The 120264-nt window shown below is 43.6% G+C and overlaps 2 protein-coding genes and 1 pseudogene across 7 annotated transcripts; all 3 read right to left on the reverse strand.

The window, feature by feature from the left end:
* Window positions 1-5833: 5833 nt before the first annotated feature.
* LOC106589366 (serine-rich coiled-coil domain-containing protein 2) lies at window positions 5834-96124 on the reverse strand. 6 transcript variants are annotated; one of them, XM_014179246.2, is made up of 11 exons: window positions 61347-61628; window positions 60873-61079; window positions 48452-48554; window positions 46360-46444; window positions 45511-45673; window positions 38171-38257; window positions 36564-36650; window positions 29211-29336; window positions 21214-21301; window positions 19694-19733; window positions 11633-12047 (listed from the first exon to the last, which is right to left on the reverse strand). In XM_014179246.2, the coding sequence occupies exons 2-11, from the start codon at window positions 60951-60953 to the stop codon at window positions 11978-11980; spliced, it is 930 nt and encodes a 309-aa protein (XP_014034721.2). In that variant the 5' UTR covers window positions 60954-61079; window positions 61347-61628; the 3' UTR covers window positions 11633-11977. The 6 variants fall into 6 exon arrangements, 4 of the variants coding, with proteins under 4 accessions (XP_045566226.1, XP_014034720.2, XP_014034721.2 ...); XM_014179247.2 differs by lacking the exon at window positions 19694-19733; XM_045710270.1 differs by lacking the exons at window positions 19694-19733; window positions 21214-21301 and having other exon boundaries at window positions 5834-12047; window positions 45511-45670.
* A 1300-nt stretch (window positions 96125-97424) lies between these two features.
* LOC106589367 (zinc finger protein 501) lies at window positions 97425-100127 on the reverse strand. Its single transcript, XM_014179248.2, has 5 exons — window positions 99766-100127; window positions 99345-99522; window positions 99182-99237; window positions 98907-99009; window positions 97425-98822 (listed from the first exon to the last, which is right to left on the reverse strand). The coding sequence occupies exons 1-5, from the start codon at window positions 99955-99957 to the stop codon at window positions 97774-97776; spliced, it is 1578 nt and encodes a 525-aa protein (XP_014034723.2). The 5' UTR covers window positions 99958-100127; the 3' UTR covers window positions 97425-97773.
* A 14042-nt stretch (window positions 100128-114169) lies between these two features.
* On the reverse strand, window positions 114170-119004 carry LOC123731412 (NAD(P)H pyrophosphatase NUDT13, mitochondrial-like; annotated as a pseudogene).
* Window positions 119005-120264: the final 1260 nt, after the last annotated feature.

A 120264-nucleotide genomic window follows, 5' to 3' on the forward strand; every position in this document is an offset into this window, starting at 1 on the left:
GTGTGGGTTACCTTCAGATGAGTCCCGTGACACTTGTGGGGGTCGTAGATCAAACAGAGAACACCATCATTTTTATGAGTCTCCCTTTCCATAGAGTGGTCATAATAGTTTGGATGCTACAGACGTTTTCATGAGAAGACAGATTTTCGAGATGACTCATGGTCTGACAAATACCGCTGTAACTTGGCCACCTTCTACCGCAAATGCGGAAAGCCAATATAGGCGGATGCGGTGGATTGAGACGCAGCCCATGCAACAAATATCTGATATCTCTAGCTTAAACTGATGGATGTTGATGGAGATTGTTTTATGTTACTTAGATTGACCAATAAGAAAGAGTTCCAAACCTCTGCCAATAGCAGCTAATTTTGTTTCCCTCCCCACTTAGACCACTCACACTGTCCTAGCAACATTCTTGCTTGAGAAATTGCTCTTTGCTAAGAAGCTATTTTTGTTACTTTTTGACCATTTTCATTTAAACAATCACAGTTGTTACCCAGAAATGATTGATATAGAGATAAAGACAGCTGCATTGGACCTTTAAGGCCCATAGCACATCTGCTATGCTTTGGCCAATGGTGAGAAAGATAAAGCTAGTGAGTAATGGGAGCACTATGTGGGTTTTATTGCTCAGAGGTCTCCATTTAGCTTGGCCTCTTGTAAATCACCTGTACTGCTGAGTGTGGTGCCTGGGTGGCTGATGGCTTTGCTCTGTATAAAGTTAAACCAGATTTACACTGAACCAAAAAATGTCATCGACATGTAATGTGTTGGTCCCATGTTTCATTAGCTGAAATAAGATCCCAGAAATGTTCCATACGCACAAAGTTTATAATTATTTTCACATTCCTGTTTGAGCATTTCTCCTTAGCCAAGATAATCCATGCACCTGACAGGTGTGGCATATCAAGAAGCTTATTAAACAGCAGGACCATTACACAGGTGCACTTTATGCTGGGGACAATAAAAGGCTACTCTAAAATGTGCAGTTTTGTCACAACACAAAGCCACAGACGTCTCAAGTTGAGGGAGCATGCAATTGGCATGCTGACTGGAGGAATGTCCACCAGAGCGATTGCCAGAGAATTGAATGTTCATTTCTCTGCCATAAGCCGCCTCCAACATCTTTATAAAGAGTTTGGCAGGTCCCGTGTGGCTCAGTTGGTAGAGCATGGTGTTTGCAACGCCAGGGTTGTGGGTTTGATTCCCATGGGGGACCAGTACGGAAAAAATAATAATAAAGAAAATGTATGAAATTAATGCATTCACTATTGTAAGTCGCTCTGGGTAAGAGCGTCTGCTAAATGACTAAAATGTTTAAAAAATGCCCAACCGGCCTCACAACCGCAGACCACGTGTATGGCGTCATGTGGATGAGCGGTTTGCCGACGTCAATATTGTGAACAGAGTGTCCCATGGTGGCGTTGGGGTTAGGCATAAGCTATGGACAATAAACACTTCCATTTTTTCGATGGCAAGTTGAATGCACAAAGATACCGTGACGAGATCCTGAGGCCCATTGTCATGCCATTCATCTGCCGCCATCACCTCATGTTTCAGCATGATAATCCACAGCCCCATGTCACAAGGATCTGTACACAATTCCTGGAAGCTGAAAATGTCCCAGTTGTTCCATGGCCTGCATACTCAGACATGTCACCCATTGAGTATGTTTGGGATGTTCTGGATCGACGTGTACGACAACGTGTTCCAGTGCCCGTCAATATTCAGCAACTTCGCACAGCCATTGAAGAGTGGGACAACATTCCACAGGCCAGTCAACAGCCAGACCACCTCTATGCGAAGATGTTTCCTGCTGCATGAAGTAAATGGTGACACACCATATACCGAGCGGTTTTCTGATCCACACCCCTACGTTAAAAAAAGGTATCTGAGCAACAGATGCATATCTGGATTCCCAGTGATGTGAAATCCATAGATTACGGCCTCATTAATTTATTTAAATTGACTTATATGAATTGTAACTCAGTAAAAACTTAAAATTGTTACGTTTATATTTTTGTTCAGTATAATTCCTTTTACCATTAAACCTAGTTATTGGTTTACTTCCAGAGGTGGTGGCATGGTGAAAAGAGACCTCCACTGGCACACCACACTCATGTGAACTTCTGGGAACAGAGAAAGTTAAAAAAGGACCCTACAGCACTCTATTGAAAGAGAGGGTTTTCAATAACAACTTCCCCTCTTATGCCGAGATAAATATGCAACAGCTGAGTCCTTGGAACTTTGCCGTCTTCCTGATATAAAGAATCGACCTGAATGCAAAACAACTATATAAACTTCTTATGCCTGTGGCAGTCAGCACGCCATTTCTTTAGAGCTGGCAGGTAGAGCTGCAGAGAGAGCAGGGCGTCACTGTGTGTGAGTAGTATTGTTGCTCTTTGGGCTGTGTGCAGGCCTCGTGCAGTTGTTGTATTTTCAAATCAAATCAAAGTTTGTCACGGGCGCCGAATACAACAGGTATTTCACCTTACAGTGAAATGCTTGCTTACAGGCTCATACCAATAGTGCAAAAAAGGTATTAGGTGAACAATAGGTAAGTAAAGAAGTAAAAAGACAGTAGCGAGGCTATAAAAGTAACGAGGCCACATACAGAGACCGGTTAGTCAGGCTGATTGAGGTAGTATGTACATGTAGATATGGTTAAAGTGACTATGCATATATGATGAACAGAGAGTAGCAGTAGCGTAAAGAGGGGTTGGCGGGTGGTGGGACACAATGCAGATAGCCCGGTTAGCCAATGTGCCGGAGCACTGGTTGGTCGGGCCAATTGAGGTAGTATGTGCAGTGGGCTCCAAAATTACTGGCACCCCTGACTGGCAATGCACAAACAATACTTTAAAAAATATAAACAATATAATTATAGAGAAACTCAAAATACCAACATGTGAGAAATACTGTACTTTATTAATGTTTCAATGGAACCAATAAAAAAATCATACAATTATTTAATACAAAACATTTATCCAAAATCAAGGTTTCATAATTATTGGCACTCCTCATTTAGTACTTAGTGCAACCACCTCTGGCAAGGATAACAGCATGGAGTCTTTTCCTGTAATGTTTGACAAGGTTAAGGAATACATTTGGAGGGATTTTGGACCATTCCTATGCAGATCCTTCACATTCTTTGCGCTTATCAACTGCCCTCTTCTACTCAGCCCACAGGTTTTCGATTAGATGGAGGTCCGGCGACTGAGATGGCCATGGCACAACATTGATTTTGTTGTCACAGAACCATTTCTGTGTGGATCTTGAGGTATGTTTCGGGTCATTGTCTTGTTGGAAAGTCCACCTACGGCCAAGTCCCAGCCTTCCGGCAGAGGCAACCAGCTTGTCAGCCAAAATTGCCTGATACTTGGTGGAATTCATTATGCCATTAATCTTAACCAGTGCCCCTGGACCTCTGGAATTAAAACAGCCCCAAAACATCACTGACCCCCCTCCATATTTCACCGTGGGTATGAGGTTCCTCTCTTTCGACGTCAAACATGCCCATGCTGTATCTGACCAAAACGTTCAATTTTGGTCTCATCTACCCAGAGCACCTTCTTCCAGTCATAATTTAAATGACGTTTGGCAAACTGCAAGCGCTTGCGTCTGTGTCTTGGGGGGTGAGAAAGAGCTTCTTCTGGAAACCCTTCCAAAGAGCCTGTGGTTGTGAAGGTGGCGCCTGATGGTGCTTTTTGAAACCTGGTGACCCGAACACGCCACCAAGGCCTGCAATTCTTTCACAGTGATTCTTGGGGATTTTGTTGCTTCTCACCATCCTCCTCCCTATCCTGGGGGGCAAAATGCATTGTGTCCTCTACCCGTGAGGTTTAACTGTTCCATATCTTTTGAATGTTTTAATAATTGCCCTGACAGTGCTCAGTGGTATATTCAATCGTTTGTGGATCTTCTTGTAGCCATCACAAGATTTATGAAGGTCTACGACCATCTGTCGATAAACTTAAGTGGAATTTAATTTTGGGTTTAATTTTGGTAGATGTCATTTACAATAATCTTTAAGGGTGCCATTAATTGTGAAACCTTGATTTGGAGGACATTGATTTTTAAATCAATAAATTATTTTGGTTGGTTCCATTGAAACATTAATAAAGTACAGTATTTCTCACATGTTGGTATTTTGAGTTTCTCTATAATTATATTGTTTATAATTGTTTAAGCATTGCCAGTCAGGGGTGCCAGTAATTTTGGAGCCCACTGTACATGAATGTATAGATAGTGACTATGCATATATGATAAACAGAAAGCAGCAGATTACCTGTTCAGGAGTCTTATGGCTTAGGGGTAAAAACTGTTGAGAAGCCTTTTTGTCCTGGACTCTGGTACCGCTTGCCATGCAGTAGTAAAGAGAGCAGTCTATGACTGAGGTGGCTGGGGTCTTTGACAATTTTTAGGGCCTTCCTCTGACACCACCTGGTGTATAGGTCCTGGATGGCAGGCAGCTTAGCCCCAGTGATGTACTGGGCCGTACGCACTACCCTCTAGTGCCTTGCGGTCAGAGGCCGAGCAATTGCCGTACCAGTCAGGATGCTCTCGATGTTGCAGCTGTAGAACGTTTTGAGGATCTCAGGACCCATGCCAAATCTTTTTAGTTTCCTGAGGGGGAATAGGCTTTGTCGTGCCCTCTTCACGACTGTCTAGTTTGTTGTTGATGTGGACACCAAGGAACTCGAAGCTCTCAACCGGCTCCACTACAGCCCCATCGATGAGAATGGGGGCGTGCTCGGTCCTCCTTTTCCTGTAGTCCACAATCATCTCCTTAGTTTTGGTTACATTGAGGGATAGGTTGTTATTCTGGCACCACCCGGCCAGGTCTCTGACCTCCTCCCTATAGGCTGTCATGTCGTTGTTGGTGATCAGACTGTTGTGTCGTCTGCAAACTTAATGGTGTTGGAGTTGTGCCTGGACGTACAGGAGGGGACTGAGCACGCACCCGTGTTGAGGATCAGCGTGGCAGATGTGTTGCTACATACCACCACCTGGGGGCGGCCCATCAGGAAGCCCAGGATCCAGTTGCAGAGGGAGGTGTTTAGTCCCAGGATCCTTAGCTTAGTGATGAGCTTTGAGGGTACTATGGTGTTGAACGCTGAGCTGTAGTCAATGAATAGCATTCTCACATAAGTGTTCCTTTTGTCCAGGTGGGAAAGGGCAGTGTGGAGTGCAATAGAGATTGCATCATCTGTGGATCTGTTTGGGCGGTATGCACATTGAAGTGGGTCTAGGGTTTCTGGGATAATGGAGTTGATGTCAGCCATTACCAGCCTTTCAAAGCACTTCATGGCTACGGATGTGAGTGTCTGTAGTCATTTAGGCAGGTTGCCTTTGTGTTCTTGGGCACAGGGACTATGGTGGTCTGCTTGAAACATGTTGGTATTAGACTCAATCAGGGACATGTTGAAAGTGTCAGTGAAGACACCTGCCAGTTAGTCAGCACACCTCCTGGTAAGCCGTCTGGCCCCGTAGCCTTGCGTATGTAACTGGGCAGCTCGCAGCTGTGCTTCCCTTTGAGTGAATGAACACAGTCATCTCTACCTCTAGACCCATCTCACCCCACCCTTGCCCATCGATCCCTACACTCTCTTACTACCCTCACCCAAATACCCATCCAAACCACTCATGTTCCACCACTTCTCTTGCTGTACAAACCACTCATGTCTCTCTTCTCAGCCAAGCGTTTCATCCCCTTATCCCCACCACTGACTGCCTCTCTCCTTGGTTCCTACCCTCTCATGCCAACCCCAGAGACCTAACCACTTCATTTTCCCACCACATTGTCACTGTGTACACACACACACACAGTAGATTGAGTGCAGTCTTTATTTGAGCGCTCAGCCACTCCGTAGCCTCAGAGACATCACAGCAAAAAGGGTGGGGAGCAGAATCAAAACGAAAAGTAGTTCAACACTTTTAAGTTCATTCATTCATATTCAGTCTCACCACAACCATTTAAAGTGCATTTCAGATTGAGATGTTTCTTTTTTGAAAAGCTCACAAGAATTCAGTGACAATTACACAGATATAGATATTGGATATCATAGACATAAATAATTAGTATTGTGTACAACAGTATGCTCTCAATCGTTATCGTATTGCACATATTAAATAACAGTATAGCAAACATGGAATTAAAACAGAAGTGGCAGGAAGATAAACACAAATACATGAGGAAACACAACCGATCCTCTGAGCAGAGTCTCTCTGTTTTAATTTCCTGTCCTAGGTGAGGAAAATAAGTTATACAGTACAATGTACAGTCAATGTGATGCTAGCGAGGTGAAAGAAACAGGACAGTAGTCATACAGTACATCTGCCATATTGATTAGTGTATTTCAAAACAGACTCATGTTATGGAGTTTAAGTTCACAGCAGTGATATCAGACAACAACAAAGCAGAAGATTATGGACCTGAACCCAGTCCTCACTGTCCATAAAATAAGTGGCCAGGACTTTGTAATTACCAAGTGACCTGACCAAAAGAATAAAAAAATTAAAAAAACTGGGGTAGTGATAGCCCAATTTTTCATTGGCAGGTCACAAGGTCGGGAAAAACTCCAGGCCGCAACATCTGTGAAATGGTGATTTACTTAAGGAGAGTCCTACTTCTCCAGAATTAAGGAGCAGTGCACGGAGGGAAGGGGGACAACTGCGTTCCAAATAGCACCCTATTCCCTATATAGTGCACTACTTTTGACAAGGGCTCATAAGGCTCTGGTCAAATTTAGTGCACTATAAAAGGGTGCCATTTGAGATAATGAGGAACATTAAACATGAATTTAACAGATCGTTATGAGCAGCAAACACATGCCTCTGTTTACAATGTAATTACATGAATTAAACTACTGTTTCAACATTTCCATTTAAAAAAAAAAAAAGGAAAAAAAGGAAAATGAGCTTAAAACAGATTTGTTCTAAATTCGGGAAGAGACAAGCAGCACAGCGGCAGATCTACTTAAGACTACTCACAAGGACAAGGGGGCACACCAGAGTGCATTGAGACGGCAGCAAAGCAAATCTGAACACTTGAAATTCAAAACGTCAGAGCTGAGACAACACTGGAAGCATACCTTGGCCTGCTTTTTGAATACAGAGGATGCTTCTGTAGTGAGACAGACAAACAGGTTTGCCCTTCCCAGTCAGAACGGGTTGACTGTGTGAGACTGGGACAGTGAATACTAAGTGAGGCTGGCATGCTAACATCTGATAGCCTGGGAGAGCATAATGCATCCCTGTGTTGAACCCTGTAGAGGGGCGGAGGGAGCCCCACTGGCAGCCAGATGGAGCAAGGAGTGGGATTCACCTGTGAACCCAAGGCAGACCTCTTTCAGCAACACAGCCAGGCAGTGGGACCAAGCTCCAGAACCACACTCATCTACATACCAAAATGTTATGTTCAGGACTGTGGGAAAGGAAGTCACAAAAGCAGGCACTTCTGTAATACACAAGAACAGCAAGAGTGCTTTACGGTGAATACTGCTACGTGATGCTATCCCATGCAGTCATTTTGAGGGCAAGTTATGCATTTGACATTTGTTTAATCTACATACCATAATATGGTAAGCCAAGCAAAGCTAGACAACCGAAAAATAATAATGCATGACTAACAAATCCCAACCCTTCTCAATAATTTTAAGTCACTCCTATTTTGGGGGTTTTGGGTGAGAATTTCTCAGAGATAAACATGTTAGGGTTTCTGTTAAGATCTCGTTAATATATTTTTTTTAAATATCCTTCCCCCTGAACATTCTAAATCCTTTAAGTCAAGGACTGACTGTCAAACAGGAATTGATTAAATTAATCTCTTCCTCATCCTGACAAACATCAAATAGTTTGTTTGTTCATCATTGAAGAGATTAAATGTATAAAACGTTTTTGGTTCTTATCTGGGTGGGATTGGAAGCAGCCGTGCATTCCAAATAGCAGAGTTGATTGACGTTTTTCAGGTCCAGAGGCAGATTCAGATCAGGGTGATGTTGTACGCGTGCGTTGTAGGGTTGCTGCAGAAAGCACTTCAAAACGCTTGACAAAAACATAAGGTGAGTCCTCGTGATGACCATTATGGGGCATGGCTTCCAATCATTTAGGAATGGAAAGACAAATACTTGGTGGCAGCAAAACAAGTGCTTTAGATATCAAGTACACTTACATCTGGCTTTACATATGCCCATAACGAGAATGGTTCATGGAGACAACCAGCTCATTGCCCATGACTATGTACCACTGTGACTTATCTTCCATGACTAGGGCACAACTGTGTTGCATAGAAAAACATGTAAAGCTTTAGTTGGGAAAGAAGAAATGCCAAATTAAGTTACAGAAATAGGCATTTTTATTCTCGTCTTTGAGACCGTTTTGACTGGGTGACGTTCCGCTCATTCTACAACGTACAGTGAGCCAACTGACTTGGGATCAAAAGATCAGTTATGACATCATCAAGGAAATAAGGACCTGATAGGTCAATGGTGCCAATTGGCTACTACTTAAAGATCTCAAGGACTAAACATAGTAACAGACCAGGAAGTAGTTAGACATGACTTTGAAGAAAAGCAAATGAGAGTCATTGTGTCCCTCTCCACCCTCCTTGACACTCTGACCCACCGTGATGCACTCATTGTAAGTCTATCACCTTTTGAGGAAGGAGTGAGAGAAGTAGTAGTGAACAATTAAAAAATGTAAAAATGGAGGGTTAAGTCTTAGCAGATGTCAAAGGAGCATGCCTGGCCCTGCTGTCGACAGGGACACACTGAGCATGTGCGTAACACACTCGACATCCTCGTGCCACTCAGCCGTGTTACCATGCCAACTGGATCCGACTCAGAATCATTACGGATCACGTGGAAGTTGCCACCAGCCTCTGCATTACACCAGCAACATTGTTTCATGCTAGGAAATTATTTATCTTTCTGTCCCCTTCTATTCAGGGACCTGGCCTGAAGCACGTCTGCTGTGTAGTTGGGCTGAGAGGCTGAGCTCTTCTCTGGTGCAGCCTCATTAAGGTAGCATGTGGGTGACCCTCTACCCACAGACCAAACTAGACCTGCTCATGATGGAAGCACGAGGGGAACAAAGAAGGCTCAGAGAGCACCAATTGCACAAGATGGCTCCTCTGATCTCTTTGTTGTCCCTGTGTCGCAATCAAACTGCACCACCACAAAGACAGATACAGACTATCGGTAGACAGAAGGGTACAGTGCAACATACAGCTACTTTTGAGAGTGCACTTAAAAACGTAAGGCATTCTCAGGGTACAAGGCAGAAATAATAAAGGTGTTTCAAAACCAGAGAACACAGGAGGCTGCTGAGGGGAGAACGGCTCATAAACCATGTGTTTGATGTATTTGATACCATTCCACTGATTCCGCTCCAGTCATTACGACGAGCCCTTCCCCCCCAAATTAAGGTGCCACCAACCTCCTGTGAGAGAGACACACAATACTGGCTGTGTAGCAAGGGGAACTTTAGAACATCACTCAGCAAGTAGAATCCCCCAGTTTAGCCAGAGGGACAATATCTGATGTAACTAACTATATTCTCTAGTCTATACAACCAAATGTTCCCCTTCAAGTCAAAAGGGATTCTCTGTTCCTGTAACCGCTCCACTGTGTTATATTGTCTTAATCCCTCTACCACACTGCTACACAGAGATTATATCAGGTAAATGAAGTTCCTGTCTATAGAGAAATCAAAGTTATACTAAGCCCAACCCCTACATACAGGCAGCTGTTCAGTAGGTTAAGCTCGGCTTGACATTAACTTTCTTAGCCACTTGGTCCTTCAGACAAGTAGGACTGATTTTTTTACTTGTCCGAAAGCTCACGTCACTTGTTTATCCATTTGTAAGGTTAAAATATTCAGTGTTCAGGGAAAATCTTGACAGCATAGGAATTACTTGTCAATTAGGCTATTAAAAAAATATATTCTTAGACTTTGGCAGAATTACATGGCCAGTATTGAATAGGAGAGAATTTTTGCGCTTGCGAGACGGTTTTACAACCGGAGTATGCAGCATTGGTTTCATCAACTGCGCACCCGTATCAACTGCGTGTCTGCCATTTGCGGTTATACACGAGCGCGGGTGGAAATATGTTTTAAGCCATCAGACATAACATTAATACATGCTAATAGCTAAATAGTTAAGTAGTGAGAACAAGCCAATCTACACAATATGGCTGTTGTATATCATTGCTTTACCTGCTGCGCAAATGTCGCTCTCTTCTGACAAGGTGATGCAAACTTTTCCAGCATTTTCATTGACGACCAAAAATGAGCTATAACTGGGCAAATAACTCACTAACTAGCAATGAATACCAACATGTGCACATGCGGCTAGGCTTGCTTTGATCTCAAAAACACATCTCGTGACTGCATGATTGAAAGATCGCTTGTGCCTGTCAATGCAGGCCTACAATAATTATACTCTAAAGCGCTCTGCAGAGATTAGGAGGACACTGATCCAATTCTGATCGGATTCGTCTAATAATTAGACGAATCCGATCAACAACAAAAAAATTGTATAAAAAAAAAAAAAAAAAATCACTGAAACAATTACACTTATTATTATTATTACTAGTGATTTTTTTTTTTATAATTTTTTTTTTTGTTCTTGTCCATTCGGACAACTTAAATCTATATTCTTCATATCCGATTTTTTTAAATTAATTTTTTTACTTGCCCTGGGAAAGCGGACAAGCGTTAATGTCAAGCCCTGTAAAGTTCAACCCAACTGAGTATGTATAAATAACCCTAAATGCTATATTGAGGCCAGATAATGCCGTGTTCCTACGCATGTTCATTATCTTGGGAAAAGTTTTGGCCAGAAAGTAAAGTTGTAATTGTAGCTTGTTGGGGCTGGAGGGAATATAAAGTTAAGCATCCTGCCAGTTCCCACTTTGAAACAGAACTTCACAAAAACAACAATCTACGCACAGACAGTGTTGAAGCAATTTTTTAGAGGGGAAAAACAATAAGATGTTATGCTTGACTTCTTCATCTGAGATGATATCAAATGTGTACATGAGCCAATTTTTTTTCTGACCTTTAGTGATTCTTATTGGAAGAGGTTAGATAAAATATTATTTTGGGTTATATATTAAAGGATATAGTCTATTAGTCTGCATGTCATCCTTTCTCACAGGGTAGACATGGTAACCTTACTAAGGGGAGGTCGGAAGCCTCTAGACGAAGTCTGATCTTTTGGGTCTGAGTAGGTAGAGGGTGGTGCTGAATGGCCTTACTAGAGGGCACTGAGAATTGAGAGAGAGCAATCAGTGGCCCTTTGGCTTGGGGAGTCGTAAGAGGCTGGGAGGGCCTAGACCTCTGGCCTTGAGCCCACCACTCTCTGGTTCTCTGAGGCCTGGAGTCTGTCTGGGTGCTTTGGTCCGGGGGAAGGCGGGCAGGGCAGGTCCCAGAAAGGAGGCAGAGGACTGGGGTGCGGCGCTGTAGCAGGGTTGACCTCTGGAGGCAGGTGGGAGCAGACTCAGCCTGGACTGTGGAGCTGTGTGGCCCGGCCTGAGACCACCCCGACCCTGGATTCCTCTCATCACCCTGGGGAAGCCTGCCATGGATGTCTGGGTGGTGGTGGTGGTTGTGGGGGGGCCTTCATGTGGCCTCTTAGGGATGGAGGCTTTCTTCAGAGAGCCGGGGGTCTGCGGGAGACAAGGGGGAGGGATCCTTTTGGCTGAGTCCAGCCTGAGTCTTGATCCAGGGTGGGGAGGAGAACATGTCCGGCCCTCCGGACCCTCGGAGTCACTGATCTTCAGTTGGGTGCTGAGTGAGAGGCTGAGTTCTTCTGGACCAGGGAGACAGCCAGCAGGAGGGGTGGAAGCAGGGCTAGGGCAAGCCAGGCCAGAGCGGGAGCTGTGCTGGGCCCTGCTGGCCAGACTGTCCCCCCAGCCACAGCCAGGGTTAGAGGTGGCCGGCTCACTGGGGGCCTCGGTGTGGGCTGAGTTTGTTAATCTTTCCTGGGAGTGGGGTTGGTGCACCCTGTTGGGCCATGGCCTGGAAGGCTGTAGTATTTGAGGCTGAGGGAGGAGAGAAACATACGTTAAGCATCTAAAACGGTATATAAACAAAACTATAGCTAGAATCATTGTACTCCATCATAACAAAAATAATCAACTCTAAAATCATTTCTGTTCTTTGGCTTTTGAAACAAATATTTTGTACAGTCTATTATGCCTAAGCAATGTTTTTCCCAAAACAGCAGTGTCAGTCTCTTGACAGTTGCACAACAAGCCCACAATTCCCACGAGGCTGTACAGTGTGTACCGTAACGCCTCTCCCTTTTCTTATGAAGGTAGAGAAAGAAACAAACTGCGCCGCATTCAACCATGAAACGGCGTCGGAGATGGTGCTTTTGATTCTGGGGACTCTTTGGAGTCTGCAGCCAGGCTTGTCACAGTGCTGCTGCGTGCTCCAGTACAGTAGTCGCAGTCTCTCTGCACTTATTAGCCATGATGTACCACTGCAGAGGCTGGGTAGGAGAGGTCACCAGCACCATCAAAAGAGCCCTCCTCCTGCCTGTAGACTCGCTCGCTCACCTGACTACACGTTGCTCCCTCCGATGACAAATAAGCCAGACATAGGATGGCAGTAGCTCTCCCGGGCCGTGTCTGGCCACCAGTCGCCAGCGTACCAAGGTGCCCTGGCGTGCCGCCATGCCAGCACATCCTTAATTAGTGAAAAGGTTAGCGTGCACGCCGGGGCATCAGGGGCCTACTTCAGCCCGCTCATGAACATTAAACACTGCTTTTTGAGTGGGGAAGATGACGCCTACCTGTTATATATATATATATATAGTTTGGCTAATAATCATATTTTTTTTTTAAATAAGAGAGAAGCAGTAGACAGGCTAGCTGACAAAGGGAATTATTCTGTCAGATGACTCGTCTGTTTGGAGGGTGGGAGTTGGAGGCTGGCCAGGGCAAGAGGAAGATGTGTATTTAACACAGCTGAAAACAACAACAAATCCCCATGGAGAAGAAAGGTAAGGAATTAACTGCCATTTTCGGGGGCGTTTATCGGCATGGCCGATTAATTAAGTCCGATTTCAAGTTTTCATAATCGGTCATTTTTGAACGCCGATTATGGCCAATTATATTGCAATCCACGAGGAGATATTACTAGTTAACTAGCTTGTCCTGCGTTGCAATCAATCACAGCCTACTTCGCCAAAAGGGTGATGATTTAACAAAAGCACATTCGCGAAAAAAAAACACCATCGTTGCACCAATGTACCTAACCATGAACATCAATGCCTTTCTTAAAATCAATACACAAGTATATTTTTTTAAACCTGCATATTTAGTTAAAAGAAATTCATGTTAGTAGGCAATATTAACTAGGGAAATTGTGTCACTTCTCTTTTGCTTTCAGGGCAAGCAGAGTCAGGGTATATGCAGCAGTTTGGGCCGCCTGGCTCGTTGCGAACAGTGTGAAGACCATTTCTTCCTAACAAAGACCGTAATTAATTATGTAAAATTCTTGCAAATTTATGACATAACACTGAAGGTTGTGCAATGTAACAGCAATATTTAGACTTAGGGCTGCCACCCGTTCAATAAAATATGAAATGATTCCGTATTTCACTGAAAGAAACGTTTTGTTTTTCTAAATGATAGGTCATTAATATGGTCAAATCCAGAAACTAAGGCTTGTATTTCTGTGTGTTTATTATATTATAATTAAGTCTATGATTTGATATTTGATAGAGCAGTCTGAGCGGTGGTAGGCAGCAGCAGGCTCGTAAGCATTCATTCAAACTTTACTACGTTTGCCAGCAGCTCTTCGCAATGCTTGAAGCACAACGCTGTTTATGACTTCAAGCCTATCAACTCCATCTATTTAAACCAATTGAACCTTTCTTATTTATTTGAGAATAATTATTTATTTTAATAATTATTTGTAAATAGATTTTGTATTTATTTTTTTTATATATATATATATTTTTTTTTTTTTTATTTTAAATGTATAAAAAAAAAATTAATTTTTTTTTTTTTTTTTTTTTTTTTTAATTTTTTTTCATCGGCCGATTAATCAGTATCGGCTTTTTTTTGGTCCTCCAATAAAATCGGTATCGGCGTTGAAAAATCATAATCGGTCGACCTCTAATACTAACCTAATTGACAGAGTGAATAGAAGGAAGCCTGAACGTAATGAAAATATTCCAAATCATGCATCCTGTTTGCAACAAGGCACTAAAGTAATACTGCCAAAATGTTCCTGAATAAAAAGGGTTGTTTGGGGCAAATCAAATACAACACATTAATGAGTACCATACCATCCATACTTTCAAGCATAGTGGTGGCTGCATCATGTTATGGGTATGCTTGTAATCATTAAGGAGTGGGGAGTTTTTAGGGTAAAAAAATAAACGTAATGGAGCTAAGTGTAGGTTCCGTCCCTCTCTTCGCCCCAACCCGGGCTCGAACCAGGGACCCTTGCACACATCAACAACTGACACCCCACGAAGCATCGTTACCCATCGCGCCACAAAAGCCGCGGCCCTTGCAACGCAAGGGGAAACCCTACTTCAAGTCTCAGAGCGAGTGACGTCACTGATTGAAACGCTATTAGCGCGCACCACCGCTAACTAACTAGCCATTTCACATCGGTTACATAAGCACTGGCAAAAACCTGGTTCAGTCTGCTTTCCACCAGACACTGGGAGATGAACTCGCATTTCAGCAGGACATTAACCTAGAACACAAGGCCAAATCTACACTGGAGTTGCTTACCAAGAAGGCAGTGAATGTTCCTGAGTGGCTGAGTTACAGTTTTGACTTAAATCAGCATGAAAATCTATGGCAAGACTTGAAAGTGGTTGTCTAGCAATGATCAACAACCAATTTGACAAGGCTTGAAGAACTTAGAAAATAATAAAAATGGGCAAATATTGTACAATCCAGGTGTGGGAAGCTCTTAGAGACTTACCCAGAAAGACTCACAGCTGTAATCGCTGCCAAAGGTGATTCTAACATGTATTGACTCAGGGGTGTGACACTGAACAAAATATAAAACGCAACATGTAAAGTGTAAAGTGTTGCGCGTTTGTCCTTTGCCAAGATAATCCATCCACCTGACAGGTGTGGCATATCAAGAAGCTGATTAAACAGCGTGATCATTACACAGGTGCACCTTATGTTGGGTACAATAAAATGTTCAATTTTGTCACAACAAAATTACACCGATGTCTCAAGTCCTGAGGAAGCTTGCAATTGGCATGCTGATTGCAGGAATGTCCACCAGAGTGATTGCTAGATAATTGAATGTTAATTTCTCTACCATAAACCGCCTCCAACTTCTTTTTAGAGATTTTGGCAGTACGTACAAATCGGCCACACAACCGCCGAGCATGTGTATGGTGTTGTGTGGGCGAGCGGTTTGCTGATGTCAATGTTGTGAAAAGAGTGCCACAAGCTACGGACAACGAACACATTTGCCTTTTATCTATGACAATTTGAATGCACAGAGATCCTGAGGCCCATTGTCGTGATAATGCACTGCCCCATGTCACAATCTGTACACACTTCCTGGAAGTGTCCCATTTCTTCCACAGCCTGCATACTCACCAGACATGTCAACCATTGAGCATGTTTGGGACGTTCTGGATCGTCGTGTACAACAGCGTGTTCCAGTTCCTGGCAATATCCAGAAACTTTGCACAGCCATTGAAGAGTTGGACATTCCACAATCAACAGCCTGATCAACTCTATGCGAAGGAGATGTGTCACGCTGCATGAGGCAAATAGTGGTCTGGTCCACACGTCCAACTTTCTTTTTTTAAGGTATCTGTGACCAACAGATGCATATCTGTATTTCCAGTCATGTGAAATCCAAAGATTAGGGCCTAATGAATGTATTTCAATTGACTGATTTCCGTATATCAACTCAAGTCAGTAAAATCTATGAAATTGTTGCATTTATATTTTTGTTAAGTGTAAATATCTGTATTTAATTTTCAATAAATGTGCAAAAATTTCTAAACATTTTATTATGGGGTATTGTGTGTAGATGGGTGAAAGAAACAATTCAATCAATTTTGAATTCAGGCTATAACAACAAAATGTGGAATACGTCAAAGGGTATGAATACTTTCTGAAGGCACTGTAAATGCAGTTATTCTTTTGATCCGTTGCACAGTGATCTAGCTTTGAGCTTCGACATCTCAGCAGATCAGACGCCTCAAAGTTTAGCCTTACCAGTCCAACTTATCACCACCATTCATTGACTATGGAGATGAATTCAGTAGTCCGCACTGCCATCCGCTGGCCGCCGCTTTGTACTACACCACCTTGTCCATTTTATATTTAAGTCATTTAGCAGACAGTTTTATCCAGAGTGATTTACAGGAGAAATTGAGATTAAGTGCCTTGCTCAAGGGCACAGACAGATTCGCACAGGGATTTGAATCAGCGACCTTTCTGTTACTGGCTCAACACTTAAAATGCTAGGCTAACTGCCACTGGACCAAGCCCATCCTCTGGCACTGTGCTTAGAATCATTTACACACCACACTCCCCCTTATGGTATGTATTGGGCCGATCTCTGGCTTTAATGTCAATGCTGCTTTGATGGTCCTGGGGCTATTTCAACAGGAAAAACATTTTCCCCTAGAGTCCAGATAGTCAGGGACAGCAGGGCCAGGTTCAGTCAGCAGGGTCCAGGACCTAAGAATAGAGTAGGAGAGAAGAGGGGCCCCTGGCCCCTTTAGTAGTCTGCAGACTGACTGAAGGGGGGGTCTGGCCCCTGGACGAGGCTTCATAAATAATGGATGACAACTCAAGGGGATTAGGGAGTGGCAGCTAACGAAAGGTGACACAGCTTTCTTGAGCCCATCGCAGCAATGGAGAGGAGAGAAGGGGAGCCTGGTTTATAAAGCCCAGCAGGTGTTTCAAGGAGGGATTCACCTTGCCTTCCCCTCAAAGCCAGAGAGGGACACAAGTGCATGCGTGGGTGGGTGTGGGGATGGATAGTACCGCTCTACTGCCAAACCAGAGCATTCCACTCGTCCACTCCCACCCACCGTCTCTCTCTCTGCATTCATCACCTCGCCACCCAATCACTGATGTTCCAAATACCGCTCAGCTCAGCTAATTTTATTTTAATTCTTGCATGTCTGAATTGACTCCAAACGCATTCGAATAATGACAATGGATACCCACAAGCAATTTCCAACGAGCACACAGGACTTCAATACTAATTAAAATTATAATTAAAAGGGAGGGGGAAAATACACTTTTTCAGACCATAATGGAGTCTGACGGATGACGAGACATGGGGGAAAGAATATACATTTGTGGACCAGTTCCATCTATCAATGTCCTATGCATTCACCACATAAAAATAACATATGAAACCATGCAAAGAATTTCATTGCCATTGAAGGCCATAGAGATATGTTCAATTAATTTGTTTATGCGAACAAGTTCTTGCCTGGTTTAGATCTTATCTGTCGCAAATATATCAGTTTGTCTCTCTGGATGGTTTGTCCTCTGACAAGTCAATGCAAAGTTTCGGTGTTCCTCAAGGTTCCATTTTAGGACCACTATTGTTTTCAATATATATGCTACCTTTTGATGAGGTCATTTGGAAACACAATGTCAACTTTCACTGCTATGCAGATGACACACATCTGTACATTGATGAAACATGGTGGCACATTTCACTTTTAAATTCGGACAAAAGAGATCTGACAATCTCGTTGGTTGTACAGTCTTAAAAAAAAATTTATTAACTTGAAGGATCTCAGCATTACTCTGCACCCTGATCTCGCTTCTGACGAACACATCACAAATATTTCAAGAGTAGCTTTTTTCCCCATCTTTATAACATTGCAAAAAACAAACTTGGATAAAAATTTACGCAGAAAAGCTCATCCATGATTTTCTCACTTCAAGATTAGACAACTGCAATGCTCTACTTTCCGGATACCTGGATAAAGCACTAAATAAACTTCAGCTAGTGCTAAATACGGATGCTAGGATCTTGATTAGAACCCGCCCAAAAGGTATCCTATTACTCCAGTGCTAACCTGGCACCCTGTTAAGGCTAGGGCTGATTAAGGTTTTACTCAGTCTCAACCTTTAAGTTTTTACTGAAGACTTCTCTTCAGTAGGTCCTATGATCGAGTGTATTCTAGCCCAGGGGTGCGAAGGTGAACGGCAAGGCACTGGAGTGATGAACCATCCTTGCCGTCTTTGCCTGCCCTGCTCCACTGGGATTCTCTGCCTCTGACACTACTACGGGGGCTGAGTCACTGGCTTGCTGGTGCTCTCCCATGCCTTCCCTAGGCAGGATTCATCAAGTCTTGCCAGGCTTTTTTTCACTATACTCCACTTAAGTGGGTTGAGTCACTGATGTTATCTTCCTATCCGGTCTTGCGCCCCCATCGGGCTCGTGTGGTGGGGGAGATCTTCATGGGCTTTACTCCGCCTTTTCTTAGGGTAGTAAGTTGGTGGTCTGTTGATATCCCTCTAGTGGTGTGGGGGCTGTGCTTTGGAAAAATGGGTGGGGTTATATCCTGCCCAGTTGGCCCTGTCTGGTGTATTGCGCCTGTCTTATCTGGTGTCCTGTGTGATTTTAAGTATGTTCCCTCTCTCCCCTTCCAGTGAACTTAAGCCCTAGGACAATGCCTCAGGACTACCTGGCCTCAAGGCTCCTGGCTGTCCCCATCCCCAGTCCATCTGGTCGTGTTCCTGATCCAGTTTCTGCTGTTCTGCCTGCGGCTATGGAACCCTGACCTTTTCACCGGACCTGTTGTTGAGAGTCTCTCTCCGCCTCTCTCACACACACATACAGCACCTGCTGTCTCGACCGCTGAATGATCGGCTTTGAAAAGCCAACTGACATTAGGTGCTGACCTGTTGCACCCTCTATAACCACTGATTATTATTTGACCCTGCTGAACATCTTGAAGAATGATCTAGCCTTAATGGCCATGTACTGTTATCTCCACCGGCACAGCCAGAAGAGGACTGGCCACCCCTCAGAGCCTGGTTCCTCTAGGTTTCTTCCTAGGTTCTTGCCTTTCTAAGGAGTTTTTCCTAGCCACCGTGCTTCTACATCTGCATTGCTTGCTCTTTGGGGTTTTAGGCTGGGTTTCTGTATAAACACTTTGTGACATCTGCTGATGTAAAAAGGGCTTTACAAATACATTTGACTAATTGATTCGAATCAGTTGCTGTAGGTAGTTTGCTTTTCTGGCAAAAAAAATATCTAACTAATCTGACTGGATTATAAATCGCTCTGGAAAGAAGCAGCTGCTAAATAACTACAAAGTAAAATATAGAAAGGTGATTGATGCAAAGCCAGACCTGTAGGGGGAGAGGTGGAGTGGCTCGGGGGGAAAAGAGGGAGAAAAGCGCGAGAGAGAGAGACCATAGGAGGAGGTGGAGGGTGAAGAATGTAGGAAGGAAGATGATGTGAATTGTTGTCAGAGTGCGGGCGATGCAGGATGACCTGATAGAAACACAATGAGAAGGCCTGTCAAACACAGATGAACTGTTCCGTCAAACTGCACCAGGGAGGGACAACACCAGACAAAGGATAGATACGGGCATCATCAGACCAGGACCAGGCAATCCTCATCATGCAGATGGGATAGATGGAGGGAGCAGAGAAAAGGAAGGAGGGATGGTTTGAGAGAAATATGAAAAGGGTACTGTACCACGCTGTATCGCTGATGTAATGCACAAGCTGTTCCACTCCTTGCCAAGGTCAGTGTGGGAGAGACAGAGGGAGAGAAACAAACAAGGAAGAAGGGAGAGAAATAGGAGGAGAGTGATTTAGGTTAGGTTGATGGAGGAGTCCAGAATGGACGGAGGGTCATCAGTCCATTCTTCATTAATAGATTGATCACACACAGGTATGTTTCACTACACAAAGACACTGAGGCATGTTGAGTACATGTGTACCATACACACACAAGCATGTTCATTAAGAAATAGACGTGTTCTGTGCCGTTCAATGACACACTAATCACTCGTGGACAGAGGCAGGTATTGTAGCGTCTTTCAGCAGACTGTGGGATACGAAGACTAACAAGGAACTTAGTCACTGATCATTTGAGCAAATCACAATTTCGGCAGGGGTGTTTGAATCTTTCAAAGTTCGGAGGGGGAGTTGACATTTGGCCCATGCTTTGGCTGAGAGTTTACTTTAAGGGGGGGGGGGAGGGCGACTTCGTTAGTCATCTGACTCAATTACTCAAGATTTTAGTTCTGGGTTTCCGAGACTAATGACACGCCTTCAATTACTCACAGCCCAAACACCTGGAACACTCACACCATACATAGAACACACACAGTCACCGGCAGTTATCCTCTTCAGTTACTCCCTCTAGTTCCCGGTTGCTCCTAAAAAGAGCTATGGCATCCCTCAACCAATGGAGGGTGAAAAAAAATTCATTAAAAAAATGAGTTCAATTACAGAGGGAACTATTCACTCATTAGCAGATGCGCGTGGAATGTCTCTTGACTGAAATGTGTGGGATCAAAGCACCACCGCTCTGTCGAGCGTGACGGAGAGAACGGCTGATTCGGGGCAAGGATGAAGAGAGGGATGAGGGGAGGGAGGGGAGGGAGAGAAACAAAGGCTGGGGAAGTTTTGGGCCTGAGGTGAGGGATACGGACCCATAGTCCTTAGCGACAGGCGTCTACCAAGTCCCACAGATAGAGATCAAAGGGCAAACGGAATGAATTAGAGGTTTCTTTCTCTCGCTCTCCATTCCGTCGTCATTTTCTCTCTTCTACTGAATCTCTCCATCTTTTTGGTCTTAACCCATTTCTCAGAATATTGTAGGTGTCACTGTGCTTTCACTGCATTTAAAGAGTCTAGTGAGGAGACTGGAGCACTTTGAGACAGAGTTCTTACAATGAAACTCCAAGGCTACACAATAACAGTGGGTGCTAGAGAGATTACTACCAAGCCAGATTGTGGGTCTCAAGTCTGCTCTACAGGTCAAGTATTGGACTGGAAGAGCCTTTCAACATGTCAGCCAGTTTGAAAACTAGAAAAGTGGGTTGCGATGCCAACATGAAGCGAGCAACCTAGAGCCAGTCAGCATGATGCTCTAAGACTCTAGGGACTGAAGCAGGGTGGCAGGGTAATGGCATGGGGACACAGATGCAAGGCTCTATAGGGTATGGGTGGCGAGGGGTAGGGATGGGGGCACTGTTAGGGACTCACTCTGTCTGCTGTGGTGGGGCATGCATGCCCGCAGGGTCCCCTGGTGCGAGCGCTGCCAGGGAGAGAGGAAAGGAGCAGGCAGAACACCCTGTGCAGAGAGAAGACAAACACCAGAGGAAATGACACACACCAGAGAACAGAGAGATAGACAGAGGATCGAACCCAGCCATCCCTCCGTGGAGTTGGTAAGTGAGTGGTCTCCAGTCACACACAGGGATGGCATCTTAAGAGGAATAGAGGTGTCCTGGCATTTAAGGATCATGGATTGGTGTGTGTGTGCGCACACACATGCAAGTGTGTCAGTAAAGACCTACAGTGTCTTCAGAAAGGTATTTATACCCTTTGGCTTATTCCATTGTTGTGTTACAGCCTGAATTCAAAATGGAGTAATAAATAAATGGACAAATACCCTATAAAATGAAAGTAAAAAATATAAATTGAAAATGAAATGTACACTGAACAAAAATAAAAATGCAACAGGCAACGAGATTTTACTGCGTTACATTTCATATAAAGGAAATCAGTCAATTGAAAATGAATTCATTAGGCCCTAATCTATGGATTTGACATGACTGGGAAAACAGATATGCATCTGTTGGTAACATATACCTTAAAAAAAAAATGTTTTTTAAAAAGGGTGTGGATCAGAAAACCAGTCAGTATCTGGTGTGACCACCATTTGCCTCATGCAGCGCGACAAATCTCCTTCGCATAGAGTTGATCAGGATGTTGATTGTGGCCTGTGGAATTTTGTCCCACTCCTCTTCAATGGCTGTGGGAAGTTTCTGGATATTGGCGGGAACTGGAACGCGCTGTCATACACGTTGATTCAGAGCATTCCAAACATGCTCAATGGTTGACCTGCAGTCAGGTCAAGCCCCTGGTGAGGACGACGAGCACGCAGATGAGCTTTCACTGAGAAGTTCTGACAGTTTGTGCAGAAATTCTTTGGTTATGCAAACTTTGTTTCATCAGCTGTCCGAGTGGCTGGTCTCAGACGATCCCGCAGATGAAGAAGCCGGATGTGGAGGTCCTGGGCTGGCGTGGTTAAACATGGTCTGCGGTTGTGAGGCTGGTTGGACATACTGCCAAATTCTCTAATACGACATTGGAGCGGTTTATGGTAGAGAAATTAACATTCAATTCTCTGGCAACAGCTCTGGTGGATATTCCTGCAGTCTGCATGCCAATTGCATGCTCCCTCAAAACTTGAGACATCTGTGGCTTTGTGTTGTGCGGCAATACTACACATTTTAGAGTGGTCTTTTGTCCCGAGCACAAGGTGTACCTGTAATGATCATGCTGTTTAATCAGCTTCTTGATATGCCACACCTGTCAAGTGGATGGATTATCTTGGCATCAGAGAAATGCTCACTAACAGGGATGTAACTACATTTGTGCACAACATTATAGAGAAATACGCTTTCTGTGATTATGGAACAATTCTGGGATCTTTTATTTCAGCTCATGAAACATGGGACATTTATATTTTCTTTCAGTATAAAAAAAATCTAATTTGCATAAGTATTCACACCCCTGAGTCAATACTTGGTAGAAGCCCCTTTGGCGGCGATTACAGCTTTGAGTCGTCTTGGGTATGTCTGTATCAGCTTTGCACATCTGAATTGGGGATATTCTCCTTTCTTCCTTGCAGATTTTCTCAAGCTCTATTAAGGTAGATGGGGAGCAGCGGTGAATAGCAGTCTTTCCACAGATTTTTTTAATGGAATTCAAGTCTGGGCTTTGGCTGGGTCACTCAAGGTCTTTCACATTCTTGTTCTGAAGCCATTCCAGCATTGCTTTGACTGCATGCTTGGGGTCATTGTCCTGTTGGAATGCAAATCTTTGCCCCAGTTTAAGGTCATTTGCACTCAAACACATTCTCAATGATTTGCCTTCATTTGCCTCCATTCATTGTTCCCTCTATCCTTACCAGTCTCCCAGTCCCTGCTGCTGAAAAGCATCCCCATAGCATGCTGCTACCACCACGCGTCACGGTAGGGATGGTGTTAGGACGGGGGATGAGCTGTGCATTGTTTTCTCAAAACATAGCGCTTTGCATTCAGGCCAAAGAGTAAAATGTGTGTCTCATCAGACCACAGAATCTTTTGCCTATGCTCTCAGAGTCCTTCTGCAAACTCCAAGCATGCTGTCATATGCCTTTTTCTCAGGAGTGGCATCCATCTGGTATTTCCTATAAAGCCCAGATTGGTGAAGTGCTGTAGAGACTGTTGTCCTTCTGGCAGGTTCTCCCATCTCAGCCTAGGAACTCTGTAGTTCTGTCAGAGTGATCATTGGGTTCTTGGTCATCTCCCGGACCTAGGTCCTTCTTGCCTAGTTGCTCCAGTTCCTTGGACGTCATGGTCTAGTTTCTGCTCTGACATGCACTGTCAACTGTGGGAACTTCTATAGATAGGTGTTTCTTTCTAAATCATGTTCAAACAACTGAATTTGCCACAGGTGGACTACCATCAAGTTGTATTGACAAGGATGATCAAAGGTAATTAGATGCACCTGAGCTCAATTTGGAGCATATTAGCAGAGGTGTGTGAATACTTAGGTAAATGAGATTTCTGTATTTCATTTTTTTTAAATGTGCACAAAATTCAAAAAACATGAATTCACGGGGTCTTGTGGGTAGACGGGTGGGAAAATCTATATTTACTACATTTTGAATTTAGGCTGTAACAACATGTGGAATAAGTCAAGGGGTATGAAGCATTTCTGAAGGTGCTGTAGATTAGAGCACCATACTCTCAAACACAGGACACTCAGACATGAGGACCAGGGAGACTGGGGGGGGGGATTAGTTGAGATGGACATTTCTCCAGCGCCTCAAATTGAGAAAACATGCTGGGATGGGGTGCAGCCACTAGCCTATTCCCCCACTGCTACACCCACACTAATGTGGCGCCACTGTCTCTCAGTCCATTCCTAGACAGGGTGCCTGCGATGTCTCCCTGTACAATACAATCACACTCACCCTCCACCGGTTCAGACGCACCTGCCAGGGAGTGATTTGACATGGGGGAGGAAGATGAGAAATGTAGACGACTAGGGTCACCTCTAAACTCATAGCTACCTGACATGACAGTGACAGGTACTGTTATTGAAGCTGCAAGAGGCTCAGTGAGAGGGGATTGGTTGGGTGTTGAGCTTACCTTTGCTTTGGGGGGGTAGGGATGCGCTATTTGTGTACTGCCACTACAGATCAATTGTGCTCATTATGGTTGATGCCAGTTTCTCTGCAGTCTGGATAGACAGCATAATTTCACGAGCTCATTACAATGTCGCCTCTCAACCCTCCCCTTCTTTCATTACTCTTTCTCTAACACACCATCAGTATTTCTCCAAGACACTGTTGCCTGTTCCATTTATCAGTATTGATTAGTAGGACTATGACTAATCCGCTAGGGATCAGCTTTTCTTAAAGAAACATTTTTGCTCTAGAAACCGTTACCATGGTAAACAGGTGTAGCTGTGACAATGAGGAACATTTTCCCTTGAGTTTCTGAATACATACAGCCTGATACGCAGTATACGGACTTGACTTTGACATCACACACACCGCAAAGACAATCTTGTCGTTTCCATTGGTCCGTCAAGCCTGTCGCGCGGGGATGCCACAGAGGGAACCAAAGACACATTTTAGAATGTGGCTGAAATGGATAGCCGCCGTTTTACGGGCTCCTGGCCAATTCCGCTATATTGTGTGTTTATTTGCGCTGATCTTAACTTTTCTGTACATAATGTTTACGGCATTGTTTCCTGTAATGAAAAGAGCTTCTGGACTTCAGAACAGCCATCACTAACCTCGATTTGAATGAAGATTCCTACTTCCAACGAGTCGGTGGCGCTGGACATACTGCTAACCCCAGACCAGGCCCTAATCCCAGACTTCGAAGAGACAGAGCAAGATAGGCTGACACATCTAGTACCGGGTTGGACCCCCCCTTTGTCTCCAGAACAGCCAGAATTCTTTGGGGCATGGAAACATTGCTCAATTGGTATCAAGGGACCTAATGTGTGCCAGGGAAACATTACCCACACCATTACACCACTACCAGCAGCCTATACTGTTGACACAAGGCAGAATGGGGCCATGGACTCATGCTGCTCACGGCAAATCTTGACTCTGCCATCATCATAACACAACAGGAACCGGATTTGTCATACCAGGCAATGTTTTTCCAGGACTCAATTGTACAGGTTTGGTGATCATGTGCCCACTTGAGTCGCTTTCTTGTTTTTAGTTGATAGGAGTGGAACCCGGTGTGGTCGTCTGCAGCAATAGCCCATCCGTGACAAGGTCCGACGAGTTGTGCGTTCTGAGATACTGTTCTGCACAACACTGTTGTACTGCATCGTTATTTGTCTGTTTGTGGCCCGCCTGGTAGCTTGCACGATTCATGCCATTCTCTGACTTCTCATCAACAAGCTGTTTTCGCCCCAAGGACTGCCACGGACTGGATATTTTTTGTTTGTTGCACCATTCCCCGTAAACCCTAGACACTTGTGTGAAAAGCCCAGGAGGGCCCGGCCATTTCTAAGACACTGGAACCGGTGCGCCTGGCACAGGACGATCATACCACACTCAATCGCTTAGGTCACTCGTTTTCCCATTCTAACATTCAATCGAACATTAACTGAATAACTCAATGCCTGTCCAATCAGAGATTACGTGCCGAGTGGACGGCGATTTTAATGCAGGAAAACTGAAATCTGTCTTACCAAATTTCTACAAGCAGCTAGAGGCAAAACAACTCTAGATGACCTTTACTCAACACACACACACAGAGAGAGACACATACAAAGCTCTCCCTCCATCTCCATTGGGCAAATCTGACCATAACTCTACTCTCTGGATTCCTGCTTACAAGCAAAAACTCAAACAGGAAGTACCCAATACGGAAGTGGTGGTGGGCCTGACCACCGACAACGATCAGAGACCTGGCAGTGGGGTGCCAGGACAACAACCTCTCTCAACGTTAGCAAGACAAAAGGAGCTGATCGTGGACTACAGGAAACGGAGGGCCGAGCACACCCCCATTCGGTGTCCACATCACTAAGGATCTATCATGGTCCACACACACCAACACAGTCGTCAAGAGGGAACGACACCTCTTCCCCTTAAGGAGGCTGAGAAGATTTTGCATGGGCCCTCAGATCCTCCAAAAGTTCTACAGCTGCAACATTGAGAGCATCTTGACTAGCTGCATCACCGCTTGGCACTCCACCGCAAGGCGCTACAGAGGGTAGTGCATCACTGGGGCAGAGCTCCCTGCCATCCAGGACCTCTATACCAGGCAGTGACAGAGGATGACCCGAAAAAAGTCTGGAACCAACAGGACCATGAACAGCTTCTACCCCCAAGCCATAAGACTGCTAAATAGTTTACCTAATGGTCATTGACTCTTTTTACACAAACCTTTTTTTGACTCATCACATACGTTGCTGCAACGGTCTATCCTGTTGCCGCGTCACTATATTCCTAGTTATATGTACTTATCTAACTCAATTTCCGCGTACCTCTGCACATCGACTCGCTACTGGTAACCATGTATATAGCCAAATTATTAGTCGGTATTTATAATTATTTTTACGTGTTATTACTATTTTCTCTCTGCATTGTTGGGAAGGGCCCGCATTTCACTGTTAGTCAACACCGGTTGTCTACAAAGCATGTGACAAATACAATTAGATGGATTTAAGCTAGAAATACTAACTATGATTGGAGTTCAGCACTAAGAGACAGCATGGTGTGATAAATCCCGTGCCTTTGAGACAGATGTCATTACGCCTCTGTCGGCTTGATTGTGTGCTGACGCTCACACGCTACACTTTCCTTATCTTGAGACAGCGGGGAGAATATTGTCACCGTTTCCCTCATAACTGAAGAATTAAATGTCAGAGCTATCACGTTTCCCCTTCAAAAAAAAAAAAGCGGTTACATACAAAGGAGAAACAATTAAAGAAGATGGGAAAGGCTTTCATTTCGGTGGCTCCTGACTCATCTGTGTGCTGATGGGCACTTGTGTCTGAACATCTGAACGCTGGCGAATTCAATTAGAGTGGCGCAAGGTATGTGCCTTGGTTAACGCAACTACAGCCTCACCCGTCCTCTTATCTCCTCTTGCACCCCGGAAAAGCACGTTTCCTGCCCTAGTCCCAGCACCAAAGCCCCCCCCCCACCCCCCGCACACAACCAGGAACAACTTATCCATTACCTTCTTCAGGTGAAGTACAAACCCAAGCTGTAAACCTGAACCGAACCAATTTCCCTACAGTTTCCCATCCACACCTTATTCCAAAACAGCAAAGCAGGAGGGTGAATAAATCCAAATCATGGCGGGACACAAAAGTGACCAGAAGTGCGCCGCCACCGGGTGTGGGTGTCTATGATTGAGCACCATGTCTCCCTGCCACCCACCTCATGGCGCCTCTCACCGGTATATGCTGGTGTCCAATGATGGCCAGGTGTAAAAATTAGACCCCTATGCTGCGTTACTGGAGCGCATATTTCAAACGGAGGCTTCTTTTTCTTTTTCTTTTTAAAATCTAAAATCAGGCTTGTGCCGCTGCCTAACCCAACAAGCCTGTCCATCATGGAGCGGCTAGCAGCGTGCAAAAGCGATTTCCATGTTATTGCTGTCGGAGCGTTTTAGCCTAGGTGCTGCTTTGCTCTGGGCTTGCAGGTGCCCTTGGTTTATTTGGGCCAGGCAAACAAAAGGGCAGCAAACTCTCTGAATATGCATTATTGTTTGTCATTAGTGATAGTCCTGTGATTTATGCTGCCCAGGGAGGGCTGAGGCCCTGTTTCATCATTGAACACAGAAAGATAGCTGTAGTGTACCAGACAGGCAGGTGGCTACGCAGCCAAATACAGAGCAAAAATCAAGCCATGAGGTCAAAGGAATTGTCCGTAGAGCTCCAAGACAGGATTATGTTGAGGCACAGATCTGAGAAATGGTACCAAAAAAATGTCTGCAGCATTGTAGGTCAAAGAACACAGTGGCCTCCATTCTTAAAATGGAAGAAGTTTGAAACCACCAAGACTCTTACCAGAGCTGGCCGCCCAAACTGAGCAATTGGAGGAGAAGGGCCTTGGTCAGGGAGGTGACCAAGAAACCGATGGTCAATCTGACAGAGTTCCTCTGTGGAGATGGGAGAACCTTCCAGATGTTTTTCAGCAGCAGGGACTGGGAGACAAGTCAGGATCAAGGCAATGATGAACATAGCCAAATAAATGCAAATCCTTGATGAAAACCCGCTCCAGAGAGCTCAGGACCTCAGACTGGGCCGAAGGTTCACCTTCCAACAGGACAACAACCCTATGCACACAGCCAAGACAACGCAGAGCGGCTTCGGGACATGTCTCTGAATGTCCTTGAGTGGCCCAGCCAGAGCCCGGACTTGCACCCGATCTAACATCTCTAGAGAGACCTGAAAATATCTGCACAGCAATGCTCCCCATCCAACCCGACAGAGCTTGAGAGGATCTACAGAGAGAAATGGGAGAAACTCTCCAAATACAGGTGGCACAAGCTTTTAGCATCATGTCCAATCGCTACCAAAGGCGCGTCAACAAAGTACGAAGTAAAGGGTCTGAATACTAATGCAAAGTTTAAGATTTTTTTTATATAAATCTTCTAAAAAACAGTTTTTGCTTTCTCATTATGGGGCATTGTGTGTAGATTGAGGGGGAAAAACGTAATACATTTTTAAATAAGGTTGTAACAAAATGTGGAAAAAGTCAGAGGGTCTGAATACTGCCGAAGGTGTTGTATATGTTATAGAGCTTTATAATAGCTTTAAAACGGCTATAAATGTTTCACAGCTCCTACAGAGATTATGACTTGGAATAGAGAACACTTGCATGGTGAGAGTCCAACAAAAAAACAGTCCAAAGTCAAGTGCCCAACAGTAAATATGATAAGGACATGACAGTGGGATGGACACTCGCTCTCTCTCTGAGACATACAGGAAGCAGCACTCACAGCATGTCCCCTCCATGGTGGAGTCTGTGTGGCCTTGTCATGGTAGGTCACCATCACTCTTTCCACATCTCTTCCAGGTGGACTGTACTGCTGGCAGTGGCATCTCGTAGCCTTGACAGGAACAGCCTAATCAAGAGAGAGACACACGTCATTCAGTTGAAACTTCACAGACACTAACACACTGTCATTCAGTTCAATCATGTTGTTTGTTAGTTCCAAATGGAGTTTCAGGGGTCGCCTATTCAAGAGAATCATTCAGTTGAAACTACACACAGATACCAATACAATCTTATTCAGTTCAATCATGTAGGCCTATTGGTTAGCTGCAAAATGATTTGCGTTGCCAAGAAGAGTTGTCGGTGTAGTGTGTGTTTTGAGTTGGTTGCATGTGTGTAAATAAACATTTAATTACAACTACTCAGTTTAAGATTCCTAAATCGTAATTATCTGTTGGAGTACTTTAATGACCAGGGTGTTGGGGACATGACAGAAAAACACCAAATCAGGGCTAAAATAAAATGAGAGATCATATAAAATATCATAAAAACAAAATGTGAGGACAGAACCTTTCATAACATTTATAGTATAAGTGTAACAAGTCCATAAACTGCAATAAGCAATTAGTGTGTCTGCTTCCTTGTGTATGCTCATACTATGCCGGTCTCTAGCCCTCTGTTTAGGCCAGGGACACTCAGGAGCAATGAATGGTATGAACACTTGTGCAATGGCCACTGGCCCCACTCAAAACAAGCCTGCAACAACAGCCCTTTTATTACCCAAAGAAAACACCCCGCAGCCCAGAAGACAAATGAAGCCCTGCAAGGTTCTCCATCTCACAACCTCAGAGGAGAGGAGAGCAAGGGTGGCCTTTGGCTGTGGCCCAAGTATGACACACACACAGATGCAGACGCACACACAGAGGACAGTTGAGAGGACTAAGCCACAGCCACTCTAAATCATCATGTACCGGTATGGTAGCAGTGTTCTCTCTTAGGACTCCCTCATCTTCCATTACCTATTCTAGGCCCAGACAGACTAGCTTTGTGTTTGTACCCTTTCAAGCATTCTTCAAAACCCCAGGGCTCTTTTTAAAAACACACACGCACACAACCTTTCATCCCCATACTTCACTCTCATCGTTCTGATTACAAATTCATACAATTACCTGCGCAAACAATTATAGGCCTCTTAAGGACTTATAGATTCCAGGAAATGCAAGCAGAGTGACGGATGCTCCATTCTTAAAGCTAGTGGGAGGACTGAAAGCACCATACAACACGGCCATCTTAAAACACCAATATGCTTTCACAAAAGCAAACCCTTTCAAAAAAAGGTAAAGCGAGTACGCACGTCAAAGACACTATGGCACAGGTATCAAACTCATTCCGTGGAGGGCCAAGTGTGTGCAGGTTTTCACTTGTACTTGATTGGTCAATTAAGGGCATTGATTAGTTAGGAACTCCTCTCACCTGGTTGTGTAGGTCTTAATTGGACACAAAAAATAAAAATAAAAAACAGCAGACAATAGGCCCTCCATGGAATGAGTTCGACGCCGTTGCCCAACAGTATCAGGCGCAAGTGTTTGAATGCTCCCACAATGAATAACAACGTTTCAATCACTATGGCTCTTAGCATAGAGGGTGGAAACTCTCCCAGAAATGATTGAACTATTAAAACAGTGTACATGTTATTGTAAAGGAGAGGACTACAAGCCCTACAAAATCAGGGTCTGTCCAGGCTCTAACGCCCCGTTGTGTCTGCATACTACCAACAGGAGGATAAGTTCCTGAAATAAAACATTGCTCTATTTTGATCGATACGCTAGTTCAACTTCAAATGTGATATTAGCAGGAGAGAGAGGTGTGTTCCTGTGGTGAAGAAATAATGAATCCCCCTGTTGCCTCCACAGCTCCTCTGGACCTGAAATCATGCATCCAGGCTGATTCCAGTCATAAAGAATATCAGCTATGGCATGCTGAAATAAACCAACAGGATTCCCTGAAATAAAAACAGTGCTCTGTTGTTTGATAAGCTAGTTCAACTTCATAGGTGAAATTAGCAGGAAAGAGAGATGTGTAATGAATCTCCACTGCTGCCTACACAGCTCCTCTGAGCCTGAATCATGCATCCAGGCTGATTCTAGTAATAAAGAATATTAGCCTTAAATAATGTATCAATAAATGGTCTATGGAATGGGAAGAGGTTGCTAAGAATGCATGGCTTTTAATCAGGACAGAAGAAATTATAACTTACTTTTTTAGACATAATATACAGTGCATTCGGAAAGTATTCAGACCCGGCGATATTTTCCACATTGTCACATTACAACCTTATTGTAAAATTGCTTAAATATTCCCCCCCACCCCCCTTCTCAATCTACACACAATACCCTATAATGACAAAGCAAAAACAGTTGTCATTTTTGCAAATGTGTTAAAATTAAAAACGGAAACATAAGTATTCAGACCCTTTATTCAGTTCTTTGTTGAAGCACCTTTGGCAGCAATTACAGCTTTGAGTGTTCTTGGGTATGATGCTACAAGCTTGGCACACCAGTATTTGAGGAGTTTCTCCCATTCTTCTCTGCAGATCCTCTCAAGCTCTGTCAGGTTGGATGGAGAGCGTCGCTGCACAGCTATTTTCAGGTCTCTACAGAGATGTTCGATCGGGTTCAAGTCTGGGCTCTGGCTGGGCCACTCAAGGACATTGAGACTTGTCCCGACGCCACTCCTGCGTTGTCTAGGCTGTGTGCTTAGGGTCATTGTCCTGTTGGAAGGTGAACTTTTGCCCCAGTCTGAGGTCCTGAGCGCTCAGGAGCAGGTTTTCATCAAGGAGCTCTGTAATTTGCGCTGTTCATCTTCACCTCGATCCTGACGAGTCACCCAGTCCCTGCCGCTGAAAAACATCCCCACAGCATGATGCTGCAACCACCATGCTTCACCACCATGCTTCACCATAGGGATGGTGCTAGGTTTCCTCCAGATGTGATGCTTGGCATTCAGGCAAAAGACTCAATTGGTTTCATCACACCAGAAAGTTTTGATTCTCATGGTCAGAGAGAGTCCTTTCAGTGCCTTTTGGCAAACTCCAAGCGGGTGTCATTTACTGAGGAGTAGCTTCTATCTGTCCACATAAAGGCATGATTGTTGGAATGCCGCAGAGATGGTTGTCTTTCTGGAAGGTTCTCCCATCTCTACAGAGTAACTCTGGAGCTCTGTCAGAGTGACCATTGGGTTCTTGGTCACCTCCACGACCAAGGCCCATCTCAGATTGCTCAGTTTGGCCAGGAGCCCAGCTCTAGGAAGGGTTTTGGTAATTCCAAACTTCTTCCATTTAAGAATGATAGAGATCACTGTGTTCTTGGGGACCTTCAATGCTGCTGACAACTTTTGAAACGCTTCTCCAGATCTGTGCCTTGACACAATCCTGTCTCGGAGCTCTACAGACAATTCCTTCGACCTCATGGCTTGGTTTTTCCTCCGACATGCACTGTCAACTCAGGGACCTTATTTAGACAGGTGTGTGTCTTTCCAAATAATTTCCAATCAATTGAATGTACCACAGGTGGACTCCAATCAAGTTGTGGAAACATCAAGGATGATCAATGGAAACAGGATGCAGCTGATCTCAATTTTGAGTCTCATAAGCACAGCCAAGACAAAGCAGGAGTGGCTTCAAATAGCTGTGCAGCAACACTCCCCATCCAACCTGACAGAGCTTGAGAGGATCTGTAGAGAAGAATGGGAGAAACTCCCCAAATACAGGTGTGCCAAGCTTATAGCTTTGCATTGTCATTATGGTGCATTGTGTTTAAATTTATCGGGGGGGGGGGGGGGGGGAACTATTTCATACATTTTAGAATAAGGCTGCAACCTAACAAAATGTGGAGAAACTCAAGGGGTCTTAATACTTTCCAAAGGCACTGTATATGGGGAATACAATCATCCCAGCTCTGCAGATTTTGCTGTGAGGAGACAATCGTTAGATCATTTGTTTTGGTACTGTCCATAGGTAGCTTGTTTTTCGTCGCAGGTTCGGGAATGGCTTAAGAATTGCAACATTTACCTGGAGCGAACTCTGCAAATAGCACTGCTGGGTGATTTAAAAAGTCATCGTCAAATCGATTAATAATACAATAACTCTTGGCAAAAATGTGCCTTTAATTTACAATATGTTGAATAGAAATGTTCAGAACTTTGCGAAACAGCACAGATGAAAAATATATGGCAAATAGAAATGAAAACTGGATGTGTTCTGAGATAGATGGGAGGGGTTGAGTGGAGCTGAAGGATGGGACTAAAAACAAACAAAAGATAACTATTGTAAACTGTGTCCATAAAATGTATATAGTATGTTAAAGCAGGAAGTAGAAGCCTAAGAGTTGTCGCAATTTGTGGATTATATTCGATTAGACAGATTGAAATTATACATTAAACATCACAGAATAGTTGAAAGATATATGTTGAGTAGAATTCCGAAGAAGGTGGCCAGCAGAGATAGGTGGGATGGGCTTAGGATGTGCAATTGGAGACAAGTGGGAGTGGAGTTGCTGTGCAGGAGATTGACCATCATTCTAAGGTCAGTCAAAAATAAAGTCAAATTAAAACATAATAAAAAGTTTGAATGACACTGAGGAGTACTGTTTTTTTCAGCTAATGCCAGTTTGCCTGAGGCTGATGCCGCGTAGGTGTTTGTACACATACGGACACACACGTGCGCAACATGCACTCAAACATATACAGTTGGCATTGCTGTTATGATTTTAGTTGACCTTGATGTCCTTTTTTTTTTCTTGCATTGTTGTTTGCTGTTTTCTCTTTAGTTCATTTTCTTGGTTGTTGGCGGGGGTCGGTGGGGAATGGAATTCATTGCATTTATTTATTTCTTGGGGGGGGGGTCTCGAATGGTTGAGGGACAGCTATTGGGGAACTGTGGGGGTCTTGGAGAATTCGGGTCCCCATTTTCTTGGCCTGGTGGGACATCTGTCGAGGTACCCTTGAGCAGGGCGTTGACCCTGGATACTTCTGTGTGTCGCTCTGAATGGGAGTCTGTTGGATAACTGGTGTGGTGTAGTTGTTGAGCGGCTTCACTGCAAGTATATTGTACGTTTCGGATATTCAATGAAATAAAAAAAAGTTGTCCATTAGTTTACTCCAATTAGGGGAGGTATGGTAGGGATAGGGGAAAATATATATTTTTAAATATATATTTTATACAATTACAGAAAAAACGCAAAAGAAAAAGGGGGATTGGAAATGATGCAGATAATTATATTGATGAAAGCCACAATCCATCTTCAAAATGAAAGCTGATCCACCCCCTAACAATAAGAATGCATTGTTTGACGTAGGGTTGTAGAGAGAAGATAATATCAAAACAGAAGGTAGATAATTCAACTTAAATAGCATATCTGTGATATGGTCATGTAAAAAGGTAGATTTCAGGGTATTTGAAATGATGCTGGTAAATAACTGGATGATACAGAGTCTGGAGTCACATTATGCAGTAGTTACTTCGGGACGCAACAGAAGGAAATTACAGAATACTAGAAAAACCAATATTTCCAAATGTTTCTTTCAATGTTAATCACAAGGCGTGAAAAACAGTTTAACAATTAACATGTAAACAGCACCATGAAATTAAAGTGTTGAAAAATCTATAAATAAAAAAGTCTAATTAAAGCACTAAGTCTCAATCAATAAGACATTTACAGAAGCTCAAGGTTCTCATTTTCATTCAGTTTGATCAGGCATGGGAGCTGGAAAAGATCCCAGAGCGATAGAGACAGACCGAGAAAAAGAGAAAGATACTCGGTGTATGCCAAACAGTAGGAACACCTTCCTAATATTAGGTTGCACAAGCGTTGCATGGTCAGGGGCAGACTATTCAAGCGTGTCGTTCACTTGAAACTTGACACAGACACCAATACAAAAAGCATCCTACAGGGATGCTGGCCCATGTTGACTCCAATGCTTCTCACAGTTGTGTCACGTTGGCTGGACGTCCTTTTGGGTGGCGGGCAATTCTTGATACACATGGGAAACTGTTTCGCAGGGAAAACCCAGCAGCGTTGCAGTTGACACCTACTACCACAGCCCGTTCAAAAGCGCTTAAATATTTTGTCTATTCACCCTCTGAATGGCACACACACAACCCTTGTATCAATTGTCTCAACGCTTAAAAATCTATTCTCCTCCCCTTCATCTACACTGATTGAAGTGGGTTTATCAAGTGACATCAATAAGGAATCATAGCTTTTACCCAGATTCACCTGGTCAGTCTACAGTATGTCAGGGAAAGAGCTGTTTTCAATGTTTTGTATACTCAGTGTAGAGAGAGACAGAGAAACTGACAACAGCGAGCAAGAGAGAGAGAGAGAGAGGCCATGAGAGACATTATTCCAAGCAAGGTGAAGTCTAATTTCACAGATCTACCCACAGAGTAAGAACCACACTACCCACACAGGACAGTTCCAATAATGATAGCCCTCTTCCCACTCTACCTCCGGGGCAGTAGCCGTTAGGTGGAGTGGCTCAGGTCCCTGGAAGACATCCAGGCATGGAAACAAGTACAGCTCTCTCCCACACTAGGCCCAAAGTAACTTGAGAAGCTGCTCCTGCAGTTCTCAAGTCTTCACCCAGACTCAGAACCAGCCCGGGGATAGACCCAGTCGGGCCCTATGGAGCACATAGTTACTTCATGATCCCCACAGTGAGTGGATGGCAGAGGAGAGCCTTATAGAGTACTAGGAGCGGACATCACTATGTGGCTGGATCTGTAAGTGGCCAACATGTTCTCACAGTCTCACGTCAGAATTAGACGTTCATCCATGTTTCTCAAACGTCAAATTGCAAAGTGTTTAAGATTAAGGTTAGTCATTAACTCAATGGTTAAGGGAAAGGTTTGGGATGGGCTTAAAACAAAAATATCAAACGACTTTCTATTACTGGATTCGAACTTGCAAACTTTGGAATCAGAGGCAGATGCTTACGCCCATCCCAGCCCACAACGCCCGAGCAAAACCGAAACCTACTTGAAGGTAACAGCGCTCACTGTTGCCCCTAGTGGCCTGTTTCCTAGTCATCTCCAGACGTCCTCAGACATAGATGGACATCGAATACAGACTTGTATAATGGGTGACCTGGTTGAAGGGGCTGTGGGTTTGGAAGAGGCTGGTAAGATCCTGGGGTTAGACAACACTTACTGTGCATGGGTCACAGTGGTAGCGACTAGCTAGAAGAGTGACATGAAAATGGCGTGAGAAAGGTTGGAAGTCAGAGCCGATGAAGTGCACTGCGCTGAAATAGAGTTTGCGCATACGGCGTCAACATTTGTACAACAATAAGCACATACCATCTGCTGGGTCAGCTGAGAAATGGTCCAGTCTTTACTCCTCAGCTCCTCTCTCAGCTCCTGCACCTCCTTCAACAGCTCCTCCACCTAGAACACAAAGAAAGACAGTTCAGTACAGCCGCACGGATTTATTTTACCCCTAACGGCCTTAAAAACACATTCTATTCCTGACTCATCTCCACCCGTCCACCGCAGGGCTGCCAAGATCTGAGCCAGAATCCAATTTGTGAATTCATCCAGAGGATGGCACGGAATAAGGGGGAGGTCGATCAGCCGATCACGGGCCAGAGTCACAAACCATGAACCTGGCTGTGAAGTCTCCCTGCAGGAGGGTGAGATGGAGGGAGTCAGTGAATGCGGCGTGTGTGTGCATGTTTGGAAAGCTAGAAGACGACGGAGAGAGGGACATGCCCTCGAATGAGAATTCAAACACCTGTTGGGAGGGGAGAGAGAGATAAGCTTGGTTCGCGGGCAAAGGCAGCACATCAGAGGCTCAGCGCCATGGAGGTACCCTGCATCTTTAATGGGCCTCAGCCAAACACAGAGCGGGAACCCGAGGACCAGGCAGACACGGTGCATTCTGATGCGCTCCCAGCCCAGCCGGGCTCCCTCTGACCCGGCCGCTACTCACTCCCTTCCCCGGTCCCTACACTCCATGCACTCCGGCCCAGACAATCACACAGTCCCTGCGTGACTGAAAAAATGTGTATAAATGGCTATACAATTTAATGCAGAAATGCATTGTAAATGCCTGCTGGCGCCAATGCCCCCTTCTCTGTCACTGTGTGACAGTGCATGCTAGAGAATATGGACAGCACTCAGGGTGAGCCAGTTTTGGAGGCTTCACCATCCATGTCAATGCTGTCGTACAGCAGGGCTCTGCTCGCTTCCATGGATAGGGATGAGAGGTGTGGGTTTGGGCTCTGCCAGGTTGTTAGGGTCCTTAATGTCTTTGTGGTTCAGGGTGGTTAATCTCCCCCTCCCTGCCTCTCCTCCTCCCCCTCCACTGCCCCAGACAGACATGCTGGGAGGGCAAGGCTAAGCTGGAAGAGCCAGAAAACATTGGCCCAGCTGTACACAGGTTTGCAGTGTTTACAGGTTAGGTCAGGATGAGGTTGAGACATGGCCATTGTGATGGCGAGAGGAGAAGGAACAGAACACATTGCTTGACTCCTTCGAGAGAGATTCAAGGTAAAAAAAAAAAGAAGCAATGTGCCCCCGAACACGCAGACAATTGCAAACACGCACAATAAAACACACACAATAACAGGAAATTGGATTCCAGGTTCAAAAAGGTAATATGCCTGGCAAACAAGCATACACACACAAACAGACCTAGAGCTGACACGGCAACAAAGAACCGGAGAATGGAGAACGTACAGCGGACAAAAACAGGGTATGCACACAAACAACAAAAAGGAAAACAAACCAAAGCGCTCAGGCCATGTGAACACAAACAGAAGATGGGCACTAGAAACACGAGGACAAACAGGGCCTTGGACAAACATCTATAACATGGGCATAATCCACTGTCTACACAGGGTTTGTTTGACAGTACACTTCCTACCACTGTGTGTGTGTGTGCGGTGTTAAACAGTGGGTCTTACCTGTCGAGATTGAATTGAGTCCCGTCTGGATTCTGGACTCAAGGTATCCAGAATCAGAGTGTCGTCCATATCACTACCATCCTCCATCTATACGAGAACACCAAAACATACACGGCTCATATAAGGTTTCTGAATTGCTGGGTAACTCAGATTTCAGATTGAGAGATAAAGAGATAGAGAGCGTGCCTGTTAAATATGACTAAAATGTCAAATGTAATATTCATGTTGGCCAACTACCATATACCTTTGAGCTCTCTTTTTTTCAGTATAAAGAGCCAGTGTTTGGCTGTGGCAGGGCTTATAACAGAAGGCTAAAGGCTGGCTCGCCAACAACAGGAACTGTAACCCAACATTATGATAGCTGCGTTTGTATCTTCGTGACTCTTACACACTGAACTGAATTAACTCTCCAAATCTCCTACCGCCTTCAATCCACCCCCTGGTCGGGCCAAACCATGCCAGGAGTGGTTTTAGCGTGTCAAGCTAACAAAAGCACTCAGAGTGCTCACACACTGCTCAGTGAGCCAGCAAGGGCCGGCAGTTTGAAGGCATCAAGTGCCATTTAACACAGTGACAGGGGCCATTTTTAGAGAACACCCTCAATTTGATAGAGCCTTGGAGATGAAGAGTGATGTCAGTTGATCACTGAGATTTCCATATGTTCCTACCAAGACAATGGCCTTTAGCTATAACCCTCTTCTCTTTTAATAGCGGCTCGAACAAAAATAAAATATTCCTGCTTCACAAATAGACAGTTAATAGCAGTTCACAGGATTTGTATTTTTTTTTATCCCTTATATATTTCTATGAAGAAACCAAAGTAAGCTCTTTTACATGAATTACAAAATAGGCCTATAGCCTACACTAAACCGTTCCTCGCTTTCAAATTGTTCTTTTAAGACGTCTTGATGTCTAGGGACGCGAGGTTATCGTTCCTCTTTGCATTAACATTGAGATTGTGCCATTTCCATGGCAACGTTTCAACCAACAGAGAGGTCAGGAAGAAATAGTGCATGAGTAATGACATGGCCTACAGCCGCTACATTCAAAGTGCTCTTTGTCAAATCAGGCTTTCAATAACGCTATTCTGACACATTGTCGCGCGGTCCACATTTCAACAACCCACTAGAGCTACTAAACGTGTGACGGAGCTGTGGAGAGGAGGATGATTTCGCATCATGAGAGGGATCAGTGTCGAAAAGTCTACCAGGGGTTGTGTCATCCCAGCGCATAGACGGGAGGGAGTCTCCAAGCTGCTTTTTAGTTGGACTACGCTGCCCAGCGTCCATGAACGGAACTCAGCTCAGAGGTTTTTGGATCAGAGATCTGATGAACATTAGATTTGCAATCGTGACATGGAACCCTTAGACAAGGGGTTAATTCGTTAGACATGTAGACACAGACACCACCCAGATCATGATAGATCTATAATTTTGAGACATATGTCGAGCAGGGAGAAATGTTAAAAGAATACAATAAGAAGAATAAAATCTACAGGCAAGGGCCTGTAGAAATAAAGGATCAATGAAATCCACACCAATATTTGTCCAGTCAGTGTGTCCAGTCCAGCTCCCATCAGAGTCAGGCTGTTTCAAATGGCACCCTATTCCCTATATAGTGCCCAGGTCAAAGTAGTGCACTACGTAGGGAATAGGGTGCCATTTGGAATGAACCCAGTGTCTCCTCTTCTGGCCAGAAAACAAGCCGCGCGTCAACCAATAACAGCCTCGCGCAAATCAGACGCCTCCGATTGCCACCACATTTATCTCCCCTCGCAGACAGAGACACATTAGCCTTTAGCGGCATCCGAAATCTCACCACAGCCTTGGATATCGTGGCTGGAGCGTTGGGGAAAATCGGCTGCTTTCATCATTGATTCTGTCAGATTGTCACACCGAGATAATAATTATCCGTGGGACATGGATGGGGCCGTGTAAATCTATGATGCGAGTGTTGACAAGAGCCCGATGGGACTGCAGTGGGACAACAACAACAATCACTGTTTTGATGCAAAGATATATCAATGACAGGAGAGAAGTAGCCCTGCTATCAGGCTGTGGTCCTTGGAATAGTCCCAAATGGCAGCCTATTCCCTATATAGTGCACTACTTTTGACCAGTCCTTACTGTAGTGAGCCTACTGTTATACACAGCGTAGGGACAAGATATTTCTAACAGTGCCTTCAGAAAGTATTCACACCCCTCGACTTATTCCACATTTGGTTGTTACAGCCTGAATTAAAAAAATTGATTAAATTGAGATAGTGTGGTATTGTGTGTAGGACAGTGATACAATGTCAAAGTCATTGTTTTAGTACATTTTTACAAATGAATTAAAAATGAAAAGCTGAAATGTCTTGAGTCAGTAAACCTTTGTTATGGCAAACCTAAATACGTTGAGGAGCAAAAATGTGCTTAACAAGTCACATACGTTGCATGGAGTCTGTGTGCAATAATTGTGTTTAACGACCTCCTCGTCTCTGTACCTCACACATACAGATAATTGTAAGGTCACTCAGTCGAGCAGTGAATTTCAAACACAGATTCAACCATAAAGACCAGGGACGTTTTTCAATGCCTCGCAAAGGGCACCTAAAAACTGTCAGATAGCCATTTAAACTGTCAAAGGAGAAAACCGAGGACGGATCAACAACATTGTAGTTACTCCACAATACTAACTTCATTGACAGAGTGAAAGGAAGGAAGCCTGTACAGAATTAAATATTTCAAAACATGCATCCTGTTTGCAATAAGGCACTAAAGTAAAACTGCAAAAAATTTGGCAAAGAAATTAACTTAATGCCCTGAACACAGTGTTGTGTTTGGGGAAAATCCAACAACACATCACTGAGTTCAACGCTTTATATTTTCGAGCATGGTGGTGGCTGCATGATGTTATGGGTATGTTTGTTATTGGCAATGAGTTTTTGGGTGGGATAAAAATAAACGGAATAGAGCTAAGCACAGGCAATATTTTACTTGGTTCAGTCTGCTTTCCAACAGACACTGGGAGACAAATTCACCTTTCAGCAGGACAATAACCTAGAATACAAGGCCAAATATACATTGGAGTTTCTTACCAACAGGATGTTGAACGTTCCTGAGTGGCCTAGATACCGTTTTATATTAAAGATCTATGGCAAGACTTGAGAAAGGCTGTCTAGCAATGATCAACAACAAACTCCACAGCGCTTTCAGAATTAAAACAATATAGTAAAATCCAGGTGTGGAACGCTTACCCAAAAAGACTCACAGCTGTAAATCGCTGCAAAAGGTGATTTTAACATGTATTGACTCAGGGGTGTGAATACTTATGTAAATTAGATATTTCTGTATTTCATTTCCAAAAAAATAAGCAACAATTTCAAAAAACTTGTTCCCACTTTGTCATTATGGTGTATTCTGTGTAGATGGGTGAGAGATTTTTTTATTTAATCCATTTTGAATTCAGGCTGTGACAAAATGTAGAATAAGTCAAGGGTTATGAATACTTTCTGAAGACACTGTATATAGTGCACTGCTGGTCAAAGGTAGTGCACTACATATGGAATAGGGTGCCATTTGGGACGTATAGAGTATTTGCCCCCCTGCTTTCTCTGGGTACTACGGGGGAGCGGGAGATAGATGACCAATCAATAGGAACACGGTTGATAATGCGCAGATGATAATAGTTACAGCCTGGAACTGCCTCATCAAAATACAGCGGAGTCAGAAATTGACAACCTTGTAGGATTTATGCCAAGAAACAGTTCTGGCTCGTGGTGCCCCAACGCCCTATTAATACAGTTGGTATGCTGTATGCTCAACATTTATTTTAAAGTATATTATTTTATACTAATACGATTACTCTTAAGAAATAGATTTTGTTTAACAATATATACATTACCAGTCAAAAGTTGACACCAACTCATTCAAGGGTTTTTCTTTATTTTTACTATTTTCTACATTGTAGAATAATAGTGAAGACATCAAAACTATGAAGTAACCAAAGAAAGTGTTAAATTATATATTTTTTATATTTGAAATTCTTCAAAGTATGACAGCTTTGCGCACTATTGGCATTCTCTCAATCAGCTTCATCACCAACCAGCATTCCAATTAACAGGTGTGCCTTGTGGAATTTATTTCCTTTTTAATGCGTTTGAGCCAATCAGTTGTGTTGGTATACAGAAGATATTTAGTAAAAGCCCAAAAGTCCATATTATGGCAAGAAACGACAGTACATCAATACTTTAAGACATGAAGGTCAGTGAATCCGGAACATTTCAAGAGCTTTGAGTTTCTTCAAGTGCAGTCGCAAAAACCATCAAGTGCTATGATGAAACTGGCTCTCATGAGGACCGCCAGAGGATAAATTCATTAGAGTTAGAAGCCTCAGAAATTGCAGCCCAAATAAATGCTTCACAGAGTACGAGTAACTGACATCTCAACATCAACTGTTCAGAGACTGAATGAAATCAGGCCTTCATGGTCAAATGGCTACAAAGACACCACTACTAAAGGACACCAATAAGATGTTTCTTTGCCCAAGCAAGTCTTCATGAGCAATGGACATTAGACAGGTGGAAATCTGTCCTTTGGTCTTGAGTCCAAATTTCAGATTTTAGTTTCCAAACGATGTCTTTTTGAGATGCAGAGTAGGTGAATGGATGATCTCCGCATGTGTGGTTCCCACCGTGAAGCATGGAGGTGGTGGTGTGATGGTGCTTTGCAGGTGACACTGTCAGTGATTTATTTAGAATTCAAGGTACACTTAACCAGCATGGGAACCACAGCATTCTGCAGCAATACGCCATCCCATCTGGTTTGCACGAAGTGGGACTATCATTTGTTTTTCAACAGAACAATGACCCAACAACACCAGGCTGTGTAAGGGCTATTTGACCAAGAAGGAGAGTGATGGAGTGCTGCATCAGATGACCTGGCCTCCACAATCACCCGATTGCAGCCAAAAAGTGCTGAACATGTGGGAACTCCTTCAAGACTGTTGGAAAAGCATTCCAGGTGAAGCTGGTTGAGAGAATGCCAAGCATGTGTAAAGCTGTCATCAAGGCAAGAGGTGGCTACTTTGAAGAATCTCAAATATAAAACACTTTTTTGGTTACTACATGACTCCATGTGCTATTTTATAGTTTGTCTTCACTATTATTCTACAATGTAGAAAATAGTCAAAATAAAGAAAAACCCTTGAATGAATAGGTGTGTCTAAACTTTTGACTGGTACTGTATATATGTTAAATATATGTTAAGAAAGAAATAGCGCCCTTTGTGTGCACTGTTGGTAATAATGTATGTATGTATGTATGTATGTATGTATGTATGTGTGTGTGTGTGTGTGTGTGTATGTATGTATGTGTGTATGTATGTGTGTGTGTGTATGTATGTCTCTCAAAAAAGGTAGGGGTCAAAATGATTGACAGCCCTGTTTCCAATACCTTTCAATGCGAGGATAATGGCACTGAGCCCTTTTCTAAACGTTTCACAGTAGGTATGGGGTTCTTTTCTGCTCTGCACATTTCGCCGCCAAACCCACCATTGGTGTGCGTGGCCAAAGAGCTCTATTTTAATGTAAACTGACCAAAGCACCGGTTCCAATCAAGTGGCAATGCTGTTTAGCAAAGCGTTTACATTTGTTGGATGACGTGATAATAGAGTTTGATGACGTGGACGTCAATTAAGGCAGCCCCCCACGCCTCTCTGATTCAGAGGGGTTGGGTTAAATGCAGTAGAAACATTTTGGTTGAATGCATTCAGTTGTGCAAATGACTAGGTATCCCCCTTTCTATTCCCATAGAAATGTGTTTTTTTATTTCTATAATTTTTTGCCCCTTATTCGACACAATTGGTAGTTAGTCTTCTCCCATCGCTGCAACTCCCGTACGGACTCGGGAGAGGCGAAGGTCGAGAGCCATGCGTCCTCTGAAACACGACCCCGCCAAGCTGCACTGCTCATTGACACACTGCTCACTTAACCTGGAAGCCAGCTGCAACAATGTGTCGGCGGAAACACAGTACAACACGTGCCCGGGCCGCGTCAAGGAGTAGCTAGAGTGCAATGGGACAAGGACATTTGGGGGGCTGCGACACAACCCGGGATCGAACCCGGGTCTGCAGTCACGCTTCAACTACTGCCATGCAGTGCCTTAGACCGCTGCGCCATTCAGTAGGCCCTGGCTAGAAATGTTTTAACAGTTTATATTTCTTTGTGAAGCTTGCATTCAATTGCCACTCCCTGTTGCACACAAGCAGCTTCCATTCCCCCTGTCACAAGGGGATTTCTGGCTGATTTAAGATGAAATCGTCAACCCTGTTACAGGCAAACCTATTACTTCATATCGTACTTTTCTTTTTACCTCAAAATCTGAAAAAAAATGCTTTTTTATGAATTTCAACATGTGCTCTTTACAACAGAAAGTAAAACATTTGGTTATATCAAAGTTCCACCAAGTCGCTGCCTTTTGAGTATAACGATCAATTTACAAAGGATCATAATACTCTCAAAGTACACTTCATGACCAAAAGTATGTGGACACCTGCTCGTCAAACATCTTATTTCAAAATCATGGGCATTAATATGGAGTTGGTCCCCCCTTTGCTGCTATAACAGCCTCCACTCTTCTGGGAAGGCTTTCCACTAGATGTGGGAACATTTCTGCAGGGACTTGCTTCCATTCAGCCACAAGAGCATTAGTGAGGTCGGGCACTGATGTTGGGCGATTAGGCCTGGCTCGCAGTTGGAGTTCCAATTCATCCTAAAGGTGTTCGATGGAGTTGAGGTCAGGGCTCTGTGCAGGCCAGTCAAGTTCTTCCACACTGATCTCAACAAACCATTTCTGTATGGACCGGGCTTGTTGCACGGGGGCATTGTCATGCCGAAACAGGAGAGGGCCTTCCCCAAACTGTTGCCACAAAGTTGGAAGCACAGAATCGTCTAGAATGTCATTGTATGGTGTAGCGTTAAGATTTCCCTTCACTGGAACTAAGGGGCCTAGCCCCAACCATGAAAAACAGCCCCAGACCATTATTCTTCCTCCACCAAACTTTGGCTCGATTTTATACACCTGTCAGCACCGGGTGTGGCTGAAATATGCAAATCCACTAATTTGAAGGGGTGTCCACATACTTTTGCTGATATAGTGTAGATCTCAGTGTGAGTCACCTCTAGTACAGACACAAATAGCCAGAATAGTATAATCACTGAGTAAGTGTGTTTGAATGCTAACAATTCATGGAAATAGTGTGATTGCTTGCTTTCAAGTGTATTGTCCATCGTGTAGTGTGTGTTCTATCTACACAGAATGAGTGGAGCAGAAGCAGAGTTATGGTGTGTGTGTGACTGACCTGCAGCAGTAGTTTCAGGTGTTCTAGCTGGGCCTTCACAGAGCAGCAGTCCTCTGCCATGTGTTTCAGTGTCAGCTCATCCAGCTCCACAGCCTGGTGAGGGGCTGCCAAGCCTGTGCCCTGACTCTGGTACCCATCATAGGTCTGGAACACACAGTCACTACTGGAGAGGTTGAGGGACAAAGACAGACAAATAGAGAGAGACGGGCAAAGAGCGAGAGCGAGCTAGTCACTGCACATGATACGGGGGTGAATCGGAGTGCTCACAGGAGGAAGCCTGGGACAGGTGCGGGGCAGGTAGGAGGACGAGACATGTTACCCGGTTACCAGGGGACGAGTGGCTGTCTCCCACATCAGCAGTGCACACATAAACCATTGACGTAGGTCTCTCAATTGGGGATGGTAGGGGGGAAAAAAAATGGTATACAGTAGAGTATTGTGATTTTTGCCTTTTTATTTTGTCTTGGATGTTAACGTTAGCTAGCACTAGTCGGTGTGTACCTGTGTCAAAACTGGTATTTATCATTCTATAGCTAGTACTCCAACATGTTTTGAGCACTTTTACCACCCAAAATAATTTCCGCATGGCTTTCTCTTGTCCCTCTGCAGCAGAGGAGCAATATGTTTGGAACATCGAATCTCAATAAAAACACAGTACCAAATCACAGTACATATAGAAATCGTGCTGTATATGGAATCGCAACACATAGCGCATAAGTATCATGACAATATCGAATTGTGAGGACCCTGGAAATTCCCAGGCCGACTCTCAATACCAGAGGGCAAAAGGCAGAGACGGTCAGGATGTGTGTGACAAAGAAATGTAACTGAAAGCCCCCAGCAGCTCACATGTTGTCGTTGTGGAGTCGGTCGTCTACAGTCCAACAGAGCTGCCGTCTCCTCCACAGGGCCAGATGGGACATCCCATCAGTATCTACAACAGGAGACAAGACCACAGAGACAAAGTCATGGAGTCAAAATGAGGACCATACACGAGAACTACTACAACTTGTCGTGTATTTGAGGTTTAAAAAAAAGTATAATTAAATTTTTTTTTTTTTTTTAAGTTTAATCTCCACTTTGAAATTTCAGACTTGATTTTCCCTTACGAAAAGGTTTCTCAACCCCTTCAAAAATGTCCATTAATTATAATCCATGTAAAAATACACATTTCCTGTTGCTGCAGGATTATTTTCCTGCTGTAGAAAACTGGCTCAAATTAAGATCCTACACCTGTAAGCACACTCACACATTGGCATACACAGAGACACACACACACACAGAAACAAGTGTGTACGCACACACAATCTCCAAGCCACACACACTAAAGGAATTATGCCATCATTTCTTCCTCAGTTCCTCCCCATGCTCAAAGTACTAAGGGCCTCCCGAGTGGTGCAGTGGTCTAAGGCACTGCATCACAGTGCTAGAGGAGTCACTACAGATCCGGGTTTGATCCCGGGCTGTGTCACAGCCAGCCGCAACCGGGAGACCCATGAGGCGGTGCACAATTGGCCCAGCATCGTCCGAGTTAGGGGAGGGTTTGGCCGGCTGGGATGTCCTTGTCCCATCGTGCTCTAGCGACTCCTGTGGTGGGCCCGGGCGCAGTGCACGCGGACTTCGGTCCACAGCTGTAAGATGTTTCCTCCGACACATTGGGGCGGCTGGCTTCCGGGTTAAGCGAGCAGTGTGTCAAGAAGCAGTGTGGCTTGGCAGGGCCGTGTTTCAGAGGACATTTGGCTCTCGACCTTCGCCTCTCCTGAGTCCATACGGGAGTTACAGTAACGGGACAAGACTAACTACCAATTGGATATCACAAAATTGGGGAGAAAAAGGGGTTATAAAGTATAAAAAACAAATAAACATAAAGGTACTAATGTACGTACTATATAACTAGTGTTTTCAGATTGCTGGGAGCAGTCGAGAGCAGGGCCGAGAAAGCTATCTGAACTAAGAGCCCATTACAAAATCTGATGCCTGAGACTCAGTATCTGCTCATCTATCTGGAGGTGTCTCACTAACACAAAGAGGCTAACTATAACTCTGCAAACAACAGAACACTTAAAAGTGAAGCCTTATGGAAATGATCCGATTTTCTTTTACCACCCCAGAACAGTCTCTCAGCACAGCTTCCCAAGCAAATCTGAGTGGGATGAAAACACGGCAAGAGAGAGACTGCGGTAGAGAACAAATTGATCCTCCCAAGCTTGACATGCTGCTACCAGAGATAGATAGATGGTTAGTACTGAGGCAACTACGAAAACAGCCCTCTCTGCATTCCTTAAGCATCTGTTGTGTCTGGGTTCTCTGAAAATATGCATTCTTCTTCCACCCACGATTAAGGTTCAAAACACAGAATTAAAAAAAAAAAAATAAAAACCTTGAAAGAAATAACCTGAGAGAGCGTGAATTTGTTGCTTTGAAAACTTCAACTCCCTAGTCTGGCTGTGTGTACTCGGATACGGCAGAAGAGGCTTGACCAGGATGAAAAAGCTACGAGGCGAAGAGTGAAAGTGCCTTTGACGTTTTTCCTGTCAAGAGAGTGTAGAAAGCTAAGGCCTTCCCTTTTGCATACAGGTTTCGTGCCTCAGAAGGAAGCTGTTATAGGACCCCTCCCCAGTTATCAGGGTTATGACCTCCTTACTCCAACTATGGACAAACAGGAGGGAGGGCACCTTGGGCAGATTGACATGGCCTTATGCTAACTGTAACTATATGCTTCAACACATGATGCTGAGCTTGTGAGGTGCAGTCTTTCTGACAGAACAGCGCTCTCCTTGTTCAGGCCCCTTTTCCCCCACACTCTCTCCCGTTAGAACTAAGTTGCCCGTCGGCACAGCACTAGGATGAGCTTTACTCTCCACCAAACCTAATCTTGATCATTAAAGGGAAAACGACAAAACTGCGCTGAGACCCGTGTCTAGACAAAAACCACACTCACCACCGTGCAAGGAGCCATCCTCAGGGAGGTCATCGTCCAGCATGAGGTCATCGTCGTCCAGGTCACACCCAGACTCTAGGTTGTCAAGGTTGTTGAGTATGTCCTAGCATTAGAGAGCGAGAGAGACAGCGAGATTAGTCAGTTTGAAGCCTCATTTTTACAACAGAAGCAGAGATGGAAACGATTTTGAAAGGGCTGTTCATCTCCCTCAAGGGAAATATTACTTGAAGAATGAGATTGAAAGACAAAATTGCATGGTAACCTATTGCTCAAAAAAAAATGACAGCTCCCGAGGAGCTTGTTCGATAATGTATGGGGTAAAACATTTAATGTCTTAATGACCCCTCAAGACACAGGTTGAAAATGGTTACTTGTTTTATGCAAAACTACAATAGATCTGCTGGAGAAAAAAAAAAAGTGAAACAACCAATCCTTGGCCGTAAGAGAATCTGTCTATCTCCATATCGAGTATCGTTATCTTCAGGCCCATTCCCCTTTTGCTCTGGCCCCCTGCCTTCGCTTAGAGTGGGCTTAGTCACAGCACAGCGCTCCTGGGGAAATGACATTTCCCCATGGTACGCGCCCATCCATCCATAGCATGACATTACAGCCTAATCTCCTGCAAGAAAAAAAAAGAACAAAAATAAAAAAAAACAGGCGCTCCGAGGAGAGATCAATGGCCAAGGTCTTACGTTAGCTACATTTTTAGCGATCTCAGATCCCCTAAGCAGCCTTGTCGCTGTCGGCTTGCTCACTTGTCATCATAGCTTACAGACAGACACTCAGCCTCTATGTGGAACTGCCTGGAATTAGGGGCATCTCACTGAACTCTCTCCATTGCCGCTTTTCGACCAACACCAGTTTCACTAGCGTATACATCCGATGTTATACTAGAGAAATTGTGTTTCCATAAAGGCCTTACAGGGAGGACTTGCGAAGGGCAGAATCAACAACCTCTACATAATCAAAACAGTTGCTTTGTGAGGTGTTAACCGTCGAGTGTGTTCACACTTAGCCATTATGTAAACGCTCCCAAAAAGCCCCAGCGGCCTCGCCTTGGCCCCATGTTGCAGGTCCGTTGGAGCCATGGCCCAGTGAGACATGGGTGCCGGCCTACGAACATGGAAACAGAAAAGTCTGAGCCTTTTACGTAAAATAGTGGGGTAAATTCTAAGTGGAAATGCACCGAAAGCAACTCAACATAAATGTGGCTGCACTTTAAAATCTTTTTCTATGGGCCTCAGTGGCGCAGTATTTTAAGGCATCATAGTGCTTGAGGAGTCAGTACAGACCCAGGTTCGATCCCACTGTGTGTCACAGCCGGCCGTGAACGGGAGTCCCATAGGGCGGCGCACAATTGGCCAAGCGTCGTCCGGGTTAAGCCAGGATTGGCCGTCATTGTAAATAAGAATTTGTTCTTAATAGACTTGGCCTTGTTAAATAAAAATTAAATAAATAAGCCCTGCCACAGCCAAACACTGGCTCTTTATACCCATAGTCCGGGTTAGGGGAGGGTTTGGCCCGTCGGGATTTCCTTGTCCCATCGCGCTCTAGAGACTCCTTGTGGAGGGCCGTGTGCCTGCAAGCTGACTTCGGTTGCCAGCTGGATAGCGTTTCCTCCGGGTTATGCGAGCAGTGTGTCAAGAAGCAGTGCGGCTTGGCAGGGTCGTGTTTAGGAGGATGCATGGCTATCGATCTTCGCCTCTCCCAAGTCCGTAGGGGAGTTTCAGCAATGGGAAAGTCTAACTACCAATTGGATATCACGAAATTGAGGACAAAAATTCTAAGTACAAAAGGTTCACCCGAGTTTGAGCTCTGAATGATAATTGGGTGCTGTCCCTTCAAGACCTCACGCGTGTACGCATAAAACCGATCTAGAAATTGATCTTGAAAGCCCCCCCACTTTCATTTAACTCCACTGCACCCAATTCTGGTTCTTCAAGTCGGATGGCCAGATAAGCCTACACTATGTGGCGTGGGTTCTTTGTTCTGGATCCTGTCCTTTCCAGTTCTGCTTTTTCCGTCCTCAACGGTCCTTCTTCAAAAGGACCCAAGACAGCTGGGCTGGCACACTGAGCATTGCACTGACCTCGCTAACATTGGAGGACAACATCAGATGCCTCTACTTTATACCACTTCTACAAGGCCTGATTCCCCCTCCCATGTTTTCATTACAGCATCCTATTCAAAAGAAGTCTAAGGCCTGGTTTAGAGTAGCCTTGTTATTTCCACTTCAATGGTTTGCATCTTTTATCTGTTTTCAGACTGCACTACTTTCCTCTCTGTGTGTCGTGGGATTTTTAAAAAACATTTTCATATTGCAGGGTTAATTTTTAACCTCACGATGGAGTGGCTTTTCAAACCGGCGGGCAGAGTACAATGGCAGAGCTCCACACATGCAATCTGTGAAAACCTTGTAACCGAGGCCTTCTCTTTCATACCGCGGCACTTCTATGAGAATGCAAATACGAGCTTGCTTATTTTCTCCACATAAATTTCTAAACTTTTCTACTAAATCGATAAGTAAAGTGGATGGAATTTAACCAATACTATGCTGGACTATATAGTACATACAGTCAAAACCTGACCCAACCTTGTCTAAGTCCTGACATAGACGAGTCCGGCCAAAGATGGTCACTCCATCTAGGTTTTCCCAGAGGACACAGGAGGTAGAGATCTTTTTTTGGGGGGGGCCATTTGTGCTCAACAACAAAAAAACAAGAAAGAAACACCTACATTTTTGGTCACTCATTCACTTACAAAAATGTATTTGATGCAGCAAAGTTCGTGGCAATTTTGCTGCAAACAAAATGCCACAAAATGTTGCCAGGAGTTAATCTGTGAATTATATTGCCATTAGTGGCAAACAGTTTGCCAGAGGCTTTTTTGGGCAAACAATTCTCTCAACAATCTATTTCAATTTTGTCAAACCTGTGGCTCATGTAATATGAATTGCCATATTAAACATAACTCAAGTCTGTTACTTTTCTTCAACCCAAGCCTTATACACCTGTCAGGAAGAGAGACAACTAGCACACAACTGGCTAGATTGAAGTCCCCAGTCTAGATTAAAGACAATTAGTTGATTTGTTTGAATCAATTGTGTTGAGGCATGGCCGGAGAAAAAAATCGTATATACTGTCGGCTCTCTAGGAACGGTTGGCCACACATAAAAAAAAAGTAGATTTAGTAGACCTTGGTCCCAGTTTATGCGAGCTACATTGTTTATATAGCATTTACACAAGGCAGAAACATTTACTTGCTGAAAAATATCGAATGCCAGTTTCAGTAAGAAGCATACAGTAGCAACATCAAGACAACTTTGTAACAGCTGACCCCGTTTTTCCAAGCAAAACCCACCCTTTAGCTGCGGAACCTACCTTTTAAGATGCCAAAAAAGAAAAGGCTTTTAGTAATTGTTTTCAGTATACCAATGTTTCTGTGTGTTCTGATTGTTTCAGTCCATCCACTGAACAAACTTAGGACTAAGGATTTCAACAGAGCCACCATCTGCAAGTTCACTCAAAAAGGCAATAGTTTTGAACTGGGTTTGATTTTGTTTTATTAGTTACATTTTGTTCATTCATTGGTTGAAAGCTATTGCTCAGTCATAACTTAGCTCATGTCAATTCTGTAGTTGCTCCATTAAAAACATCACCAATGTGTTCACATTTCTCTCATGTAAATGTTATTTGGAAAAATATTCAGTCTTTACTCTTTTCTTCATTAGCATGCTGATTTCCAGTTGTATTGGGTTTAATTTGTATCTGTTTAGACATCGAATGCATGTTGTTTAGTATATTTAGTTCAGTTCTCTGTGAGAAGCAAGTTCATTTAAAGTTGCGATTTGGTTCATGTAGATTCATTTCAATGTTAAAATACAAAGTAACTTGAAACCTGATCTAATTTGCATACATAATGAGTTTGCAGCTAACTTGAAGCAAACAATAGAAATTGACACAAGTTTCCCAGAAGTTCACAAGTCGCTAATTTGTATGTGAAAATACACAAATTGGCCAAAGATTTGCCTCAACTGTTTGCCAGTTTTTTCAGTAAGGTTTATCTCTTCCCAATCTCATTTTGTGCCACTCCACTTGTTATATAGCTGCCCAGCCAGGAAAAAAATCACAGGGGCATTGCACCACAGATGCTGATGGGAGTTGAAGTCCAAAGCAAGTTTAAATCTATTTCATGCCTCCTCAATCTGGACTTAATTTACCAGCAGCCTGTGAAAAGCTGCTTTCATGTTTCACTTGATGAACACAGCTGTCAGAGTGAAACCACCCTCAAAATCTGACCCAACTGTTGGGAGTCACACACACTCATGCACCAACAAAGCACCCTCAGCTGAGTCTGCAACAACTGGATGCATCCGGTTTTCAGGGGGAAATAGAAAGAGCCTGTGACACGACTTCCACTTTTGGACGTTAACAAGGCGACACTCCATTTTAATTTACTGGATTGGTTGAACTGGGCATATTTTTTTTTCTTCTCACCAGTTGGGGTGGGCGGTATCTAGACTTTCATACTGTTTCTGTACGATCCCAGGGTGCACGGTATTACCAACAGCAAAGAGAAATGACAGTCCACCATTACTTCAAGACATGAAGGTCAGTCAATCTGGAAAATTACAAGAACTTTGAAAGTTTCTTCAAGAGCAGTCGCAAAAACCATCAAGCGCTATGATGAAACTGGCTCTCATGAGGTCCGCCACAGGAAAGGAAAACCCAGAGTTACCTCTGCTGCAGAGGATAAGTTCATTAGAGTTACCAGCCTCAGTTTGCAGCCCAGTTCAAGTAACAACCACATCAACAGTTCAGAGACTGCATGAAATCAGGCCTTCATGGTCAAATTACTGCAAAGAAACCACTACTAAAAGAACACCAATAAGAAGAGAAAGACGAGCAATGGACATTCGACCAGTGGAAATCTGTCCTTTGATCTGATGAGTCCAAATTTCAGATGTTAGATTCCAACCGCTATGTCTTTGTGAGATGCAGAGTAGGTGAACGGATGATCTCCGCATGTGTGGTTCCCACCGTGAAGCATGGAGGAGGAGGTGTGATGGAGTTGGGGTGCTTTGCTGGTGACACCGTCACTGATTTATTTAGAATTCAAGACACACTTAACCAGCATGGCTACCACAGCATTCTGATGCAATACACCATACCATCTGGCTTAGTGGGACTATCATTTGTTTTTCAACAGGACAATGACCCAACACACCACCAGGCTGTGTAAGGCTATTTGACCAAGGAGGAGAGTGATGGAGTGCAGCATCAGATGACCTGGCCTCCACAATCACCCGACCTCAACCCAATTGAGATGGTTTGGCATGAGTTGGACCACAGAGTGAAGGAAAAGCAGCCAACAAGTGCTCAGCATATGTGGGAACTCCTCATGAAGCTGGTTGAGAGAATGCCAAGTGTATACAAAGCTGTCATCAAGGCAAAGGGTGGCTATTTGTTTAACACTTTTCTGGTTACTACTGTACATGATCCCATGTGTTATTTCATAGTTTTGATGTATTCACTATCATTCTACAAAGTAGAAAAAAGTAACAATAAAGAAAAACCCTTGAATGAATTGGTGTCCAAACTTTCGACTGGTACTGTATATACACCTTTCATAATATTTCCTCTAACGTTATTAGCATACCTCTATTGTTGCTTCATTCCTTCCTCGCTTTCAACAGTTAAAGGAAATACATTTTGACTGGTACTGTATATAAAAACTAATAAATAATGGATTTTTTGGGGACGGTATTGAAAATTATACTGTCGGCATTTCTAAATAAGCGGGTATACAGTATACCTCCCAAGTCTATCATCAGGACCTGAAAGAAATAAACTCAGGCATTTCTTTTATGCCTTCTACATTAGGTTACCAATGCACACGTACTGGACTGTTCGAGGGAAAGCACACGCTTCTTCTCTCTCATCAATATTTGTGGACACAGCTGTCGGATTGAAACCACCCTCAAAATGTGACACTATTCTGGGACACACACACACACACACACACAACAGCCTTAAATATGGTTACTGGACTGAGGGAGAGAGCACACTTCTCCCTCATCAATATTTCTGGACGGTCACCTTGACAATGGCGTGACAGTTTCTAAATAGGCAGGAAATACAGCGAGAACACAAGACTACACAAAGCCTTCTTTTGTGATGCGAGAGAGAGCGCAAGAGGGAGAGGAAGAAGACGAGAGAAGAGAGTCCACTTTGAGGATTGATGTCTGGTGGAGTCGTCACATTAACATTCAGATTACCTCTCCTGGTCGTGCGCCACGCATGAGACAAAGTGACAACTTAATGAGCAATGTAACCTCGAGGCTGAGCGAACCTTTCTTTTGGTGACGGAGTTGTTCTGTTTTAGTCCGATGGGCTATAGTGTGGAGGCAAATTGAACTGCAAGAGGATGCAGAAAAAAAAAGGAGAGTCCTACAGAGCGGCGTTGGCGCTGTCAACATCATTGACTCATCTGGGCCCTTTTCAGAGGCATTGGGGTTCTCTCTCACTACAATGACGTCTCTGGAGGCTACACACGATGCTGACCCGGGCCATGTTTGTGGCACAATCGCTAATATACGGAGATCTGCGACACGGACAGCCACTCAGCACCAGTCAGAACTTTTTCCCTCACCCGTCCATCCTGGCTCTGGGCTGCCGTCTCAGGGTGGATAATAAGAGGAGGAGACCAATCCAGTTAAGAGAACCTTCCTCAATGTTTGCGCCAAACATTCCATATTATAAAAATGTTTTTAAAAAAACAGTTTGCAGAATTTTGTATGGGCCATCCTAGTCCATTCAAGCCTAACCCAGACCCTACTATAGGCCGACCGCACTAAAGGAGACGAGATCTGCCGCTTAGCGAATCAGTGTGCGGTGTGACAGTCAGTGTGGGAGAGGGAGCTTAGGAGGGAGAGAGAGCGTTGAAGGGTAATGAAATTGTCAAGCAGCATCAGTAAAGTGGAGGAAGAAGGTCAGGCCCATCGCGGGCGTGATTAAAAATCGGCGCTACACTCGCACAGTGAGTAAATCCTGCGTATGCTTTTAAAGCCCGCATGGAGGAGGCGGTGGGTTGCAAATACACCGGAGAAGCTTTGACGAGAGAATATCTGTGATGATCTGGAAGGAATGGGGCGGGCGAGCGAGAGTTGGGGCGAGAGTTGGGGGGGGGCGAGCGAGAGTTGGGGGGGGCGAGAGAGAGAGAGCGAGTTGGAGGAAGAGAGGATCTGGGGCATCAGCACACTGCAAGAAGAGGGAAATATTTGGGGGCTTGAGAACAGGTTTCTGACCTTGGATGGATCAAAAACAACTGTCTGCTGCTACTGTGCTTGGTATCCTTTACTAGATGTGGTCTGTAGTCTTTTACAAAACCTCAAGGGCAGATGAATATGACTCTGGCTACAGTTGCTGTTGAAATACAGGAGTATACTGCAGAGGAAACACATTTGTGATCATATTTTCAGTTAGTTTTCCTCAGAAGCATTTGCGAGCATTGGTAATACCATCCAACTTCGTGGCTTTATTTATTCAGATTGATACAACAAAAAAAGTCCAAGGAACTCCAGATAGTGTGAAGCAATGCAGAGGAACAACAAAGGTTCTCCCCAGGCACACTCGTTCTTCTGGCCATAATGTGCTCCGCCTGCATATCCTCTGCTCTAGCAGTGGGGATGATTATGGAGGAGCGAAGTGGTGTGTGTGTGAAAGACAGAAAGAGAGCGAGAGAGCGCGAGAGAGAGAGGGTGGGGGGTCTGAGCTGTGAGAAGAAGCATGAATGAGGGTGATGGTGACGGCCCTTCATGCCTAACCGGGTCTTCAGGTCTATAGACCTTCACCAGCCGTCACATCCAGCTTGGACCAACACTGCCACCCGGTGGCCTGTCTGCACACCGGTTTATTTACAGCACCCTTGTACTAACACGCTCTGCATCTTCCGCTAGCGACATACATGGCAAGAAGACCTTCTGGCAACAAGACCAAAAGAGCCAAATCAATAGTTGTCATCTCCGATAAGCATTTAGGGTGTCTAGTGTTGTGATCATGCGACGTCATTGTCAACATCTAAAATTGGCTTTCAACGCATACCGACATGTTGCTGCCGGATTTGAGCTGTGAATCCGTATCCTATATGTCCCAATTAATCTACTGTAACACACCCACGTAAATGGAGCATCACAGCCTTGTGCACTGAAACATTAAGCCGATACCTTTCGGGCAAGTAAAGCAAGATGTGGCATGTCCTTCTGTGAGACGAGCGCAGGCAGACAGGATGGCCAGGCTTAGCAGGGCTGACGTAGCTGCTCAAAATGAGGGTTGATGTGATGCCTGAGCATAACGGACATTCCCACGCGAATAGGGACAGCAGGAGAGGGGCCTGACGCCAGCATGGGGACATTAGTTCCAGGAGCCCAGCACACTGTCACTTCCCGGTCTTAACACTCCACTGGCTCCTGAAGTGAATGAGCATCCAGTCCTCCGGCCTCCGTGTGTGTGTGTGTGTGTGTGTGTGTGACTATACTTTTGAGTCCCCACAAGAATAGTGAACTTTTTTTTTTACCAACTGGGGACATTTTTGTTTGAGTTTTGTCCCCACAAGGTAAAATACTATATCTAGGGGGGTTTAGGGATAAGGTTAGAAGTTGTGTCAGAATTAGGTTTAGGAGCTAGGGTTAAGGTTAGGGAAAATAGGATTTTGAAGGGGACTGAATTGTGTCCCCACAAGGTTAGTTATACAAGACCGTGTGTGTGTGTGTGTGCGTCAAAATCACCATTGGCCAGCAGATGGTCGTGTGAATGATGTTGGATGGATAGCCTTTGCCACACCGTTGTAATAATGAAAAATCTCATCAAATACCTCAGCCTTGCTCTCACATAAGGCAGCATGGTTCAAAGTTATTTAAAAAGGGCAGTCACTGTATTATGACAGCAGGCTTCCTGCACTGTCTGCTGGAGCGAGGGAGGCAATCAAATAGCTCCGGCTGAATTAGTCACGCCTCCGGGCCGGTGCTCTAACTAACACGCAGTCCCACACACTCCTCTCTCTCAGTCCCTCGTGAAGCAGCACTGCTTTCTCAGTCCTCTTTAAAAAAGAGAGTAGCACAGGAAGCCTTCATTTTTCAAAGCTAATCTGAAGAAACCGTTGAGGGAGCGGGGCCTGATCATGTCACAATCACAGACCAAATTAAAGTTATTTGACTTTAATCATACCCCCGCAGATATTCATAATGCATTTAATTTCCGTCAGGAAGGCAATTCCCTCAGCGTGACGGGGAGCTGCAGACAACAGTTTTAGAGCTGGGCAGCGTTGGTGTGGTTCTGTGTTAGTGCATTAGCACCTCTCCCCGACAGCAAGAGTCCTGCGGCTCCAACACTCACCAGGGGGACGGGCTGCCTATCTGCCTGCCTGCCTGTTAGCTAGCATCCCACATCTCTACAGTCCCTCACTCTCTTCTCCATCTCTCACACACAGTCTCTCCTTTCTCTCACCACTCACTCTCTTATTCACTCTCACCCCATCGCCCTCCTCCCTCGCTCACTTGTGTTCACTCCCTCTTTCCCAGTCTCCCCTGCGTCTCTAACACACTCTTGTTCGCTGCCTCTCCCCATCGCAATCGCTCTCTTCTTCATTCCCTCAATTTCTCTATAATGAGCTCACTGCTGTCTTCGAAGTCTGTTTCTGTAAATGTGGTTGGAGGCAGGCAGAGGCCAAAATTGTGCTCCGTACCGCATGACCGTGCGGCGCCCAAATGTTGTAACAACGCAGAGGGCACTGTATATTTCCACATTGACACGATTGGTTGATGGTAGGTGGGGGCGGGAGGTCCAGTATAAGCACAAACTCACTTCCTTGACAACAGCTCTGCGAAGTGCAAGAAGTATAAATGCCTTGACTTCTGCAGAGGGCGTATCGCAGTAAATACTCTACGGCCACCGCAGACATCGGATTGACTATGCAGCGCCTTTTAGGGTGGTGACACCTTTGGTGGAAAACTATCCTTGACCGTTCAAGTTCAGACCGCAGGGAAATTAACTCCACTTGACGTTCCTGAATATTGAAGGAATCTCCTATATTGGATTTATTTCTGTTTAATTCTCTGAATTAAGTTTCAGAGCTTTCAACCACTGCCTCCGGTGTCGAGTTCAGTACAGCATTTCCAATAAATAAACTAATAACGTCGCTCATCTTCCCGACACATTTACTAACAGTAATAGCCTACTGTGTGTGGATACACTTGCTGATCAATGCTACCCTCTAGCTTGATTCTTCTGCACTGCACAGAGACAGCATAATGTAAAAGCCTACTGTTCAGAGTGCAACCGTTGCAGTACTTAGTCTCCTGTAGAGGTCGCTCAAGTACCACTTTAAAACGTAAGCTACCAAACGATTTGCACCAGTGTGTTTATGGCTCTGATTATTAGCTGCGGTCAGATATGAAAAGATTATGAGATCCCAATCCATGAGATGATTATAGGCTAATGTTTTTAGATTATATGGGTCACACAACTCCTTGACTCAAATGATTACAACTATGGACAACGTCATATTAATATGTCTGTGCAGTCCAAAGGTGCGCTTCCTGGAAAATCCCCACATTATCAGACTAAATACAGCCTAACCCACAGTAAGAGACGGATTAGCTGTGCTGAAAAAACACAGTATAGAGAAAAAGGAAATAGGCAAAAAGCTGTGAACTAAGACCCCAAAACAGATTTTAGAGGTTCTGACCCGTAAGGAGTTCATTTCCAACAAAGAAACAAAAGCAAAAGGAGCAAATCCAGGTCTTTTGCGTGACCAAGCTAAAACAAATGCCTGAAAATGAGAGCTGCAATGTGTATTGGAGCTTGTCTTCCAACACTGCCGTAACCAGGGAGAGATGATTCAGCACTTTTCAGAGAAGTGCTTTGTGTCCTATACTTGGGTGGTTTCAGAGATGGAACACCCACTGTCTGAGTCACTGACTTATTATGAGCCTCCAGGAATACAGAATGACATCATTAAATGTACTTTTTGTCCCCATATTTTCTCCATATAAAAAGGAGTGCCTCTGTCATTGATGAGAGGAGAAGGGTAATAAGCTGCTCCTGTAGGCCACGTCATACAGTAATAACTACACTGTCATCCTTCCGCTTCCCTCTGGTCCTGGGGCTGCGTCCTTCTCTCTGGCCAAGTGATAGGCTGCTGTGAAACAGCAAGGAAATCACATGGGGCAACAGCCAATGAGTTCCCTCAAGGAAAGATCATCGAACTGATTCCTTGGCTGGAATCCAGGAAATTGGGTTCTTACATTCGGGAGGCAGAACAAGGCCCTGACTCCTTCCTTCAGTAATGACTGATCTGACACGCTGAGATTGGTGAAAGCAATAGGCTGGAGACCATGCGATCACTTTCAGATCAGTGACTAGCGAGGAAGGAAGGAAGGGTGTATTTTAAAAGCATTCAAATCAGATTAGAGGAAAACAGACAACTACGTAGCTGTGTTGTACAGGAGCAGAGTGGTACAGCGCAAGGCAAAAGCCCTGACTGCATACAGTACACTGGGCAGAGTTCTGTTATAATATCCACCCTGCACAGCCAGAAGAGGACTGGCCACCCCTCATAGCCTGGTTCCTCTCTAGGTTTCTTCCTAGGTTTTTGGCCTTTCTAGGGAGTTTTTCCTAGGGAGTTTTTCCTAGCCACCGTGCTTCTTTCACATGCATTGCTTGCTGTTTGGGGTTTCAGGCTGGGTTTCTGTACAGCACTTTGAGATATCAGCTGATGTACAAAGGGCTATATAAATACATTTGATTTGAGATATAGCAGCACCATTGAAGACCTGTCTTGTAGCTCAATGTCCTGAGTATTGACGTCAGATTGGGGACAGTGATACCGTGGGCAGAGTACCCACACAGAAACAGTGCCCGGCAGTGAGCTCATTTAGGTCAAAGCCAGCAGGACAACCCTTGCCCCTCTAGAATACAAATCACCCAGGAAATTGCACAGAATGGAAGTACTTGCCATCAACGGGGAAAGTGAAACGCTGACTATGAAAAAAAGGTGTGTAAATTAAAGTAAAAGTTAATTGGGCAAAGGTTAAACACATTAGGACAGCCAGCGGGGATTAGGCAATCAGTAAAACAGAAACAGATATCCTACTCGTTTTCCAACACACATTCAGTGGAGATGAAAATCACTTTATTGGTCTATTGCACACAAGGTCAAACCGAAATTTGACTTCCACTTTTAACCCAACCCCACCCCCCCTACACGTTACTAACCAAAGTACTACTGAAGAGCGACGCCTACCATTCCAATGACGAATTAAATCTTAATCCATTCTTTTGAGAGCTGTCAATTCCATAGAATTACATTCTTTGTGGTCAACTCACTAGAAATGTTGAATACATTGTATTCTATCCAGACTTACCATGCTGTTGAGGTCTGAGTTGTAGCTCCCACAGGGCTGTGTGGTGGTCCCCAAGGGCTCCAGACCCTCCTCGTCCCACATGTAGGTCCCCCCCCGAGCCTGAGTCTGAGGGAGACAGGTCGAGGGAAGAGCCGAGCGGGTAGTCTGCACCCCCGGACAGGGCGTGACTAGCACGCCGAGACAACGCCCCTAAGCCCCCTCTACCCCCTATAACAGAGAGGAGAAAGAAGAGGTTTTACTCACCTGCTACCTAATCACTGAGGGAGATCTGGTTCATTTGTTTTGGTTAGTATTCTATGTCATTTCGGGCCCATTTCCCAGACACAGATAAAGCCTAGTCCTGGATTAAATCGCATCGTCGATGGATGTTCTCCATTGACAGTGTTTTCTAGTCCAGGACTAGCTCTAATCTGTGTCTGGGAAACCATCCCTTGGACTTTAAAGTCAATTATTTGGATTCATATGAAATCTTACCAGTGAGTCCCATTCCGGCCCAGTCTACACTGTCAGACAGGAAGCTGTTTAGGCCCGCCATCGAGGTGCCACCGTGACGGTGGATGACGTCTACGTTGTCATCATCTGCCAAGACAGAGTGCGATTGGTCGAGCTCTCCATCACGGGCAGGGAGCAGCAGAATGCCGTCTCCTCCGTTCCCCAGGTTGTCAAAGTCGTCCATGTACTCCTCGCTGGTATCATTGCGCTCCAGGGAGGAGGTGGAGGAGAGGGACATGTCCTCCAGGCCTTCCCCCAGGGGACGCACCCCGCTGGGGGGCGCAGTCTCCTCTTGCAGGCCTTCCGTTAGGCACTCTGGGGTGCTCCCTGGGCTGTCAGTGTTGCTGGATGGGTCTGGGGTGACAGGGGGCGTCTCCACCGAGTTCTTCCTCCCCTCGCTTTCCTCTGTGTTGCCCTGGACCTTCTCGGTGGAGGTGGCCAAGATTGGGCGAGGCTGCTTGATGAGGGAGGGCCGTGTGAGCCTGTAGCTGAGGGCCGAGGTCCTGGTGTTGCAGGAGGCTGAACTGGGTAGTAAGGAATTCCTCAGTGTGGTGGGGGGCAAGATGCAGCTAGCAGTTCCCACCACAGCCCTGCCTGGTGCTAGTCCATGTCCACCCTTACTGAGGTGTAGGCCGTTCCCTCTCCCCGCACTACTACTCAGCACAGGTGTCGGTCTGGCCAGGGGAGATGTCTTGACCAGTCGGGACTTGGCTAGAGGCCTGGGCAGCTCCTTGGCCAGCTCTGAGGCCCTGTTGAAGGAGTAGGAGCGGATGATGGGTGGCTGGGTAGGGGAGGGGATCCTCTTGACGTGGGTGAGGCTCCGGGAGCGCACCATGTTCTCCTCCGAGGCGGTCTCCAGGCTGTCGCTGGACTGGGAGTGGGACAGGCTGCTGGTCAGGTTGCTGTGGGGGGAACCACAGCTCTGGACCTGCCTGAGGGAGCTATTCCCAGACCCAAACCGTCCATCACCACCCGCCTGGCCGTTGAGGCCAGCTTTGCCATTGCAGAGACTCTGTCCAGACAAAGCCTGTTTGGGGATGGCCCTGTGAGGCCCAGTTTTGGAGGGTATAGTTCTAGGGCTGGTGGAGGATACCAAAGAAGCACACCCCCGTATCTTAGCCGTGGCAGGCATGGTGGACGGCTTTTTAATCTCCCGTACCGCCGCTGGCGAGCGCTGCAGTTGTCGGAGGTGATGCCCAGCTCCAGTTCCGCCCTCCTCCCCCACCCCCACAGCTTCTCCTCCTTTCCCCTTCAGAGAGAAGGAGGGTGGCATCCGCATTGTCCCGTTCTGCCTGGTGGTGGCAGTGGGTAACCCTTTGCCAGTGGTGCTGGAGATGGGTTGGTGGTGGGTCCCATTGGTCAGTGGGGCCGTGCAAGCCACAGCCGCGGGGCGTGAGCCAAACTTGGGCAGCCTGGAGACCATGGTGGGCACGTTGGGAACCGGATCTTCCATCAGCTGCCTGCTGGACCATGGGTGTGCTGGGCTGGCTTGAACTGCAGAGAAATGGAGGACAAGAGAAGGGCAGAGAGAGAAATGGGAGTGAGAAGATAGGAAAAGCGAGAACAAGAGGAAAAAGAATGAGAAAGGGGACGAGAGAAAGCGGTGAGAACATGTCGTGCTAAGATAAGAAATAACATGTTTGGGGGTGTTAAACACAAATTGACATTTACAGAAGTAGACGTGAAAGTAACTGTCCAGTGTTTCCAGATTTCTATGAAATATGACCTATAATTAATTACAATATGAGTGAAATAGTTTTCCTTCCAAATTGTATGTCAAAAACATGCTTTGTGTTAGAAAGGTGTGGGTGTACCCAACAGACTGGTGTTGGCTTATAAATCAAATGTTATTTGTCACATGCGCCGATTACAACTGGTGTAGACCTTACAGTGAAATGCTTACTTACAAGTCCTTAACCAACAATGCAGAGTAAGAAAATGCTAAATAAAAGTAAAAGTTAAAAAAGTAACAAAATAATAACAAGGCTATATACAGGGGGTTCTAGTACCAAGTCAATGTGCGGGGGTACGGGTTAGTCGAGGTCAAATGTACATGTAGGTAGAAGTAAAATAACTATGCATAGATCATAAACAGCGCATAGCAACATCGTAAAAAAGGGGGTCAATGCAAATAGTCCAGGTAGGCATTTGATTAATTGTTCATCAGTTTTATGGCTTGGGGGTAGAAGCTGTTAAGGAGCCTTTTGGACCTAGACTTGCAGCCCAGTAGCAGAGAAAACAGTCTATGACTTGGATGGCTGAACTCTTGACAAGTTTTAAGGCCTTTCTGACACCGCCTGGTATAGAAGTCCTGGGTGGCAGGAAGCTTTGCCCCAGTGATGTACTGGTCCGTACGCACTACTGGGGCTGTTTAGGAGACCATATTGCCGCCAACCTGGCAGTCATGAACGCAGTAAGATTCTACATGACTGTTGAGTCATGGTAATCTCCTTTAACACACTCTGGTACTCAGGGCTCTATTGTCCCCTCTAGCCACTGACAACAATGCATCAATGCAAATACAATGGAAAATCACAAACACTTATCAAAACAGTATGTGCTTTTAAAACTCAACACACGGTGATTGATCAATTTGAAGAAAGAAGCTCAACAATAGGTTGAAACAGAGTGGAAAGCATGGTCGTTGTGGGCTAACAACGAAATGGACAGCGATTTCTAAGTGGATGATTCATTCAAAACACCCATACGCATATTAGAGCTTATGCATAAGCCTATACATGAGCCCGAAAAAAAAAAAACTATTAAAATAATGATTGTGCCGTTGTAACATAGCCAACAGTATATTACACATGGTAGAAAAAAAAATTAAATACTGATTTAAGATCTTTGGTACATAATTTGTCTAGACCAAATTAAACAAAATCAGATTTCACATACAATTTGCGAATTTGTTGTAGATTTTGAATAGCCTAGTAATAGGGCTTTTTTCCCATAATTAATAGACTGACATTACTTTTAGCTACAGCAACTCTCACCGTGTTTCCCCTCTCCCCTTCATTCCTTTCTCCAGCTCGCAGAGAGAGGGGCTGTCAACAGTTGATGAAATATGTAGCGTTGTGAAAACATGTTACTATCGATGTTCCCGAACAGATTTCACTGGGTTTCCCAAGTGAAGCACTGGGTAGCTAAAGGAACAGGGTTGGAGAGCCCATGGCATACACAGTTAGGGCGGAATATCACCTGTGGCACAACAAAATAATCGGCGAAGCCTACCCAACATGAGAGAAAAACGTACCCGCAGGAAAGTGGCCTCCATTCGCTATTCCAGTGTTAACAGATGACATGTCTTATGTCTTGATGGGGATTTGGGCTTGGTCCTACTTGATAAATGGACCATTCTAAATCTAAACTAAATTATACATATTAGTAAAGATTACATTCAATTGAGAACAGTCAATGGGTGAAAATATGATCACTTGATGAGAGAACAGCGTGTGCAGCCTGAGGCAAGGAACAGAGCCCAATCTTTCTTTTCCAATCATCAATAGCCCAGTAATTTTTTGGGGGGGTGGGGAATTACCTGTTTTGCATGTTATTTTGGTATTAATGTTTCACATATCAGTTTGAATTATATATATAATTAAGTTAAAGCCACATACAAACATGGTCTCTTTTGTTTCCTAAAGTAAGGCAGCTCTAGAATGCAGGTGTTTTAGCCCAGCTCAGTGCTTTCTGTGGTGGGGCAAGCCAGAAGAAAAAATGTGTGTGTTCTATCACTCATAGGGAAACTACATCACCGCGAAGTCTAAGGGGAGACCGAGAACTCGAGCCCTTCGGGAATTGACATAGAATTACAATAGAGGTGCCCATCCAAGAAGGCTCAAGGTCATTGGCCACAGATAAAATGACATTGTGTGTACAGCAGCTTTGATTGGACTGATCATGTCAACATCATACTTTCAAAAAAATCTTAGCTAGCAGTCATCATGAATCAAGTCAACAATCTACTGGCAAATCCTTTTCAAACATTCTCATACGAAGATAAAAAAAAAACAGAAATTACAGATAAAACGTATCGTGGTCATCGGCCATTGGACATAAACATTACACAACAAGTTGGAAATCGCAAATTCAACAATGAGTGGTTTGGAAGGAAGTGAGCACAACAAAGTGAGTCCAAAAATGTCTTGTATGCTGCTGCATAAATTATGTAATATGCCAGGGAGATATGTATATTGTAGCTAAGAAAGTAATACTAAGTGTATGTTGTGTAGTAACCTGTTAGTAGCCCATGTGCCTCACGCTAATAATTTGGTCCCTTTTCCCCTAGTGTTCTGACTTGGTGGTACACGTGCACACGTAGCCTATAGCCTGTTTTAGAGAAATATAATCAAATATTGTAAGAGCTTTCATTGTCTGCTTATATGGCCCCGTCATTTATCCTACGGTTCTGACTTGGTGTACAGGGAGAACACTAAGAATGGCCCATGTTCTGAATTCTGTCGATGTACATTTCAACGATTGCCTCTTATCTGCTCGTCGTTCCCTTATGCCATAGTTTGTACATCTCCAATTGTCAGTAGAAACCACATTTGTTGAAGCAAGTCATATGTTTTTTATACTTTTTTAAAGGCAGTAAATGAGGCTGAATGAACTGTAGCAGTGGTAAGGTGTTGGGACTCTGGTGTTGGGACAGATTTATGTTGGCCCTAACAGTTTGTGGGCACAGTGTGTCACCGTTATAGAGCAATTCATGTATTGTTTAGTGGCTTTGCTGGCATGCATCGATTTTTATTTTTTTGCCCCACCAAGATTTACATGCTAAAATTGCCACTGCAATAGCCTATAGTCACATCATGCAGCCCATATATCTTTTGATTTCTAAGGCATTCTATGGTTTGTATCATTCACAACTAAAGTTGTCAAATAACTCAAAATCTAGCATATAGAACCTGTTTCAAATTATCACTTCTACGCTCAATATTGCCACTTTATATGTGCGCACTCTCGCACTGGAATGGGAAAAATATTCAATCCATTTTATTTCAGCTAATTTCAATTATATTCTTCTTACTATAAAATCATAATATAAAAATGTATTTATAAGCATATCTTGTCTGCTAAATGAACAAAACTTAGAGCCTAAGGCATGGCACATAGCCAGATAAAACAAAATATGACTTGGCCTAATCCGAAATACATTTTTTTCATGTTTCTTTAAACCTGCCTAAAATAAATAATGCACTCATTGTGCGTGTACATTCAATTTATTTACTCAACTTAAATGTTCCAAAGGCGCGCTTCAGAGGCTTGTATGCTGCTTGTAGAGTGGAGCATGGAGATGATAAACATGTTAATGTTAATTGATGGTCAGTTACAGTGAGTACGACAGCCTTTTGCATGACAATAACAAGCTGACAATTTCATGACCGTCACAGCCCTACGCATTACCCTCTGTAGAGCCTTACAGTTGGATGCCGAGCAGGTGCCATACCAGGCAGTGACGCAACCAGTCAGGATACTCTCGATGGCGCAGCTGTAGAACCTTTTGAGGATCTGAGGACCCATGCCAAATATTTTATCTCCTCAGGAATAGGCGTTGTCGTGCCCTCTTCACGACAGTCTTGGTGTGTTTGGACCATGATCATTTGTTGGTGATGCGGACACCAAGGAATTTGAAGCTCTTGAACCGCTCCACTACAGTCCCATTGATGTTAATGGGGGCCTGTTCGGCCCGCCTTCTCCTGTAGTCCATCATCAGCTCCTTTGTCTTGCTCACGTTGAAGGTTTTTGTCCTGGCACCATACTGCCAAGTCTCTGACCTCCTCCCTATAGGCTGTCTCATTGTCGGTGATCAGGCCTAACACCGTCGTGTCGTCGACAAACTTAATGATGGTGTTGGAGTCGTGCTTGGCCATGCAGTCATGGGTGAACAGGGAATACGGAAGGGGACTAAGCATGCACAAGGGGCCCCTGTGTTGAGGATCAGCGTGGCAGATGCGTTGTTGCCTACCCTTACCACCTGGGGGCGGCCCTTTAGGAAGTCCAGGATCCAGTTGCAGAGGGAGTGGTTTAGTCCCAGGGTCCTTAGCTTAGTGATGAGCTTCATGGGCACTATGGTGTGGAATGCTGAGCTATAGTCAATGAACAGCATTCTCACGTAAGTGTTCCTTTTGGACGGGTGGGAAAGGGCAGTGTTGAGCACAATAGAGATTGCGTGATCTGCGGATCTTTTGGGGAGGTACGCAAATTGGAGTGGGTCTAAGGTTTATGAGATGGTGTTGATGTGAGCCACGAACAGCCTTTCAAAGCACGTCATGTCTACCAGATATGAGTCCTACGGGTCGGTAGACATTTATGCAGGTTACCTTAGTGTTCTTGGGCACAGGGACTATGGTGCTCTGCTTGAAACACGTAGGCATTACAGACTGGATCAGGGAGAGGTTGAAAGTGTCAGTGTAGACACCTGCCAGTTGGTCAGCGCATGCTCAGAGTACACGTCCTGGTAATCCGTCTGGTCCTGCTGCCTTGTGAATGTCTTACTCACATCGGCTGCAGAGAGCATGATCACACAGTCTTCCAGAACAGCTGGTTCATGCTTCAGTGTTGCTTGCCACGAAACCCCCATAGAAGTCATTTAGCTCATCTGGTAGGCTCGTGTCACTGGGCAGCTCGCAGCTGGGCTTACCTTTGTAATGCGTAATAGTTTGCAAGCCCTGCCACATTCGACAAGCATCGGAGCCGGTGTAGTAGGATTCGATCTTAGTCCTGTATTGTTGCGTTGCAGGTTTGATGGTTTGTCCGAGAGCATAGCGGGATTTCTTATAAGCGTCCGGATTAGTGTCCCGCTCCTTGAAAGCGTCAGCTCTAGCCTTTAGCTCAGTCCTGATGTTACCTGTAATCCATGGCTTCTGGTTGGGATATATAAAATCAGTAAAAGAAACATCCCTTTTTCAGGACCCTGTCTTTCAAAGATAATTCGTAAAAAATCCAAATAACTTCACAGATCTTCATTGTAAAGTGTTTAAACACTGTTTCCCATGCTTGTTCAATGAACCATAAACAATTAATGAACATGCACCTGTGGAACGGTCGTTAAGACACTAACAGATTAGACGGTGGGCAATTAAGGTCACAGTTATGAAAACTTAGGACACTAAAGAGGCCTTTCTACTGACTCTGAAAAACATGAGGACTGCAGATGTGGCCAGGGAAATAAATTGCAATATCTGTACTATGAGACGCCTAAGACAGCACTACAGGGAGACAGGACGGACACCTGATCATCTTCGCAGTGGCAGACCACATGTAACACCTGCACAGGATTGGTACATCCGAACATCACACCTGCGGGACAGGTACAGGATGGCAACAACTGCCCGAGTTAAGCCAGGAATGCACAATCCCTCCATCAGTGCTCAGACTGTCCGCAATAGGCTGAGAGAGGCTGGACTGAGGGCTTGTAGGCCTGTTGTAAGGCAGGTCCTCACCAGACATCTCTGGCAACAACATCGCCTATTGGCACAAACCCACCGTCGCTGGACCAGACAGGACTGGCAAAAAGTGCTCTTCACTGACGAGTCGCAGATTTGTCTCACCGGGGTGATGGTTGGATTTACGTTTATAGTCAAAGGAATGAGCGTTACACCAAGGCCTGTACTCTGGAGCGGAATCGATTTGGAGGTGGAGGGTCCGTCATGGTCTGGGGCGGTGTGTCACAGCATCATCGGACTGAGCTTTTCGTCATTGCAGGCAATCTCAACGCTGTGCATTACAGGGAAGACATCCTCCTCCCTCATGTGGTACCCTTCCTGCAGGCTCACCCTGACATGGTCCTCCAGCATGACAATGCCACCAACCATACTGCTCGTTCTGTGCATGATTTCCTGCAAGACAGGAATGTCAGTGTTCTGCCATGGCCAGCGAAGAGCCCGGATCTCACTCCCATTGAGCACGTCTGGGACCTGTTGGATCGGAGGGTGAGGGCTAGGGCCATCCCCACAGATATGTCTGGAAACTTGCAGGTGCCTTGGTGGAAAAGTGGGGTAACATCTCACAGCAAGAACTGACAAATCTGGTGCAGTATATGAGATGCACTGCAGTACTTAATTCAGCTGGTGGCCACACCAGATAGTGACTTTTTTTATTTTGATTTCCCCCCCTTTGTTCAGGGACACATTATTCCATTGTTAGTCACATGTCTGTGGAACTTGTTCAGTTTATGTCTCAGTTGTTGAATCTTATGTTCATACAAATATTTACACGTGTTTATGTACCATCACTGTGGGGACGACATCATCGATGCACTTATTGGTGATGCTGGTGAATGATGTGGTACTCCTCAATGTAATCGGATGAATCCCGAAAAATATTCCAGTCTGTGGTAGAGGAACAGTCCTGTAGCTCAGCATCTCCATCATCTGACCACTTCCGTATTGAGTGAGTCACTGGTACTTCCTGCTTTAGTTTTTGCTTCAAAGTAGGAATCAGGAAGATAGAATTATGGTCAGATTCGTCAAATGGAGGGTGAGGGAAAGCTTTATATGCGTCTCTGTGTGTGGCGTAAAGGTGGCCTAGGTTCTTTTCCTCTTCTGGTTGCACATGTGACATGCTGGTAGAAATTAGGTGAAAAGTATTTAAGTTTTCCTGCATTAAAGTCCCCAGCCACTAGGAGTGCCACTTCTGAATGAGCATTTTCTAGATGGCCTTATACAGCTCTGAGTGCGGTCTTAGAGCCAGCATCGGTTTGTGGTAGTAAATAGACCGCTATGAAAAATAGATGAAATTTCAAATAGTTTGGTCTACAGCTTATCGTGATGTACTCTACCTCAGGCGAGCAAAACCTTGAGACGTCGTTAATATTAGAGATCGCGCACCAGCTGTTATTAACAAATAGACACAGACCGCCACCCTTTTGTCTTACCAGACGTAGCTGTTCTGTCTTGCCGATGCACAGAAAACTGTAGATTGGATGTAGATTATCCGTGTCATCTTTCAGCCACAACTCATGAAACATAAGACATTACAGTTAATTTCTCATTGGTAGGATAGTCTCGAACGGAGCTCATCCAGTTTATTCTCCAATGATTGCACGTTGGCCAATAGGACGGATGGTAGAGGGGTTTACCCACTCACCAACAAATTCACACAAGGAACCCAGATCTGCACCCCCTGTATTGGAGTCTCCTCTTCATGTGAATGACGGGAATTTGGGCCTGGTCCGGGAAAAGCAGTAAACCCTTCGCGTCCGACTCATTAAAGAAAAAAATCTTAGTCCAGTTTGAGGTCAGTAATCGCAGTTCTGATATCCAGAAGCTCCTTTCGGTCATAAGAGACGGCAGCAGAAATATTATCTACAAAAGAAGCAACAAACAGGAAAACACACAAAATAACACAATTGGTTAGGAGCCCGTAAAAACGGCAGCCATCCCCTAAAGCACCATTATAAAAGGGTCATTACAAATATTCATGCGAGTAGACCGCTGGAAAAAGCAAGCATTTTTTAAATGGTCTGTTGGAGATACAAGTTTGAGTGGGGGGGGGGGGGGTTTAAAGTGTTTTATCAATAATTTATGCTTTGGCAACAAATAGAAGTATAGGGATGAGTCAACAACATTATTTGGGTATGAATTAACAGAATATTAACTTTTTAAAGTGAGTTTCACTGGACAGTTACAAGACTATCAAATGCAATAAAAATAACACAGTCGGCTACTTTCTCTGAATATTCTATTCAGCCTAACGAGAAACACAGTAAGCTCTAAATGATTTATAACATCTGTTCTGGGAAAGCAGTCGTTCCTGTACCATCTAAACGTGCCCATTAAAGTGCCCTGCTGTTCAAAAGACTAGGCTGTGAGCAGACTTGGGATGGGCAGGAACAGAGTCAGGGCTTGTCGGAGCACAACCACATCTCCGAATACATACCGGATACCACACCCCTAATTATCCCAATGCTACTCAGCCAATGGGAGCCTAGTTCCCGAGTGTATCTACCTTAACCTTTAGGCTAAATCCTTCGGTCACCCTCGCATGCAATGTCAAAGTTAAAGTATATATATATATTTAAAAAAAAAAACAGAAACAGATTCAATGTACTAACATGCATGAAAGTTCAGTGATGGATGTGGTTGAACAGGATTTGCTACTCTGAGGACAAGTTGAGCACAGCCTGAAGCTGTGGGGAGACATACAGTGAAGACAGAGGAGAGGAGTAAAGTCTACGGTGACGTTCCAAATGGCACCCTCTTCCCTATCGGCTCTGGTCAAAAGTAGTGCACTACATAGTATACGCATCCCAAATAGCACCATATTCTCTATGTCTACGGGAGACCGGCAGGTAAGCGTTTGCCTACTATCAATGACAACTACCACCATGTGGATGATGCCCAGTGGGCATGGAGGATGATAGGCAGGCGGGTCGGGGCTGGCATGTGTTCACAGGTGTACCACCAAACAGGGGCCTTTATTATTTAAAAAGGTACATCTGCCAGGGGCAAGAGGGGCATGCGGTCCTCCCCCCTAAAACCACGAGATGACAACGTGGCCATGGATGTGCCAGACACCGTATGACGACGGTAAATCATTCCCAAGGGGTTCCAAGCACAAAGTATCGATTCAGTAGAGAATGAAGATCAGTCCATCGGGCCCCTCAGGTGGTTCTCCAAAACATCCATAGGCCTATGTGCAGCCGCCCTGAGTCTTATTCCAAAATACCACAGCAGTGAGAAACTCAAACTGTCTCTGTGCATCGTTTACCTTGGTTTCTGTAGCAATGACTCTGCAATGAGCTCTGTTTACAAAGAGAGGCGATAGGGATTCAGTAACGAGAACTTGTACCACTGATATCAAAACATCTCCCTATCACTGCTTCCTACACAATCAATATTAAGTTGCATTTGTGAGGTCCTTACAAATATGCACAAGTGGTAACTATATAGCACATTTGATTAGCTACTAGTGCTGCTGAGGCACTACGACTATCTATCTATCTATATATATATAAATAACACGGCAGAGGAGATGTGCTCACCAACTGGGGAAATCCATTAGGGGGCCACTCAGCAATCAATGTAGGCTAGCACTGGCTCAAAGCCATCAGCCCCTTCTCATCAAGAGTAATGGCAGTGGGCAGGGGTGAATGACAGAGACAGAGGAAGTGTGTGTGTGTGTGTGTGTGTGTGTGTGTGTGTGGCAGTAAACTAAGCTATGCTGCCAACTGCAGGGGAAATTTGCTGTGTTACAAGGTTGGCCAAAGACAGGGATTGCTTGCAGATGAATGGGTTTGCACAGGGTGCCAATGAGCTTAAGCCTCCATACTCTACACTGGGCACATGGCTGAAACCAACACTCTCCACCTCAGGGGTTCCCAACCTTTTTTCCCCCCAGGGGCCCCTTTTTCACATTTGAAAAATGTGGTTTACTGAGATGGCCTATATTAAAATACACCACCCGCTTGACTTTGTTTAATTTCAGGAAGAACTTTTAGGTAGGCTAATATATAAATAATAACAAATTATTATTATTATTATTATGAAATCAATTCTTGACCTGATTTTCCCAAATGTTATTCTGCTACCAAATATTTTATTAAAACGTAGATCAACTCAATTTAATTATACATACTCTTTTACAGAAAGTGAATAGATAAATTGAGAGCGACAGTCACATTGTGTAAGATCACTTCCCGAGCAAAGTCCAATTTCTATGACTCCTCAAATTTAGAAGCTTCTGAATGTCAGAGCCAAACCAAATATATTCCCGTGTGCATCAGTCGCGTCTTCCTCGGGCATTTTACAGCTCGTTTCTAGCTTAAAGCATTTGTGGATATATGTGTCGTTTGAGATCGGTAGAAAAAAATATTTTTACCCCTCAAATCAAGGAAGGTCCAGTGACCTCCAGGTTGCAGTGACCTCCAGGTTGCAGTGACCTCCAGGTTGCAGTGACCTCCAGGTTGCAGTGACCTCCAGGTTGCAGTGACCTCCAGGTTGCAGTGACCTCCAGGTTGCAGTGACCTCCAGGTTGCAGTGACCTCCAGGTTGCAGTGACCTCCAGGTTGCAGGCAGCACACGAGCACAGGACTGCATGAGCAGTGAGGTCTTTTGCAGCCATCCATAACACTTTCACAGGTCCAGGATTCACTTTTCCACTGCTTGCAATATGAGTAAATGTGGAGCTTAGAGGTCAGTTTGACTCTCCTTCCATCACCTTGGCTGTTAGAAATATAATAAATAGTGATTCTATGACTAAGGTTACAGTATTCACTTCTCTCATATGACAAGGCTGCAGACGTTCAGCCAGTATCGTTAGTTTTCGACCGACCCCAACATGGCTTGTGACCAATGAGGCCAACTCTAGTGGCACACAGTGACCCACTTCTCTCTCACTCCTTCTCCCCACTTAAGTTAAATTGAAGGTCCAACTTACGATACACCACCACCTCCTACTACTAGCCAGCAGAGTTTAACCCCACTTCAACGGTAGGTCAGACTAAACCAGGTCACAGGCAGGCCAGCCAAAGCCTCAATAACAGAAATTCCAGGGGACATCACTCTTTCACAGGAATCAATGTCAATATCTCTGCGACAGATTGCCTTAAAAAAAAAATATACAAAAAAAAAAAAACGGCTTCACCAGCACACACACGGCATAGAATGGGCCAGAATGCCACACAGAAAGCCCTTGAGAAGTCTAGACAGTTGGGCAGAGGTACTATTGAGCAGTGTGAGATCTATTACAACTGTGGGACACATTAAAGCTTTCAGCAACACAGGAAGATGTGATGCTTTATGCTCATATATTCCTCGGAACCCTGCTTAGCCAATGAACCCCCAGTGATGACTTCCAGTGGTACGGCAACAAGAATCATGTGGTGGATGAATCCAGACATGGGTTAATGGATGAATGGGCACGGGGGAGGATCAACGCAGGCCTACAGTCTCTCGGACTATAGATTTGCACTTGAGGCAGCCTGGCGTCTTACGTTTTTATACCTGAACTATTGTTTCACCACAAACAGCCTACTGAATTGGGAATGGTGTGGATGCCCACCAATGCTTGCCCTCTACTTCATTCCCCTTTCAGAGACAGTCATGCCATCATCGTCATCATCATCATGACCGTGCCATCATGTCTTAAGACAGCAAGGTGTAGGCTACCTGCGGCCAAACCACAGGGAAACGAAGCCCTCTAAGACCATTCATCTGTCCCTATCAGGAGGTAGACAATATTCTGACGGGAGTTAAGCCTAGATATTGGATAGAAATAGTCTTGAAAAGTTTAAAGCTGGATAGATAAGCACTGCATGAGCACAGAACAGTTGGCTCCCTTCAGCCCTATGACTCCCACTGGTCACATTGTCAAGTTGAGCGCAGCAGCAGACCAGCAGCCTGGCTGGAGCCATGATTTTAATCGACCAATGCCTTTTTATATGCCCAAGTGTCTGCTTTTCAGAGAGCATTTAAAGCATGCTTTTCCAGAATGTCTGTCTGACTCAACAGCGCTCTGTACACACACACACAGACACACACACACACTAGAGTCAACCAGAGACGTGAAACGAGTTCTCTTTTTAAAACCATATCCTTTTACTTCAGGGTTCAAGGTTAGAATTGTTAAGACCATTTTTTATTTTTTTACTTTGCGCATCACTTTGAGTTCAAATCAACATATCAGCGGATGTGGTTCGCTCACAAAAAACCCAATGTATTGAGTGGCTGTGATTGAACATCCTGGGTCGCAGGGTTCACTGCAGCAGCACCCTTCTAGTGTGTAACTGAGGACGGGAGAACATACACACCACTCCCTTAAACCACAACAAGCACAAACCACGATGGCCACAATGACTCGACGCAACAGTACAGAGGATGGGCCCCGGTCAAAAAGGAGTGCAGAAAACAGGGAACAGGATGCCATCTGGGACTTAACCCAGGTCTTTGTTCAATAAATAGATCAAAAAGACCTCTTCATCATCCCCTGCATTGTAAGAGTCATTGTGTCTAATAGTAGACATTGCACTGTGCTGACGTGAATGCCATGTTATTTTAGGGAACCTTTCTTTCTGGGACTGTGTGACAATGTGAAGTGCCTCTGATGATCAGGGCTCCCGAGTGGAGCATCGGTCTAAGGCACTGCATCTCAGTGATAGAGGCGTCACTACAGACCCTGGCTTGATTCGAGGCTGTAACACAACCGGCCATGATTGGGAGTCCAATAGGGCAGCGCACAATTGGCCTAGCGTCGTCCGGGTTAGGCCGTCATTGTAAATAATAATTTGTTCTTGACTGACCTGCCTCGTTAATTGAAACAAGGTAAAAATATATATATATATTATTTCAATTTTATTTTTTATTTTTTTAAATTTCTTTTTTTTATAAATAATTTTTTGTTTTCCAATAATTTTTTTTTTTCTTATTTTTTTTTATTTATTTTTTTGTTTTTAAATCGGGCAAGCTAAAATACCCAGCAAACTAACCCCTGCCTTGAGCACACACACACATCGTGCATGCCCTGCCCACTTAGTTTGAAGGGTGCAAAATCCACTTGTCACATAAATCGCACTAGATTGATTGCGTTAATTTTACTCCAGTGACTCTTCCATACTCTTGCTTGTGCGTGACGGTTTTTCCATAAACGTTACGGCCGCGGAAATGTTTGTAATGACCTGTCAAACACACCCGGCGATGGCTGAAATGGGCTCAATGGAATACATTGTCTTACTTTGCATCTATAAGAACGCTAAAGCCTTGTCTGGAAATTAACGCATCATCGACACTTACATCACAAGAAAGAGAAGGTAGATAACCATTTTGATGGGGGTTCATTTTTTGTGGAATTTAAAAAAGTAAAATCATTTAACGCTGTTCCGTCCCTTTATGTTAGAGAAGGATCTCATGTTAAATACTGTTGAAGTAATATGGCTACAGGTTCATCTGCCTCATCTAAAGCCCATTCTTGTGGGAAGCTGCTATATACCACCAAGTGCTAACAGTCAGTATCTGGATAAGGTGTCAAATGCTTGATAAATGTATGTGATCTCAACAGAGAGGTATATTTTCTGGGTGATTTAAATATTGACTGGCTCATCAGGCTGCACACTCAAGAGAAATCTTCAAACTGCAACCAGTGCCTGCAACCTGGTTCAGGTTATCAGTCAACCTACCAGGGCAGTTACAAACAGCCCAGGAATGAAATCACCAACTACAAAGGCTCAAGCCATAGACAGAGATAGGTCTAACAGAGGAAGATCGTCATATGAGAATGATAAGACACCCAGCAGCTATCCAGACGAGGAAGAGCCTGATAACGACGTTAGGAAAGACTTACTCTAACCACTCTAGTTTAAAAAAATAAAATTTAAATATTTTTTTTTTAAAAAGGGGCCTTAGCAGCTCTACAGCTTCCAAGACAGACACAGCCTCCAACTCTCCTTCACCAAATAGACAACGTCCTGGATGATGTACCACAGATCTACACAGGCCCACTAGTTGTACTGTTGTCCCACTAGAACTCCATATGGCTTCTGACTTCAGTGCGACTAGTGCTGAAGCTGTGACTTTGAATAAATTGTCTTTATCTGTAATTCAATAAGAGCAGGAAACACAGATAGGGTTCCACTTGATGCATCAGTTCATTAGTCTGCTTTCAGTGGAAATGAGGCTATAATGTGAATCTTTCCCCTCTGAATTCTCAAGACTGTCGTCTTGTCGATTACAAACTTGAACACTGGTTTGGCGAGTTAGAGAGGCATTACCTTGCCTGTCCTTTTTCCTTCAGAAATAGAAACGTGACTCTGTGTGGCAAACTCTGGAAAAACAAGAGTAAGTCTTTCCTGACCACCTCAGTTCAGAGATGTTGGTTTGACTTTAAAAGGTTATGAATGATGGATGTCTTGTCCCAGTCAGACTCCCCAGTTGGCCAGACTGTCTGAGAGAATGGGATCCCAGCATGAGGCTGAGGAAAACAGGTGCTTTAATATTTGATGATGGAGCTTGTTGGTCGGGCTGGGCCCCGCCCAGGCTGAGCAGAATTGGACAGGGAGAGGTGTCTGACTAGTCGGGCTGACAGGATCATAAGCAGTGGGTTGTAAGGATCCAAAGCAAGGCTACCTATGGACCTGCCCTGATGTATTAGGGGTCTACAGACATAGCCTAGGCCTGCACGTCGTGTCCATCCAAGCAGACACCGATATGAATCTGTAACGTTGGTTAGCCGATTAAAACACAGCGTAGGCAAGTCCTTCTCAGCATTCTGTATACCCCTCCCAGTCACCACCCTACATCCTTTGAGGAAGAGAATTTATCATGCTCTAATTCACGGCAGTGACATAAATGTAACAAGTCCCCTCCCTTAGGTGGAATTGAACCATGTACAATTTGTATAATCTTTTTTGGAAAGGATGTGGTTAATGACAACAATATGGTCTATAATTTATGCTTGACTTAATCTTTGAACTGATATGGTACGGTCATGGTGTAAAGACAGCCTTTTCCAAGCCATTTTATTATTGATGATGTTGACCGTACAGCCAAACCATGAAAGAAAGCAAGGCCTTTTACAGTAAACAGAACTTGAGTCCAGGCCACCGCTGAGGCAAGCACAGATGGTTGTGTAGCTGGTCTGAGGAGCAGATGGTAAGAACCCCAGGCTGTGTCCGGCCAGCCGGCAGACAAGTGACCAGTGAGCCAGGTTCTGAGGTCAGTGGTGTGTATCTTTCACCTCTAATAGGGCTGGGGGAAGGGTGGGGGAGGGTCTGAATCCATACTCCGGCTAGCAGCTCTAGATGGCAGAATGATGCTTCTACCTCTTTAGTTGACGAAGCAAAATGCATCAACATAATCAACAGTAAATATAACATACACAGAATGACATGACATCCTCATCTATTGATCAATAGCGTAACACAGCAAACAGAAATGAAGTTATTGATCCACCCATTGACCTGCTCATGATGCCTGCTGTTCTTAGTTTCTCATGGCCAATTGGCCAAAGCCATTAAATAGAAGAGTCCAGTTGTGCGCACCATGAAATAAACAGTCAACAACTTGAGTGGGATACAGCTAAGCCCTTGTTGCATAACATTGTTTGTTTATTGTGTCTGAGAGAAAGAAATGGTCATTGTCCCATGAAAAAGTTTGAGTCTGAAGTCAAAGCACAATAAAGGATGTAACCAGGCTACTGTTGGTCGCCTACACAGTTTAGCAGATGTTATAGCGGGTGCAGTGAAATGCTTATGTTACTAACTCCTAACAATGCAGTAAAAAGGTCAAACAAGTGCGCAAATAATTAATATATCTTTAAAAAAATAAAAACAGGCTACTGTGTTATGCACTACCGTGTGTTGGTGTTACGCTATTTACACACTTCCCATGTTGCAAATGAGACGAGTAGGGCAGGGGTCAGCAAGAGGCAGCCCGAGGGCCAAAAAAAAGGATTGTATTTTTTTTAATTTTTATTTTTATTTTTTTAATGGTGAAATGTAAAAGACTACAATCCCCAAGAATTTTGCAAAAGAGTTTCATTTAGGAAATCTGTTCCCAGGTATTCACACGCATTAAAGAAAAAGAAACGTGATCGTATCAATGTCATCAAGGTATGAAATTATTGTATTTGAAAATAATCTCTTTTTGGCCTTAAATGTGGTCAACTTGCAGTGCACAAACTATTATCATTATGTGTTTCTGCACCCCGGCTATCCGATCAGACAAATCGTCCCGGGGATGAATCTGGTTGCCTACCCCTGGAGTAGGCTATATAGTATAGTTGTGGGGTTAAATCAGCATACACAGTGCAGAGAGAATAATGTTAATTTATTTAACCTTTAACTACGCAAGTCAGTTAACACATTCTTATTTACAATGACGGCCTACCAAAAGGCCTTCTGCGGGGACGGGGGCTGGGACAACATTTTTTAATATAGGACAACACACACATCACGACAAGGGAGACAACACAACACTGTATAAAAGAGACACCTAAGACAAGATGAGGAAAGAGATGTGTTGGGAGAATTCTCTTCTACCTCAGAGACACAGGCTTATGGTAAATCAATAACCTGTCCACACTTTCATCCCTTCTCTCCTCTGTGCCATGGAAAGAGGAGTACACTGCTATTCGTAACAGAGGACGCCTTGTGGTGGATCTACATGTTCTGTACACATTCGGAATATACAGTAAATTGATCCCTGCATCCCTATTTTAGTTCACATTCCATATCACCTCAAAGGAGCAACATGTGATTGACACTGACGGATTTACCCTATATAGCCACTGAGACAGAAAAGGTAACATGTACCACGTTGTATGCTCTCAGGAGAGAGCGAGAGAGCGAGAGAGCGAGAGAGCGAGAGAGCGAGAGAGAGAGAGAGAGAAGCATAGAATAGGATACATCAGTGCCCTCTTTCAGATGGTCTGTCTGCTTGCAAGCCTCCCCCCTTTTTCCTCCAAACATAACAATGGTCATTATGGCCAAACAGTTCAATTTTTGGTTTCATCAGACCAGAGGACATTTCTCCAAAAAGTACAATCTTTGTCCTCATGTGCAGTTGCAAACCGTAGTCTGGATATTTTATAGCAGTTTTGGAGCAGTGGCGTCTTCCTTGCTGAGGGGCCTTTCAGGTTATGTCGATATAGGACTTGTTTTACTGTGGATATACAGTCGTGGCCAAAAGTTGAGAATGACACAAATATTAATTTCCACAAAGTTTGCTGCTTCAGTGTCTTTAGATATTTTTGTCAGATGTTACTATGGAATACTGAAGTATAATTACAAGCATTTCATAAGTGTCAAAGGATTGTATTGACAATTACATGAAGTTGATGCAAAGAGTCAATATTTGCAGTGTTGACCCTTCTTTTTCAAGACCTCTGCAGTCCGCCCTGGCATGCTGTCAATTAACTTCTGGGCCACATCCTGACTGATGGCAGCCCATTCTTGCATAATCAATGCTTGGAGTTTGTCAGAAATGGAGTTGTTTGTTTGTCCACCCGCCTCGAGGCTTGACCACAAGTTCTCAATGGGATTAAGGTCTGGGGAGTTGCCTGGCCATGGACCGAAAATATCGATGTTTAGTTCCCCAAGCCACTTAGTTATCACTTTTGCCTTATGGCAAGGAGCCCCATCATGCTGGAAAAGCATTGTTCGTCACCAAACTGTTCCTGGATGGTTAGGAGAAGTTGCTCTCGGAGGATGTGTTGGTACAATTATTTTTTCATGGCTGTGTTCTTAGGCATAATTGTGAGTGAGCCCACTCCCTTGGCTGAGAAGCAACCCCACACAAATGGTCTCAGGATGCTTTACTGTTGGCATGACACAGGACTGATGGTAGAGCTCATCTTGTCTTCTCCAGACAAGCTTTTTTCCAGATGCCCCAAACAATCAGAAAGGGGATTCAGAGAAAATGACTTTACCCCAGTACTCAGCAATCCAATCCCTGTACCTTTTGCATAATATCAGTCTGTCCCTGATGTTTTTCCTGGAGAGAAGTTGCTTCTTTGCTGCCCTTCTTGACACCAGGCCATCATCCAAAAGTCGTCGCCTCACTGTGCGTGCAGATGTACTCACACCTGCCTGCTGCCATTCCTGAGCAAGCTCTGATCCCGAATCAACTTTAGGAGACAGTCCTGGCGCTAGCTGGACTTTCTTGGGCACTCTGAAGCCTTCTTCACAACAATTGAACTGCTCTCCTTGAAGTTCCTGATGTTCCGATAAATGGTTGATTTAGGTGCAATCTTACTGGCAGCAATATCCTTGCCTGTGAAGCCCTTTTTGTGCAAAGCAATGATGACAGCACGTATTTCCTTGCAGGTAACCACGGTTGACAGAGGAAGAACAATGATTCCAAGCACCACCCTCCTTTTGAAGCTTCCAGTCTGTTATTCGAACTCAATCAGCATGACAGAGTGATCTCCAGCCTTGTCCTCGTCAACACTCACACCTGTGTTAACGAGAGAGTCACTGACATGTCAGCTGGTCCTTTTGTGGCAAGGCTGAAATGCAGTGGAAATGTTTTGGGGGGATTCAGTTCATTTGAATGGCAAAGACGAACTTTGCAATTAATTGCAATTCGTCTGATCACTCTTCATATCATTCTGGAGTATATGCAAATTGCCATCATACAAACTGAGGCAGCAGACTTTGTGAAAATGTATATTTGTGTCATTCTCAAAACTTTTGGCCACGACTGTAGATACTTTTGTACCCGTTTCCTCCAGCATCTTCACAAGGTCCATTGCTGTTGTTCTGGGATTGATTTGCACTTTTCGCACCAAAGTACATTCATCTCTAGGAGACAGAATGTGTCTCCTTCCTGAGTGGTACGACGGCTGCGTGGTCCCATGGTGTTTATACTTGCGTACTATTGTTTGTACAGATGAACGTGGTACCTTCAGGCATTTGGAAATTGCTCCCAAGGATGAACCAGACTTGTGGAGGTCTACAATTTTTTTTATGAGGTCTTGGCTGATTTCTTTTGATTTTCCCATGATGCAAAGAGGCACTGCGTTTGAAGGTAGGCCTTGAAATACATCCACAGGTACACCTCCAATTGACTCAAATTACGTCAATTAGCCTATCAGAAGCTTCTAAAGCCATAACATAATTTTCTGGAATTTTCCAAGCTGTTTAAAGGCACAGTCAACTTAGTGTACGTAAACTTCTGATAAAGTGAATTAAGTGAAATAATCCATCTAAACAATTGTTAGAAAAATGACTTGTCATGCAAAGTAGATATCCTCACCGACTTGCCAAAACTATAGTTTGTTAACAAGAAATTTGTGAAGTGGTTGAAAAATGTGTTTTAATGACTTCAACCTAAGTGTATGTAAACGTCTGACTTCAACTGTATATGCGCACACACACATACATACACACCTGTTCTGAAAGGCCCCTGAGTCTGCAACATCACTGAGGGGCAGTACAGAGTTTTTTTATAACCCAACTTGGGTTGGGTTATAAAAAAATATCTTATGCTTTGAACATCCCACGGAGCACCATTAAATCCATTATTAAAAAATGGAAAGAATAATGACACAAACCTGCCAAGAGAGGGCCGCCCACCAAAACTCACAGACCAGGCAAGGAGGGCATTAATCAGAGAGGCAACAAAGACACCAAAGATAACCGTGAAGGAGATGCAAAGCTCCACAGCGGAGATTGGAGAATCTGTCCATAGGACCATTTTAAGCCGTACACTCCACAGATTTGGGCTTTATGGAAGAGTAGTCAGAAAAAAAGCCATTGCTTAAAGAAAAAAAAATACGCAAACACATTTCGTGTTACCCAAAAGGCATGTGGGAGACTCCCCAAACATATGCAAGAAGGTACTCTGGTCAGATGAGACAAATTGAGCGTTTTGGCCAACTTGGAAAATGCTATATATGGGGCAAACCCAACACCTTCCCCACAGCGAAGCATGGTGGTGGCAGCATCATGCCGTGGGGAAGTTTTCTATCGGCAGGGACTGGGAAACTGGTCAGAATTGAAGGAATAATGGATGGTGCTAAATACAGGGAAATTCTTGAGGGAAACCTGTTTCAGTCTTCCAGAGATTTGAGACTGGGACGGAGGTTCACCTTCCAGCAGGACAATGACCCTAAGCATACTGCTGAAGCAACACTCGAGTGGTTTAAGGGGAAACATTTAAATGTCTTGGAATGGCCTAGTCAAAGCCCAGACCACAATCCAATTGAGAATCTGTCGTATGACTTAAAGATTGCTGTACACAAGCAGGATCCCATTTAACTTGAAGGAGCATTGAAGAATGGGCAAAAATCCCAGTGGCTAGATGTGCCAAGCTTAGAGAGACATATCCCAAGAGACTTGCAGCTGTAATTGCTGCAAAAGGTGGCTCTACAAAGTATTGACTTTGGGGGGGGGGTGAGTAGGTATGTATGCTCAAATTCTGTTTTTGTCTTGTTTCTTTCACACACAAAAATATTTTTCATCTTCAAAGTGGTAGGCATGTTGTGTAAATCAAATGATACAAACCCCCCAAATATCAATTTTAATTCCAGGGTGTAAGGCAACAACATAGTAAAAATGCCAAGGGGGATGAATACTTTCGCAAGCCACTGTAATTGTCACTAAGGACCCGTACACAGAGACCCTGATCCAGACAGAGTGAATGCTCTTTCTTGTTAGACACATGAACCCACACACACAGGGATGCACAAACAGCCATACACTCCTTCCGTCTCTAGTCTCCAATCTGAGATCATTCATCACTTCCATTGGAACAGAACCACAAGTAACAGGACACTAAGCATCCAAAATGGACTACAAATCAAAAAATATATATAATCATAAATTAAATGCATTTAATTTTCTTTTAAAATTGGTAGCAGTCTATAGCTTACTCATTGATCTCCAAATGGCACTCATATTCCTCTACTACCCACAGCTTCTCTGTTGGCAAAGGAACAGCTGGACAAAGTCCCTCGTGTTGGGGTTGTGTTCACTCGGCTCCGCGCTCTAGCTTCAGCGCATCAACTCCCCTTCACTGGACACAGACAAAGGAGACCATTCTCTCAGCCGCCACTCAAGGGCTCTCGCTAGAGTTCCACAACAGTGATAGGCCTAACGTTTGCTGCTAGACATGTGCCGCTGCACTTTTACGAGAATGGTGTGCCAAACTAAGAATGTGTTAGGTGGTAGCCTACTCGTGTGTTCAAAACGTGTATTCTTGTTGAGATTAATTTAGATCTGCCTGCCTGTGAAACAATGACAATGTATACAAATAGACAATGACTTCATCCTGTGGAGATGACTAACATGTACAGAACCATGAATAAATGTCTAGAGAAAGGCATTGATTTCAGTTGGGTCTACTGTATGCATTCCAGTGCATCAGACCGGTGTCAGTAATGTGGGTGAAAGGAGAAAGGCATTATGCTAAATTACAGAGACAGTGAATCTTGGGGGTTAATCAATAGGCGGGCCTAAGCGTTTTTTTCTGGTCGTCTATGTCCAAACAGTGTAAACAAATATAATTTTCAGGATGGAAAAATGCTTTAAATGTAAACTTAAACGATTAAAACCAGATATAAAGTATGTAGAAAAGATAATGGAACTATACAATTTTTTATAATATAATTTGAGAACTAACAGTCACCAAAATAAAAGCTTAACAGTCCAAAAACAATTAACTTAGCAGTATTCATTTTGTTATTATGTTTGAGAAAAAGAAAAAAATACAGCATTATCCATGGCATTTAAACTGCATGGCAAAATGTGTATAATTGCAGGAAATTAGCTTTAAAACTGCAAAACAAAATCTGTGTGGAACTGCAGAAAATTGGCTTTGAAATGCTAAAATCTCTCTACAGGGCCAAGATGGGTGCCTCTAAAATGCCACGCCAACGACCTAAGCCCCTTTTTGATCTATTAAAAACCCTGCCAGGGCCTAACCAGGGTTAAGCCAAGGACAGCGAGTTACCATGGATTATCACTACAAGCATCATCCCAGCCCCAACTCACACTTAGTTTCCAAAATCTTCCGTACTCTTTCACAGCACCATACTAACTGGTAGACACTACCCACAAAACCAATGCCCTCACTCAATAGCGGTACAGCTGCCCGTGCCGTAAACAAACGCATGACAATGCACTCATCAGTGTTCACACAATACACAAGGCTCTAGAGCACCAGCTGGGACAACACAGACAGAGAACAACTAAAAAGACAGTCAAAAGAGTTTGAGAGCTCAGGTACAGGTTCATGAACCCTTAACATAGAAACACCAGCCTAAAAGCTGACTTCATCTCTGACTCTACTAAATAATGACAGAACAAGGTCTCATAATATGCGTGTGCATTCCCATTATCACTCCTATTTTATCAGATTGTGACTCAACCTATGAGGTTCACACCTCAGATAAACACACAGGTGCAACAAACTTATGAATGGACCCTGATCTGTGAGTGTTGTGAAAAACATGGCAATAAATACTCTTCCCATGCCCCAGGCTACTGATGATAACATTGCCCTAAATGTCTTACAGTGCAGTCAGAAAGTAATCAGATTCCTTGACTTTCCCACATTTTGTTACATTACAGCCTTATTCTAAAAAAAAGTGTTTTTCCTCAATCTACACACAATACCCCATAATGACAAAACTAAACCAGGTTTTTAGAAGGTTTGGCAAATTTATATTAAAAAATAAATTTAAAAAGCTAAGTAAATAAGTTAAGTATTCAGACCCTTCGCTATGTGACTCGAAATGGAGCTCAGGTACATGCTGTTTCCATTGATCATCCTTGAGATGTTTCTACAACTTGGAGTCCACCTGTTGTAAGTTCAATTGATTGGACATGATTTGGAAAGGCACAAACCTGTCTATATAAGGTCTAACAGTTGAAAGTGTATGTCAGAGCAAAAACCAAGCCACAAGGTCGAAGGAATTGTCCGTTGAGCTCTGAGACAGGATTGTGTTGAGGCACAGATACAGGGAAGGGTACCAAATTAATTATACAGCATTGAAGGTCCCCAAGAACACAGTGGCCTCCATTATTCTTCAATGGAAGAAGTTTGGAACAGATCAAGACTCTTCCTAGAGCTGGCCGCCCGGCCAAACTGAGCAATCGGGGGAGAAGGGCCTTGGTCAGGGAGTTGACCAAGAACCCGATGGTCTCTCTGACAGAGCTCCACAGTCTCTCTGGGAGTTAACTAAAGTTAATACAAAAGATTTACAAAAAGATTGAGAACCTTCAAGAAGAACAACCATCTCTACAGCTCCACACCAATCAGGCCTTTATGCTAGCCACTCATTAGTAAAAAGCACATGACTCAGCTTGGAGCTTGCCAAAAGACAACTAAAGGACTGTCAAACCATGAAAAACAAGATTCTCTGGTCTGATGAAACCAAGATTGAAATCTTGGCCTGAATGCCAAGCGTCACATCTGGAGGAAACCTGGCACCATCCCTAAGGTGAAGCATGGTGGTGGCAGCATCATGCTGTGGGGATGTTTTTCAGTTGCAGGGACTGGGAGACTAGTCAGGAATCAGGATAAGACAAAGATCAACAAAGCAAACTACAGAGATATCCTTGATAACTCAGGACATTAGGATAACTCAGGAGCGCTCAGGACATTAGACTGGGGTGAAGGTTCACCTTCCAACAGGACAACAACCCTAAGCAGACAGCCAAGACAAGGCAGGAGCTGTTTCGGGACTGGTCTCTGAATGTCCTTGAGTTGCCCAGCCAGAGCCCGGACTTGAACCAGATCCAACATCTCTGGAGAGACCTGAGAATATCTGTGCAGCGACACTCCCCATCCAACCTGGCAGTGCTTGAGAGGATCTGCAGAGAAGAATGGGAGAAACTCCCCAAACGCAGGTGTGCCAAGCTTGTAGCGTCATACCCAAGAAAACTTGAGCTGTACTGTAAATCGCTGCCAAAGTTTCTTCAACAAGGTAATGAGTAAAGGGCCTGAATACTTATGTAAATGTGATAGTTAATTTTTTTAGCTAACATTTCTAAAAACCTGTTTTTGCTTTTAATCCATTTTAGAATAAGACTAACGTTACAAAATGTTTAAAAAGTCACTCCGCCATTTCCTGGTTGCAAAGATTCTAATAGTTCGCCTAATTTCAGTTTGTGACAAAACAAGCTAGAGTAGAGAATCATTGTATCATCTAAACCACTGAGAAATATATTTTCCATAACCAAAAACATTGTATTTTCAGCTGGTGTACAAAACTGAAGGGAAAATCCTCAGATGAAACTTAAGGGAAGCATAGAAATACCGCATAGAACAGATCTACCGCTTCACAGATTTGCTTTCAATGAGAATGACAGATCTATAACACATTTCTGTGAATTTGGTCAGGTGCCCAAAAAGTTACATATCGCAGCTTAAAAAAAAAATAGCAAACAAGTCACTGGCCAAACTGCTGAGGGGGCATTTATTTTAAGATGCATTTTCTCAATTTCCTCTGATCACAGCTGGGTAGGTAATATGCCAAGCTGTGTTTCTCAGACAGACAGCCCTCCTTAGCTAAAGGAGGCCATGCAGAGTTGGCAGCAGACAGACAGCCAAACCCCAGCAGGAACAGAGGCCCGGGCCATTAATTATCTATGGGTATCAGATAGGCTAGGCTAGTCCACAGGGAAGAGCCTGGAGGAGAGGTGGAACAGAGAGACGAGACAGAATGGGGAGTGCCAGGCCAGGGGGCAGGGAGGGAAGGCCTGCCCTTTGTTCATCTTTCCCTGCTCCAGGACATCATGCTGCCATTTTTTTAACCAAATCACAAACAAAACCAGAGGACAAATTTGAATGCTATTTTCAAGAGGATTAGCCTAGCCTGCTCTCCAAGTAGAGCTGCTGGGGAAGAGCTGAGAGCATTTAAGCTCATGTACTAATCCAGCTTCAACGATTCTGGGCAAGATGAACAACTGGACATCCTCTGTATATCAGGCTCGTGTCCACTCTCTCAACGCTGGAGGGACATTTTAAAGCAGAATCAACATTGGCTAATTGTTAATCTTGTTAATGAGCACTGGGGGAGCTTTAATCCCTTCCTCTGAGTGATTAAGAGAGACACCAGAGAGCTCAGAGTTCAGGAGCTTATGCAAGAGGGATGCAACGTTATAGAATTTTCGCATTGAAACAGCCTATATATCATGTTTAAACAGACATTCTTCATTGTCCTGGAGAATAAGCAAGCACTCATGTGAGCTCTAGCCCTAATACATTAGCATTAGGGCAGACCCCATTAAATCCACTAGTTGGTTGATTGGTCGGTAGGCTATTGGTCAACCGAGATTTTTTGTTGTTGAGCAGTGGAAAAATTTAAAATATATGTCACGAGGCACCTGCCTGATTCACGCCTGTCTCAGTGGATTAATCCATTGGAGGCCACGGGGATGGCACACCAGTAGTACATTTACCGTTCACTCCCATAATTTCTAAATCTACAATGTTTGTTTGGTTACAGTCATTTCTGTTAATGCAATCAATATATTATTATCACAGTTTTACCGTTGAAATTGTAGGAGTGGACACGTTGTTTGCAGGGCGCACAACCTAGGCTACAATTGTGAGTGTATTACATTTGTCAATTTATTCATTGTCTTGCGCTCCTGTCAATCTTGAGTAACGACACGCACCTCATTACGCATAGTAGTAGGCCTAGGCTACCTTGCCTGCACTAAATGTGCTGTAGCCTATAAAATGTCCCCATTTGGAGATCTGATACCATTTCTGATTGTCTTAACTCACCATCACTGTAGCTTCTCAAACAAACAGTCTGTTTTCACATGCATTGAGAACTGAATCGGGGGAATGTCATGCTCTGATCCGGTGGAAACATATCAGGACTACCTAATTACTTCTTATCCCTAGCACAAACCGCCTACAGCTGTGTCTGTCTGTCCAGAGCTCACTGGCACAGGAAACAGAAGGTCCAGAATATTTTATAGAATGTTGCAAGTTTGCTAGCACCAGCTTCAGGACAGACCAAGTTAATACAATGTTTCAAGTTCCTTGAAGACAGGCCATGAGTAGCCAATGTGATTTATAAGATATGTATACAGTTGAAGTCAGAAGTTTACATACACCTTAGCCAAATACATTAAACTCGGTTTCACAATTCCTGACATTGAATCCTAGTAAAAAATTCCTGGTCTTAGGTCAATTAGGATCAGCACTTTATTTTAAGAATGTGAAATGTCAGAATAATAGAAGAGAGAATGATTTATTTCAGCTTTTATTTCTTTCATCACATTCCCAGTGGGTCAGAAGTTGACGTACACTCAATTAGTATTTGTTAGCATTGCCTTTAAATTGTTTAACTTGGGTCAAACATTTTGGGTAGCCTTCCACAAGCTTCCTACAATAAGTTGGGTGAATTTTGGCCCATTCCTCCTGACAGAACTGGTGTAACTGAGTCAGGTTTGTAGGCCTCCTTGCTCGCACACGCTTTTTCCAGTTTGCCCACAAATTTTCTATAGGATTGAGGTCAGGGCTTTGTGATAGCCACTCCAATACCTTCACTTTGTTGTCCTTAAGCCATTTTGCCACAACTTTGGAAGTATGCTTGGGGTCATTGTCCATTTGGAAGACCCATTTGCGACCAAGTTTTAACTTCCTGACTGATGTCTAGAGATGTTGCTTCAATATATCCACATACATTTCCTCCCTCATGATGCCATCTATTTTGTGAAGTGCACCAGCCCCTCCTGCAGCAAAGCTGCCCCACAACATGATAATGCCACCCCCGTGCTTCACGGTTGGGATGGTGTTCTTCGGCTTGCAAGCCTCCCCCTTTTTCCTCCAAAGACAACGATGGTCATTATGGCCAAGCAGTTCTATTTTTGTTTCATCAGACCAGAGGACATTTTTCCAAAAAGTACGATCTTTGTCCCCATGTGCAGTTGCAAACCGTGTTCTGGGCTTTTTAATGGAGGTTTTGGAGCAGTGGCTTCTTCCTTGCTGAGCAGTCTTCCAGGTTATGTCGATATAGAACTCGTTTTACTGTGGATATAGATACTTTTGTACCGCTGCGTGGTCCCATGGTGTTTATACTTGCGTACTATTGTTTGTACAGATGAACATGGTACCTTCAGGCATTTGGAAATTGGATGAACCAGACTTGTGGAGTGTACAATTTCTCTTTGGTCTTAGCTGATTTCTTTTGATTTTCCCATATGTCAAGCAAAGAGGCACTGCGTTTGAAGGTAGGCTTGAAATACATCCACAGGTACACCTCCAATTGACTCAAATGATGTCAATAAGCCTATCAGAAGCTTATAAAGCCATGAAATCATTTTCTGGAATTTTCCAAGCTGTTTAAAGGCACAGTCAACTTCGTGTACGTAAACTTCTGACCCACTGGAATTGTGATACAGTGAATTATAAGTGAAATAATATGTCTGTAAACAATTGTTGGAAAAATTACTTGTCATGCACACAATAGATGTCCTAACCGACTTGCCAAAACTATAGTTTGTTAGCAAGAAATGTATGGAGTGGTTGAAAAACGAGTTTATGACTCCAACCTAAGTGTATGTAAACTTTCGACTTCAACTGTAGAGATATATTTTTTTACATCAGTACATTTTCTACCTGCAGGCTGCAATGTTTTAATTTGTTGGCTTTATCTATGTAGGCTATTTTTACATCGTTGGCAATGGCAATAGTAATTACATTTAGATAGAATTTTGATTAACCACATGAGTGACAGATGAAGACTATTATAAATTAAATGAAACTGTTCCACGAAAATGTGCATATGAAAATCATAACTGGCTTGCAGATCAGTCAAAATGGAACGATAACTTGTCACTCCAAATGGAGAAGGTTGCCGACCGCTGGTGTGGACTATTACCGGCAACTTCAGGAGCTTAAATGGCAGAATCTGTGAAGGCCAGCAGGAGGGAACAGATTATTTTCTTCTGGTTAGGCAATACTGATCTGAATCCCTCTTTTTTACTTCATTTTTAAATCGCAGTGCTTAATAAAAAGCTTCAGACATGCTCAGTAGCCTACATAATAGTTCATTTTATTCAAAACATAGCTTGTCTATATATGATTTTTTTTGTTGAAAATTTCAACCAATGGATTGGTTGAAAGAACAGACGACTGTCGACAAAGATTATTTTGAGAGGGGACGGGACAGCCCTAATTAGCCTACACATTTTAGGTCTACAGCGTTCGGAGCGTTTCACCATTCTTAACATGTTACACCCTTCTCAACACAACCCAGATATCCCAACATAGATACACCTCAACCTCAGAGGAAAGAAAACACCATGGCTAAACTATTTAACAGCTAGGATGGTTGTATAGCCGACTGTAAAGAGCGACTGTAAATCATGCACAAACAAATGACAAACATACATGTCAGAAACACTGACAAACATTGTTGTAATAACCTAACATCAAGAGAACACCAACGAGTCAACATATCTAAACTTGACTGACAAATATCCACTAACAACGTAGGATACAGTAGCCTAACTAGGACAGGCTTGAGGGCTAATGGTTCTCTGCGTCAGTGCATGCAGATATCTCTCATCTGTATTCTGTGCTCTGGCATGCAAGTCTACCAGGAGACTCACATTACCCCCAGGCTGCTTGGCTCCACTGGGGCTCACTGACCTCCATAACGCCATGCAAGGCCTTCCATCTCCCTCTGTAATGGTTGAGTTTACCATGAGAATGTACCACTGGAAATCAAGGTTCTTCATGTCTTTTTAACCATTATGGAGCCAAATCCATACATAAAATCCAACATTGTGTTTAGCTGCAGACCTTGACACAGGGTGCAGTGTGTCTGTCCTCTGACGACCACCACACAGACAATTAAATCCACTCGGTCAGAGACTGTGGGGGATTTTACAATGACAAGGCCACAACAATGACACTTCCATCAGTCAGTGTTTTACAAGTTGCAGTTAGACTCACTTCCAATTGAAGTATGCATGGCATGCTGGTTTGGAGAGGAATGTGTAGGGGTAAAACAAGGGATTCTTTACCTCTGGGCCAATGTGACTGGAGCCTTTAAGCCAATGACTGTATTGATGAATGGACAAAGCCATCACATGACACCATTCCTTCCTATGTGAAGATTCAATAACGCAATGAAGCCAAATTAGGTCGGTTAAGATGGCGTCTCATGGAGACGTAACATGGGCAGTTTGAGCTACTCCAGGAAGTGACGTTGCAGGCTAGCTCAGCGCTCTCATTACCTCATGCATGGCCAGCAAGGGGCCATGTGTGCCTGATGCTCATTTATGTTTTTGACGTGTTGTTACGTGCTTAAAGTAGCCAGCACATTCCTACACTTAGGCTGTTTACTCTGAGTTTCAATGGGGTCGGAACACAGTCATGGTTAAATTAAGATAACGCGAAAAATGTACCTTAATGCAAAGGATGGGATGTTCCGCTGTACTCCATATTCGACCGACAGAACAAGTCAAAAGTTTGGACACATACTCATTAAAGGCTATTTTCTTTATTTTTAGTATTTTCTACATTGTAGCATAATAGTAAAGACTTAAACTATGAAATAACATATGGAATCATGTAGTCACCAAAGAAGGGTTTCATATTTGAGATTCTTCAAAGTAGCCACCCTTTGCCTTGATGACAGCTTTGCATTCTCTCAACAAGCTTCATGAAGTAGTTACCTGGAATGCATTTTAATTAACAGGTGTGCCTTGTTAAAAGTTAATTTGTGGAACTTATTTTCTTCTTAATGCGTTTTTGCAAGTCAGTTGTGTTGTGACAAGGTAGGGGTATTACACAGAAGATAGCCCTATTTGGTAAAAGACCAAGTACATATTGTAGCAAGAACAGCTCAAATAAGCAAAGAGAAGCAACAGTCCAGACATGAAGGTCAGCCAATCCGGAAAATTTCAAGAACTTTGAACGTTTCTTCAAGTGCAGTCGCAAACACCATCAAGCGATATGATGAAACTGGCTCTCATGAGGTCCGCCACAGGAAAGGAAGACCCAGAGCTACCTCTGCTGCAGAGGATAAGTTCATTAGAGATAACTGCACCTCAGATTGCAGCCCAAATAAATGCTTCAGAGTTCAAGTAACAGACACATCTCAACATCAACTGTTCAAAGGGGACTGCGTGAATCAGGCCTTCATGGCCGAATTACTGCAAAGAAACCACTACTAAAAGGACACCAATAAGAAGAAGACACTTGCTTGAGCCAAGAAACACTGGTGGAAATCTGTCCTTTGGTCTGATGAGTCCAAATTTGAGATTTTTGGTTCCAACCGCCGTGTCTTTGTGAGATGCAGAGTAGGTGAACGGATGATCTCTGCATGTGTGGTTCCCACCGTGAAGCATGGAAGTGGCGTGATGGTGCTTTGCTGGTGACACTGTCAGTGATTTATTTTGAATTTAAGGCACACTTAACCAGCATGGCTACCACAGCATTCTGCAGCGATACGCCATCCCATCTGGTTTACGCTTACTGGGACTATCATTTGTTTTTCCAACAGGACAATGACCCAACACACCTCCAGTCTGTGTAAGGGCTATTTGACCAAGAAGGAGAGTGATGGAGTGCTGCATCAGATGACCTGGCCTCTACAATCACCCGACCTCAACCCATTTGAGATGGTTTGGGATGAGTTGGACAGCAGAGTGAAGAAAAAGCTGCCAACAAGTGCTCAGCATATGTGGGAACTCCTTCAAGACTGTTGGAAAAGCATTCCACATGAAGCTGGTTGAGAGAATGCCAAGAGTGTGCAAAGCTGTCAAGGCAAAGGGTAGCTACTTTGAAGAATCTGAAATATAAAACACTTCTTTGGTTACTACATGATTCCATATGTTATTTCATAGTTGTGATGTCTTCAATATTATTCTACAACATAGAAAATAGTAAAAATAAAGAAAAACCCTTGAATGAGTGTGTGTCCAAACTTTTGACTGGTAATGTATATCCAAACTGATAGAGCAAGAAGATTGAAATGCTGCTAGTTTTTTAGCAATCGTTCTATCTATTCTGTATAACAGTTGGTATAATGGGAGAATTCGGTGTACAACGCAATTTCTCATCCCTGGATTGAGGTACGTTTTCCGAGCCATATCTCGCGCTGGCTCCGTAGTGTCTTAACCATGATGGCGTTCCGACCCCAGTGCAGCTCAGTATAAACTAGCCCTTGATAATGACTCTCAGTTCCATTACATGACACATAAGTGTCATTGGATGAAGGCATCTTCTGTACAGGGTATTTTGTTAAGCGCCCCCAACGCTTGGTCTGAACATTAGCACGCCGCATCACTTGCGGTACAGTTTTGGAAGCATAAGGACCTTCTCTTTCATATCAGCAAGAAGTAATTTTCTAAAAGAAAAATGGTTAAATTGATACACACCTTTACAGGGTTAGTGTTCCCACCTGGCCATATTTCCACGTTACAGCACTTGTTTACGGAAAACAGACAGAAGAGTCAGAAATAGTGTGCAACTGCAGCCTGCAATTTGGAGCATTCCTGCAAGTGGGTATTACTGCATCTGCAGGAACGCCTACCCCTCAAGCACCCCATTGGTTCCTTCATGAACACCCCTCCTCGAGTATCCCATTGGTTCGTTCATGAACACCCCACCCCCTGAGAAAATGTTCATGCTTGTGCGACACTTTTGAAGACATGTCAAAAGGGAAATAAAAGTTATGAGTTTTCCCGCCGGTAGACAGTGTCCTTTGCTCCAGCCTGCCGAACACTTGCCTTCACCATCGTAACCAAAACTGCAGAAAAAAAGTGCCCCAACAGTACAGCAGGATGAAGCTACACTGTGTGATAGCTAGCTATCACATGGTATCGCCTCTGCCTCCCACCTGCTGTGTACCGGAGAAAAATATACCCGACAGGCAGGGGCAAAGCACACTGCCTACCGCTAGCTACTTCGGTACAAAGCAGGTGGGAGGCGGGGGCAACACTGTGCTAGCTAGCTTGCTAGTTAGATTTCTAGCACATGGTGTCACACCCCGTCTCCCACCTGCTGTGTACCAAAGTCATCCCTAGGACTAGCTGGCTAAGCTAGCATACAGTGTCCTTCGCGCCCACCTACCGAACACCTGCCCTCGCCGTCATTAACAGAACTGTGGAAAAACAGTGCCCAAGAGGAGGGGGCGAAAGACACTCTACCCGTGTGTACTACCTATAGCTAGCTACCGTTGTCGGCCCCGCCTCTTCCTCCTGTGGGGTTTATCGGCAGTTGTCAACGAACATTATAGTGCATTACCGCCATCTACTGTACTGGAGTCATAGCATAAAAAGGCCCAATAGAAGTATAAAGAGGGGTTCCTGCAGATGCAGGAACGCCCCAAATTACGGGCTGCAGTTGCACCCTTCTCTTTGCTAATTACCCATCTACTTCGCTTTACACCTATGTATAAATGGAAGATGGACGCAACAAAGTGTAGCCACTGAAATATACTCCTGGCTGCAATGGTTAATTCAAATTTTGCAGTTATTATTTATTTATTTTTTGATAATGAAGTAGAGGGATTTGTTTCTAGAACCGTGCCGCAATTGAGAATCGATTCACGTTTAGATTGAGTATTTGACCGTTTTGGCTTTCAGAACAACGTTAGACCATTATTGGGCTACGTGTAAACAAGCGTAAGGGTAGGGTCTGAATCTGCTGGCTAATGACTCAGAGTACTGTAAATTAGGCATTACTGTAACTTAGCTGCTGGAACAGGCCTGAGAAGGGATAGTTAATGTCATGACAAGACAGGACTTCCACTGAAACTGACACAGACAGGTCACTCAAACTCGTACTTACCTATTGAAACAGACGACGCATCAGCTTGCGCTACCGCAAATTCATGAATTGAAAAGTAGAGGCAGGATGATTGAATATGAAGTGCTGGTCCAATTGCTAACGCTGGCTAGTAAGTTAGCTAACTAGCAAGTTCAAGGCAGTAGTCTGGCTAGCTCGCTAAATTATTCATGTTCAGTTAAATAGCCTTACACTGTTTACTGAACGAAGCCCATCCACAAAATGTTTAAACGTACGACCATATGACTGAGAAAGTCAAATCCACATTAGCTAACTAACGTTAGAGTGCTTTCTCTGAAGCTTGCGTTTTTTTTTCTTCAGCCAGGCGTATGGTCCACCAATTCATCTAGAATTTCTCGTCGCCTCCCTCCTGTTGTTCATTTTCATGTCTTGTCAAATAAACATTGTCTGAAAAACCGTTTGTTTCCGCTTGTTTAGTAGCTAGCTAGCTAAAGGGCTCCTTGTTGCTAAGCTCGGCGGTGTCAAGACCGTGCTCTCTGTTGCTCACTCGAATCTCTGAATCATCCACACGCTCACCGCTTCGAGCACAGCTGACCCTGACGTCAGACATATAAACATACCCTCCCCTTAACCCCAAAATTTGAATTTTATGTCAACCTGAGAAATAGCACACTTTTCTTGCTAGCGTTTCGGTGATACTGATGATTCACAGTGAAATAATGTACTTTCCATTTATCAAATGTTATTGAATAAAATCATTTCGGCCAGACCACCAGGTGGCAATATAATAAAAAATGTTCAATCAATAAAGGCTTTCTTTGAACGTATAGATTGAACAGATCAAGTTACCAGTTTTGCAACAGCAACACTAGATAAACAGACTTCTCACGTCCTTAAATAATAGAAACAAAATACATTTGACAAAATAAACAATGAGGCAAACAAAATCAGTCAAATAAGTCACAATTTTTATATTTTTTTTATTTCACCTTTATTTAACCAGGTAGGCAAATTGAGAACAAGTTCTCATTTACAATTGCGACCTGGCCAAGATAAAGCAAAGCAGTTTGACACATACAACAACACATGGAGTAAAACAAACCTACAGTAAATAATATAGTAGAAAAATAATAAATGAGGTGAGATAAGGGAGGTAAAAGGCAAAAAAGGCCATGTTGGCAAAGTAAATACAATATAGCAAGTAAAACACTGGAATGGTATATTTGCAGTGGAGGAAAGTGCAAAGTAGAAATAATGGGGTGCAAAGGAGCAAAATAAATAAATAAATACAGTAGGGGAAGAGGTAGTTGTTTGGGCTAAATTATAGATGGCCTAAATTAGATTATGAGCCTCAAAGTGCTGCAACAGCAAATGTCAACCTTTCAACTGAGTTTAGCAGTGAATTGGGCAATAATAAAGCAACATGGTAGCAAGGTTTCCATTTGAATGTGAATCCATAACAAACAAAGTTCACACAGAATAAATGGCCAAAATTGCATCATTGCATGTCTTGATTGATTACATTCCTGTAATTTACTGTGATTCGTTTTAACCAATTTGTTCCATCCCACTAAATACCAACCATGTGTTGATTTGTCTCTTTTACATAAAGTATATAAAAACAACAAATGCTATAAAATAGCAAATGTGTGAATTATAAATTCAAGTCTGTGGAAAATAAACCTTAAGAAACAAGTACATGTGGTAAGCAATAAATACAAATGGACTGATGTTTTGGAAGTACAGACTAGCCAGCCAAGCAATTCTGTTAGAACAAGACAATCTACAGATTTTTTTGTATCCCAAACACCAGTTTCAGTTTTATTGGCTTTTTACAAATGATATCAATACATATCAGGCTGCAAAATGTTAGCTATACTTTAATTTCTGCTAAATAATATTTCTTACATATTTACAAAAGTGCTATTATTATATACACTAACATGAAAACATTATTTAAATTAAATATATTTTGTTTCTGCATTTTACTTTTCATAATTTGCCTAAATGGGAACAAAAACTATAATACCTAGCCCCTGACAGCAAGTCCTATTCCATAATAAAAACGATACATTTTTGCCAAGGCTAAAATCAAGTTGAAAGGGGTTTCCCTAGATTCGCCTGCCAGGCTTCAAGGCTCTTTCATCAGAGACACATCTGGTGATTCAACCAACAGGCATAAAAACAGCAAAGCAAAGGACAACAAAAGCCTGTCAAAAAATGAAACCGTTTGCACAATGTTAGATTGAGGCATAAACACATTTGTGCATCTTAAGATTCCGTTTGTCTGAATACCTCTTCCCACATTTATCACAAATGTACTGTTTCCCTCCTGCGTGGACATGCTTCTTGTGAGTTCGGAGATGACTGCCCTGACTGAAGGTCTTCCCACAGATTTCACAGCTGTACGGCTTCTCTCCTGTATGGATTCTCTGGTGCAACTTCAGACTGTTAGTGTTGTTAAATCTTTTCTCACAGAAGCTACACTCAAAAGGCTTCTCGTTAGAGTGGGTGCGTCCGTGAGAGATAAGACTACTCTGCTGACTGAAGGTCTTGCCGCATTCTGTGCAGCCGAATGGCCTCTCTCCAGTGTGGATGCGCTTGTGTATTTTCAGATTCACTGATTGACGGAATGTCTTGCCACACAAGTCACAGCTAAATGGCCTGACGCCTGTATGAATCCGCTGGTGGTTCTTCAGATTGACAGAATGACGGAAACTCTTGTCACACTGATTACACTGGAAGGGCTTTTGTCCAGTGTGAATGAGTTGATGGGTCTTCAGTGTTACAGCTCGTGTGAAGCCTTTCCCACACAGCAAACAGGTGAAGATTTTCTCTCCTGTGTGAATTTGCTGGTGTCTAGACAGATTTTGAGCCAGGTTGAAGCTCTTGCCACACACCCTGCAGCTGTAAGGCTTTTCTCCAGTGTGTATTATCGAATGGGTCTTGAGGTGTGCCTGCTTGCCGAAACATTTCCCACAGACCCCACATATAAAAGGCTTCTCACCTGTGTGGGTGCGGATGTGGTCATTACAACTCTGTTTGTGGGCAAAGGCTTTGTTGCAGAACATGCACACAAACGGTTTCTCGCCTGTGTGAAGTCGCTGGTGGGATTTGAGGTTACTCTGCGTGGAGAAACTTTTCCCACACTCTGTGCAAATAAAGAGCTTATTTTGGGCAAACAAAGACTCCAATAGGATGTCTGTGGGGTTCACCGGTGGGTCATCGCTAATCATACAATATCGGTTCTCTGAGGAAGAGTTTGCTGCAAAAGCATCATCAGCAGCTCCTGTAAGACATGTATAAAACATCTAATTTTAGGTGGCAGGAGATAATTTGATATAGGCTGTCAAAATACTGGCTTTATACTTACTCTCTGCAATGGCCCCCAGGTGTATTTGTCCATACTCGTCTTTGACAGAGACAGCCAAGACGAGGGGAGATTCTGGTGTGTCCACTTCCTCCACATCTGCAGACTACCGGCACAAACAGCTTGATTAGGTGTGAACTTTAGGAACATAATTCGATCATGTTATAGAAATGGCACAGAATGGGCACAGACTACAAACATTTCACGTTTTGCCTATTGAAACCAGCAAAAGTGTTTGCAGAAACAATGGCTCTTAAAGTAATCTGCAAAGTACTTACCTGCATTGAAACAGTTTGCTCCACAGTTTTAGAAGTTCCACCATAAGAATGTTCCTCTGTTACACCAAAGAAAGAAGTGAGTCATTAGAAAGATAAATAGGTAATTATTCTTGTAGCTTGTAGTGCAACAGATAAAGCAATAACAAACATCTATGCTACTTACCCATTCCTCCAACTGACAGAATATTCAAGATGCTTGCTTGTGGTTGAGATTTTTTCCCTCCATGTCCTTTTAAGGTCTTGGATTCAAAGTCCATCAAAAACTTAGTATCATCCACAATTTTCATTATTTTACCCAATGCCTCACTGCCCAGTACCTCCATGAGTGTTGCGAAGTGTGACTGTAAATTTAAAAAAAAAAGAGATGAGCAAAATGCTTATTTAAAAAAAAGGAATATTGAGAGGGTGGCTTTTCTATTCTTGTATGGTATCCGTCACGTGTATCTGTTTATAAACATGGTAAGGTCAACAGGTCAGCTGATCTGTGAATGTGACATGGGCAAAACGCTAACAGCTACCTCAGTTCAGTATCCTAACCAGCTGCTAGGCAGGGCCTTTCCCCTCTCGCACTCATGGTGACTTACCATCTTATTCTGACTCTCAGTCTGTAGTGTCGCAGATAATTTGTCATCCTCGCAATGCCCCTGGGTCCGTTCCAGGCTGAACACGAAGACAGAGCTGTCTTCTATAAGTTTACCCAGTTCGGCCACCGCTGCGTGAACAAGGGTATCCATGACGGAGGCCAGCTGGGTCTGCAGCGCGATGAAATGTGACATTGTTTGTTGGTATTTATCACGACTTCAGCTCATTGACAACTCTTTCAAATTTGCATTGATGAAAGATTGAGCTAGTAGCTACATCAATACTTTTGATGAATTAGGACTACACAGACTTCTTCACACGATTGCAACGTAAATAGTGTCTGTACCCAGTCGGAAGTATTACGTGAAACTCCCAAATCGTAGTTCCGGTTTAGAAATGAAGTGGGTTTATTAAAGAGACAGCTACTATATCTTTATGGGAAACACTCTTCACGCCACTTCGATAACGAGGTGACTTTTCGTAGCAGGTTAGGTGAGCATTTTCGCTAACCCCAACCTCAGTCTTCTAACCTGCTACGTTAATTATCTTAACCTGCTGCGTAGGTTCGCCTAACCTGCTACGAAAAACACTCATATAAGTGGAGTGAAAATAATATTTATACCAACTGGTTCCCAACCCCAGGGGGTACTTGGCTTATCCACAGGGGGTACTTGAGAAGACTCATGCAACCATATGCCTACTGGTGAAATGCACATGAGTGGGTATTCAGAGGTACTCCCGGCAGAGCAAAAATCAAATTGTATTTGTCACATGCGTCGAATACAACAGTTGTAGACCTTACCGTAAAATGCTTACTTACAAGCCCTTAACCAACAATGCAGTTCAATAAATACACTTACGAAAATATTTACTAAACAAAAGTCAAAAATGTAATCAAAAGTAACACAATAAAATAACAATAACGAGGCTAAATACAGGGGTACCGTTACCGAGTCAATGTGCGGGGATAAAGGTTAGTCGAGGTAATGTGTACATGTAGGTAGGGGTAAAGTGACTATGCATAGGTAATAAATAGCGAGTGGCAGCAGTGTAAAAACAAAAAGGGGGGGGGTCAATGTAAATAGTCCGGGTGGACATATTATTAATTGTTCAGCAGACTTATGGCTTGGGGGGTAGAAGCTGTTAAGGAGCCTTTTTGACCTAGACTTGGGAGCATAGAGAACAGTCTATGATTTGTGTGACTGGAGTCTTTGACAATTTTTTGGGCCTTCCTCTGAATTGATACAAACCAATGACTGTAGATACAAACACACCGTAGCTAATGTGGTATTTTCAGAATACTTTACATTATAGCAAACCCCACACGTTTATTTACTTTGGCATTTAAAAATTGAACTTTTTTAATTACTCTGGTATTCATGATTGTCACAAGTTAAAACAGCATCAAAGTCATAACCCCACCTATTTTTAACTATGCAAGTCAGTTAAGAACAAATTCTTATTTACAATGACAGCCTTCCCCAGACAATGCTGGACCAATTGTGCACCACCCTATGGGACTCCCAATCACATCTGTTTGTGACACAGTCAGGAATTGAACCAGGATCTGTATTGATGCCGTTAGCATTGAGATGCAGTGCCTTTGACCGCTGTGCCACTTGGGAGCCCTTCTACAATTCTGATTTTAAACCTAACCTTAAACATAACCTAACATAACCACACAGCTAACATTACTCCAAATCCTAACTTTAAATTAAGACCAAAAAGCAAATTTTGGTTTTCATGAATTTTTTGGATTATAGCCAATTTTGACTTTGTGCTGTGAGAACTAGTGACAAATCAGGGGCATTGAGAATATTTGATGATAAGGCCACAGAGTTTCTAAACCCGGAGTTGCAACATCGCAAGACTTCCGGGAACGCTTGCAAAACAGACCGACAGACCAGGCCAGGGTTTGGGGTTTGAGAAGTCAATTAGAGAACTGAAAGATTCTTCATTAGATGTTGATTTCCTCAAAATCTAAATGTGCAACCTAGATTCAAGCCAATGTCTTAAGTAGCTGAATATCTTATTTTTATGGATTTTTTTATTTTTTATTTCACCTTTATTTAACCAGGTAGCCCAGGTGAGAACAAGTTCACATTTACATCTGCGACCTGGCCAAGATAAAGCAAAGCAGTGTGACAAAAACAAGAACACAGAGTTACACAAACAAACGTACAGTCAATAACACAATAGAAAAATCTATGTACAGTGTGTGCAGATGTAGTAAGGTTAGGGAGGTAAGGCAATAAAATAGGCCATAGTGGCAAAATAATTATAATTTAGCATTAACACTGGAGTGATAGATGTGCAGATGATGATGTGCAAGTAGAGATACTGGGGTGCAAAGGAGCAACAAAATAAATAACAGTATGGGGATGAGGTAGTTGGGTGTGCTATTTACAGAAGGGCTGTGAACAGGTACAGTGATCGGTAAGCTGTTCTGACAGCTGATGCTTAAAGTTAGTGAGGGAGATATGAGTCTCCAGCTTCAGTAATTTTTGCAATTCGTTCCAGTCATTGGCAGCAGAGAACTGGAAGGAAAGGCGGCCAAAAGGAAGTGTTGGCTTTGGGGATGACCAGTGAGCTATACCTGCTGGTGCGCTTGCTACGGGTGGGTGTTGCTATGGTGACCAGCGAGCTGAGATAAGGCGGGGCGTTACCTAGCAGAGACTTGTAGATGACCTGGAGCCAATGGGTTTGGCGAAGAATATGTAGCGAGGGCCAGCCAATGAGGCCATTCAGGTCACAGTGGTGGGTAGTGTATGGGGCTTTGGTGACAAAACGGATGGCACTGTGATAGACTACATCCAATTTGCTGAGTAGAGTGTTGGAGACTATTTTGTAAATGACATCGCCGAAGTCAAGGATCGATAAAATAGTCCGTTTTACGAGGGTATGTTTGGCAGCATAAGTGAAGGAGGCTTTCTTGCGAAATTGGAAGCCGATTCTAGATTTAATTTTGGATTGGAGATGCTTAATGTGGGTCTGGAAGGAGAGTTTACAGTCTAACCAGACACCTAGATATTTGTAGTTGTCCACATATTCTAAGTCAGAACCGTCCAGAGTAGTGATGCTAGGCGGGCGGGCAGGTGCGGGCAGCAATCAGTTGAAGAGCATGCATTTAGTTTTACTAGCATTTAAGAGCAGTTGGAGGCCACGGAAGGAGTGGTGTATGGTATTGAAGCTTGTTTGGCGGTTTGTTAACACAGTGTCCAAGGAAGTGCCAGATGTATACAGAATATGTCGTCTGCGTGGAGGTGGATCAGAGAATCACCAGCAGCAAGAGCAACATCATTGATATATACAGAGAAAGGAGTCGGCCTGAGAATTGAACCCTGTGGCACCCCCATAGAGACTGCCAGAGGTCTGGACAACAGGCCCTCTGATTTTACACACTGAACTCTATCTGAGAAGTAGTTGTTTAACCAGGCGAGGCAGTCATTTGGGAAACCAAGGCTATTGAGTCTGCCGATAAGTATGTGGTGATTGACAGAGTCGAAAGCCTTGGCCAGGTCGATGAAGACGGCTGCACAGTACTGTATTTTATCTATGGCGGTTATGATATCGTTTAGGACCTTGAGCGTGGCTGAGGTGCACCCATGACCAGCTCGGAAACCAGATAGCATAGTGGAAAAGGTACGGTGGGATTCGAAATGGTCGATGATCTGTTTGTTAACTTGGCTTTCGAAGACTTTAGAAAGGCAGGGCAGGATGGATATAGGTCTGTAACAGTTTGGGTCTAGAGTGTCTCCCCCTTTGAAGAGGGGGATGACTGTGGCAGCTTTCCAATCTTTAGGGATCTCAGACGATACGAAAGAGAGGTTGAACAGGCTAGTAATAGGGGTTGCAACAATTTCGGCAGATAATTTTAGAAAGAGAGGGTCCAGATTGTCTAGCCCAGCTGATTTGTAGGTATCCAGATTTTGCCGCTCTTTCAGAACATCAGCTATCTGGATTTGGGTGAAGGAGAAGCTTGGGCAAGTTGCTGCGGGGGGTGCAGAGCTGTTGGCCGGGGTAGGGGAAGCCAGGCGAAAAGCATGGCCAGCCTTAGAAAAATGCTTATTGAAATTCTCGATTATCGTAGATTTATCGGTGGTGACAGTGTTTCCTAGCCTCAGTGCAGTGGGCAGCTGGGAGGAGGTGCTCTTATTCTCCATGGACTTTACGGTGTCCCAAAACTTTTTGGAGTTAGTGCTACCGGATGCAAATTTCTGTTTGAAAAAGCTAGCCTAGCTTTGCTGACTGACTGTGTAAAAGTTGCATATCGCGGGGGTTATTCGATACTAATGCAGTACGCCACAGGATGTTTTTGTGCTGGTCAAGGGCAGTCAAGTCTGGAGTGAACCAAGGGCTATATCTGTTCTTAGTTCTAAAAATTTTTGAATGGGGCATGCTTATTTAAGATGGTGAGGAAAGCACTTTTAAAGAATAACCAGGCATCCTCTACTGACGGGATGAGGTCAATATCCTTCCAGGATACCCGGGCCAGGTCGATTAGAAAGGCCTGCTCGCTGAAGTGTTTTAGGGAGCGTTTGACAGTGATGAGGGGTGGTCATTTGACCGCGGGCCCATTACGAACGCAGGCAAAGAGGCAGTGATCGCTGAGATCCTGGTTGAAGACAGCAGGGCTGTATTTAGAGGGCAAGTTGGTCAGGATGATATCTATGAGGGTGCCCGTGTTTACGGATTTAGGGTTGTACCTGGTAGGTTCCTTGGTAACTTGTGTGAGATTGAGGGCATCTAGCTTAGATTGTTATTACTCCAACCTCGTGAATCTGTCATGTTTTCATTTTCATCAAAAACAACTTTATATCAAGGAGTGCCTTTGACTTGATGGACTACACATGCGCATTTTGGTGTGAGACGCCCGTTAGACCCGATTACGTGTTTCTACACATGTCTTAGCTAACCAACATCGCCATGACATCGCCTACACACTGTACTGTTATACTGTACTATCTTACAGGCTCTATTTGGAAAATCTGTGGCGCGCTCATATGAATTTACATGGTGACGCAAAAAGCTACCAGGCCAAATTTTGGAGAAAGGTGCTTTTACTTGTCGACAACTAGGTGCTTGACAGCTACATATACACTTAATGTACAAAACATTAAAGACACCTGCTCTTTCCATGACATAGACTCACCAGGTTAATCCATGTGAAAGCTATGATCCCTTATTGATGTGACTTGTTATATCCACTTCAGTCAGTGTAGATGAAGGGGATGAGACAGGTTAAAGAAGGATTTCTAACCCTTGAGGCATGGCCTGTGTATGTGTGCCATTCAGAGGGTGAATGGCCAATACAAAATATTTAGTTTAAGTGCCTTTGAACGGGGTATGGTAGTAGGTGCCAGGCACAAGAACTGCAAAGCTGCTGGGGTTTTCACGCTCAACAGTTTCTTGTGCATATCAAGAATGGTGCAACATCCAAAGGACATCCAGCCAACGACAATCCAGACACTGTTTAATCCCAATGCTCTAAATGCAAATATGCCTTACCGTAATTTCCGGACTATAAGCCGCAACTTTTTTCCCACGCTTTGAACCTCGCGGCTTAAACAATGACGCGGCTAATATATGGATTTTTCCCGCTTTCAAATGTTTTTTTTATAAAAACACACATTCTGTGACGTGCTCAGTTTTTTGGCGGCATGAAGCTTTCATTAGACCAATGAAATTGCCGAACGGGTTAAGGTCAAACAACTTTTTTGTTTGACCTTGGTGGTCCCGTGTGGCTCAGCTGGTAGAGCATGGTGTTTGCAATGCCAGGGTTGTGGGTTTGATTCCCACGGGGGCCCAGTACAGGAAAAAAAATTTATGAAATGTATGCATTCACTACTGTAAGTCGCTCTGGATAAGAGCGTCTGCTAAATGACTAAAATGTAAATGTTTACTGTTTAGATTAAATCAAGCGCTCTCAAACTTCCCATCATTCTGATTACGGTAGTCATTTTGTCACCCTCATCATGGCAAAGACACGGAGAAATGCATATGATGCAGCTTTCAAGTTGAAGGCGATTGATCTGGCTGTTGGAAAAGGAAATAGAGCTGCTGCACAGGAGCTTGGTCTTAATGAGTCAATGATAAGACGTTGGAAACAGCAGCATGAGGAATTGACTCAGTGCAAAAAGACAACTAAAGCTTACTGCTAATTTATTATTTTTTGTTACAAGCCGTGTTTCGTTAAAGCCTATTTCTTTTTGTTACAAGCCGTGTTTCGTTAAAGCCTATTTCTTTTTGTTACAAGCCGTGTTTCGTTAAAGCCTATTTCTTTTTGTTACAAGCCGTGTTTCGTTAAAGCCCATTTCTTTTTGTTACAAGCCGTGTTTCGTTAAAGCCCATTTCTTTTTGTTACAAGCCGTGTTTCGTTAAAGCCCATTTCTTTTTGTTACAAGCCGTGTTTCGTTAAAGCCTATTTCTTTTTGTTACAAGCCGTGTTTCGTTAAAGCCTGTGTAAAGTTCATTTGTTTCAATGTACCGGTAGGCACCTGTGGCTTATAGACATGTGCGGCTTATTTATGTTCAAAATAATATTTATTTTTGAATTCAGTGGGTGTGGCTTATATTCAGGTGCGCTCAATAGTCCGGAAATTACGGTACTTGCAATACGGCTTTGTAACCCTTTCGAACGTAACTTTCCAGAAATACTCTTTTAAATACAAAATTGACTTAATGTATGCAGTTTAGAAAAGTTGCACCTGGCTGTATTAACGCACCGCCTAGGCTACAACACATCCTCTTACCTTACGCTCGCATTTCCATAAGACCATTCCATTCCACATTTCTGGTGTTTCTCAAAATATAGCCAGGTGTAACTTTCCTAAACTGCGTACAGTAAGTTTATTGGTTGTATTTGAAAATATATTTCTCACTTATATGAAAGTTAAGTTCCAAATGTTTCCAGAACTGTATCGCATGCTAGGCGTATTTGCATTTAGACAGAGCATTTGGGCAGTATATGAGCATCCCTCAGCTCAGGCGGCAGACAGCTTTCCCACACATTGTTGACATGCTATGGGAAGCAGATATGGGTTTAATGGATCAGGGTGAGGAGCTGTACAAGACGTCAAACCCTTATGATGTAATTGGTGTCATAAAGGATGCATCAGAAGCAGACGTTCGACAGGTTATTATAAAGTCTCACTAAAAGTCCACCCTGACATGAGCACCAGGTGATGAGCAAGCCACTGCCAAGTTCCAGTTTGGCAAGCCAACCTAAAAAATTGTGTCAATGTTTGTTTACCTTTCAAACCTTGTTTTGTATATCAGGAGGAGCAGGTCTCTGATTATGATCAGTTTATGTCCTGTTTGATGTCTTGCTATGTTAGGATCTAGGGAAGGAGTACGCAGTGTTAAGTGACAAAGACAAAAGCTGACCAAGATCGTAATAGGGAAGATTATTGGAGAACAATGTTTTCTAATGTAGGACTTCAAGTCAAGATATCTTAACCAGCTTTTTTCCAGTGCCTGGTAAGTCTTTACACCCGCCTTGCAGAGTTTTCACATTCTGCAGCCTTAAATTAAAATTAATATGAATTAACACTGTCCTCAAGGCTCCGTTTTAGGATCAAGGGAGACACTAAAATGTTTTAGTACTATATCTCTTGACACAATGATGAAAATAATCATGGCCTCTAAACCTTCAAGCTGCATACTGGAACCTATTCCAACTAAACTACTGAAAGAGCTGCTTCCTGTGCTTGGCCCTCCTATGTTGAACATAATAAACGGTTCTCTATCCACCGGATGTGTACCAAACTCACTAAAAGTGGCAGTAATAAAGCCTCTCTTGAAAAATCCAAACCTTGACCCAGAAAATATAAAAAACTATCGGCCTATATCGAATCTCCCATTCCTCTCAAACATTTTAGAAAAAGCTGTTGCGCAGCAACTGACTGCCTTCCTGAAGACAAACAATGTATACGAAACGCTTCAGTCTGGTTTTAGACCCCATCATAGCACTGAGAATGCACTTGTGAAGGTGGTAAATTACCTTTTAATGATGTCAGACCGAGGCTCTGCATCTGTCCTCGTGCTCCTAGATCTTAGTGCTGCTTTTGATACCATCGATCACCACATTCTTTTGGAGAGATTGGAAACCCAAATTGGTCTACACGGACAAGTTCTGGCCTGGTTTAGATCTTATCTGTCGGAAAGATATCAGTTTGTCTCTGTGAATGGTTTGTCCTCTGACAAATCAACTGTACATTTCGGTGTTCCTCAAGGTTCCGTTTTAGGTTCCGTTAAACTTGGACAAAACAGAGATGCTAGTTCTAGGTCCCAAGATACAAAGAAATATTCTGTTGAAACTGAAAATTACTCTTGGTGGTTGTACAGTCGTCTCAAATAAAACTGTGAAGGACCTCGGCGTTACTCTGGACCCTGATCTTTCTTTTGACGAACATATCAAGACTGTTTCAAGGACAGCTTTTTTCCATCTACGTCCATTGCAAAAATCAGAAACTTTCTGTCCAAAAATGATGCAGAAAAGTTTAGCCATGCTTTTGTCACTTCTAGGTTAGACTACTGCAATGCTCTACTTTTCGGCTACCCGGATAAAGCACTAAATATACTTCAGTTAGTGCTAAACACGGCTGCAAGAATCTTGACTAGAACTAAAAAAGTGTGATCATATTACTCCAGTGCTAGCCTCTCTACACTGGCTTCTGTTAAGGCTAGGGCTGATTTCAAGGTTTTACTGCTAACCTACAAAGCATTACATGGGCTTACTCCTACCTATCTTTCCAATTTAGTCCTGCCTTACATACCTACACGTACGTTACAGTCACAAGACGCAGGCCTCCTTACTGTCCTTAGAATTTCTAAGCAAACAGCTGCAGGCAGGGCTTTCTCCTATAGAGCTCCATTTTTATGGAATGGTCTGCCTATCCATGTGAGATGCAGACTCGGTCTTGACCTTTAAGTCTTTATTGAAGACTTATCTCTTCAGTAGGTCCTATGATTGAGTGTAGTCTGGCCCAGGAGTGTGAAGGTGAACGGAAAGGCACTGGAGCAACGAACCGCCCTTACTGTCTCTGCCTGGCCGGTTCCCCTCTCTTCACTGGGATTCTCTGCCTCAAACCCTATTACAGGGGCTGAGTCACTGGCTTACTGGTGCTCTTCCATGCCGTCCCTAGGAGGGGTGCGTCACCTGAGTGGGTTGAGTCACTGACGTGATCATCCTGTCCGGGTTGGCGCCCCCCCTTGGGTTCGTGCCTTGGGGGAGATCTTCGTGGGCTATACTCGGCCTTGTCTCAGGATAGTAAGTTGGTGGTTGAAGATATCCCTCTGGTGGTGTGGGAGCTGTGCTTTGGCAAAGTGGGTGGGTGGGGTTATATCCTGCCTGTTTGGCCCTGTCCGTATCATCGGACGGGGCCACAGTGTCTCCCGACCCCTCCTGTCTTATCCGGTGTTCTGTGTGAATTTAATCTCTCTCTCTCTCTCTCTCTCTCTCTGTCTCTCTGTCTCTCTGTCTCTCTGTCTCTCCTCTCTGTCTCTCCTCTCTGTTCCCAGTCCACCGGAACCCTGACCTGTTCACCGGACGTGCTACCTGTCCCAGACCCGCTGTTTTCAACTCTCTAGAGACAGCAGGAGCGGTAGAGATACTCTGAATGATCGCTATGAAAAGCCAACTGACATTTACTCCTGAGTTGCTGACCTGTTGCACCCTCTACAACCACTGTGATTATTATTATTTGACCCTGCTGGTCATCTATGAACATTTGAACATCTTGGCCATGTTCTGTTATAATCTCCACCCGGCACAGCCAGAAGAGGGCTGGCCACCCATCATAGCCTGGTTCCTCTCTAGGTTTCTTCCTAGGTTCTGGCCTTTCTAGGGAGTTTTTCCTAGTCACCGTGCTTCTACACCTGCATTGCCTGCTGTTTAGGGTTTTAAGCTGGGTTTCTGTAAAGCACTTTGTGACATCAGCTGTTGTAAGAAGGGCTTTAAAAATACATTTGATTGATGGACATGATTACAGTTATGTCATAGGAGACTGCTTTCTCTTTGCAAATCACACTGCAACTCTAAATGTATTTTTAGTTAGTTTTATCTCATGCTCTTATCACAGACATACAGTAGCTAGCTGATACATGTGAACATCTTTATGTTCACCAAATGCATATATCACCATTTAAGCTGGTAATGTTTTGGTGTCATGTGTTTCCAGGTCGATAAAGAGCATAAAAAGGCAGATTTACAAACGCTCAACACGCGTTGTATATGGCCGGTGTCAGTAAACGTTGGCAAAAAAACGTAATTCAATTGTTGCCAGCAGCACAGTTACAGTCACCAACGCTCTAGATTAAATGAAAATAGCCTAACCAGCTCTGCTAGGGCAAGTAAAATGGTCAGAGTGAGGTGTTCTCTCGTTTTTGTCTGGAAGTAGATAAAAAGCTAGCTAACTTTAGCCAGTTAGCTTGTGTGCTTGACTGCCATTGTGAGGTCAGAACGCTCGGATCAACCCTACTCGTTGGACAGAGCGTCCAGTGTGCGCTCTGAACTCTCCGAGAGCGAAACGCTCTGAATTTACAAATGGACAATCTGACAACGCTCTGAATTTATGAACGCCCAGAGCACCCTCTGAGCACACTCTGGCACTCCAGATTGAATTTACGAACACACCCTTAATAAAGGCACTTTTAGAACAATTACAAGTGATGAAACAATTAAAACATGCTCCGGAACTTTCACGAATAGTAAGTATTTTTTAAACCTCCCGCTTTGGGCTGGATATGTCAATGTGTAGATCATACATACATAATCTATGAGCAGAATTACTGTTTACCTCAATTTGCCACAAGCTGTGTGGCAACATTTTCCGCCACGTGGGCCAGCTATTAGCAACTTGAGTTTCAACCAATGAGCTTCAGCCCCTCGCCATTTTAGTGACAGCTAGTAAGATGCACACACAGCAGAGCGAGAGAGAAAGAAAGAGCAATGCAATTGACGTGGTGCACATACAGTGGGAATAAAAAGTATGTGAACCCTTTAGAATAACCTGGATTTCTGCATAAATTGGTCATAACATTTAGCCGAACACAGTCTGCTTAAACTAATAACACACAATTATAATTGTTCATGTCTTGTTCATGTCTTGAACACACTGTGTAAACAGTCAAAGTGCAGGTTGGGAAAAGTATGTTAACCCTTGGATTTAACAACAGGTTGACCCTCCTTTGGCAGCAATAACCTCAACCAAACGTTTTCTGTAGTGGCGGATCAGTCCTGCACAATGGTCAGGAGGAATTTTTGACCATTCCTCTTTACAAAACTGTTTCATTTCTACAATATTCTTGGGATGTCTGATGTGAACCGCTCTCTTGAGGTCATGCCACAGCATCTTAATCGGGTTGAGGTCAGGACTCTGACTGGGCCACTCCAGAAGGCATATTTTCTTCTGTTCAAGCCATTCTGTTTTTGATTTACTTCTGTCTTTTGGGTTGTTGTCCTGTTGCATCACCTAACTTCTGTTGAGCTTCAATTGGCGTACAGATAGCCTTACATTCTCCTGCAAAATGTCTAGATAAACTTGGGAATTCATTTTTCCATCGATGATAGCAAGCTGTCCAGGCCTTGAGAGGCAGCAAAGCAGCCCCAAACCATGATGCTCCCTCCACCATAGTGTACAGTTGGGATGAGGTTTTGATGTTGGTGTGCTGTGTCTTTTTTTCTCCACACATAGTGTTGTGTGTTCCTTCCAAACAACACAACTTTAGTTTCATCTGTCCACAGAATATTTTGCCAGTAGCGCTAAAAAATATTAAAACTGCATGCATGATCAGAAGGATAGCTAAATATTTACCAGGAAAGATTCTTTAGCAAATAACACAAGTAGTAATTGAGAGTCAGGTGAACTACTGTTCTGTGGTCTGGGGAAATGCATCAGCAAGTGAAATTAGGAGGTTGCAGATTGAACAGAACAAAGCAGCAAGGATTGTTTTAAGGTGGAGATATGGTTCTTCTGTTGTAGTCATGCGCAATGCTCTTGGTTGGTCATCAATCAACAAGATAATTGAAAGAAAACGTGCTTCTTTTATTTCATAATATACACCATTTAAAACGGCCGAACTCTATTCACAACAGTATTCAGTTGGTAAGAGACAGACATTTAGTAAATACTAGGAATAGATTGTCCTCCATCTATTTGTTATCCAGACAGAAAAGAGAAATAGGCAAAATATCATTTTGATTTAGAGCAATACAGAAATTGAATAATTTAACTGAGCAAACTAGAAACCTTTCAATATATAAATTTAAACAATACTTTAAACCCATTTAAATATAATGCATAGGAAAGTTGTGCTGCACTATGGTAGATGAAGAATCAATCTATCTGTATAGACTGTTAGAGTATTTATCTGGTCAATATGTCAGTGTATTATGTCTGTTTGTAACAGTGTGTTATATGTGAAAATGTGATCGTATTATAAGTTGTATTGTGGCTCAGTTGGTAGAGAATGGTGTTTGCAACACCAGGGTTGTGGGTTAGATTCCCACCGGGGACCAGTACGGCAAATTTGTTTTTAATGAAATGTATGCATTCACTACTGTAAATTGCTCTGGATAAAATTGTCTGCTAAATAACTGTAATGTAAATGTATTTTAATGTTTAAGGACTACTGGAAGATTAGTCCAAATGAGAACTTAGAGATCCTAATAAAATAAAATCCAGAGATTTCTGTAAGTCTTTGGCTGACGCTCTAGGATTCTTCTTAACCTCATTGTGCATTCTGCGCTGTGCTCTTGCAGTCATCTTTGCAGGACGGCCACTCCTAGGGAGAGTAGCAACAGTGCAGAAATTTCTCCATTTATAGACAATTTGTCTTACCGTCGACTGACTTTTAGAGATACTTTTGAAACCCTTTCCAGCTTTATGCAAGGCAACAATTCTTAATCTTAGGTCTTCTGAGATCTCTTTTGTTCAAGGCCTGGTTCACATCAGGCAATGCTTGTTGTGAATAGCAAACTCATATTTTGTGAGTGTTTTTAATGGGCAGGGCAGCTCTAACCAACATCTCCAATCTCGTCTCATTGATTTGACTCCAGGTTAGTTGACTCCTGACTCCAATTTGCTTTTAGAGAATTCATTAGCCTAGGGGTTGACATACTTTTTCCAACCTACAGTACACTGTGAATATTTAAATTATGTATTCAATATAGACAATAAAAATAAAATTTGAGTGCTATTAGTTTAAGCACATTTTGTTTGTCTATTCTTGTGACTGAGATGAAGATCAGATCAAAGTTTATGTCAAATTTATGCAGAAATCCAGGTTATTCCAAAGGGTTCACATACTTTTTCTTGCCACTGTATGTGACGTAGTATGACATTTTTGGGACAACTTTTGGCTCATGAGTGCTACATTCAGGACTACTGGTTAAAAAGTATACAAAAGTACTGCAGAATCTCTTGAAATGTATGCAAAAATGTGTTTTACATATGGCAATCTCGAATACGAAAGAAAAATGTTGCATTTTATCCTAGCCCTTTAAAGGCGTTCAATGAATTACTGAAATACTGGTCAAAAATTAAAGCAAGTCCCTATCGCACATACATTTTTACACAAGTGAGATGTATTTCTTGTTCACTGGTCCCCGCAGTGTCTGTTATGGACCCCGGAATGTTCATTGATTTTATCAAAATCTAACTTCCCGTCTGTGTATGTCACCAAGCACTTAACACAGTACAGTATTGCTGCCTGATCTTTTAAAATCATCTGTATGTTACATTTGCAGATTTGATGCTGTCCGCCGTCCACCCATCTTGCTCTGATTTTGAGTGGTTGTTGATTGGCCCATTCCTGGATCAGCCTGTTAGCTATGGCGTAGCTTGATGGAACCCAGAACACAGTGGGCTCTCTTTTGTTGTTCCAAGGTGGTGCCTTGATCTTCAGAGCCTCTTGGACTTCATGAAGGCTGAATCACCGTGTGTCCACCGTACAGTTAGTTCCATTTTCAACATATAATATCCTGTTTCAATATACACTGTGTATTGGCATAGGAACATTTGAATAATAATAAATAATAATATATTTATTTTCTATAGCGCATTTCATTACAAGTAAAATCTCAAATTCGATTTAAAACAAAAAACGATTTAAAACAAATAGGGATCTAGCAGTTCTTGGACACAAAATCTACAACCATTGATAAGCAGAGCCGGATTACTAACCTGATTTTGTTATGTTTGTGTCACCCAGATACTGTAGCAGATACCTGCATTAACCATGTCGAAATGTGTAGAATTGCAGGAAATTATCTTTAGAACTCTAAAATGCTATCTCCACCGGCCCAGAAACAGGCCTAAAAAATATTCTTGCCCAGAACCCCAGATTTAAATTAGTCCGGCCCTGTGGATAAGGCTTCGTCTAGATGTCTTGCACACACTCAAGCGACATGAATGTATTAAACACAGAGAGGGTTAGCATAGAGAGGCAGCCACTGACTTACCAGTGACTTTTCTCTGGGTTGACGGTGGCGTGACAGGCCATCATGAAGGAGCTCTGTGTGAAGGGCCAGTGCTGAGAGCCTGAGTACCGGATAGACTCCAACCCCACATCCTTAGCTATCTCCTTGCGGAGTGTCTCCTCCATGGTCTCACATTTTGCGGGAAACACATTCAGGAACCTATACCAGTGCTTACGCTAACAGTAATATAATAGTCTTAATCAGTACAGTTATGGATAAGTAAGTTTACATCTCTCATGCTGTTTACAGCTGGGACGCATATTTGTAATAACTGGATTATAGCCTATGTAATAGACATGTTATAAATTGTCAATACACATGCTTCATTAGTTTAATATGTGTGACATGTGAAACTCACCCTTGTCACAGAAGACTGGCAGTGCAGTGTACATCCCCAGTGGGAAGAAGGACTGCCTCCCCAGGAAACACCTTTTCCCATCAGACACTAGTCTGCCAAGGCAGCAGCTACTCTTCCAAGGGTCCAGCAAAATTAAGACAGTTATACATTTTTTTAAACATTACAATACATTCACAACGGATTCTGGACTTGGGGGACTGTGAAGAGACCTCTGGTGGCATTTATTGTGGGGTATGCATGGGTGTCCGAGCTGTGTGCCAGTAGTTCAAACAGACAGCTTGTGCATTCAACATGTCAATACCTCTCACAAAAACAATGCAGAGCAGCGCTTTATTATGGACAGACTTCTCCCCATCCTAGCTACTGTTATATCAATATGTATTGACCATGACAGTTTATAATCCAGAGTTATTACAAGCAGTTTAGTCTCCTCAACTTGCTCAATTACCACAGTATTCAGTCTGATTGGTTGGCTATTTGAGCCATTAAAGGGGGCTTTACTATCCTGAGGTAGGGGAATAACTTTTGCTTCCCTCCAGGCCTGGGGTGCACACTTTCTAGTAGGCTTAAATTGATGATATGACAAATAGGAGGGACAATATCGTCCGCTATTATCCTCAGTAATTTTCCATCCAAGTTGTCAGACTCCGTTGGCTTGTCATTATTGATAGACAACAATCTTTTTTTTTTTTTACCTCTTCCACACTTACTTTACAGGATTCAAAATTACAATGTTTGTCTTTCATAATTTGGTCAGATATACTTGGATGTGTAGTGTCAGCGTTTGTTGCTGACATGTTATGCCTAAGTTTGCTAATCTTGCCAATGAAAAAAATCATTAAAGTAGTTCCAATATCAGTGAGTTTTGTGATGAATGAGCCATCTGATTCAATGAATGATGGAGCTGAGTTTGCCTTTTTGCCCAAAATGTAATTTAAGGTGCTCCAAAGCTTTTTACTATCATTCTTTATGCCATTTATCTTTGTTTCACAGTGTAGTTTCTTCTTCTTTTTATTCAGTTTAGTCACATGATTTCTCAATTTGCAGTACGTTGGACAACCAGACCTATTTGCCATTTCTTATGCCTCATCCCTCTCAACCATACAGTTTTTCAATTCCTCATCAATCCACGGGGATTTCACCATTTTTACAGTCATTTTCTTAATGGGTGCGTGCTTATTAATAACTGGGATAAGCAATTTCATTAATGTGTCAAGTGCAGCATCTGGTTGCTCCTCATTACACACCACAGACCAACAGATACTCTTTACATCAATAACATAGGAATCACTACAAAACTTATTGTATGACCTCTTATACACTATATTAGGCCTAGCCTTTGGAACTTTGGTTTTCCTAGATATGGCTACTATATTGTGATCACTACATCCGATGGATTTGGATACTGCTTTCAAACAAATTTCTGCAGCATTAGTAAAAATGTGATCGATAAATGTTGATGATTTCGTTCCTGTGCTGTTTGTAAATACCCTGGTAGGTTGATTGATAACCTGAACCAGGTTGCAGGCACTGGTTACAGTTTGAATCTTTCTGTTGAGTGGGCAGCCTAATGAAAGCCAGTCAATATTTAAACCACCCAGAAAATATACATCTCTATTAATATCACATAAATTACCAAACACTTGGTGTGCTATAGCAGCTTCCCACCAGAATGGGCTTTAGGTGAGTCAGATGAACCTGTAGCCATGTTACTTCAACAGTACTTAACATGAGATCCTCTCTAAGCTTAACAGGAATGTGGTTCTGAATATAAACAGCCACACCTCCAACTTTGGCATTTCTGTCGTTTCTGTAGATCTTATAACCATGTATTGCTACCACTGTATCATCAAAGGTATTATCTAAATGAGTTTCAGAGATTGTCAGAAAATGAATGTCATCTGTTACTAGCAAATTGTTGACTTCATGAACCTTGTTTCTTAAGCTACATATGTTAACGTGGGCTATTTTTAACACTTCTCTGGGATGCTTGATTGTTTTTCTTGCTTTACTGGGAAGCTTAGCAGAGGTACATATGGTCGGTGTTAGTTATGTTAGTGCAGAGTGAGCTGCACACAGTGGACTTCCTGCTAGGGCACACCACCTTAGTGCTAACAATATAACTCTGGTTCATAGGCACATGATTACTGCATACAATATCTGTAAGATCAGCAGAGACATTCAGGGCAGTAAGGACATAAATTAGATTACTTACATTGTGTCTTCCAGCGCCCCTGGGATAATGTACATTTGCTGAAGCATTATGACAACTCAGCGACACAATGGTAGGGATTAAATGAGCTTGACAAGTCATTGTCTCAATGCAGCCTAATGCTGTGAAAGTATCCAGGAACCCAAATGATTTGGGTGGATCTCATCCTCCTTATAATACGAGCTTTGTTTCCAGAAGGTATCAACATTGGCAATAAATGTTACACCCACAGAGCTGCAGTAGTCTCGTAGCCAGTTATGGAGGGCTAAAAGTCTGCTGAACCATTCAATGCCACGATTTAGGGAGGGCAGAGGGCCAGATATTATGAGGCGTTTGTTGGTGTCAAGTAGTTACCCAATCAAATCCATCTTCAGCTGTTCTGAGCTGCCCTTCATAATGTCATTCGACCCCACATGAACCATGACAGTATCAGCCCCCGGTGACTGACGCACAGCCTCGGGAAGAAACCTGGTGATATCCTGAACTTTTGCCCGAGGAAAACACAGCCTTTGCCCCAGGTACAGATATATGCCTCACCATTGAACTCCCTATCACAATAGCCGGAATTATCCATCCTCTGCCGTGTCTCGAAGCTGATTGCGAGGCCAGAGCCACAGAACTCACCTGAGAAGAGGGCTGCTGAGACCCCGGCTGCGTGCAGGCCACGTCAGCCAAAGGGACAGAGCTCTGATCCAGAGAGCACAGCCCAGCGGAGGGGTGCCGCGGTGGTCCAGGCTGGGAGATCCACAGCCATGGAGGGAACACCCAAGTCACCGTCAGAAGACAGCTAGTACAGGGGCTCAAAGCAATTTGAAAGTCTTAAGTCTGGAAGCGGGGGAAGAAGGCAGGCGCGCCGAGAACGATTCTTCTCCTTCTTTCTGGTTCCGACACGGATCCATTTACGCTCACCTGGAGTCGAACAATGAGCAGCCATTTTCTGGTTCGAGCTAGTAGAGGGGTGCAGTGGCTGAAATTGATCATAGCATGTGTTAAATGCAGAGTTTTGATTAAACGGTGATGAAAAAGTTGCAACAAACAGCACAGTAGCACAACAACGCAGAAGTGTGACGTTTTCCCATCGTGTTATGCGATCTGCTGAATAGCTAATTGAACATGGAGTAATAAGTGATCCCACTGCTGTGACACACACTGACTGCCAGACTGGTTACTATGGGCGGGCAGCCAAGTGGAGCTGCAGAAACCCCTGACGATCAAAACACACACCCAGGTATAAGAGCAAACACACAGAGAGACACACACGGTACAGTATAATACTAGAAATACAGTAAAACACTAGATTGGAGAGACTTGTCTCAAATATCCACTCTGGCTACAAGCGGTGCCTCAGGCCCTCTCAGTAGGAAGAAGGCTTTCCTCAGGTCTATGAAGGTACCCCCACACAGCCTCACCACATCAACCTGCTCTATAGACCCTACAACAACACAGAGAGACAGTCAGTCAACCTGAACTCTGACCCATGAGACACAGAGGACAATTTAATTGGAGAATGAGATGGATTATTATTCCAAACGGGAATTTACTGTTCGAACAGTGATGCCATGAAGTAATTTGTTATATGTATTGATGTTCTCTTACCAACATCAATCAAATTTAATCAAATGTATTTAAAAAGCCCTTCTTTCATCAGCTGTCACAAAGCGCTGTACAGAAACCCAGCCTATAACCCCAAACAGCAAGCAATGCAGGTATAGAAGCACGGTGGCTAGGAAAAACTCCCTAGAAAGGCCAAAACCTAGGAAGAAACCTAGAGAGGAACCAGGCTATGAGGGGTGGCCAGTCCTTTTCTGGCTGTGCCGGGTGGAGATTGTAACAGAACATGGCCAAGATGTTCAAATGTTCATAGATGACCAGCAGGGTCAAATAATAATAATCAAAGGAGAAATGTGCTCCGTTCTGTTCAGTGCAGTTGAGCAGAATGGATTCATTCACAATCTCCTTGTCCTCTCCAAGCTTTTCCAGGATTTCCTTCTATGTCTGAGAGGAACAAACATATTCCCATGACGTGCAACCTACAAGTTCGTGTTGCTATATAAATCTCCGTTGTTCATGTCAAGAAATGCCCGTTTCTTTTATATCATTACAATAAGGTCACTCTCAAATGAGAAATTCTGAAGTGGGAGGGGGCTGTCCTTGTTGTATAATGTCTTAGTCTCAATTCTAACCTCCATGCCACAGGGAAAATGTTTCCAGACTGCAACGCTGCTCGACATGCGTCATCATCCTCTATCTTATTCAGGAGCCTAAATCAGACATGCCATAACTTTAGCATGAATGTAATTCAAAAACTCCCATTCAACTGTTATTTAACTTGCGGTATGCTTATTAAATGGATGTGGTATATCTGCGAGTGAACTGAACTGACCTCATCCTATGTTGACAAATTATTCTACATTATACAATCTCATTTTAAAAAAGGATCAAAGTGAAAGACAAAGTTGATGATTGTGGAAACTGTCTTTGTAGCACTGTCCTGGCTTGACCAGATAGGACTGGTTCCAATCAGAGTATGTGAGCGGAGCTGGAGCAGAGCCTGACCAATTTGACAGGTGGGTGGAGCGAGATTCCCAAAGGCTGGAGCATTGGCTTTCTCACTGGCTCCAATTTCGCTCCAGTAGCACTCCAGTAGCACTCACTTCACGAGCTCAGGGCATGCCTGCCCCAGCATGCATTTGTAGTCTACTTGTGTGCTGCTATAGCCCCTTGTTTTAGCTACTGTCATGGAGTTAGCTTTATATTTTCATTAAGTAACTGATAAAACACACAGGTGCTTAATCAAGGTGACTTTAAAAGATGAGGACCAATATCAAGAGAGGGAGCGCGGTGATGTAGAGTTCACACCTAAAGAATCATTGTGGAATCCGAAAAGACGAGTATCCCAAAAGCATGATTGTGTACTTAACTACGTGCACATGCTAAAAGAAAGGAATGAGGTGGGTAGATAACTAAGTGGGTCATTGTAGCAAAGTATTTATAAACAAAAAATCTGATCCCTTAAACGTTCCTTAATGTTCGTTCTATTATCTATACAACAGGCCATGATTGATTTTGGCCCAATAGGCCTGGCATATTCCCATGTTCAAGGAGCTTTCTGTTTTGATTGGGTTATTTTGCCATAAACCCTTAGGCCTACCTATAGAAAAATACAAATACAACTCTGCCCAGCCTGGCAAGAGTGGCCAAAAGGGTGTTTAGCATCCCCAGTTGCTCTTCAAGTGAGGAGAGGATATTCTCTGCTGCTGGCAGGTGTTGTGCCGAAAATCTCCCCCCTGCCAGAATTCTCCCCCCATTCCCGTTTAGCCAACATTTCACTGATCTTAGTAGCAGAAAGCATTTTTGTCTGCAGTTTCCGGTTTGGCTATTTGTTTCAAGTGTGTGTGGTGGTTCTAGATTGTATGGCGCCCTGAGCGAACCCCCCCCTTCATCTCCCG

Source organism: Salmo salar, chromosome ssa28 (assembly GCF_905237065.1).
Source record: "Salmo salar chromosome ssa28, Ssal_v3.1, whole genome shotgun sequence".
NCBI lineage: Eukaryota > Metazoa > Chordata > Actinopteri > Salmoniformes > Salmonidae > Salmo > Salmo salar.

Excerpts from the sequence above, each read along its gene's own strand:
- LOC106589367 (XM_014179248.2), bottom strand. The coding sequence starts at position 99,957 with ATGTCACATTTCATCGCGCTGCAGACCCAGCTGGCCTCCGTCATGGAT. Across the intron at positions 99,238-99,344 it reads TCTGTCAGTTGGAGGAATGG|AGGAACATTCTTATGGTGGA; the intron begins GTAAGTAGCATA and ends TTGGTGTAACAG. Across the intron at positions 99,010-99,181 it reads AGCAAACTGTTTCAATGCAG|TCTGCAGATGTGGAGGAAGT; the intron begins GTAAGTACTTTG and ends TTGTGCCGGTAG.
- LOC106589366 (XM_014179245.2), bottom strand. The coding sequence starts at position 60,953 with ATGTGGGACGAGGAGGGTCTGGAGCCCTTGGGGACCACCACACAGCCC. Across the intron at positions 45,674-46,359 it reads CGACTCCACAACGACAACAT|TAGTGACTGTGTGTTCCAGA; the intron begins GTGAGCTGCTGG and ends CAACCTCTCCAG. Across the intron at positions 12,048-29,210 it reads CACCATGGAGGGGACATGCT|CCTCAAATACTACAGCCTTC; the intron begins GTGAGTGCTGCT and ends CTCCTCCCTCAG.